The 144,179-nt window shown below is 35.9% G+C and overlaps 1 long non-coding RNA gene across 2 annotated transcripts; it reads right to left on the reverse strand.

Annotated features, from left to right (window-relative positions):
- Window positions 1-50,554: 50,554 nt before the first annotated feature.
- LOC101676285 lies at window positions 50,555-106,503 on the reverse strand. 2 transcript variants are annotated; one of them, XR_006604458.1, is made up of 4 exons: window positions 106,432-106,503; window positions 105,821-105,848; window positions 52,895-52,957; window positions 50,555-50,853 (listed from the first exon to the last, which is right to left on the reverse strand). It is a non-coding gene; the product is annotated as an uncharacterized LOC101676285 (long non-coding RNA). The 2 variants fall into 2 exon arrangements; XR_001176656.2 differs by having other exon boundaries at window positions 105,954-106,494.
- Between the last annotated feature and the right edge of the window lie 37,676 nt (window positions 106,504-144,179).

Below are 144,179 nucleotides of genomic sequence, written 5' to 3' on the forward strand. Positions count from 1 at the left end.
ATTAACCTAACCCTGAAAACCATCCTGCCTCTAGACTCAGTTCCACAAAGACTCACTATCCCTTTATCATTTAAGTCAATTTACTTAGGAGGGCTGTTGTCAACCCAAATGCAATAAATGTACTATAACTGTGTGTGTGTGTGTTTTGTGTGTACATCTACATTAGATTATGTAGATACACATACACATAAAGCAGAAAAAAAATTGAAGTGATATTCACCAGAATATAACAGAGGTGCATTCTGAGATGGAATTGTAATTGATTTTCAGTTCACATTTGTGAAAACCCTTCAGAAGTTTTTTCACAACAAACCTGTATTATTTATTTATTCAGAGGAAAACAAAAATAAAGGCAACTATATGAAAACAAAATCAAACAGTTGTATTTGACAGAAAAAGATTAAGTTCAGAATGTAGTAGAAAGGATGTGTGTGTGTGTATGTGTGTGTCTCTTATGATTTTCTGTGACCACAAGTACCAAATGAGCCAAAAATATGTGTCAGCCAAAAATTACATATGAACTTAATGTAAACTTTTTTTTTTTTTTTTTTTTTTTTAAATAGAACAGTGTCAAGATCAAGGGTGTTAATAATCCCACTGTTCTCTGCTCAGGTCAGACCACACTTGAAGTATTATTTTCAATTCTCTATTCCTACAAGAATTTAGGCACTAACTGACATATTCCAGGGATACTGGGGAAGGATTTATGCATTTGGGAAGAGATGGAATTTTAAGGATTTTGAGATTTTTTTCCACATTTAAGATTCTATAGTTCTCCAATTTTACGTGTTTTTCTTGGACTTTAAAAAACAATCATAATCTATACAAAGAAACAAAGTTTCAGAGAGTTGTAATGGCACGCCCAAGGCCATACAATTTATGAACAACAGAATTTTGTCTCAACGACACATTAAAAGTTAGATGGACATATATTAAGAGGACAGTGATATGGATTATTAATGCAGAATCAGTTAGCTTCAAGTGACTCATGATTAAAGAACCAGATGATTTTTTGAGAGTGAGAGGACATGACATCGTTTTCAAAACCAGTAGTCCTAGGGAAGAGGAAGCTCATTTGTAATTAGCTAAAGAAGTCCAATGGCAGAGATTACCAGTGCAGTTCTTTCACTGGTGGTTCTTTCAGTGTGTAAGTAAGAATTTTCTGATGTGAAAACCTATATAAGGACAGTCTAAAGTGACTCAGAAGAAAGCAGAGTTTCAAAGACTTCTTATTGTTTCCTGGCATCTCTTCCTCCTCCTCGCCTTGGTACAATACCCAGGCTTTCAGCTGGGCACCTGGTGGCCCAGATGGAGACTGCCTTGCCCAGTTCCTTGACAGCATGGTGAAGCCTGTTACTTCCCCATCTACAAAATACTTCTCCCCTTTTACAAACTTACTACAGGTTGGTAGCTGTGTGATGATTTTAATAGCTATGTATTGCAAGGATTTTCTATGATTCAGGGTGCAATGCCAAGGCTTCCCTTTTGAATTGTTTCTCACCTAGATATACAGCATTGTTTATGCTCTGTTACTAGAAGCTCGGGTGATGGCTGAAAACTGTATCACAGAGAGACTTAGGAAGGGCAGGGAAACAGGCCAGCACAAAGGTAACTGATGAAGGAATCAACCTAGAACCAGGAGTTTGTTGGAACTTGAGGCAAGTTCAATCTTCATCTGCCATTATAGTAAGTCAATAAGCAAGGGATAAAATAGACTAATATAATATAATAAGTAGATTAATCAAGAATGAGGGAAAGGAAAGTCCAGATTATTTTAGAGAAACAGAGGTCACTGCCAGAAGCTGCCAACAAAGTTAATAGCGGTTGCCTCTTTAGGAGTGGTGCTGGGTGGAGTGTGCAGGAGGCAGGGCGTCCCTGCTTTCATTTTTAAGCACTCGTTTTTATTTTATTTTTAAATATGAGCACACATTTTGCTTTAGTAAAAATGCACAGACACACACACAGAGCTCTGGCTTGGTTCTGTGATGCTAAATGATTTTCCAATGTGGGTAAAGGCTGCAAAACAATCTGCAGATGGAGCACTGATACATAATGGACATATTTCTACCCAGAGGCTAAAGCGTCTGTAATAGTCAGACAACTATGCTGCCTTTGGTCTGTTCCGTCTCTCCTTGTGCAGGGGTGGGGGTGGGGAGGGCGTTACTCCTCTTCCATTCGGTTCTTACTCTCACTGCAGCCAAGTGCGCTACTTCAGCCCACTATCCTGTTTCCTTGTAAAAAGTAATTGAAGCTTTCAGCATATTAGAACATGATTTTTTTGTTGTTGTTGTTGTTATATAAAGACTTCACTGAACAAAGATTTTTAAAAGGACATGTATTTTTTATTTGAAAATTTTCTTGTAGTACGGCATTTTACTCCCTAAGATGTAGCATGTTGGATGTTAAAAAACGAAAACAAAAGCAAAAACAAAAACAAAAAACCCTAGTCAATAATAGAGCTAGACCATAGGAGAACAAACTGCTAGCAGCTCATGTGAAAGTCTCCTACTGTGAGTATCTGCTGTTTTTCTCTAGATCTTGCTGAAATTACAAAATCACAGAAAAAGAAATAAATATTCCTTTTAATGCTACAAGATCTTACCCATGGTAGGTAAGGATGTCAGTAATCATGTCTTCAAAATCATTTCCTTATGCATTCTTCCTTTTATATTGCATGAGTCACAAATTGACTTTCTTCTTTTAAACATCAGAATCTCAGTTTTTCTTCTGTTATTGACAAACTGAAGGTACAGTGTAGCAAAATAACACGTTTTGTTTTGTTTTGTTTTGTTTAGAGCAAGCACTCTGAAGGGCAGAGGGTCATCCTGCTTCAAGCTCCAGAAGAATGTGCTTCCTCCCATGGAAGGGAACTAAAGAACACCATCCAGAAATCAGGACTCATCGGTGGGAGGTTCCAGGGCTCAAAGACATTTGGCAGCACTGCCCATGCAGACATTCAAGTCAGAAGACCAGATCTTGGCTTAGCTTCAAGGAGAGTGAGGTCTTTGTTGTGCTCCGATGGAAACTGGCAAGGTTCTTTGATAGGTGTTAAGGTTTTAAAGGAGTGAGATAGTGACATTAAATTTGCAGCAGTTATTTTACAAAATCTTCAAATCCGTAGAAATGGCCCTATTTCTGTTACAAAATGAGTTTTGGACAAGTCATGTATTAGCTTTGCATTATTTTTACATTTGTGTTCTTATATTTGTTTTTTTCCCCTTCCCCGCTGGGTTTCTAGTTTTCATTGGGGGTTCAGTTTTAGGTGGCTATACAAGGTTAAAGCCTCAGTGAATAATTTTTGGAATTTTTACTACCCTAGAACTTCTACTATGGAGATGTTTTTTTGGTAACATCCGTCAGCAATACTTTAATATTACAAAAGAGGGAAGTTATATTCCTCTAAGTTCTGGGAATCTCATTTTTCACACATGTAAATAAGGAAATCCCAAATATTGTGTTTGTGGGTTTTTTGTTTGCTTGTTTGTTTTGTTTTGTTTTGCCAGCAAGAATCCAATCTTATGAAGTTATGAAGGAAGGCATGAGCTCTATTATTATATTCTGAGACTTAATCTGTAGAAGTCAAAATGTTACTGTTAGTAATTTCCAAAGGTCTTTGACGGCTCCACCTAGACTTGATTCTGTGCCAAGATAATACAAGCCATTTTCTTTTTCCTAAGGGAATTTGGTGTTTCTTTCTGGATCCACATTTTCTATGTTACTCCAACTCTTCTTACATCTGCCTCCAGCTAGGACTACGCCTAACACATTGTTGCCACATTTCCAAAAAGAATTCACCGAGTCTGAAAACATAGATGTAGTCAGGTTCTATGTATTGTTTGTGGGTTATCTAGTTATTGGAATGAATGTTATCCACAACAGTACTTGTGCTTCCAGCCTTACCAAACCAGACACACAAGTATTTTTGTCAACTAATTTGGTCTCCCACAATTTAATATTAACTGAGCTCTAGAAGAAATTTGCACAAAAATTGCGGGGTATCGAGAGGGGACCCACAGCAATAGTACATATTTTATCATTGCCTATTTCCTGTTTCCTAGGAGTAAACAACAAAGTTTTTGGTACATTCTATGTACCTCAAATAAAAAAGTAATGGTGCAACACTATTTTCTGTTCCTCTAGAGTATTTCTGAGCATAAAATTTCTCTTATAATTTGAGATCTCAACTATGCATTCCATTTATTATGTTGTATTTGATGTGTTGATACTCTGAGTCTATTGACATAGTAGACTTTCTCTCAAACCTAAGGGAGAGTTGCTAAACCTTTTGAAAATTGTCTCAATTTCTATTTCCCCTATTTCCCTCCCATCCATTTTTCCTACAATTGTAGGTCTCCCAGTTTGTTACTGTCAACCTTGTGTAGTCGTAGAAACTATCAATACTTGCTAGAATTATTTGTAAAGAATATAATGAATATGGTCAAAGAATTTTCAAATAGTTTCATGGACTCTGTAATGTATGTTTGGCTTCCTAGGTATCTCCCTTCCCTTTTGGTTTGTGTATTTCCCTATTCTTGGCTAGATGCTAGATCAAGGGCTTGTAAATTGTGTTCCAGGATTCCATCGAGATGCTGAGGAGCCACCTCAGGTGAGAACTAGAGCCCAGTGTTCTCCTGCCCTTCAACCTGGTAGACTGTGGATCTGCATGTGCTTACGTTAAAAAAAAAAAAAAAAAAAAGTCACGTTGGTTAAACAATTGAAAACCACAGTTGTAGATGGATGAGGTTATTACACAGCTAAATACATTTAGGTAAGTAAATAAATCAAGCCATGAAGATATAGGCAGCAGATGTATTGAATTCTTTTATTGACAGATGTATTATCTATTGGTTTAATTAGAATCAACACAATACCACTCAAACCACAAAATTCTTTAGACAAGTGATAAATGAGTGAAGATGAAGGGTTACATAGTATGACTAGTTGGTCTTAAAAAATGGGTTTGGTTAGTTTTGGGGGGTTCTGTGGAATGACTTCTCCCTTAATATTAAACCCTTGTGATTTCAAGGAAAATTTAATCCATATGCTTCTGATTCAATTACTCTTAACTCATTAAATTTTTTTTAAAAAGCTATTTGAAATTTGAGAAGCCTTTTTATGAGCTTTAGTAATCCTTTGTTCTTTGAATTAGTAAGGAGAATATTGCCAAGAGTTAATGGTACTTGAACCTCAATACATTTGAGGGGATTCTAAACTCAACAAAAAGTCCAGCACCCTGTCATAACCGATGACTCAGGTACTTGCAAACCCTCTGCCGCGTTCTACCCCTTCCATATGCCCAGTGATGTTAGATGGTTTCTCTTACATGTGACAATAATCTTTGCTTGCAAGATAGCTGTTACTGCTGAAGGACAATAACATGATAAGTGGAACACACATTCAAGTTATCATTATTTTGGGGGGAAGCTAATTAAATGAAAATTGAACCCTCTGAGAGGCAGAAGTCACGACTCCCCTTTACTTTTACTTATCATTATAGGTCAAAATACATAGATAGTTTAGGTTAATCTTGAGCAGGTATTGCACATTTGAGCAAAGGGAATAAAACAATTTGTAATTTAAAGAACACTAAACATTCAAAATTGACATTTGCAGAATTCCTCAGAGAACACAGATTTGCTGAGTAATATCCATAGCTTATGCTCTTTTAACAAAAGACAGGCTTACCTGAATATCTATAGATTTTTGAGACCTGGGCTGCTATCTGTATATCAAGCCTGTCAGTGATGATTCAATCAGCAGTGAAGAAATGTTCCCTCTAGCTTAAGGGTGGGAAGAATTTGTCTGTTGACTTTTTATTTGTTTTAGTAAGTTGGATCATGAAAACCTCCTGGAAAAAAAGAACCATTAAAGCACACAGAAACCACAATTTCGAACTATGGGACACAACTATTCAATTTGAAGAATCAGTGTATTAATGGCTTTCTAGGAGCCAGAGACAAAATGGCGCATTTGGATTTAAGGTCTCAAAATGTTCATGAGAGAGGAAGAGAATAGCTAGCACTAATAGACAAGCATTCATGATAACTACTAACTTTAAACCTAAGAAGATCCTAATACACTATGTCAGTAGTATGTGGCTATCTCTAATCATCAACATTATCTTCCCATGTAAAATTCACATGGAAAACAGTTGAATTATATGGTATATTCTTCTGGGGTAAGGATAAAGAGTGCCATCTGAGTAGGTTCAGTAATGTTTTTCTACCACCGCTCTTTGAAAAGATTCTTGTATAAGTAGAGAAATATTCTGTTCATTGCAGTGACTAAGGGTTTCGAAGTGAAGCAGTACAGGATAACTTCAAAGCCCAGGACTTCTAAACTTGTAGAACTAAACTTGAACCATATGATCTCTGACCTCCATTTGCTTTCAGATAAATAGAAATTTCCTGGCTCATTGGCAATGTTTATTTTATTTTATTTTTCTAGAAATTGTAAAAGAAAGTCAAAGATTACTTTTGAATGAAGGTCATGATTGTTTATACAACACAAGCATCTACTTGGGTAGAACTAAATGTTTCCAAATACAGTTTTCTAGAAATATTAACTTTAATTAAGGATAAGGGTGTAAAAATGTTTTGTGAAAGTGTCACAAAATCACCCATCCCATGAAAGTAGCTCATAATTAGCAAAATCTATTCAATGTCTCTACAATGAATAAGTTTATATAAAAATATGATAGTCTGGTAAGTTTGACCTCTATGGAACCACTCAAGTCTTTAACTCCAAACCTTAAAATAATGGAAAAAAAAAACTAGGCCAGATGATTTTTTAAATTAATAAAAATATACTCACAAAGGAAGTATTTAGAGATGCAGGAATTGTTTTTAAAGAAAAAAAAAAAAAAGGAGCTACCCTGCACATGTTTACAACTTCTTGTCAGCACTATACTATATAGGTATTGTAAAATTATTTGTGGAAAAAAATCTACCAGCAGTTCTGCTTCTTTTAACTCTTTTCCCTTTTGTAGTCTTAGCTCATGACATACACAGTGGAGCAGAACCCACTAAACTACAAGAACAGGGACACACATCCTCACTCAGACCAGGAGAATAACGTGGGAAAGATACCCGTCTGGCCAAAGAAGCAGACATAGGGAACTTCCAAAAATAAACAAAGTTATATTTGTTTTTTTTTTTAAATAAGTATCCAATTTTTCATGTCAATATAGATAATCTGCTTAATAAAATATTGAGTTTTGTTATTTTTCTTTTCTTCTTCTCAAACGTAGGAGTTGTACTGAGGTATTTGAGGTATGTGAGGTATTGGAAAAATAAGCCTGCATGGAGCAAAGGCACAGATGGTTTCTGTGTTTAATGATTTTCCTCCTTCTTCTTCTTTTCATTGTGTTTTAAAGTTGTTTTTTTTTCTTTTATTTTATTCATGGTTGCCGCCCTTTGCTGGCCAACACAAGTTCTGGGTCCTATGGGGACCAGGGTCCTTTAGAGGTCACAGATACTCTGTGTAAGATCCAGTTCAGTGCAGCAAAACTGAAACTCAGTGACAACAAGGGGGAGACAGTAGCTTCTCATCACTTCAAAACCAAAAGGCAAATTGACTCATCTCAATTCTTTATCTCTGACAATGATTTTAATTCATTGTTTACTCAAAGAACTCAGATTACCTCAAAAAACTAAAATTAAGTTAGCTTTATGTTTGCTTACATATATTATTTGAAATAAATCCCTTGCAAAGACCTATGCAGTGAATTTTAAAAAGTAAAAAGAACAACAGCATCAAGAAAAATTTGATATCCTCTTGATTTTTTTAAAAGATTTTATTTATTTATTTGACAGAGAGAGACAACAAGAGAGGAAACACAAGCAAAGGGAAGTGGGAGAGGGAGAAGCAGGCTTCCCACTGAGCAGGGACCCCAATGCAGGGCTCCATCCAAGGAACCTGGGATCATGACCTGAGCCAAAGGCAGATGTGTTTAATGACTGAGCCACCGAGGCACCCCTGATATCCTCTTGATTTTATTGCAAGATGTCACTTTGCTCATGCATTTCTTTTTTCTTGTTTGGACATGTACTGACCAGACTCCATATACTGAACAGAACACAATGTACTAAACAAACTGTATACTGAATAGAATCCAATATGGTGACCAAATTCCATGTACTGAGCAGACTCCAATATACTGAGCAGACTCCGATGATAGTTAATAATAACAAGTCTCAGAATAATCTAATTTAGATATGTCATTTAGTTCCCCACACCTTCAGCCAATCTTTACTGCTAATGTTTATCTTGCTTGTCAGTGAGAAATGGAAGTCAGTGTAGAGGAATGGAAGGGGATAAAGAAGATTTTTTTTTTAAATCAAATTTACAATTTGATAATTTTTTTAAAGATTTTATTTATTTATTTGACAGACAGAGATCACAAGTAGGCAGAGGGACAGACAGAGAGAGAGGAGGAAGCAGGCTCCCTGCTGAGCAGAGAGCCCGATGCGATGCGAGGCTTGATCGTAGGACCCTGAGATCATGACCTGAGCTGAAGGCAGAGGCTTAACCTACTGAGCAACCCAGGCGCCCCTACAATTTGATAATTTTATTTACAGGTTCTCTTTCATCATTTCCTAGCGGAATGTGTCTGGAACTGTGCAAAGCAAAAGAGAAATGAGAGTGCAGGAGACACCAGAGCTGCTCACTGGCTTGCATTTGGGATGTGACAATGCACCCTGCTGTGCACTGTGATGAGATGGGATCAGAACACCTGTGGGATCCTAATGGCAGTGAGGAGAGCTGGGAGCCCTCTCAGTATTCTCTCAGTATTCAGTAGGGAAAATTCAGGGAAGTCATTCTGAAGAAGACATTAACTAAAGGCATAAATCTGGGTTTCTTCCTGTTGGCATAGCCCCACCCATCTTATAGTTGAACCAGCATGGCCTGAACTACGGCTCCCCTATCCTCCCACCCACTTTCCTCTCCTCTCCAGCTCCTCCTTAGTCTAGGCTTTATTCTGAGACAACCAACTGTACCCCTTCTAGTTCTTGTGAGTGAGGGAACACATTTATTATTTGTTACAAGGGTAAGAGAGTACAGGAACACACAGGAAATAATTAGAAATAGAATCTAAAAAGGAAGACCAAGTAAAAAATCAGTGCTGAAACACTGAAGTGTTGTGAGTGATCTCCTGGGCAACCAGAACCATGAGAGACACTTTCACAATAATGACCATGCCTTCTGGGGACATTGTGCTCTTTTATTTCAGGGCTTCCAGGGCCTATAGTTCTTGGTTAATGTATGGGAATTTGGAAAGAGTAGGAATAACCTGGCTTTCAGAATGCTGCTGTCACCCATAGGATGGCATATAGATGGAGAGAGCTCATGAGCTAAGCCTAAAGCCCAGTTAATACCCCAAACTTATGTGTATGTGCAAATGAAAATGGGAGGAGGAATTGGGAATTGGGGCCATGAGGATGGATAGTGATGCACAGCTTGGGCAGAGGGCTAAGAATCTTCTTTTCTCTTAGTCCTTATTTGGGCTCATCCTGCGAGTCCAGAAAAATGAGACACATCAACCCTAACATTGCTGACCAGCACCCTCCTTATGAACACCAGGTTCCACCTCTCACCTTCTCAGCCTGTGTTTCAGAGTGTTGTTGGTAATGAGTCAAGAGCAAGAAAAGAAACAAAGAATAATGGCACATCTGCATTTCCTGCTTCACCAAAATCTCCTTGATGCACACAGAGACGAAACGTCCAAGTTGTGCCTCTGAGATCCAGGCACTCTTTTCTCCATTTTAGAGATCTCTGTCTTTCAAAGTGTTCCCAAGTATGATGGGTCCCTTTAGACACAAAGGTTAGTTTTAATTTTTCAATGGTATTCCAGAAGTCACAAGACTCAATGTATAGCCTTGATCATGTGCTGGAGCTAACTTTTCTTACTGGAGAGGCCTAAGCCTCAGTGTGTTCAATGGGGGATATTATGACCTGGTGTGTTCCTGGGCTCATGTGTAGAAAGTGGGTCCTCAGCCCCTGCTGGTCTTGAGAGCAAGCCACAAGCCTACCACTCAGAGAGGAGCCTATATAGGGAGTACCTAGGAAAGGTAATGCATGCAAAGTTGAATTAGTTCAGGAATGACCAATAAAAATCTCCGTGATTTCCATTGGGGAAACATTTATATATATCAGACCTATGCTGTCCAGAATGGTAGCCTGTAGCCATATATAACCATTAAAGTTAAAACTAATCACACTAGCCTCAATTCAAGTGCTCAATACCCACATGTGATTAATGACTACCATTTGGACAATATAGATACAGAATCCTTCCAACAATGAAGAAAGTACTCTAGTTGTCTTTGTCATTTAGAGAGTTCCCATTGAATGTGACTATGGAATCTTGCTTTACTTATGGGGTTGTCTTCCAGATAGAATCTTGAGTCCTATCAAGAAATCATTCTTTTTTTTTTTTTTAATTATGTTCAAATAGCCAACATGTAGTACATCATTAGTGTTCAACCATTCATTAGTTGTGTATAATTCTTTTATATTAACAATGTCTTCTATCTCTTAATTTAATTTTGAGAAGAATTAGTTCTTTTTTCAATTTGATGGCAAGGTAAGAGGCTATTTGTTTTGTTTTGTTTGTTTTAATCTGCTTCTGAACTTGAAATTTCTTGAACCTTTAAGAATGTTGATGTCACAATGACATCAACAGTGGTTTAGGGTATCTATATCTGTACAGGACCCCTGCTGTGTGAGCAGTTGCAGCCTATGCCTCCTATATTGAATTATCAGTCTACAATTCCCTATTAAGAAAAATGAGATGGACATTTTTGCATCATGCCATCAACAATAAGCTATAATAACACTTCATGTTCAGACAAAATTATTTTCTCCATCCTAGTTTTGATAGAGTTTATATTGTGGCTTATATGTGAACATTAAATACTGTATAAATATTTCTGAGCAAATACTTGAACTCAGTTCTGAATGTCCATCTGGTCTTGGAGCTGCTGGTCTTCAAAAGGAGGAAGGTAGGAGGTAGGAAACATTCACAATCCATTCAGATAGCTCCTGCAGGGAGCAAAAAGGTGTGAGAAAAGCAAGGAAGGCTGAATATGGAAGTGCCAGCATTTGAGTAAGTTCTAAATGATTTCATTTCATTGTAAATGAAAGTTCATACACAACTCATGATAAATCTTAATGACAAAGTAGGTAAGACACCTGGCTTTGGACACAGACACACATGAGGTGGGGTCCTGAATGTCTCCAAGAGCTGGTATCCACTGGCAAGTGGCACGATTTTCTGCTCTGTGGACTCTGAATAAACACTTGAATATATCTCATTTGTTGGAGGAGTCAACGAGATAAAGATTTAGTAACCCTAAGTACATTGCCTGGCATGTTGTAAATGCTTAATAGCTGTGATGATGATGGCTTAAAATATTAAAAAAAAATTCAGTGAAACCATAGCTACACATGATAGGTACTCAATCCATATATTTAGTGAATAAAATCATGTGGAAAGAATATTTTCTAATTTACCTCTATAGGCTGGGTTTCTGTTTTTTAAAAATTGGTTATATAAATTCATCTTTAAAAATATAAGGTAGAGAGGAAAGTTGGCTTAACACCCATCCACTCCAAATCCCTTAAAACCACCTTAGAGTGACATAACAATTGTAATTTGCAGTTTCAAAAAAGCTACCTAAGAACAATTAGAGTTAACCGTGTCTTTCTGACATAGACTGTCTTCCTTTATGGATTGGGAGTGCTTCTATATTCAGTGTGAAATCTCTCTGAAACATTCACATATGTCTTATTTGTCTCAACAGTGGCCTTTTGTTTCTTCTGTGACTTGTCACTCCAACTTTCAAGTTTGAAAATGTCGATAAAATATGGCCAGTAAATGAGTAAACCAAACACATTAGTGTTAACAAGAAAACTACAAGGAAGTGTGATTGTATTTTTAGAAACAAATACAGTGGTAACTGTGTAAGTGGATGAGTTCTTTTTTTTTTTAAAGATTTTACTTATTTATTTGAAATAGAGAGAGAGAGATCACAAGTAGGCAGAGAGGCAGGCAGAGAGAGTGAGAAGCGGACTCCCCGCTGAGCAGAGAGCCTGATGTGGGCCTCGATCCCAGTACCCTGAGATCATGACCCAAGCCGAAGAGGCTTAACCCACTGAGCCACCCAGGCGCCCAAGTGGACGAGTTCTTTAAGAAAGTTTATTCTCCCCATTCAAAATGTTATCAATATAATTCTGATCAGGTGTTCAGTAATCCTTCTGAGTGAGAAGAAAACTATAAAGATCATTAAGAGTTATTGCAGTCAAGACAACAAAAAGCAAACAAAAAACCAAAAATAACCACAACTGAAAGCATTCATTTAAAAATAGTGTCTAAGTACTAAAATATGATGCTTAGAAGTCTACTATGAAGTAGTATTAATTTATAAGAACATAGATCAATTACTCTATCAGAAATCACATAGATTGACAAAATTATACTTTTTGGGTTTGTATGTGAATGGGAAATACAGAGCTAAAAAACAAAACCAACAATTCATAGAGGACTTATAAAGAAATTGGATTATTATTTTATCATAGGATTTCCTTCTAATATTACATTGTATAAATACCTGTCTATAGATACGGATTTCAGACATGGTCCCCAAATGATTTTAAACTAACTGGCAATTTCTAATAATTGCAAAATGTTAATTATGCCAAGGGTAAACTTTTTGCTAACTGAAGCCATCTTCATGTTAAAGACAGATGGATGTTAAAGGTAGAAATTGCTTGTGTGTGTGTGTGCGTGTATGTATGTGTGTGTGTGTACATGTTATAGCTAGTAAAAAGTAATGTTTACATATGGGAAAATATTTCCCGAAGTCTTGAGTTAAGGAGAGATTTTTCCTTTGGATTTGGGGTGAGTTTTAAGAAGCTATTTTCTCATAGGGGCTTGCTTACCTGTGAGGACTCAATATTATCAGAAGGACAGTGATGATTTACCATGCATGGTCTAAACAACCAAACAGGGTTAGTCACACTGTTATTTGCCTTTGGATCATATTGTAAATGATATGAAATCTATACTCTTAAACAATAAAGCAAATGATAAGACATTATATTAGTAGATTTATATTGGTGGAAAATCAGAGCAAGAATCAAAGAAAAATGCCTGTACTGGTACAAGACAACTGAATTTAGGCTTCTTAAAAATTATTAATTACTACTTACCATAACTTTAGTAAGTTTTTTGTTTTGAATGAAATTGAAAGACTATAAATCTTTTAACCTAGAAGCAAAACCTTTTCAGAATGTGTGCAGAGATTTAGAACATTGCACTTCACAAGTCATATAACTTGATTCACATGTCATATACCTTTAGTGTTTGATCTCCTCTCTAAAACCAGGAAGCAGACATACTTTCCATTTATCAAATTGCAAAAGCCATACTGATACCCACAACCACAATTCCCACCTGCTTCCCTTTCATTGAAAGAAAAGTGAAAATGCACATCTGTAATATCTTGAGTTTTGCCGGTGTAAGATACCATTTTTTTTCCAATTTAAAAAGTGTCTAATGACACTAAAACATGACCCTACAATAAAAAAATACATAATTTGCACTTCAGCAGCATTAAAAATATTTGCTCTATGACAGGCCTTGTTAAGAGGGTGAAAACCTAACAACAGAGTTGGAGAAAATGTCTGTAAGCTACATAGTCAACAAAGAACTTGCATAGAGAATATGTAAAGAGACCTCAAAACTCAACATTACAAAGGAAATAATCGAGGTAGAAAAGTAAATGATATGAGGAGACATTTTACTAAAGACAATACATAGATGACAAGCACATAAAAATCAATCCATAAGTGGCTGAAATTTTAAAAAGTGGTACCGAATGTTGAGAAGGATGTAGAGAACTTAATCTCTCACACTTTCCTGAAGGGAAAGTAAATGGTACACCTGCTTGGAAGACAGTTTAGGACTTTCTTATACTAAATACCGAGTAAAATTAAACTATACTTGCCATAAGATTCAGGAAATGGAATCTTGCACATTTATCCTAGAAAATGGAAAACTCATGTCCACACAAGAAAGCCAGTCCACAAGTGTGTACTATAGCTTTACTTTTCATAATCAAAACATAGAAAAAAAACAAAATAAAACAAATATCCTCCATTTTGAATGAATGGTTAAACACCTGTTGGTACATCCATACTATGAAATAGTGCTCAACAATAAAAATGAATGAACTATTTTGGATGCTGATAGCACCTTTCTTTATCCTGACTGGCCTAGTGTTTACACAACTCTGCACCTGTGCAAGATTGCAGAAAACTACACACACACACATACACTGACATACACAAATAAGTATATTAAATAATGATATCTGAATAAGATCTGTAGATTGTACCAATGCCAACTGCCCAGTTTTGATAATGTACTACTTTATGTAACTTTATATAAATCTGTAATAATGTCAAAATAAAAACTTAGAAGAAAACAATTTAACAAAAAAATGTCCATGCATTTCTTTCTTTTCACTTTCAGGAAAGAGCCACTATCTACCCATCAGGTAATGATAGAAATTTGTGTGCATTAAGACACTAAAAATAACTACAGCACTCCCCATGCAACATTCACAGCTTGATTTCTACTAAAGCACTTGTCAATCTTTCTTTTACTTGAAAATACTTGAGTGGGATTACAAACTGCTATTAATAATTACAATGATTCTAAAACGTGAGGAGTACGCTTGAAAAAATCCACAATACCCTTCCTGACAGCAACTTCCTGGTTGAGAAATCCAGATTACAAATAGAAGATTATTAAAAGTTTAAAAACCCAGGGGCACCTGGATAGCTAAGTTTGTTAAGTGTCTGCTTTTGGTTCAGATAGTGATCTCAGAGTCCTGAGATGGAGTGCCCACCCCCTGCTCAGTGGGGAGTCAGCTTCTCCCTCTACCCCTCCCCCAGCTTGCTCACACACACACTCTCTCTCTCCCCCCCCTTGCCAAAATCTTAACCAAAAAAATCCAAGTTTAAAAAACCCAAAGCTAATATTAAAAGGACTTCTAAAGACACAAAGCTATAAGAAGTTTCACATTTAGGGAATTAACATAGTTTCTTCCAAATAGATAAGCATAGTTAAGATGTTGAGATACAGTTGACAGCATTGTCATTCATTTATTGATCAAATATCCATTAATTATATACATTAGATGACAATAACTCTGAAAACAGGTGAATGAACTATTTATACTTGGTTACATTAAAATCCATTGGTCTATCTTTAAAAATAAAACTAGTTATCATCTTAGATTTTGGAAATTAAAAAAGAACATGGCGATATTTTTCCTGTCAAAGTGCTACCAGTTTAGTGTAAGACTGATAAGCAAGGAAATCAATAAAAATATTAACTGAATCTTGTTATGACATCCAACACTTTTGTAAATACTTGTGGAGATTTAAATACAATGTCTTTAATTGATGAAAATACATGTTTAAATGGAGATAAAATATCTTTGATTAACAAAGTGAATTAATACACTTAATAATTAAGTGAAATATTAAAAATAACGTGTGTAATCATTCCTTGAAAAGTAAGCTGGATTTATCTTTAATTTTGAGAAATAAACTGATATCCCTAAATTGTTTAGGGATATATAACTATTTTTTATTCTGGGACTTCTAATGGAGCACTCTGAAAATTATAAATAATAGAGTTTAGAGTAAGTCAATCATATATGTGCCTTAGAGAAGACCTCATCATATTTCAGTTTTTCCACACTGGGTCCAAATAACTTCTGCCTGGAATTTTTTTTTTCTTTTGCTTTACTTTAAGTAGTACATGTTAATTTAGTTCTGGTTACTCCATCCTTTTCCTTTTGTGGTCTATAATCCCTTTTTTTTGGTAAAGAGGATGGCCCAGGGTAACCAACCGAGTGACTACAGGACAAAAGAAAAATGGGATACGAATTAACAAGAAGTCAAGAAACTCTCAGGCATACCCCATTTTGTCTTTTGTGCATCATCTCCTGGCTCCTCACTTGGATAGAAGTGACATCAAGAACATGATTTCATGATTACAAATTTTATAATACTGTTCATTTGCTTTGCACTTATGAGTTTATTTATTTTCACACTTGGTTCTCTCATTTGATCATCAACAGCCTTTTGAGGTGGATGTGACTCTCAATTCGGAGAAAACTGAAGTTCAGTTACTCAAGTAGCAGGTGAAAATTCACACACATCAAGTAAAGGAGTTGCCAGTTCACATCACCGGAGCCAAGTTAGGTCCTTTCCATTGTAGCGTATTTTGCTCTAAGTCATTTTAAGTTCTGGAAATTTTTTATTGTTGATCTTAAGTATGTGATAGCTGTTTTAGATATCTTCCATTCAGGAGTGGACAGTAGGAATTTTCATTCACTTCCACTCTTTGGGGAGTCTGCCACTCTGGGAATGTAAGAGTTTTTCCTAAGTCTTTTTGGCAGTAACTATGAAATGTCGGCTTTTAATTATCACTACTCCAGTCTTTGTCTTCTATAATTTCTTTCTTCTAAAAGACAGGAACCAAAATCCATGTCTCATCTCCACCTGCTAATCTCGAAACCAGCTGTCAAACCTTTGAATCATTTCACTCAAAGGGTATTTTTAAGGAACCTGTTTTCAAGGCTAAGGTGTTTCAGAATTTTCCTGTTATCCAGCTATGTCCATAGTTACAGAGCTCTCATCCTAGCCTGGTTTCTGTGAACTTGAGGTTGAGCTGACCTAGTTGATTTAATGCTTGTTTACATTCATAATCCATGCTCCTTTCCCATTCTTTGCTACTGTCTTCTTCCTTATGAACACCCCAATTATTAAAAATAATTATTTATAGTCCTGATATTATGCTATGTGAATTGTGGGTCACACTTGGGAAGAGTTTCTTTTTTCCCTTGCACTGAATTGAAAGACAACTAAAAGTTAGCTTTGTCTCATCTCTCTGTAGATGCATTTTCCTGAACGTTGGTATTTAGCTTATAGTAGTGATCATTTTGATGTTTTAAAAATCCCAGACATTCAAACCAATAGTATTCTTGTTTCAGGACAGAATCCAAGTTAAAAAAATTAATACCTTGAAATTATATGAATGCATTTTAGAAGGAGAGAAAAGTTACATTTGTCAGTATAGTTAACTACAAAAGGATGGCCATAAGGATCATTTCCAGCCTGTCAGTCTGCACTAGGTGCACTGTATTGAAGGCCAGTGTCCAATTATCTTCAGCCAGACTTGGATCAGTATGACTGGGGAGAAACACAAATGCCTGAAATGCACCAGGAGTCTGATTATAGTCAACAGAGAATCAATGCCAAGCCTCCACGGATCCACAAAAACCTGTCCAAGTTGGCAATTCACCTTGCATTTTTCTGCACAGGATAAACCCTTGACTCTCTGGAAAGTTTGATCTGACCTATAGATGAGAAATGCAATCAACCATTCCTTATCTGTGTTAGATTTTTTATACTATCAATATTAATATGTTTCTCCTTGATGCCAAAGACAACTGCCCTCCATTGCATGTTCTGATTACAGTGACAGCTTTGAACTTATATGATTCAATTTGCAAATTTTTATTTGCTTCCCTAGCTTATGTGCCAGCTCAGGCAATTTAAGTAGACTGATACATTTTACATATGGTATTTCTTTTCTGTTTTCCCACCTAATGTGGCCTTTAAGAAGTGAGTCATTATCTCGTTTGAGATAAATTACTGCTTTTACGCAGGAAATGTACTGGCCAATCATCCTGGAGAAAATAACTGGACACATCTCAAGAAAGGGTTGTGAGTCGGCCTGAGAAATGGCCACAGAAACCCAGCAAGAGGTATATCTCACCTAGGGCACTTCTGGGGAGAGGAGTTCAGTTGTCTTTCTTTTCTAATTCCAATGTTGGGTTTTCACTTCCTGCATTTTATCAATTTCAATACAAAATTCTATATGTGTACTACTTTGGAACCAACTTATCTTGTTAGTAATGGAAAATACAGACCAGAAACTAGGACATCTCCACCGGTTTCTCTATTCATTTTCTTTCCCCCAAAATCAAATTTTCTACTATTGCCCACACTAAGACGTAATAGAAATTCAGAAGGTAATGCATTGCGGTTGTTTACTCTTTTCTGAAATTTTATTATATATTCATGGTTTGCATTTGTTTTAAAAATGGAGGAGCTAAAGTATTGAGTACAGGAACTGAAGATGACCTTATCATATATAGTCAAGAGCATATTGTCAGTAGTAAGACGGCTATTAAAAAAAAAACTCAGATTTTAGACAAAAAATGATAAATGATATATGGGTTCTGAATAAGAATTTCAGAGTTTGAAACCAAAGTAGCTTAGTTTTGAAAAATTTAATGGGGATTCTACCTCCAGGGGGAGAAGAGAATAATACTTTCAAACAGGTGGGTTTAATTTGCCTTCAAGAAAAGCACAGAGAAATGACAGAAATGTCAGTGTCTAGAAGACTTAGGGATATGATTCACAAAGAGGAAAGCTGAGTGTAGGGGAGAAAATAAGGAGAAGAAAAGGCAATGAGTATAGATCATGTTCTTATCTCAAGTTGGAATTTGTGGGCCCTCACCAATGATGCTAGGTAGGAAAATGGGACCAGAGTTGAGATGTTATATTTTGTTTCTCAAAAGAAGCCAAGGATCCAGGTTCATAAAATATATCTTTATTTTGTTGTTGTTGTTGTTGTTTACTACTCACTGTTCTTATTTAAATTTTGTGAGAATCCCCCTGTCCAGTGGGTTACCGCCTTTCACTCTTTGTCATAGAGACACGGAAAATAACATTTTTATTTTTCTTTGCTTTGTTCTATTATTCCCAAATTACTCATTTGGAACATGATGTTCTTTTTCCAGGTTTTCCTTCCCTACTCATCACCCTCCACCTGCCACGTTGGAAGATTTTTGTACATAAAGAATGGATGATCTAAATTCTGAAAATAAGAGGAAGCCTGCTTGTTAATTCTATTGGAGATGAAATCCATATCCATTTGGAAATAAATGGGAGATAGTCACAAGAATCTTGCTTCTTATTTCCAAATTGGTCTCCCCATTTTCTTCTGAGGTCAGCTCTCGCATTCAGCTAGAGTAGAGCACAGGAGCTGGGGTGAACAAAGTATACAAAGGTTTTCTCTCAAAAAAATTATTTGCTGTGGAAAGAAGAATATTTGCTCTCTGGAAGCCCTGTTGGTTGAACTCCTGAATTCCCAATTAAGTCTAGAAAAGAGAATTCATGCATGTCTAAGACTTCTTTACACAAGTTTCTCTCTGTAGCTCATCCTGCTGCTCAAAGACCCTTGACACAAGAATGGACCCAACAATTTTCTTTTTAGAGTAGGAGGCCCCAAATGAAGCTGGAACTACTATATATTCAAACATATGTCACTTTAAATTAGATTCTCCTGTAACCTGTAGCACTTGAAGGTGGAAGCTCTCCTTAAAATGAGAAATAAAAGAATCTTGTTTAAATAACCTCTATCTCTAGCTGATTTAAAATACTTTGACAGATCTATATTTTTTTGAAAAATGAATCAAAAATAATTCAATCAGAAAAGCAACATCTGTTACTAATCAATAGCCTTGCAAGAGAATTAAAATGGTCTTTTTCTCTCCCTTAAAATCTACTGATAATTTTTTTTTATCCTATGCCATTCATTGAGATCAGATGCACTTACTCTGCATCAGATCTTGGAATTACATAAATAATAAAGTCCTCGAGTCTGATGGCATGGGAACAGTGGAATGTGAAACAATATAATCAGAGGGAAAAATCTATATTTAATGTAAAGCATTCTCACACTGTAAAGTAAGATGAATTTTAAGCTTCTTTGTTCTCTGAGGCCAGGTTGTGCCATAGCTAATGTTTTGTATTAAGTCTTGTGCCATTTTATCTGAGGTGATGTCTTATTTTCTTTGTTTATGACTTTAGAAATTATTATAATAGGACACATGAAAGAGACGACAGGGCAAGTACAAATGGATAAAACAGCATTCACTACCCAAAGCAAGTGTAAATGGAGCCAATCATTTTTTAACTTGACAGTCCCTTAATCTTTTCTAGTGAGCTCAGTGATGATTTTTCTTGGTTCAAAACCTGTCACGGCATTCATTTGTGACCATTTTTATTGCTGGGATTAGTCGAGGTCTATCAATTCTAAAACTCCAGTTTGGCCCAGCGAATGTCAGCTTTAATCACTAAATGCCAAACAATGCAAGAATTCCAGAGAGTACCTTTGTAGTTATGATTACATTTTAAAACGGCCCTGTAGTTCATGGACTGACCTAAGCCTGCAAAAATTCAAAATACAGGAGGTCCCTGAATAGAGGCCATGCCTTTTGTTCTCTCTAAAACCTTTAGCTAAATTATTCACCAACCCCCCAAGTCAAAATAGAGAGCAGCCATGTTAAAGTTAACCAAGGTGGTTGTGATTCGTATATAGACCCAGGCCATTTTCATGTGCCCTTGGCTTGTCTGGATATGGAAATGTTTACACTGGCACTTCATTATTGAAATCCAGGGTTATTGCTGACATTTAATTTGCACATTTACCAGAGAATCCTATCAGATTTTTCTGCTTGTGCCTAAAGTTGGAGGTGCAGATATTCTCCTAGCATGTTAAGGAAGGTCATTTGCTAGAGATTTAGAGAATATGTTAATGCCTTTAAGATCTGCATTTGGATAACATCAAGATAGGGTTTGCCCTGTTCTACCCAGGAGGGTCAGTTAGGAATATGAAAGATTCCTTCAGGCTAAGGGACAATTTAGGGCCTCTGCCCTGTCCTTCCATTCAGCAGAGGAACAGAACTGGGAATATGATTCTAATTAGTAAATCTGAAATGTTTTATGAAAATTCCCAGAAATAATTATCTCCCGAATGAGCTGGGAAATTTTATTATTGTGTCTGGAAGGTTTAGTGGAAGCATTGCTCCAACACTGGCCACTAGACCCTTCAGGGAGCATGGCCATCAGCTTAGGAGTGCAAGAGAAAGATTTCAGAGACACTGACTCACCCACAGAAAGGAAGATGGGCATGTAGAAGTCAGAAAAAAATGTTGTACATATGCTCTACAGCCACTCACATAGGACACCCAGGGCCAAGTGGATTTGCCAATCAGTAGGTCCAGAGGGCCACTGCTACCCAGAATGCTAGCAACTAGAAAGCAGTGATTATCTCCCAGATGGTCAAACTTCTACCTTAAGATGGTGTTTCTCCATTCCAACCCTTGAGTCACCTGTTTGGCTTTTGAAACACATGTATACCCTAGCCTTAGTCCTCAGGAGTGTGACTCAGTGGGTCTATGATGGGGCCTAGGTATTATTTCTTAAGTTCCAGTGATGATTCTCATGCAAGCCAAGATTCAGAACTATTATCCTCAGGCATAAAGTCTTAGCAGCACATCACATATTAAAACAAAACACAAAAATAAACTTTAGTGAATAAATCAAAGATAATTCCAGACCAAGTAGGAAAAAGAGGGAGGATGAAATGTACATGATTTCCTTGGAAATGAAGCTATAATTCAAAATAAAATCATGGTTTTCAAACATTAGGATCCATAGAACTACCTAGGAAACTAGTTTAAAACATAGACTTTTTGGCCACACTTCCAACAGATACTGAATCTGTGGATCTTGGTCTAGTATCAGGAGTCTGATTTTTGAAATAAGTGTTCCAGCTGATTCTAATGGCTTAGTAAAACAACAGCAACAGCAACAAAACAAAACCCAATCTCAGAACTTTCCTGGTTTTCAAATTGTCAGAGGAGGAATATGTCAATATATAGAACATAATTCTACAAGAAAGGTGTCCTCTTCCTCTGGGTTAATTTTATACTGCAATTGAGTAATGCCTTGCAAACCACTGAAGTATTATTCACATATAAATTATTATTATGACATGGGCCACAAGACCCCAGAATTCTACTGATTTTTCCGTTTCCATTCTGATTGTGCCATGAATTGCTAAACAGGCAGTACAGGGGATAAATTCATATTGATCAGATAAGAAGTTAAAAAGAACTTCCAGGGTATCTATGACTAAGTTAAAATGGTAATAGTTCGTTCTCAGACTTTTTGACTCCAAAGAATTCTTTGGTGGGGTCAAAGGCCATTCAGAACATTTGACCTACCTCATCTAATTTACCCTGGAATAGTGACAAAGCAGGCCTTCAGAATGATTGCGAATCATTGGCCCTGTCATTATCAAAATGCCAATTAATAAAGTTCTAAAATGTTTTGTTATTTTCCAGAACTGTGGGCAGAAATGTTGGCAGAGGGCAAATCAAAGCCCTAAGAATATACGAGACGAGGAATCTTTCCTCATGGATTTTAGAATCTAAGCGAGATAAGAGTCACACATGCGAAATAATTGTGAATAATTTCTAATAGTAAATTAATTACGTACTAAAATACAAGTTATTAATAAGATGCCTGGAACAGGACTACATCATATATGGAGTCCACAATGCAAGAAGGATGGCTAAATAAATGTTGGGTCATTCAGGAAAACTTTGTGGAGGAGGTGGGGCTGGATATGCCACCTGCTGTATTTTAGCTATCAAGTACATTCATTGCTCACAAATATAAATCTCAAGTAATTCAACTGACTTGAATCTGTGAGTTCCTAACCAACCCTGTCCTGGGTAACAAAAATTTCACTTATCTTGTTTGTTTGTCTGTTTGTTTGTTTGCTTGTTTTTACCTTTTTTATTATCAGAGGTATTTTTTATATTATCAATGTTTGAAATAACAAGTCACTTTGTACTAATGGGTAAAACTCCTGGCTGGCTAACTTCTGCATTTCTTCTCATCATCTCTGGCCTCAGCTTCTATCTCAAGACACTTTTCTGCCCATTCCCTGTCTCTCAAATCTCGTAACCCTTAACCAGTCCGTATTCATTCTTTGAGTAATATAGGACATAAAAACTATTTCACATGTTCCTGTGAAATATTAAGTAATGAGCATGCCCACAATTTTAACTTCTTTCATAACGGCAGTACAAAACACACACATTAAACACAGCTGATGTAAATGGCCCATGGCGGCTGGGTAGAGGGAAATGATCGATAGGAAAGAAGGAGAAATCCATCCAGAGCACTTTTCTAGTAGCTTGTCATCTGTCATCTCATTCAGCATTCAATACAACTCTAAAAAGCAGAAAAACCAAGAGGTTTTATAGAGGTGAAAGTCAAGAGGAGAAAACCAGAATTTGGAGAGATGAAGCAACTGGTCAAGGTCACACAGGTTCTCAAAGCTCTCTGATCAAATCTGCCCTCTTACTGGTGCATCCAAATACTTAGTGAGAACCCAAGGAAGCACTTCTATAATTACAACACTCTGAATTTTGCACAGCATGTTTGGTAAAGACAATTTTACTGAATGATAACAACAATCCCAAAGGAAAAGGATGTCATTCTCCATTTATTTTTCATCCCCATTTTACTGATGAATTTCCATTTTCAGAGAAAATGAAGGCTTAAAAATGTTAAATAACTTGTTCAGTTGTGCCAAGGTCAATGTTTTCTTCCAGTAGAATGCATTGCTACCAATCTGGCTGGGCTTCAAAGTTACTCAATGGGGCTGTTTCACAAAAAAAAATGATTCCATCTACTGAGCTACTAGAAATTTTATCACAAAAATTTATCCTTTTTAGGTCTCTCTAATCTTTAAGAGGGCTTTTATCTAACTTCCATGTTCCCCAAAGATGTGCATGCACTATTGTTCATCACAATTTTGTTTAAAATAGCAAGTTACATATTGCCACATAACAAATAACCCTAAACATAGTGCCTCAAAAACGAGAATGCCTGATTTATTCAAGTTTCTTCAGTTTCATTTGGGCTTAACTGGGTTGGCCAGATCTGCTGTTGGTGTCTCCTGGAGTTGTCCACAAGGCTATACCTGACAACAAAGTCAGGGCTATGTGATCCATGATAGTCTCACTCCTAGACCTGGCTATTTGCTAAAGCCATGGGCACTCTATTTCCTATTCAAATGATGTTTCCACCAAGACAACAAAGATTTTATCTATGGCATGATATGTGGCAGAATGATTCCCAGGGGACAAGCCCTATTGCTTAGGCATTTATCCACAGTTAGTTTGTGCAGGATTTGCCGATGTCCCATTGGCCCAAGCAATTCATGGTAAGCAGAATAACAGCCCCCAGAGATATCTACATCCTAATCGTGTTGCATGGCAGAAGGGACTTGATAGGTGTGGTTAGGTTAAGGTTCTTGGAATGATAAAAATAATCCCGGATGATTTGAGTGGCCCTGATGTAATCACAAGGATCTGTAATCACAAGGGTACTTATAAAAAGGAGGAAGGAGGGGGTAAGTAAGAGTCAAAGTAGACATGTAGCCGAAGCAGAGGTTGGAGTGAGACAGCCATGAACCAAGGAAGGAAACTGGCCTCCAGAAGCTAGAAAATGTAGAAAATGAATCCTCCCCTAGAACCAGCAGAAGATACAGAGTTCTGCCAAATTTTGATTTTTTTTAATATAATTTTTTTATTTTTTATAAACATATATTTTTATCCCCAGGGGTATTAGCCCTGTAAGACCAATATTGGACTTCTGACCTTGGGAATGGTAAAACATATTTGGCTCTTTAAAACCATGAAATTTGACATAATCCATTTCAGCAGCAAGAGGAAACAATCTACAAGTCTCATAGCCAAGCCAGAATCAGCATTGGAAGAGATTCACAGGGAATGGGACCCACTGAAGCCCATTAATGTGACAATCTACCACATAGATGTTCTAAATGTTCAATAGTAGAAAATTGTTTTAGTGGATTATGATAATACCCTGAGATGGAATAATATTCATTAAAATATGTTAATTATAATTATAATAATAAGATTATAATTATATATAAGATTACAATTATAATAATATTAGGAGAATGATGTCATATATTGTTCACATGATATTAAATTTAAGTCTAAAATGTAAGTTGCAAAATATCGAGCACAGTGTAAACCCAGATTTTTAGAGGGAAACCCAAATGAACATCTTGCTCTTAGATGATAGATAGATAGGTAGACAGATGTCCATAAGTAGTCTGGATGTGTATATAACCTTCAAATGAGGTATAGAGGTACATATCACAAAATATAAATTATAGTTTATGGATGATTTGGGCATTTTATTTTTCTACATAATTTCAAATACTTCACAATGAGAAGGAATTAAAGTTTTCCAAAAAAGAAACAAATCTGTTAAAATGTAATAAGGGTTTTGAAGAAAACAAAAATGAACCACACTCTTAGTACTGGTGTGTACTATTCGTATTGCAAGAACAATGGAGACTAGAGAACCTGACTTTGAAGATCTCTTCTAACTCAAGGAAACAGAACACACAGTTGTGAGACCATGAAAAAATACCGTCATACAACAACATTTGAATGGCAATCAACCAGGTAGCTGAAGAAAGGAGAAAGGGCCACTTGTCAAAGCCTGCACTAGGATTGGGGACACTGAACTGACATTTACAGTAGGTGAGTATATATATATGCTGATGGACAGCAGGGTCAAGTTTGCAGGGAGAAGCATAACTAGAGCTAGCAGAGGAAACATTCTTGATGGAAGTTGAAACTAACTCAGAACGTGGGGTGAGCCAAGCTTCATCTGTATCGAACAAGTCAAGGTTTAAATCTCAAAATAAATGATAGCTTAGAGTGGAAACTTTGAGAGGAGAAAGAGATGAAAAGAGCTTTGAAAGCTAAGCTGAGAATTTCAAATTGAAATAAAAAAATATTGTTTTGTGTTTTGTTCTATTTTGTTTTGTCTTTAACTATCCTGAAAGCAGAGGAGGTTAACACCATGGTGTTGGTGGGTTTTTTGCTTCATTTTTTAAATCATTTCTTTATAAATAAAAATTTTTTTCTTAATAGTTTCAGATCTTCTATGAGTGTGATACAAGTCTGATCAGAGCTAAACTCATGCACAATGTTGGGGCTCTGCAATCATGAGAAAGATGCCTGCTTATAATAAATCTAATTCGACTAAATAGAAAACAAAAAGAAACACATGTTATGTCTTCTTTTAACTCATACCTCCTCTCACTGCTGGTGTGTTTACAAAGCTTACTCTTGCAGTGAAGAGATGCAAATGACCAAACCTACTTTCCCCTCTTGTCTTAAAATGGGAGAACAATAGGAAAAGAGCAAATGTGGGTGCAAAAGTTAAGAATGCATTGAGCTCAGGGCTCCAAAGAGGAGGAGGAGAAGCACATCTAGGAATTTCCCATTTGTAACCCCGACTTTAAATCTAAGGCACTTGGGATTTAAGGTAAAAAAAAAAAAGAATGTGGTGCTTGCTATGCCCCAAAAGTGTTAAATCTCCCACCAGGAAGGCCTGATACAATTAGGATGGAAATAAAAGCGGCATCTGTTCTAGTTCATCGGACAGACCACCTACAACTCTTACTTTCAACCTCTTAGGATTTGACATGCCCGACTTTCTCTGTTTCAAAGGAAACATTACTAAGTTCAACAGCCACAGATGGAGCTGACAATCGCGATGCTCCTGCTGTCACTGTGGTGGTCAGGGCCATCAATCAGAGGTATGTTAGCCCTGCAAGGGCCTGGAATCCAGGAAACCCATGGGCTCTGGAGCGCAGGGCAAAAGGCAGTGGGCCCTCATCCTTTTCCTCACTTGTCCTCGACATCTACAGCAGGTGGCAGAGAAGAAAGAGAACTAGGGGACTCCTCGTGTATTCTTTATCTTCTCGGGAAAAAAAAAAAAAAAGAGGGAGAGATGGACTTATAAACACCGCAGTGTGACTCACAGAGTTGTAGAAATAAACTCATCACCATTACTGGAGCCTTTTTCTAAAGCATTACCATTTGCAGCAGAGTCTACAGAGCCCTGGATCTTTAGTGTCCCATGGAACTTGGTAGAAATGTAGAATCCCAGGCCTCACTCCAGGTCTATTTAAGCAGAATCTGTATTTTATTTTTTTAATTTTTTTTTTACTACCATTTGTGTTTTTAATTAAACATTTTTACTTTTCAGTTTGAAATAATTTATACTTACAAAGAGTTTCAAAAATGGTACCCAAAAAAGCCCTGTTTACCCAGAATCATATTTTAACAGGATCTTCAAGATATGCTGATGCATGTCAGAGTTTGAGAAGCACCGGTATAAGGAGTATGAGAGAGTGAACTTCCTGATGACCAGGCAATAATAATGAAGTGAGAAAGAAGTTAAATGCAGAAAGTTAATGTTACGTTTTTCATCCTTACATAGTACATGGCTCAAAACTGACATTTTAAAAATGAAACAGAGGGGCACTTGGGTGGCTCAGTGGGTTAAAGCCTCTGCCTTCGGCTCAGGTCATGATCCCAGGGTCCTGAGATCGAGCCCTGCATTGGGCTCTCTGCTCAGCAGGGAGCCTGCTTCCCCCTCTTTTTCTCTGCCTGCTTTCTGCCTACTTGTGATCTCTGTCTATCAAATAAATAAATAAAATCTTTAGAAACATATTTAATTTTTAGTCTATATTTTTGCATGCTGGACATTTTGGTCAGATCAGTTAAAGTCAGGGTAGCTCCACTGAAATGCACATGAAATGAGAAAGAAATGGAGATAACCACGGTCCACAAAATGGACCAGTCAGACCCATATTCCTGTCAGGGGAATTTGGAAAGGGTATTATTACCTATAAAGAGATGGTCATACCCTCACCTCTATCTCTATTACCTCAGAATACATTTTCCAGATGCTTTTCTGCTTTGACCAGTACTTAACTTAACTGTACTTAAACTTGATCATTATGGTTGAGAGACATTTATTATTATAATGTATATTGAAATTTTTTTAGCAGATTCCATGGTAGCAGTTTGAATATTTTAGAAACCAGGGGAAAGGCTTATTTCTGAATAGAAGTAGCACAAGCAAACAAAGAGTCTTTTGAGAATATTCAGAGAAAACTTAATTCGCTGTTTAGCATTTATGCTTTCTCGTGCATTCAAACTCCAATTACATTAACTCCAAAGAGCCTGATTTCCACCGTGGTGTGGCTTTCATTTTTTTCAGTCAGTTTAGCTTGGATGGAGGGTTTATAGTCTCTCAGTCTCTCCAGTAGCTCCATATAACCTTCCTGAGCCATTTTGGGGTACAGGGGTAGGATCGCCTCTCCAAAGAGACCTCAGTATGCCAGGGGGCGTTGTGGCATGGGCAGCCTAACCCTTCAGCTATTACTGTCCAGCATGGCTCGTCAGTGACACGGTAGTGATGATGCATCTCTCCAGATGTGTACTTTAAAAATACACACAGGAAAACCACATCATCCATTGTCCCATTTTAGCTTTCACTCAAAGGAAAGTATCATTTTCAAATCATTTCAATGACAAGCACCCATTTCAAGGTTAGATAAAATATCTTGCTTTAAGTTTTAGAATGTTTCATCTTCTCTTCCAGCCAGCGGCCATGTCATTCTCTTACAAATGACTATAAATGCTTTGTGGGAGGTTTCTTCGAGGGTTTGTACTCAGCTGTGGAAGTGTTCTGCTAAGAGAACGACCCTGTCAGGGGTTTCTCACTGACGTGCTATGTGACACCTTGCTAAAGGCAATAGACAACATTCTGTTACTGAGCCCTCAGGGGAAATGTAATTCAAAGGGCCCAAGATCTTGCATGTAAAAATATTGCTATTAATATCCATGTCAGAGGAAATGGGTACCTGCACATTTGTGTGATCAATGCCTGCAAAGGGCATCTAGTTCTAGTTCTCCACGTCTAAGCTTATATGGTTCTGAACCAGTATTCTTACAAAAGTGAGAAATTCACAGTTTTCACAAATTGTCAGGAAAGGCTCCTAACAGGTGAATCCCAAAGTCTCAGCTTAAAGATACTTTCAGAATGTAGGTAGCTTTGAAAGGTGTTAATTTCAAGCAATTTGATTTATGAAAAATGTGTAGACAAAATGCCAGAGTGAGATAAACCCCTTTAAATGCAATCTGTAAATAGAAAACATTTCTTAGATAAATTGAAAGAAACCTATACAAAGGAATTTAAAATGACCCATAATCCCAAATCTAAGAGCTAAACACTATTGGCATTCAGGAGTATTTCTCATATTCCTCGCCAGTTTTTAAAATTACATGTGCATATTTGCACATTTCTGATTACACAGAAATACCATTGCCAAAAAAGTCCCTTTAGGACACACTCCTATCAGAATGAGATTGTTAAGTACTGAATCCAAACAAACCTGCGTATTTCTGTCAAACTCAAAGTCACATTGTCTTTTTGCCTTCCTATGTAAGGAGTCCCCAAAGTAAAAGGTAGGGTGAACAAGCTGATATAAGACACCCATTGCCATGAGAGACTCTGGACCCTTGGAAACAAGCCCAGAGTTTCAGAAGAGAAGGGATGGGGGGATAGGATAGCCAGATGATGGGTCTTAAGGAGGACACATGTTGAGATGAGCACTGGGTGTTATAGCAACTAATGAATCATTGACCACTACATCAAAAACTAATGATATACTATATGCTGGTTAACTGAACATAATAATAATAATAATAATAATAATAAAAAGACATCCATTCACTGTGATTATAATGGCATAAATACAGGGTAGCCTGCACAGATCAGGTTCCACTTAATTATTAATAGTGCTCCTGTCTCATGCTCAAAGGTATTCCAGTTGAGACGAGAAATTATATGGTTACCGTATATAAATGGCAGCCTGCTTTTAATGCGTCCACACGCTTTGCGTGGGAAATTAACTGCTCACCTGGGTATTGAATTTGCTTTTCCAGGAAAAAAAAAAAAATCCCTTTCTCCTATGCAAGCTTTTGTGGGTGGTCTTTTGGCCAGATCTTCATGTAAAATTGCCCCTCCCTAGAGCAAAAGACCCATTTAGTCAACTTTGCTTTATGCAGTTGTGGGGGCTGGGGCTGGGGACTGGGGAAAACTCACCCTTACTTAATGCGGAAGAATCTTCTTGAGGAAATGGGGGTGGTTGGGTGAATAAACTTAAAGCCTATACACAGAGAAATCCATGAACCGGGTGGCTTGCGCTGGAGAAGTAAATTTTCAGTGCTGTTGAGTGGGTCCGTCTATTTACTTATCTCTTACTTTGGTCTCCACTTTAAATTTTTTATGAATCAACCCAAGGGTAATGAACCAGAAATCCTCAGGTTATTGTGTTTTTGTTATGAATTCCTGATCCTAGGAGCTTCCAACTCAGGTGCATAAAGTTGTTCTGACTTGAAATGACTGGAAAATCGAGTTAGGAGGGGGTTCAAAGGTGGGGGCTAGTATTTCCTTAGAGACTGTGTGGTTAAGAGCAAAGATGGGAAGATGACAGAAGTGTGTGGTTTTTAGGTCTTTTGAATCCTAAGAACAAAAATTTGGAAGAAGGTAAGAAAGAAGTGCTGACCTATCAGTCGGCCATCTTCTCCTCCAGCGTTGTCTCAGTCAAGGTGGGACTATACCTTGATTTGAATCACAAATTTATTTTCGTAACTGGCTTCTTCTTTCCTTGTTCCACAACTGACTTCCTGCTCTGAAAGGAAAGATTCATGAAAGACAATAGTTTTCTAAATGGTTTTCTGTGATGAGACCGTGTTTGCAATACTGTCTGGCACAAGGGAGCACATCTGCTGAAGGCTCATACCAGCTCCAGATGACACTTTGGTCTCCATTGTCTGATATTAATTGCTTGAACTTCACCAATTTCTGTCGATTCTCTCATTTTGGGGGGAGGATCTCAAGTATTGAATTAATTATAATTGGTGGTTACTGACATCCTCACACACTGTAATTCTGAGTTCATGACTAGTCAGCTCTCTTCTACTCATTTATTTACATTCATTCATTTAGTATACTAAGTATACAAATATCCTGTATATATTTAATATACTTAATATATTTAATATATAATGTATATATTATAAAATAAATATATTTTATAATAAAATATCCTGTATATATTAAATATGTATATTTAATATATATTTAATATATTTAATTTAATAAACAGCTGTGAACCACTGCCCAATCAAAGATCTTGAACATACCTACTAACTTATGTGCTCTTTACATCCCATTATAGAGCCTAAACAATGTACTACTTATATTAATATGCGTTGAGGTATTATCCTGCCTGTTCCTTCTGGTATTTGCTCTTTCACTTAAGGTAACTGTTATGAGGTGAACATTTATGTTCCCCCAAAATTCATTCTGAAACCTTATCCCCCAAGGTGATAGTATTAGGAGGCAGGGCCTTTGGGGGGTAAGTGGGAGCGTGAGATGAGGTCATGAGGGTGGAGCTCTCATGAATTTAGTGCCCTTCTAAGATGAGGCAGAGACTCTAGAGGTTTCTGACTCACCATGACGTGCACTGAGGAAAAACATTGTGAGCACACATTAAAAAGGTAGCTATCTACAAACCAGGAGGACTGCTCTTACCAGGAATCAAATAACCAGCATCCTTGATTTTGGATTCCCAGCCTTCACAGATGGGAGAAATAAAAGCTGTTTCAGCCACCCAAAGTATGGTGTTTTGTTATAGTAGCTGGAGCTAAGACAGTAATTTGATAAAATTTAATCTATGCTGTATGGACTTTCACTCTTTCATTTTCAATGCTCTGTAATGTTCATTTGTGTACATGTATCTTAACTTATTAACACTTTAATGTGAATGAGTATTTGGGTTACTTACAGTTTTTGGTAATTAAGAAAAGGACTTCTCTTGGAGACATGACTCTTGGTAGACATGTATTTGGGTATATTCTGAATGTGGGACTGCTGACTCATAGGGTATGCAGATGTTCAATTTCACAAAATAATGCTAAAATGTTTTCCATGTGGATGTATAATTTACAGTCCCACTAGTGATGTTTAGAAGCTCCCATTGATCCACATCCTTTCCAACATTTAGTATTGTTAGACATCTTAATCCTAGTAAACTGAAGGGTTGTTTAAGAGGACATTTTAGTCACCTTGACTTACATTTCTTTAATTAGTGACTGTCTTTTCATGTTTGCTATCCTGTGGTGTTTTCTCCTCTGTTAAATGCCTCTTCTTGTGTTTTGTTCAGTTTTTGCTCATGTAATTTTTTTCTTACTTTTTTTTGCAAAGTTTCTATGTTTTTTTTTGCACATTTTTAATTTTAATATTTTATTGGTTTTACTTGTTGCAAGTATTTCTCTCCCATTTTGTAGCTTGTATTTAAGTTTTTTTTATAAACAGATTTTTTAAAATTTTTAATATAATCAAATAATATAATCAAATCTATAATTCCTTTTCATTATGTTTGGCACTTTTTGTGTCATGTTTAAAAATATTTCCCTACCCTGTGGTAATAAAGCTGCTCCTTTATATTTTATTCTAAAAGTTTTAAGATTTTACTTTTGACATTTAAGTTCTTAATCCATCTGGAATTGATTTCTATGTATGGTAAGAAGTAGGAAACCCATTTTCATTTTTTTCCATATGAATAACCAATTCTTCAAGTACTATTTGTTGAGCTGTATTTTTTCCTTTATCAATTTTGTAATAGCTTCACACATGCACACACACACACAGTCGAGAAAATGTCCCCAAAGTTTTTTCTTTTATCCCCAATGACAAAAAAAAAAAAAGTAAAAATTATCATCTTGAATCTGTATGGGTGAGATAACATGTCAGGAAATATACAGAGATTTAATCACAACAAACTTATTGATTAGGTATAATATTTATTGCCATTTTATAAAGAAGTCAAATAAGGCTAAGAAATGTTACATAGATGTTATGAATATAATAAAAGAGTGTTAAATGTTTTCCCAAGGTCCCCCAGCTGATTGGGAGCAGAGTAAGGGTTCTAGCAAAGACCTAACAGTCTTTGCTTTCACTACTTTAATAGAAAGGGAATTAAATAAGGCCAGCTGTTCTCATGTTATTTGTTCAACATTAAAAGTGAAAAAGAAGGATTGGCCCACTAGCAAATAAGTAGATTGATACTGCCCTTGGGAAAGTGCCTTTCCCTCTTTTTCACAAGGGTCATACATTGACACCAGTCATTTTTCTCTTTGCTACCATACTGCTGTGTACCCCTGGAAGCATTCCTCCTCCTTAGAGTAAGAAGGGGGTATTAAAATTAATAAAATCAAATATTGGATAGAGACAGTGAAGGGTTGCCGAGAATAGGAGCTACACCCATCCCAGGTTCTCAAGGGTCTTTGTAGGATTTTAAAGCATGGATAATCGGCATTTGTGTAAGTGAATTATTCCCTCATCATTTGTTTCATATCACAGCAATCTCTCCCAAATATGCTCTGGGATATTTAACCAATTTTGAAAAGAGGGTATAACTTTTAAGAAATTGCTTTCCATTCTTTGCAACTTTAGAGAAGACCCCAAAAGTCATGGAACCTGAGAAAATACAGAACCAGTCTGTTCCATGTTAGAATCCCCACTGCTCTGTTTACTAGCTGCATGACTTCAGACAAGTAATCCAAATCAGAGATTGCCATACTTTTCCTGGAAAGAACCAACTAGTAAATAGTGTAGTCTCTACAAACCACAGAGTCTGTGTCTATCACAGTATGAAAGTAGCTGTAGGAAGATATATAAACAAATGAGTGTGCTGTGTGCCAATAAAACTTTATGGATTTAGGGCTTTTAGTGCAAGAGTTAGGGCTGGATTTGGCCTAGGACAATAGTTTACTGAGCCCTAGTCAAATTCTTCTCAGTTGGTTTCTCTGTAAAACTCAAATCATGAGAATTGTCATAGGTATTAATTTGTGGACGGTGTGAGATCATTGAACTGTTTCACTCAGCATAAGCCACAGAGGAGGATATATATATATATATATATATATATATATATATATTTATATATATATATATATTTACATACATACTTATCAAATACATACTTATCAAATAAGTTAATAATACAATAATTTCAGATTTATAAGCCAAATATATATATATATAAATCCTACTTATTTATAAACCAAATATATATATATATATAAATCCTACTTATTTATATATATATATTTGGTTTATAAATCTGAAATTATTGTATTATTAACTTATTTGATAAGTATGTATTATATCTTTTTATCTCTTTTCATGTCATCTGTTGTTTGGGGTCCTGGGGATGTAGCAGTGAATCGGATAGAGCTCCTGCCCTTTTCACATTTACATTCTAGTGGAAGGAGAAGTACATTAAGATAAAGAGGTGACTTTACAGCATGTTAGATAGTGAGAAATACTAGGAAAAAGAAGTATAAGTGGAGAATTTAGACTGTGGTTTTACATTTTTGAATCATCAGAACATAAAATTTTAAGCTGTAAGATTTTATGACGTCTAAATCATAAAGGAAAGAGGTCTCAGGTTTAAGCAGGGAGCCACTCTATTATTTAGCAGTCAGCAAGAGAAAGAAGAACCACTCAAGGAGACTGAGAAGTACATAAAAAAACAAAAACAAACAACAAAAAACCAACCAAACAAACAAAACCCAGGAGAGCATGTTCTCCTGGGAATTTGCTGTTAAACAATGAGAGGGCCAAAAGGAAGGGAGAGGTCTCCATTGACAGAATTCCCATTTGGTCCATAAAGATGAGCGAAGAATGCTTGGATCAACCAGGAGATCAAAGAAGAACGGAAACAATTCATGGGAACCAATGAGAATGAAGACACTTCAGTCCAAAACCTATGGGATACAGCAAAGGCAGTCCTAAGGGGGAAATACATAGCCATCCAAGCCTCCCTTAAAAAAATTGAAAAATCCAGAATGCAGCAGCTGTCTCTACACCTTAAAGAACTGGAGAATCAACAACAAATCAAACCAACTCCACACATAAGAAGGGAAATCATCAAGATTAGAGCTGAGATCAATGAGGTAGAAACCAAAGATACAGTAGAATGTATCAATGAAACTAGAAGTTGGTTTTTTGAAAGAATCAATAAGATCGATAAACCACTGGCTACACTAATCCAAAAGAAAAGAGAGAAAGCCCAAATTCATAAAATTATGAATGAAAAGGGAGAGATCATAACTAACACCAAGGAAGTAGAAACAATCATCAGAAGTTATTATCAACAGTTATATGTCAATAAGCTTAGCAACCTTGATTAAATGGATGCATTCCTGGAAAATTATAAACTCCCAAAATTGAACCAGGAAGAAATCGACAACCTGAATAGACCGATATCTAGTAATGAGATTGAAGCAGTGATCAAAAACTTCCCAAAAAACAAGAACCCAGGACCTGACGGATTCCCTGGGGAATTCTACCAAACTTTCAAAGAAGAAATAACACCTATTCTCCTGAAGCTGTTTCAAAAAATTGAAGCAGAAGGAAAACTTCATGACTCTTTCTATGAAGCCAGCATTACCCGGATCCCCAAACCAGGCAAAGACCCTACCAAAGAAGAGAATTTCAGACCAATATCACTGATGAATATGGATGCTAAGATTCTCAACAAGATCCTAGCAAACAGGATCCAGCAGCACATTAAAAAGATTATCCACCATGACCAGGTGGGATTCATCCCTGGACTGCAAGGATGGTTGAACATTCACAAATCGATCAATGTGATACAACAAATTAATAGGAGAAGAGAGAAGAACCACATGGTCCTCTCAATGGATGCAGAAAAAGCATTTGACAAAATCCAGCATCCGTTCCTGATTAAAACGCTTCAAAGTATAGGGATAGAGGGAACATTCCTGAATTTCATCAAATCTATCTATGAAAGACCCACAGCAAATATCATCCTCAATGGGAAAAAGCTTGCAACCTTCCCGTTGAGATCAGGAACAAGACAAGGATGCCCACTTTCACCACTCTTGGTCCGTAAAGATGAAATCTGAGCAGTGGCTAGTGGATTCAGTAACCTCGAAGCCACTGGTGGCCTTGATGAGGAACAACTTTGGTAGGTGGTTGGAAAAGGGGGCAGTCCCTTTGGTTGAAGAAAACAATAGGAGGGGTACTTGGCTGGCTCAGTCAGTGAAGCATGTAACTCTTGATCTCAGGTGTTGTGAGTTCAAGCCCCCATGGGTGTGGAATTTACTTAAAAATAAAATCTTAAAAAAGAAAAAGAGGGGGAGACCCTACAAGCAATCAAAAAAAAAGGAGTTTTCCTGTTAAAAAAGATAGAAATATGTTAGTAGCTAAGGGTGGAAGGGTGGGTTAGGATGAGAGGGTGGGATTAAAGATCTTTGGTTGGTTTTAATTTCTCTTTTGTGGAGAAATAATAACTTGTTAATATGCTGACAGGAAGAACCAACAGAGAGGGAGAATGGAGGAAGCAGGAAGTGGAGAGATCAGCAAATTGCTGGAGCAATGTCCTTGGAGTGAACGAGGAAGTTTCTGAACCATTGTATAGATCAAAGGATTCACCTCAACTAATAGCCAAGACAACTCATCCATGGAAACCAGAAAAGAAGGCAGAAGAAACAACACATACTTGCAGGTGGGCATTTGCAGTGGCAAAAGCTGACCTCTTCAGGTTACTTCTATTTTCCCAGTGAAATAGGCTTCGGCTGACAGTAATAATGGTGCGTAAAGTTGGAGAAGAGAAGGTATGAGTAATCACATATAATTGTCGGATTATGATTGTTGGATAGTATGTAGAAACGTTTCTTAGGAAGGGCACGTGGATTTAATAGTTTGTGGGTGGCCTTTAGCATATCTCCCCCCTAAAACTGTATGAAGGATTTTCTTTAGACACGCATATTTGTTTTTTGTTTTTTTCCCCTGAGAGGCAGCCCCTTGCTCTCTTTATATTAGCTAATAGCTTCATGACTCACACAAGTTTAAAAAACAAAGCAAGATATGCAAGCCTACTGAAGAAAGAGTGTAGCCAGGGTATCAAATCAGAGTTTGTGCTCCAGGCCTGACTCTGACAGGAAAGCTGGCATTCCTCTTGCCTGTGATGAATTGTGGCTGAAGCCCAGATGCTGAGGTCCAGCTATAGAATTATATTCAAAGTGAGTCATCAGAGGGAAAGAGGCCCTGGGTGAGGATCAAGAGGAGTCAACCTGAACAAAGGTCATAGACATTGAACCAGGTGAAGAGCTAGAAGGGTGAGCCACACAGTCCTCAGTAGCACCCAGCTGCCTTCCAGATCCAAGTCAACTACCCTACCACCCGCCCTGTCCCTCCATACAGAGCGTATCTTCGAGGATGTTACGCAATGGTAAAATCATATTCGAACAAAAGGCATTCAAAACAATTTAGATTGGGGAAGGTATGTACTATGGTGAGTGCTGTGAAGTGTGTAAACCTGGCAATTCACAGACCTGTACCCCTGGGGCTAATAATACATTATAAGTTAATAAAAAAATAAAAAAAAAATTATAAAAAAACAAACACAAGTTGGTTTCCTCTAAGTTAAAATATATATTTGTTTTAAATGTGAGAATACAAAAGAGGAAGGTAATTTAGACTTAAAACTGAAACAAATGTCCTATTTCGGGAAGATAATGTAGTATTGAACAATCCCACTGGAGTACTCAAATTAAGGAATTACTTGACATTTAAGAAATTGTTGCTATCTCTTAATTGATTTAATTTTACATTCCCAAAAGATAATGTTGTAAGTATTGTTGTAATGTTGTAAGTATTGTTGTAATGTTGTAAGTATTTTATAAGAAAATACTTATACAGATCAGAATAAAAATCCCAATTGTGATGAAGGTAAATTATGTCACATATAAATTAATCATTTGGTGAACTTATTTTTTAAAATTTTTCCTGAAACTCCAAAAAAAATATTAACTGTTCAATGGGTAACTTTTTTAAATTAAAAACTTTTTAAGTCTTAAGTTATTTTTTTGAATAACTCGAGCTGATTTTTATTTGACATTGAAATATATCTTCCTAACTTACTTCAAAGCTGAAGGGGGAAAAAAAAAAAAGCAGCTGTCTCACCCGATTTTTGCCTTTGGTATTATTAAAAGGAGGAGAAAAGCCTGCCCCAGGCTGAGATGTTATTTACCAAGTTAAAGGCTAAAGCCAATTGTCATGTCCAAGTTATAAAGTCCTTATGAAAACAGCAACTTATAATGGAAATTTGGACCCACCTAAGCTCTAGAAAGGCAACATGCTTCAATAATAACAATAATAATAAATCTGGTTTTTCTATATTCAAACTTAAACCATATTCTTGCTGTGAGGAAAATCAATTTATATTTCCAGGGAGGAATTCCAAAGTAGAGCTGGGTATTTATCATGACTGAACTGAACTGACAACTTCTTCGCATTCTATTTTGCAGATTTTCTACATGTTTACATTTTTTATTTTTAATGTCTTAATGAAAAATACTGCAGGTTAAAATTGACTTTTCCTCTTATTCCTAAAGAAAGTTCTCACCCTTCTAATTTAACTAAGGTATGACCACAATTCATTTTATTAAATATTCCAATAGAAAAACTCTTTCATAGCAAAGTATGCACTTGCTTTAGTCTTGGCATTTTCCTTTCTCGCTGCCGTCATTCGGTTGAAGCATTTACTTTGAAATGTCTGCCAAATATTTTTGCCCAATACCACAATAACAATGCAGCAATGTATGAGTGATTTATTCTAGTAAGTTTACAACTGGGGAGCCTGTGTGGAATACTCTCTGGAGTTCAAACAGAAGGTTTGCTTTTGTCTCTTAAACTGCAAGTAGATTGTCCACCAGCGTGTGGTGTGCTGACAGACATTCCTTTGCAGGTGTAAACACCACCAAGTAATTAATTGGTTGCTTTAACGTTAAAAAAAGAGAGAGAGAGAGAGAGAGGCAAACCCACAAATATCTATGTACATGTCCATCCATGAATTCATAGGTAATGTGCAAGCAACGCATACATGTGTGTATGGTAATCATTCCCTTCTACTTGTTCTTATTAAGACTTTTGTTACGGACACATTTTTATTAAGTAAATGAAAGCATCATTTCTTTGCTTCAGTGCTTAAAAACCCCATTTTTATTTCTACCATTAATTAACATAAGCATGTCTTGTTTGGGTTGCCTAACTATTAGACTTCACTCTAAATAACTGAAACGAACATATTTTCAAATTTGTGTTCTGTTTCACTTCTGTGTGTGGCTTTTTGAAAAGCTCCACAACAAAGGGAAAAATGCTCATACACCGCAGTTCCAAAGGCTGAATGCTTATTTAGAAAGGTCGCTGTATCCAAAGGACAGATTGCCAGTTCTTTTGAATTTTCCTTACTTGTCCCTTCTATGGAAACAGAAAGAAACACGAATCACCGTCTGGGAGGTAATAGGTAGAGACCACCCAGGGCAGAGCTCATTTAGCGTCTAGTGACCTTCTGTTACACACGCAGCAAAGCCGTGAGGAAAAAATCCAGACACAATTCCTCCCTCCCAAGTCCTGAAGTATTTTCTACTTCATCTTGCTCTTTAAAGGCTTAAAAGATGCAGAAGGGGCTGATTATTTCAAAAACAAAGCAACGCCCAACTGGGACTGGCCCTCCAAAGTGTTTCAGCCCATGTTCTCTGACCTCCTTCCTCCCACTTCACTTGCCTTGTTTCTGGAGAATGATGATCTGTTTTCTTTTCTCAAAGAATGGTCAAGAAAGTGGGTCTCTGTGAAATAATCAATTGCAAATGGTGGACTCCTAAGACACAAAAGTGTGTGTGCACACTTGTTGCCTCCGAGCTCCAGTACTGGCATGGGGAAGCCTAGTCTTCGGCTCTGTGCAAATGAATTGATGTGACATAGCTGTGGGATGACAAAGGGACATAACCAAAGTTATCTCCCATGTTACATTTAGATCCAACTGAGACAGATGGACATGGTGTGTCAAACTTGGTAGTGACATTAATCGTGGTAAGGCAACTGGGTCATTCCAAACACATTTTACTTTTTTTTTTTTAAGACTGTTTTGTCGGGATTTTTAAAAACTTAATTTTGCTATAGACATGTTTGTGTTGCTGACAGGGGTTGATTTACATTTTCTTTCATTTACTGCATAGCTTAGTCAGTGAAATTCATTATAAAGGACTGGTTTGGAGTCAAGAGTGAAGAATAAAATTGTTCATAAATATGGGATGGGGCGAGGTGGTATGAGGAAAGCAAAGAGAGTGAAATGGAGAAAGACTGAAGAGACTTGTGGAACTTGGTGATGGTACATCTAGATAAGCAAATTTAAGGTAGACATTCATTCACTGGGTCAACAATATTTATGGACTATTTTGCATTGATCAGACACAGAGCTAAAGGCTAGGATTCCAAAGAGAAATGAGACAGAGCTCTTACCTTCAGTAAGCTGGAGACCAATGGAGGAACATGGGCCTACAAATTAGCAGATGGTTCTCTTTTACGCACTTTATGACCAAGCTTGGGAAACAGTAGGTAATCAAATGTTTGATGAATAGATGAATTGTCTAGCATTGCGGGGTCTTTACTAGGTGACTAATAAATGAGAGCTCCCTAAGTAGTTCAGTTTTGTTTTGTAATTATTTTACATATGTGTTAAAATGTTTTTATTATTACCCAACCAAATCAGTAAGTTCACTGAGACTAGGCACTATGTTTAGTGTTTGTTGTCCAGGACTTGGTGTGCAGAATGAGATCTGAAGTGAGGATTATATTCAGGAAGGAAAGAAATTTTTTTTCAGTTTCGTGGTCTATCTTTTAAATATTTCTATGTTCTATGAATATGACCATTTTAATACTAACATAACATTGAAATGCTTAATGATTCATACAGTGTCATGTTTAGTTTTTTTTTATTTTGGAAATCAGGCTGAATTAGAAAATACAAATACTACACATATCTGATTAAGCCTACAGGCAAATTCTCATCTTTAGTTTGATGTCACAGTAGTTTATGAATTTAAGCATATACCTGCAAACATCAACAGAACCATGATCATGATGGCTTCTCAAACCCTCACGAATTCACCACATAAATCCCAGGATATATGTCCCATGTGTCATGTTGCCTTAGACCCATGAAATTATAGATTCATGAATGGAAAGTGGTGCTCTTTTTAAGGTGTGCTAGTCGTGCACCTATCTGTTCTCCGATGCACGATACACCCTATCTTTTCTTTTCTTCTGCTCTGTGCTCAGGGATCTTAATTCTGCAAAAGCTTTTTTCTCTGTTCCTTTGCCAACTGGTATCCATCTGGTTTGGAAGGCACTTGTATAAAACTGAAGGTTGGGAACAAAGGAGATTCCATGGGATATGGCCCCTGTTCTGTTCCGTCCCTTCTCCAGCAGTGGTGTGTTTCCTCCTCAGTCTCATCTGTTGCCAGGGTGCACTGGCATCCTCCTCCCATTGTTCTTTTGGTCCTTGGACTACTGATTGCTTTCTACTGCCCTTGTTGCCTTTTTGGCTTTTCCAATAGCTTTATAGCTAGCTCTCCATATTAAAATCCCTCTGTTGAAATGCCAAGCATGTGCTGCTCCCTTTTCTTGACTGAAGACTGATCAATACTAAGACTTTTGTTCAGAAAAAACATGTCACCACTTGAAACTATTTGCTCTGGTATCTGGCAAAATTTCCAAAGCACGTATTTCACTCCGTACTATTCTATTTCATGAGAATATTTTTGCAACTTTATTCACAAGGCTACTCTCTCCATCTCCTTACAAAACAGCGATGACACAAGAGCAAATCTGATAAGCACTTGCATTAGTCTGTTTGAGCTGCCATAACAAAATGCCATAGACTGGAAACTTCAATTACAGACATTTATTTTCTCATAGCTTTGAAATCTGGAAGTCTAAAATCAAGGTGCCAACCAAGTTAGTGTCTGGTGAGGATGTCCTCTTGAGTTGTAGGTGGCCACTTTCTTGGTATGTATTCCCATGACCTTTCCTCAATGAATGCATGCACAGAAAAAGGGAGAGGGAATACTCTGGTATCTTTTCCTTATAAGGACATTAATCCATTCAGATCACCTCTGAATTGTGTGAAGAATTTAGTAGAATTATTTCCTTACTCCAAATATAGCTGCATATTGGGGGTTAGGGTTTCAACATATGAATTTTGTGGGGATACATACATTCTTTCCATAAGAGCACTCATTCAGAAAGGCTATTTTTCCAGAAAGCTATTTTTTAAGGATTTTATTTATTTATTTGAAAGACAGAGATCACAAGTAGGCAGAGAGGCAGGCAGAGAGAGAAGAGGAAGCAGGCTCCCTGCCGAGCAGAGAGCCCAATGCAGCACTCGATCCCAGGACCCTGGGATCATGACCTGAGCCGAAGGCAGAGGCTTTAACCCACTGAGCCAGCCAGGCGCCCCAGAAAGCTATTTTATCCAGAGAGTTTACTCGTTTTACAGAAAAACAAAACAAAACAAAAATCCCCCAAACAAAATTTGTGGTATTTAGGATATATGTGGCATAAAAGGAAAGGTATCTATGTAGAGTAGCAGTTTTCTACTCCAGCATGTGTTGTGATGAGTTATAAAATTTATGATACATAAAAACATTGTAAATAACTTACTCATTTTTATTTATTTATTTTTAAAATTTATTTATTTGACACAGAGAGAGAGACAGAGAGGGAGCACAAGCAGGAGGAGCAGCAGAGGAAGATGGGGAAGGAGGCTCTCCACTGAATAAGGAGCCAGATGAGGGGCTCAATTCAGGACCCTGGGATCATGACCTGAGCCAAAGGCAGGTGCATAACCAAATGAGTCACCCAGGTACCCCAGATTTACTCATTTTTAAATAAAAAAATTAGTATTAAATAATTAGAGAAAAAATAACAAATAAGACAAAACCTGTAGTTTAACACATTGTATGCCAAATTGATCTTATTGTTATTTATAGAACATTAGATCCAATTTAACTGCAGAGCACACATTCTTTTCAAACATCAAAGAAATATCTGCCAAGATCAACCAGATCAACCATATGTAGGGATATAATAAGGATCTCAATTGATCTAAAAAATCTCAATAGCTTTCAAAGATTGAAACATTATGACATATATTCTTTTGCTACAGGGTAGATTTTCTAAGAAATCAATAGATGTAAGATAGCTATAAAATATCTACATGCTTGAAAATTAAAGAATACACTTTTAAGTAACTCATTGTTCAAAGAAGAGAACATAGAAATTAAAAAAAATTATAAAGTAATTAATAATAAAACATACAATGTCATAACTGATGTGATGCAGCTAAAGCAATACTTATAGAAGAATTTATAGCTTTACGTGCCAATATTAGAAGAAATAAGGTGTTTTACAATCAGGTGAATTCAAATTTCTAGGTTAAGAAGTTGAAGAAATCACAAATACAATACACATAAAGAAAAAGAAAGAAGTAGTATAATTTAGAGTAGAAATCAATAAAGTACAAGACACAAAGATAATTAACAAATCTAAAACTTGTACCTTGGTAAAGGCCAATAAAATACATTTATCACTGGGCACCTGGGTGGTACTGTGGGTTAAGCCTCTGCCTTCAGCTTGGGTTCTAGTCTCAGAACCCAAGGGATGGAGCCCTGGCTCTCTGCTCAGTGGGAAGCTTCCTTCCCCTTCCCTCTCTGTCTACTTGTGATCTCTCTCTGTGTCAAATAAATAAATAAAATCTTAATAAAAAATACACATATCCTTAACAAGGCTAATTAAGGGGGAGAAAAGAGAAATGCATAATTGCCAGGTACAGGAAAGAAAGTGAGGATTCTACCAACATTTTTAAAAGAATAAAAATAGAATATTATAAACAACTTTATGTCAACAAATTTAATAACTCCTGCAAAAGGACCAATTCCCTGAAAGACAAAACTTACTACAAATGACTTGGGGAGGGGGAAGAAGAAGAAGAAGAAGACAATGATGACAAAGAAGAAGAAGACAAAGAAGAAGACGACGAAGATGAAGACGAAGAAGACGAAGGAGGAGGTGAAGAAGAAGCAGCAGCAGCAGCAGCAGTGGCGGCGGCCAATAGATCTCTATTAAAGAAATTGAATGAATACTCCAAAACTTCCCACAAAGAAAACTTCAAATCCACATGATTTCACTGATGGTGGGAGGGAGAAAAACAAAAACAAAAACACTAAGGAAGAAGTAATACCAAATCTTACACAAACTTATCTCCATTCATGACCTTGATATTAAGATAAGATAAAGAAATTTAAAAAAAAATTGAAGACCAAAACAATTCTCATGATCATGGATGCAAAACCTCAAAAATAATAGTAGTGAATTTTACTCAGGATTATATTTAAAAAAATACATCCTGGCCAAGCAGAGTTTATTCCAGAAATCCAAAGTTGGTTCAATATTGACTATTACTTATACAATCAAACTAGCCGATGCAGAAAAGGTATTATACAAACTTCAACACCCATTTATTATCAAAATTCTCAGCAAAGTGGGAATCAGAGGAAATGTTCTAAAAGTGATAAAGGGTACCCATGAAATAAACATCACACATAAAGTTAAAAGACAAAATGTTTTCCTTTTAAGTTTAGGAGAAAAAGATTTTACTATCAATCCTCACTAGTGCAATAAAACAAGAAAAGGAAATAAAAAGCATAAAGTATTGGGGGAGGAAACAGTCTTATTTTTAAAAGGCTTGATTCTCTCTTCCAAAGAAATCTATGAAAAAACTTCCAGAATTAATGGGTTTGGCATGGATACAAGAAACAAGATCAATGACAAAAATTAGTGAATTGTATATAATAGCAACAAAAATTTGACAAATATGATTTTAAATGCTATTCATAATAGCTTCAACAAGTATGGAAAACTTCATAATAGATTTAAATAAACATACACAAAATCGTGGTAATGAAAATACTCAATAGTGAAAGACAAAACACTGTTGAGATAAAAAAGATCTAATTAAATAAATATAACCTGTTCATGATTTGAAATATTTAAGATTGTCAATGTCATCTACAGACTTAACATGATCCCAACGAAAACTTTTAGCAGCATGTTTTGACTCATTGATGATAAAATTTATATAGAATGCTAAAGACCTATTATTTGGAAAAATTAGGACAATGTTAGGGAATCTACATCACTTGATTTGAAAACTTAATATAAAACTTAAGAAAATCAGAGTTTGTGTTGAATTTACTGTCATTCTGTAGTAGTGGGGCTGTTGAGGACTTGTAATGTCGCTAGTCCAAACTGAGATACACTTGGTGTAGATGCACATCAGATTTTGAAGATTGTATGAAAAAGGGAATGTAAAATATCTCAGTGATAACTTTTATGTTGATTGCATGGTGAAATAATAATTTGAATATATTAGGCTAAATAAAACACTGTATTAAAATTAATTTCATCTGTTTATTTTTACTTATAAGTAAAAAGGCTAGTAGAAAATGCAAAATTACATTTGTGGGTACCATTTGTGTCTTATTTTATAGTTCCATCAAGTGGTGGTAGAATAGAGACTCAAAACTGTAGTCAATTGATTTTCAGAAAATTGTCAGTGTAATCTTACTGAGAAAGGATGGATGGCATTTTCAACAAGTGATACTGAACAACTGAACATATGTGGTTTAAAAAAAAAAGGACTCTAAACTCACGTCATATTCAAAACTTAATTTGAAATGGATAATAAAGTGTAAAAAATTTAAGCCTACAGCTTTATTGCCTTTAGGAAAAAAAGAAACAGGAAAAAAATAATTTTTTGCCCCCCCCCTTTGTGTAAGTAAAAAGTATACAAAAACTACTAATGGCAAAAGAAAAAAAAATGTTAAATTTAACTTCCTGAAACCTAAAACCCCTGTTTTTCAAAAGATGCCGTTAAAAAGAAAAAAAAGGAAAAGGCAAATCAGGACTAGAAGAATATATTGTCAGTGCACATATCTGACTAATGACTTATATTCAGCATGTGCAAGGAACTCTTATAGCCAATAATAAAAAGAGAAGCAATCATATAAAAATGGGAAAAAAATATTTGAACTGACCCTTATAAAAGAAATTTATGAATAGCCAGTGAGCATGTAAAAAAGATGGTCAACACTACCAGTTCTTAGGAAGTATAAATTAAATCACAATGAAATCAACACCCCTGGAATGGCTGACATAAAATTGATTAATAATACACGTATTGTGGGGGTGTGGAGCTACTGGAACATTCTCACACTGTGCCTCAGGCTGTAAAATGAAATACCGCAACCATTTTGTAAACCTTGTTTAGCAGTTACTTAAGACTACAATTTCATCCCTTTATTTACCCAAGTGGAAAGAGAAGAAGTTCACAGAAAGAATTGTACGTGAAAGTTTCCAGCAGCTTCTTTCATAATATGCGGGACACCCTATAAATGTTCACTAAAAGGGGAATGGATAAGCCTTAATTTATCCATGCTCTACTCATAAAATAATATTATTCAGCATAGAACAGTAACATAGTACAGATATATGTAGCAATGTGGAAGGGCCTTAAGAACATTATACTAAGTGAAAGAGCCAAGACACAAGAGACACATTCTGTAGGGTTCCACATACATGAACATTTCTAACCTGCAAAACTAATTTACAGTTAGAGAAATCAGATCAGGGGTTGCCCAAGGGAAAGGAATTGAATACAAAGAAGTTGATACCAGGGAGTTTTGGGGCAATGTAACTCTTTCATGTCTTGCTCCAATTGTGATTATAAGGTCACATTGACTTCCAAAACTTATTTTACTGAGCCCTCAAAATGGGTGCATTTTATCAAATGTAAATTATTTTTCAATAAAGTTAATTGTGTAGGGGCATCTGGGTGGTTCAGTTGTTAAGTGTCTGCCTTTGGCTTGGGTCATGATCCCAGGGTCCTGGGTTCGAGCCCCACATTAGGGTCCCTGCTCAGCGGGAAGCCTGATTCTCCCTCTCCCACTCCCCCTGCTGGTGTTTCCTCTCTCGCTGTGTCTCTCTCTGTCAAAGAAATAAATAAAATTTAAAAAATAAATAAATAAAGTTAATTGTGTATACATGTACAGTAGATTATGGACAGAAGGTTTTTCTTCATTGTCTACCTGTGTCAAAGTGGAAAAGCAGAATTAAAATCCCCAAGAAATCATTTTTCAGACACTGTCTCGCTCTGCTCATAATTGATCAAGAGTTACATGGTTACAAATATAATGTATGTAATTGTTGAGACACTTATTTGTACACCTGAAACTAATATTATACTGAATGTTAACTAATTGGAATTTAAATTAAAACTTTAAAGAAACAAAGAAAGGAACAAAGAGATTAAAAAAAGAAAGAACGAGGCAAACTAAGAAACAGAAACAGAATCTTCACTATACAGAACACACTGTTACCAGAGGGGAGATGGGTAGGGGATGGGGGCTAAGGAGTCACTTGTGATGAGTACTGGGCGATATATGGAATTGCTGAATCACAATATTGTACACCAGAAGCTAATACTGCACAGTATGTTAATTAAATGGAATATAAATAAAAACTTAAAAAAACAAAATGTAACTAAAATATGGATTCTCTTTTTCTAGAACTTGATATTTTTCTTTTTACAATTTGAAAAAAAGAATGACCTTTCAGCACTATCTCTCTCATGAGTCTTAAACCATTTATAAGTGTTTTATTTCCTAAAAGCGTAAAGATCCAAAACTGTTTTATTTCCTAAAAGCATAAAGATCCAAAAGAAACCTCATAGATTTAAATGAAAGGTGCTCAGGTTTGTAGCTAGCTGTTCCTTATTCGGGCTCAGCGTATTGAAAATATGTGACAGAAAGATTGTTTTTTCTTCTTCCTCAGCAAGGCAGATGTCCTGGTACTTTTTCAGTTCCCTTTACAAAAATAACACTTTTCTCTAGGGAAATATTTGCACATTTAAAATAAGTCAGAAGCATTTTTTTAGTTTCTTTGGGTGTTTGATCATTTACCAGTTTGTTTTGTTTTTCTTGGTTTCCAATCCAAGACCATCTGACACGTGCTTTGGTTTTCTCAGTTGGAAATATGCATACAGAGAAAAGTACGAGACATGAGCAATGGAATCTGGCTTGCCCTTAAGTTGTGCCTTATTTTAAAAGACAAAATCAGGAAGGACACAGTGGAACCTCCACCCTGTCCAGAAAGTGAGTAGCAAGGACTGGGAGGTGGGGAAGTGCTTGCAGAATACCCAGCTCTGATTCTCCCTGAGGCATGAGCCCTGCAGATAGTGTGAGCCCTCACATCTTGCGAGTCTGTGGTAGGAAACACCTCAAAACCATATAGACCTTTCCTCTGGTCTGTTTCCTTTCATCACCTCCCTGACAGGGGCATATTCATTCTGCCCAGTTCTTAGTACGATTTTTTACTAGCATCCAGCCTCAATTCTCTACTTGGCTCTGGAGCCCTTGTATTACTGTGTTTTCTTTTTCATCCATAAAACCCTCTTCAAGTCTGGCTTTCTTTAACTTTGATGTCAGTGGGAAGAGATAGCCAACTTGAGAAGAGAGACATTTTATTAGCAAATGTGCATTGATAGCAACCACAGGCACATTTTGAAGAGTCTGGAGGAATTTGGGATTTATGTGAGAATTCCTGCATCTCTACTGCATATAGCGGATAATCAATTATTTTTCTCTTTGTCTTAACCTGAAATGTCTAGAATATTTCTTGGGCAGGTAGCAGAAATATTACTTAGCCCCAAATCATAATTTTGAATATGATGTCAGTGAACCTGTCAGGGTGGTTATTAGCTTGGATTTGATACAGATCAGCTCTGACAGAGGAATCTTCTGATTGGAAATCATGCACGAGTTGTTCTGCAATTTTATAGCCCTTGCTATGCACTTCACATATTCTCACTCACTAAATACTTTGGGAGAAAGTACTACTGTCATTCTCCCCGCTCCCCACATTCATGAAGAATGAAGTACATATAGATAAAGTAACTTGCCTATGTTGCCTGGCCAGGAATTGCTGAGGCAGAGAATTTGATTTAGCTCCAGCATCTGTGTTTGTTGACTAAACTATAGTACCTTGCACCCAATGCAGGTGAACTCCAGATTAATTTTTATTAGTTTTAGTTGAAAAATACAATAAGTCATTATGTTAAGCCAACTTAAAATACCTGCAGCCAGCTCTACAATAAGATTCAATCACAAGTGTAGAAAATTCTAAAGTGTGGGTATATTTCACCCAAAGCATATGTAAGTGTTCAATGAGGTCACTCAAGAACAGCATTTAAAATAGCCTGGTATATGGTAAACACTTGATAAATATGAGGTAAATTAAATGTAAATAAGAGAAAAAAATAAAACTGGTCATAAAATTGTTTCTTAGGGTAGTGGGAGGGGACACCAAGAAACTGACCCACCTAACAATAGTAAGCAAAAAGACAATCTGGGTGTCAAAAGAAGGGCACAGTGATTTCAAGGTTAAATCTAGAATTGGTCAATATCAGGCTGTATAATCAGGAGGTCACACAATAACAGCAGGACATCTTTCCTGGTGGCCAAAATTGTAAGAGATAAAATGTGAAACTTGTATTCTAAGCTCCGTTTTTAGCCTGTAGCCTAGAGAAGCAGAGATAGTCTGCAGAAAGAAATAAGAATGAAGCAGATGTGGACAGAGAAGCTCAGTCAGGACTACAAGCCTCAATTGGGTTGAGATCCAGGGCTCAGCTCATTTCTGAGGTGGGGCTGCATTCTTGTCCTATTTTTTGGAACACCCCTGTATGGGAGTGTACAAGTCATTTAAAAATCTATTATATATATATATATATATATATATATATAGTATAAGTTTGAGATATATATATATCAAACTGATAACTATCTATCTATCTCATTATAATATACTACTACATATTTATTGGTTTATTTTCTGAATCACACATTCAAGTTAGAAACTTGGCTCACTGATCTATCCCTAGAACCCAGTACAGAGTCAAGCATGTAGTTGGTGCTTGCAAATAAATCAATAGTATGAATAAATTTTCCTATGCTTAAGCTAATTTTTGCTGAATTTATGTTTCTTGCAAATCGGAGTTGCAGCTGACCTGAAGGAGTATAGTTTGGCTGAAATGCATAGACACAGAAGAAGACCTAGGCTGGGATGGTGAGTAAGAGGTAGTAGACTTGGGGCATGGAGGGGTGAGGAATATGCTGGAATAAGAAGTCACACAAAACTGGCTGTTTGACCGAGATGCACCACATCCTGGATCTGCCCAGCACTGTCCTATGACAGCAGCTGCACCAGAAAGTCACCTGCATTCCAGTAAATGTGGGATTTGGAGCATGATTCTAATCCCAATAGATGTATGGTTCATCTATAGATTTACTTAAGTGGTAAATGGAATATGTTTATAAGGGAGAAGAGTCATGACATTGCTAATCATTTTCATTCTGCTTCTATTAGAAATTGTCTTTTTTAATTTTAATTTTAATTTTTTTTTCTTAGAAATGGTCTTAAAATAAGGTCATGTCATCCATGAATTCCAGTTCCAAAACCTAAGATAGATAGATAAGCACAGACATGTTGACTATATTATTTCATGCTCATTGATCGTAATGTCATAACCCTGAGTAGCTGAATGTTGGCTGGCAAACTCTGGAGATTCCCAGGTGAAATCTGAACCTGGCCCCTATACATGGAGGGGAAGGAGAGACTGAAGAGTCAAACCACTGCAGAATGGTAGGTAGCAGTTTTAATAACCAAGGGAACAGATATATGAGACTTGTCTCGGTGATTGCAAGGTGAGTAGATTTCACCTGAATCTTAAAAGCTTGTGTAGAGGCCTTCAGTCACATATTTAGTTCAGATGGTCTCAGTAATACCTTACATTCTACATCCTTGACTCAGCACTGGTTATGGCAATGATAGGTGGAATATACATTCCAAGGACAGGGAGGAGATGAGGAGCCTGTAGTTGTCTGGGTCCAGCTTGTGGGTCAACCTGTGATCACTTCCTTTCCATGATCTTCTCCAATGCTGAGAAAAAGGAAATCATGTTCAGTCTCCTCTGGTTAGTTAGTCAGGGAGGTAGATAATATTTAGAGCATCTTTTCCAGCCAGACAAACTGGTAAAGAGTTTATAAGAGAGTAAATTAATTAATGTGGATATTGTTGTGTTGGCTAATACATTTATATTCTCCTGTAATAGAACCTCCAAGTTTTAGCAGGCCACATGACTATCCACCATTTCCATTCTTGTAGCAAGTGTGGTCATATTATCAAGTTATGGACAATATTATGTAAACATGAATGGTACCTCCTGGAAAGTGTCCTTACGGGAGAGAGAAGTCATGTCTTTTATCCCCTTCTTTTCATTTCATTTGCTGGAGTGAGGACATAATAGCTGAAACTCTAATAGCCACCTTGGGTCACAGAGTGATCTTGTTGAATGAAAACTCAAGAAGCCTAGGTCTCTGACACTTCAAATCCCCAGTAACATCACTAGCCTGTCCTCTCCTGGAATTGCACATGGAAGAAAATAAAATTCCCAATTCCTTAACCCACTATTGGCTTTTCTTTCATTTTTGAGCAAGGAAGTAGGGTAATTTATCCCTTAATAATGGCAAATAATGAGGTATTGATAAAATGACTAGGTCTATATGATTACCAAATTATATTAATAATAAATTTATATAAAGGAGTCTAAGCAGTAGAACTTATATGACCAAATTGAATTTATCTTCTTAACTCTTTTCCCAAGTACTTTGTATAAAAATGATACATCAGGGAAAATTTCTAAGTCAAAAATAATTTGTCTTAGTTTTGTGATTAGCTTGCTCTTTTCCTTCTATGAAAGAAATCTGAGAGTTGCATGAATCTAACTGATTGGTAGTTTGTACTTGTCAGGATCCTTTGAAAAGCAGACATTTGTGACACTAAAATTGAAGAGGTTATTTTTATACAGACCAAGGAGATGTTTAAAACTCAACAATGGCAGAGCCACACCAGCAGGACTGAAAAGACAAGCTCCTAGTTGAGTGGACCACCTGTGTTTCTCAGGCTTGCAACTCAACACTCAAGATACTCATCAGGAAAATGTGGGCAAGGACAAATAGTTTTATATTTAGATTTTCCGTAACTGACCCATTGACCACCAATCAGGGGAATTACTGTGACTAAGCAAATTCTTGTTGCTAATAATCTAACATGCAGTTTTCCATAACAGAGCCTTCTGGGATAATGTACACATTCATGTATACAAGTCAGAGTTGATTGGGCCCCCATCAGTAAAACCAGTGTTTATTTTCTCTTTTTAAAATTGTATGGCATGTTTATATTAATAGGTTTTATCTGGGCTTATCATTTATTGTCATACCTTAGTAACTAAAAATAGTTTAAGGAAGATTGCTGCTTTTCTCTTTGAGGTATCTCTAGAATTTAAAATGACATATTTTAAATTAAATCACTACAGGTGCACTATAGTGGCTCAGCTGGTTAAGCATCTGCCTTTGGCTCAGGTCATTATCCCAGGGTCCTGGGATCAAACCCTCATGCTTCTCTCTCTGCTGCTCCCTCTGCTTATGCTCTCTTGCTCTCTCTCTCAAATAAATAACTAAAATCTTAAAAATAAAATACAGTAAAATAAAATAATTGAAAACATAAATGTTACATTTAGTGAAAATTAATTCAGCCTTTTTGATTATTAGTTGCTAACAAATAAAAACACATTAAATTCATATAGGTTAATTTTATCTGCTCATGGTGTAGGGTAAAGAACACAGGTTTTAAGAGTCTATTAATTATATTCAAAGCTATTTGCCACATTTTCTGGCTATGCCAAATTAGAGTAATTATTAATCCTAAGTGAACCATAATTTTGTTCCCTATAAATTAAATAATAGCTAATATTTAGTAAGTATTTACTACTTGCCAGATATTGCTCTAAATTCCTTAAATTTGTTAAATTATTTAATGCTTAAAAAAATAAAAAGCTTATGAGATAGGATCTATTATTATCCCCAAAATGCAGAGGAGGAATTAAGATACAAAGACTCAAAGACCCAGGCTTACTACCTACCAAGTGCTAAAGCCAGGATTTAAACTCCAGCAGTCAGGCTCCAGAATCCATACTAGTTACTACCTGGAAAGGAAAGGAAGACATAGTTACTCAATCTTTAAGAATTTCTGAGGTTGGAAACAATGTATGTAAAGTGCCTTGAACACACTGGATATTAAATATCAATGTAAAAATATGCTATTAGTTGTTGTTATTAATTATAATAAAATACTACACTTACAAAGAAATTCAGAGATAATCTAAACATTGAAGGCTATCATATGATGAAATTGCATTTAGTTTCTCTAGTCTTTGGAAAAGTTTGATATTCCCCTTCAACTTAGAGTGTTTTCTGTATAAAAAAAGAGACTAAATGAATGGGAAATGCTTCATTTATGCCATCCTTACCTCCACTACCTCCATATTCCCTTCCAAAAAAGTATCCTCTTATCAGAGTCCATGATTTTAGGCTAAGACCTAGAATTGTAAACAGAAGCCAGAATATACAGAGACAATGGAAACATTCAACCCAGAGAAAAGGCAAACATGTAGGCAGATTATTGTTTAATATACTAGAAAGACAGAAAATTTGAATTGGAGGATGTAATCATGAGAACATGATGAAACTTAAAATACATGAAAGAATCCAGGAATTGCTCTAAAAACCATATTCTTAGCTATCAAAAGAGGAAAAAGTTCAAGTCAAGGGAAGTCCCACCTTGCACCTAATAATGACTCCTAATCTTTCAAATCCCAGCAAACTTTTAATGAGTAAAGAATATCAATGGCCAAGATAAGCAGGAAATTATCCAATAACCTCAATATAACATGAGAAGTCTGTCTTCTAATAAAACAAAATCAAACAATAAAAAAGGGGAAGGACTTCTACTTTTATTTTTTTTAATGATTTGTTTTTAAGTAATCTCTATACCCAACGTAGGGCTTAAATTCACAACCCTGAGATCAAGAGTTACATATTCCACTAACTGAGTCAACCAGGCTCCCCGAGGACTTCTAGTCCTGAGTAAGATGGTATAAATAACAGACAGCTCTTCACTCCTAATATAGCAACTAGGAAGAAAATGGATAAATTATATTTTTGTTATATGTTATTTAGAATATGTTATATATTATTATTTCTTATATAATTATTATATTTTAATGACCAGAAAAAAGCAAAAAGACCTAGATGAACTAAAGTTTCGGAGACAGGGTCCCTGGGTGGCTCAGTGGGTTAAGCTGCGGCCTCCAGTTCAGGTCATGATCTCAGGGTCCTGGGATTGAGTCCCGCATTGGGCTCTCTGCTCAGCAGGGAGTCTGCTTCCCTTTCTCTTTCTCTCTGCCTACTTGTGATCTCTCTCTGTCAAATAAATAAATAAAATATTTAAAAAAATAAAGTTTCAGAGACAGAAAAGCCATTCCAAATGGACAATAATTACTCATTTTATTCCCTGAGGGGAAACTGATTCTGAAAGCAGACTGATATTTGGGCTCAGTAAACAAAGAAGGGTTCTGCTGGGAAAAAGAGAAACAGACCATTTGATGGTCACATGGATTGAGTCAAGGTTTGGAATCTAGAAAAGTCCCCAATGCATCTTTCTTTTCCCTACATATTTACTGAGTGATGAGGTAGGACAAAATTTGGGGGAGAGCTAGTTAAAAGAATAGAATAAAAACTCCTACACTCTGATGTTGCTTTGAAAACAGCAACACACTCCAGAAAAGGGGTTGCTGCTAACAGGTATCAGATAACCCCAACCATTATTTGCAGAGATTTTCAACTGTGTATTTTGTGAGGCTAAAAGGTTAAGCTAAAATTTCCAGAGGCAAGATCAAGTTTTCTGTAGTATTTAAGGGATGAGGCAATAAAGATTCAACATTTTCTCAATAAAAACCCTAAGAGGACCAAACCTAATGCACAGGACAAGACAGGTGGGGTAAGCCTAAATAGAACTGCAACCTAGCCTAGCTCATTTTCTAAGGGAACTGAGGTAATCACCTTTTTTATCTGTTTAACAGAGGAAAGAGAATGCATATTTATGAGGAAAAGAGGAGTATTCTCATGCTCTACAATGATTTCACACAATGTCAGATTATACGATAAAATGTATGAGATATGCAAAGCTGCAGAAAAAATGAGGCCAAGAACCAAGATGAGAAATGGTAAATAAAAGTAGAATCACACCTGATTCAGATGTTGAAAGAGGCAAAGAAACCGTGGAAGTCAGAAGATAATGAACTAACATTTTTAAAGTGCTAAAAGGAAAAAACAATCTATGCCAACTTAGAATTTCCTATAAAACAAAAATACCCTTTAAGAATAAAGGAAGAATGAAGATGATATAAGAAACACAAAATCTGAGGGAATGTATTGCCAACAGTCACGGTACTATAAGAAATACTAAGGGACATCTTTGAAACTGAAGGAAAATGATACCAGGTGAAAATACAGAACCATTAGAAAGAAAGAAGTGTACTATAAAGGGTAAATATGTACTATAAAGGGTAAATATGGAGGTGGTCCGTGGCTTCTGCCTGGTGCCCTCAAGGGAGAGGGTGCCAGGCTTAGCATGACAAGTGAAGGTATATAGGAAGGACCTCTGAGGGAGGGCCCTGAGCTGGGTCACTGAGGTGCCAGCCTGTCCCTTGCAAGGAGTGTGGTAAAGGGCTTGGGGGAGGGGCTTCGAGCTTCTCCTGGTGCTTGGTCCATCTCCTGTAGACCTTTCAGTCCTCTCCCAGCCTGGTGGGCTCTTTGGGATCCCATCATCTGTTGAGCCTCTCCTCCGAGCCTGTGCCCCATCAGCAAGGGACCTTACGGTGGCCAGAAAAGCGACTAACTGAATTCCCATTGTCCAAGAGTCAAGTTGGAAAACCAAGAAAATAAAGTGATATGGTACCCACAAAAAAAAAAAAAAATGATACCAGGTGAAAATACAGAACCATTAGAAACAAAGAAGTGTACTATAAAGGGTAAATATGAATGTGACTATGAAAATAACTTATTGTTTAAAACAACAATAATCAAAATATCTTGAAGGGTTTATAGCATATTTATAAGTAAAAATGTATGCCAGCAAAAGTAGAAAAGGCAGGAGGGGTGTACTAGAATTAAACTGTCTGGAGATTCTTGTCCAGGAAGGTACAAATATTCTCGTTTATTGTAGACTATAAAATGAAAAGATACATATTCTAAGAAAAAATACCAATTTTTGCTGAAGAAAGAAACCAGCTGGAACTCCGGTATGTTGCTGTTGGGTCTAAAAACTGATACTACCACTTTTAAAACCGGACAGAACCATTATTCATAATAGTGAAAATATGGAAGCAACCTAAGTGTCCATTGACAGATGGATGGATAAAGAAGAAATATATAAAGTAATGTGTGTGTGTATGTATACATTTTATATATATATATATATATATATATATATATATATATATATATGCAGAATACTATTCTGCCATAAAAAAGAATGAGATATCTTGTCATTTTTGACATGGATGGACCTAGAGGGTATTATGCTAAGTGAAATAAATCAGATAGAAGAAGACAAGTGCCATACAATTCCACTTTTTGGTGGAATCTAAAAAACAAAATGAATGAACAAACAAAACCAGAAACAGACCTATAAATACAGGAACAAACTACAAGGGACAGTGGGAGGATGGGTGAAATGAGTGAAGCAGAGTGTGAGGTATAGGCTTCCAGTTATGGAATGAATAAATCACAGTGATGAAAGGTACAGAACAGCGAATATGGTCAATAGTATTGTAATAGCATCATAGGGTGACAGATGAGCGCTCCACTTGTGAGAACAGCATAATGTACAGAGATGTTGAATCTCTACTTATACACCTGAAACTAATGTAATGTGTGTCAACTATACATGAGAAGGGGTGAATAAATTATATTTGCATTATAGGATGCCACACAGCAACAAAATAGCAAACGTTTTACATAAACATTAACCTGGATGGGTGGAAAAATATAAAGATAATTGTACTTAATGTATAATTTCAGTTTAATGATGTTCAAGGACAGGCAAAGTAAGTGGAAGGTACTAAAGGTTAAACTATTAGTAACCTCTGGAAAATTGTTACTGAGTGGGGAGGAGATTTTGGGAACCTACTTGAATACCAGAAATTTTGTCCCTCTTCAGTTGAGTGGAGGTTACATTTGTTAAATACATGTAACAAGTCCTCAAGCTATACACATGAGTGCATGTTACTGTAGGCATATTATACTGTAATATTTATTTTTTAAAAGAAAAAAGTATTTTCAAAGCATGTAGAATCCAGCATGGCTAGGTACAGCCAGTCTCCAGGTAGGCAGTGTAACTATTTAAGAGATCACAAACTAGGGGCACCTGGGTGGCTCAGTGTGTTAAAGCCTCTGCCTTCAGCTCAGGTCATGGTCTCAGGGTCCTGGGATCGAGCCCCACATCGGGCTCTCTGCTCAGCGGAGAACATGCTTCCTCCTCTCTCTCTGCCTGTCTCTCTGACTACTTGTAATCTCATGTAAATAAATTAAATATTTAAAAAAAAGAGAGAGAGAGAGAGACCACAAATAACTGATCTTTGCCCAGACAGAGTGGGATACAGATTCAGAATTCAAGGACAAAGAAAATAAGTATTATTAAATTCTGAAATAATGATTCCTTGACTTTTATATGTGTAGACCAAAATTAGAATCTTCTCATGGTCTGTAAAAGCCAGCATTGCAATTGGTATCCAAAGTGATGTTTGGCTTAATAATTATGTGACTTTAAGGTAGCACTGAACTTTTCAAAAAACGTTCGATTGTTTCACACACATCACAGTACTAGTATGGGGTCCAAACTGGTGGACAAGAAAGCATCTTATAAATGCTAGTCCTACTAAAAAGTGAAGATTTGATCTGAACAGAAGTTGCAATGTGTGATGAGTATAAAGGGTCAAGTTTAAAATAAATAGGTCGAGGGAGTAAAGGACCTTTGGGAATGCTGACTCGAGATTTTCTATTTATTTTGGCTATAGTAACATCTTATGTGAAGCACCTATCAATTATCATAGAGTTCTTTTTATATCACAAAATCATACATATTTGGGGTTAGATGACAGCCCTATATATTTTGTACCATGATATATCCTAACACAAGCAATCAGTTAAGAGGTTGGTTTACCTCACATTAAAAAAAAAAAAATCTTATTAAAATCAGAAAGAATGGAAAAATTCAGTAAATGAGGTACTTACTGTCTTTATTTTTGTGTGTGTGTTTTGTTTTGTTTCCCTTTGTTGTGACATAGTTAACAGATAACATTTTGTAGGTGTAAGATGTGCACCAAGCTGACTTAATACATTTAATATATTATGAAATGATTATCACCATTGCATAAGATAACAGCTCAATCTCATCATATAATAACCATTCCCTTTTCATGGAAAGAATATTTAAGACTTACTCCCTTAGCAAGTTTCAGGTATACAGTTCAGTATTCTTAATTGTAATCATGGAACTATGCATTAGATTTCTAGAAATTATTCTCCTTATAACTGGAAGTTTATACTCTTTGATCAGTATTTCCCTATTTCTTCTATCCCTCCCCTAAACCTGGTGATCATCACTCTAGTCCCTCTTTTTATGAATTCAGCTTTTTTTAGATTTCACATATCAGTGATATCATCCAATATTTGTCTATCACTGCCTGATTTATTTCACCTAGCATAATGCCCATAAAATCTATCCATGTTGCCATACATGTTAGGATTTTTTCTTCCTTGAGGTTGAATATTATATTGTGCATGTAAATCACATCTTCTTTAACCATTCATCTATTGACAGATACTTGGGGTTTTTTTCTATACCTTGGTCTATGTTAGCAAGGCTGCCACAAACATGGGAATGAAGTTATCTCTTCAAATTCCTGTTTCATTTCCTTTGTATAAATATCTAAAAGTAGGGTCACTGGATCATATGGTAGTTCTATTTTTAATATCAGGAGGAATCTCCATATTGTTTTCCACAATGGCTGCACCAATTTACCTTCCAACAAACAGTACACAATGGCCTTTTCCTTTTATTGACATCCTCATGGGCAACCCTTTTGGGATCCCTCTCACTCTTGAGAGCTTTTTCTATATCTTTACTTAATAAACTTCCATCGCTTGGAATGCCTGGCTGGCTCAGCCATTCAGCGTCTGCCTTCTGCTCAGGTCATGTTTCTCAGATCCTGGGATGGAGTCCTGCATTGGGCTCCCTACTTGGTTGGAAGCCTGCTTTCTCCCCTTTCCCACTCCCCCTGCCCCCTGCTTATGTTCCCTCGTTAAACAAACAAACAAAACAAAACAAACACCTCACCAATAATTGTTATCACTTTTCCTTTTGATAAGTTCAATAAATTAAATACCAAGCAAGATAAAGGAAAAACCAAAACAAAACATACAAAGACATCATAAACTGTAAACTAATAATAAAGTGCATATCATGGAAGCAGCCTTTTCATACAAGGGCTCATTTCATGCAGGGAAACAAAATTAAGAATGACTGCTGACATCGGGGGAGGAGTCAAGATGGCGGAGAAGTAGCAAGCTGAGACTGCTTCAGCTAGCCGGAGATCAGCTAGATAGCTTATCTAAAGATTGCAAACACCTGAAAATCCATCGGCAGATCGAAGAGAAGAAGAACAGCAATTCTGGAAACAGAAAAACAACCACTTTCTGAAAGGTAGGACCGGCAGAGAAGTGAATCCAAAGCGACGGGAAGATAGACCCCGGGGGGGAGGGGCCGGCTCCCGGCAAGCGGCGGAGCAACCTCGCACAAAATCAGGACTTTTAAAAGTCTGTTCCGCTGAGGGACATCGCTCCAGAGGCTAAACCGGGGCGAAGCCCACGCGGGGTCAGCGTGGCCTCAGGTCCCGCAGGGTCACAGAAGGATCGGGGGTGTCTGAGTGTCGCAGAGCTTGCGGATATTGGAACGGGAAAGCCGGCTACAGAGACAGAGCTGACAGTAAGCTCGCAGCTCGGTGTTACCTTGAACCGGTCGCAGGCTCGGTGAGCTCAGAGCGCGGCCGGAGGTCAGGCAGACGGGAGTAACTGGACCCTGTTCTCTGAGGGCGCACTGAGGAGTGGGGCCCTGGGCTCTCGGCTCCTCCGGGCCGGAGACCAGGAGGCTGCCATTTGTATTCCCGTCCTCTGGAACTCTACGGAAAGCGCTCAGGGAACAAAAGCTCCTGAAAGCAAACCCGAGCGGATTACTCACCCCGACCCCGGTAAGGGCGGTGTAATTCCGCCTGGGGCAAAGACACTTGAGAATCACTACAACAGGCCCCTCCCCCAGAAGATCAACAAGAAATCCAGCCGAGACCAAGTTCACCTACCAAGGAGTGCGGTTTCAATACCAAGGAGAGCAGCAGAATTCCAGAGGAGGAGAAAGCCAAGCACGGAACTCATGGCTTTTTTCCTGTGATTTTTTTTAGTCTTGCAGTTAATTTAATTTTTTCTTTTTTTTTTTTTTTTTTTTTCTCGCCTTCGGGTAAAATTTTTTTTTTTTTAACTGTTACCTTTTTCTTTTTTAACGATTTTTTACTAGTTTATCTAATATATATATATTTTTTTTTACATTTTTCTTAGGTGTTTTCTTTTTTAAAAAATTCTTTTCTTTTCTTTTCTTTTTTTTTTTTTTTTTTTTTTTTTTTTTTTTTTTTTTTTTTTTTTCTTTCTTTTTTTTTTTTTTTTTTTTCTTTTTCTTTTCTTTTTTTTTTTTTTTTCTTTTTGAAACCTCTTTTTATCCCCTTTCTCCCCACTCACGATTTTGGATCTCTTCTAATTTGGTTAAAGCATATTTTCCGGGGGTTGTTGCCACCCTTTTAGTATTTTACTTGCCCCTTCATTTACTCTTATCTGGACAAAATGACAAGACGTAAAAATTCAACACAAAAAAAAGAACAAGAGGCAGTACCGAAGGCTAGGGACCTAATCAATACAGACATCGGTAATATGTCAGATCGAGAGTTCAGAATGACAATTCTCAAGGTTCTAGCCGGGCTCGAAAAAGGCATGGAAGATATTAGAGAAACCCTCTCGAGAGATATAAAAGCCCTTTCTGGAGAAATAAAAGAACTAAAATCTAACCAAGGTGAAATCAAAAAAAGCTATTAATGAGGTGCAATCAAAAATGGAGGCTCTAACTGCTAGGATAAATGAGGCAGAAGAAAGAATTAGTGATATAGAAGACCAAATGACAGAGAATAAAGAAGCTGAGCAAAAGAGGGACAAACAGCTACTGGGACCACGAGGGGAGAATTCGAGAGATAAGTGACACCATAAGACGAAACAACATTAGAATAATTGGGATTCCAGAAGAAGAAGAAAGTGAGAGGGGAGCAGAAGGTATACTGGAGAGAATTATTGGGGAGAATTTCCCCAATATGGCAAAGGGAACGAGCATCAAAATTCAGGAGGTTCATAGAATGCCCCTCAAAATCAATAAGAATAGGACCACACCCCGTCACCTAATAGTAAAATTTACAAGTCTCAATGACAAAGAGAAAATCCTGAAAGCAGCCCGGGAAAAGAAGTCTGTAACATACAATGGTAAAAATATTAGATTGGCAGCTGACTTATCCACAGAGACCTGGCAGGCCAGAAAGAGCTGGCATGATATTTTCAGAGCACTAAACGAGAAAAACATGCAGCCAAGAATACTATATCCAGCTAGGCTATCATTGAAAATAGAAGGAGAGATTAAAAGCTTCCAGGACAAACAACAACTGAAAGAATTTGCAAATACCAAACCAGCTCTACAGGAAATCTTGAAAGGGGTCCTCTAAGCAAAGAGAGAGCCTACAAGTGGTAGATCAGAAAGGAACAGAGACCATATACAGTAACAGTCACCTTACAGGCAATACAATGGCACTAAATTCATATCTCTCAATAGTTACCCTGAATGTGAATGGGCTAAATGCCCCTGTCAAAAGACACAGGGTATCAGAATGGATAAAAAAACAAAACCCATCTATATGTTGCCTCCAAGAAACACATTTTAAGCCCGAAGACACCTCCAGATTTAAAGTGAGGGGGTGGAAAAGAATTTACCATGCTAATGGACATCAGAAGAAAGCAGGAGTGGCAATCCTTATATCAGATCAATTAGATTTTAAGCCAAAGACTATAATAAGAGATGAGGAAGGACACTATATCATACTCAAAGGGTCTGTCCAACAAGAAGATTTAACAATTTTAAATATCTATGCCCCCAATGTGGGAGCAGCCAACTATATAAACCAATTAATAACAAAATCAAAGAAACACATCAACAATAATACAATGATAGTAGGGGACTTTAACACTCCCCTCACTGAAATGGACAGGTCATCCAAGCAAAAGATCAGCAAGGAAATAAAGGCCTTAAATGACACACTGGACCAGATGGACATCACAGATATATTCAGAACATTTCATCCCAAAGCAACAGAATACACATTCTTCTCTAGTGCACATGGAACATTCTCCAGAATAGATCACATCCTCGGTCCTAAATCAGGACTCAACCGGTATCAAAAGATTGGGATCATTCCCTGCATATTTTCAGACCACAATGCTCTAAAGCTAGAACTCAACCACAAAAGGAAGTTTGGAAAGAACCCAAATACATGGAGACTAAACAGTATCCTTCTAAAGAATGAATGGGTCAACCAGGAAATTAAAGAAGAATTGAAAAAAATCATGGAAACAAATGATAATGAAAATACAACGGTTCAAAATCTGTGGGACACAACAAAGGCAGTCCTGAGAGGAAAATATATAGCGGTACAAGCCTTTCTCAAGAAACAAGAAAGGTCTCAGGTACACAACATAACCCTACATCTAAAGGAGCTGGAGAAAGAACAAGAAAGAAACCCTAAGCCCAGCAGGAGAAGAGAAATCATAAAGATCAGAGCAGAAATCAATGAAATAGAAACCAAAAAAAACAATAGAACAAATCAACGAAACTAGGAGCTGGTTCTTTGAAAGAATTAATAAAATTGATAAACCCCTGGCCCGACTTATCAAAAAGAAAAGAGAAAGGACCCAAATAAATAAAATCATGAATGAAAGAGGAGAGATCACAACTAACACCAAAGAAATACAAACTATTATAAGAACATACTATGAGCAACTCTACGGCAATAAATTTGACAATCTGGAAGAAATGGATGCATTCCTAGAAACATATAAACTACCGCAACTGAACCAGGAAGAAATAGAAAGCCTGAACAGACCCATAACCAGTAAGGAGATTGAAACAGTCATTAAAAATCTCCAAACAAACAAAAGCCCAGGGCCAGACGGCTTCCCGGGGGAATTCTACCAAACATTTAAAGAAGAACTAATTCCTATTCTTCTGAAACTGTTCCAAAAAATAGAAATGGAAGGAAAACTTCCAAACTCATTTTATGAGGCCAGCATCACCTTGATCCCAAAACCAGACAAGGATCCCACCAAAAAAGAGAGCTATAGACCGATATCCTTGATGAACACAGATGCGAAAATACTCAACAAAATACTAACCAATAGGATTCAACAGTACATTAAAAAGATTATTCACCACGACCAAGTGGGATTTATTCCAGGGCTGCAAGGTTGGTTCAACATCCGCAAATCAGTCAATGTGATACAACACATTAATAAAAGAAAGAACAAGAACCATATGATACTCTCAATAGATGCTGAAAAAGCATTTGACAAAGTACAACATCCCTTCCTGATCAAAACTCTTCAAAGTGTAGGGATAGAGGGCACATACCTCAAATATCATCAAAGCCATCTATGAAAAAACCCACCGCAAATATCATTCTCAATGGAGAAAAACTGAAAGCTTTTCCGCTAAGGTCAGGAACACGGCAGGGATGTCCATTATCACCACTGCTATTCAACATAGTACTAGAGGTCCTAGCCTCAGCAATCAGACAACAAAAGGAAATTAAAGGCATCCAAATCGGCAAAGAAGAAGTCAAATTATCACTCTTCGCAGATGATATGATACTATATGTGGAAAACCCAAAAGACTCCACTCCAAAACTGCTAGAACTTATACAGGAATTCAGTAAAGTGTCAGGATATAAAATCAATGCACAGAAATCAGTTGCATTTCTCTACACCAACAGCAAGACAGAAGAAAGAGAAATTAAGGAGTCAATCCCATTTACAATTGCATCCAAAACCATAAGATACCTAGGAATAAACCTAACCAAAGAGACACAGAATCTATACTCAGAAAACTATAAAGTACTCATGAAAGAAATTGAGGAAGACACAAAGAAATGGAAAAATGTTCCATGCTCCTGGATTGGAAGAATAAATATTGTGAAAATGTCGATGCTACCTAAAGCAATCTACACATTTAATGCAATTCCTATCAAAGTACCATCCATCTTTTTCAAAGAAATGGAACAAATAATTCTAAAATTTATATGGAACCAGAAAAGACCTCGAATAGCCAAAGGGATATTGAAAAAGAAAGCCAACGTTGGTGGCATCACAATTCCGGACTTCAAGCTCTATTATAAAGCTGTCATCATCAAGACAGCATGGTACTGGCACAAAAACAGACACATAGATCAATGGAACAGAATAGAGAGCCCAGAAATAGACCCTCAACCCTATGGTCAACTAATCTTCGACAAAGCAGGAAGGAATGTCCAAGGAAAAAAGACAGCTTCTTCAATAGATGGTGTTGGGAAAATTGGACAGCCACATGCAGAAAAATGAAATTGGACCATTTCCTTACACCACACACAAAAATAGACTCAAAATGGATGAAGGACCTCAATGTACGAAAGGAATCCATCAAAATCCTTGAGGAGAACACAGGCAGCAACCTCTTCGACCTCTGCCGCAGCAACATCTTCCTAGGAACAACGCAAAAGGCAAGGGAAGCAAGGGAAAAAATGAACTACTGGGATTTCATCAAGATCAAAAGCTTTTGCACAGCAAAGGAAACACTTAACAAAATCAAAAGACAACTGACAGAATGGGAGAAGATATTTGCAAACGACATATCAGATAAAGGACTAGTGTCCAGAATCTATAAAGAACTTAGCAAACTCAATACCCAAAGAACAAATAATCCCATCAAGAAATGGGCAGAAGACATGAACAGACATTTCTGTAAAGAAGACATCCAGATGGCGAACAGACACATGAAAAAGTGCTCCATATCACTCGGCATCAGGGAAATACAAATCAAAACCACAATGAGATATCACCTCACACCAGTCAGAATGGCTAAAATCAACAAGTCAGGAAATGACAGATGCTGGCGAGGATGCGGAGAAAGGGGAACCCTCCTACACTGTTGGTGGGAATGCAAGCTGGTGCAGCCACTCTGGAAAACAGCATGGAGGTTCCTCAAAATGTTGAAAATAGAACTGCCCTATGACCCAGCAATTGCACTATTGGGTATTTACCCTAAAGATACAAATGTAGTGATCCAAAGGGACACATGCACCCGAATGTTTATAGCAGCAATGTCCACAATAGCCAAACTATGGAAAGAACCTAGATGTCCATCAACAGATGAATGGATTAAGAAGATGTGGTATATATACACAATGGAATACTATGCAGCCATCAAAAGAAATGAAATCTTGCCATTTGCAACAACATGGATGGAACTAGAGCGTATCATGCTTAGCGAAATAAGTCAAACAGAGAAAGACAACTATCATATGATCTCCCTGATATGAGGAAGTGGTGATGCAACATGGAGGCTTAAGTGGGTAGAAGAAGAATAAATGAAACAAGATGGGATTGGGAGGGAGACAAACCATAAGTGACTCTTAATCTCACAAAACAAACTGAGGGTTGCCGGGGGGAGGGGGTTTGGGAGAAGGGGGTGGGATTATGGACATTGGGGAGGGTATGTGATTTGGTGAGTGCTGTGAAGTGTGTAAACCTGGTGATTCACAGACCTGTACCCCTGGGGATAAAAATATATGTTTATAAAAAATAAAAAATTAAAATAAATAAATAAATAAATTAAAAAAAAAAAAAAGAATGACTGCTGACATCATGAGAGACTGTGCAGTATGGAAGAACTGAGTAACATCCTTACTCTGGAAATAAAAATAACAACAAAAGAATTTTAACCTATGAATATAAATATAACAAAATTATTTAAAACATGGAAAAGTAAAGATATTTTCCAGTAAACAATATCTCAACAAATCTGTCTTGACAGATCTACAACACAAGAAATCTTCAAGGTTTTTCTTCTAGGTTAAGGACAATAATTCCAAACTCAAAGTATACAAGGGAATGAAAACAACCAGAAATGGTATGTATGTCAGAAAATGCAAGATGTTTGTTTTTCTTGTTTTTTAATGTTTTTAAAAGGCAATTGATTAATTTACAGGAGAAATAAGAATATGAAAAATTAACATTTAAGGAAGTAAAATACAATGACAATGACAATAATAGTGCAAAGGCAAATTTCCATCTCCAGATTTTCTGATTCAGTAGACAGGAGGGGGAGTTTAAGAATTTATATTTTTATATTATATTTCAGGTGATGCTAATGTTGTTTGCCAGAGACCAGTCTTTGGGAGCCACTAAATTGTAGCTTTAATTTTATCCTTATACAAACCTCAGCAAGCCTTTAAAAAAAGAAATTGACAAACTAATTTAAATGGTTAATGAAAATTAAAAGAATATGGAATATCCAAAATGTTCTTGAAAAAAAATAACAAAATTGGAGGACTTACACATTACCTGATTTCAAGATGTGTAATATAGCTGTAAGAATCCTGACATAATGATATTTCTATGAGGATAAACATATAGAAACAGAAAAGAGGTTCTAGAAATAGACCAGTGCATATAGGATCAATATATTTTCTTATTTTTTTAATTAAAATTTTTTTAAAGATTTTATTTATTTATTTGACAGAGCATACAAGTAGGCAGAGCAGCAGGCAGAGGGAGAGGGAGAAGCAGATTCCCTGCTGAGCAGGGAGCCCCATGCGGAGCTGGATCCCAGGATCCTGAGATCATGACCTGAGCCAAAGGCAGCCGCTTAACCGACTGAGCCACCCAGGCATCCCGGATCAATATATTTTCAATAAAAGATAAAACAGCCTTTTCAACAAATTTTGGTAACATTTCAACAAGCATTGCTTTGTATATGCTTTATATATATTTAATCCTTAAATCACACCATAAATTAAGATGAGCTAAAAAATGTTAAAATTAAAATATTAAATAAAATAGGTTGAAGGGTCACAGGTCTAAATATAAAAGAAGAAACTACAGAATTTCTAAAAGATAAGATGGGAGAAAATATGGATGATATTGGAGTAGGCAAAAGAAAAACATAAAAGAAAAAAAATATGAGTAGATTTCATCAAAATCAACTTTTGGTTCTCAGAAGACACAGTTAAGAAAATGAAAAAGCAAGCTAGGAGCAGGGAGAAAATAATCTCAATTCAAATACTTGACAAAGAATATTTATCTGGAATAAATAAATAACACTTGACAATAAGATGGCAGAAAATTTGAAGAGAACTGTCTTAGAAAATGCAAATGGCAATGTACATGAAAAAAATGCTCAGAATTACTTGTCATGAGGGAATTGCAAATTAAAATCACAGTGCTGTATTACTACACCTCAAGGAGGATAGTTAAAATTTAAAAGATGGGCAATACCAAGCTTTGGTGAGGCTGCAGAATGACTAGAACTCTTCCCACCCAAGGCTAGTGGGAATGTAAATGTTAAAATGATTTTATTTATATTTTTAAAATTTTCTATGTTCTATGAATGTTCTATGAATAAGCGCAATTTGGAAATAAGCCAGCTGGTAATCAGCCAAATGCCCATCAGCTGAAGACTAGATAATCAAGTTGTGTCATATCCATGCAATGGAATACTACTTGGCAATTTAAAAGAATAAATTACCTTTATGTTTAACATCATGGATGTCAAAAATATTAGGCTAAGCAAACAAGGCCACACAGAAGGGAGTCACATATCCTATATGATTCCATTTTATATAAAACTCTAGGAAAAACATTTAACTGTTGGTGATGGAAGGTAGATTAGTCATTGTCTGAGGTCATGGATGGGGTAGAAATTGACTGTCGAAGATATGAGGGATCTTTTGGCTATGATGAAAATTTCCTATAGCTTGATTCATATGGTGCTTGCATGTGTCTACACATTTGTCAAAATTGACTACATTTTAGGTTTAAAGTGCTTGTATTATATTGTAGATAAAGTATATCCAACTATAGGGGATTTTAAAAGACATTATACAAAGGGGTGTTCAGGATCACCTCCACTATGTAAGACAGATAGCAAAAAATTCTTTTTTGACAAACTTTATCTTATTTAAAATGTTTTTAGATGATGACTTATAATGCTACACCTTGAGGAATATGTTTAATTTCTAGTGACATGTATTTTAACCTCTTAAAATCTATAATATATACCATTAGTTGTGGATATTTGAAGATGTATGTTTGTGTTAGTAATTTACATGTGAAATAATATGTATATGTGTAAAAATACAAACAATTCAAGTTTCTTACAGTTGTACATATATTAATATTATCTTATTATATAAGTATAAAATACTACCTAATCCATATTTTGATATTTGAATTCCAGAAAAATATCCAATAACAGAGGCTTCCTATGACAAAATTTTTATTATTTTGTCTAATCTTTTAGCAGAAAGAATGAGATTATCATTAATAATTATAATCCAAAGGGGGGAAAACAGTCTGAAGAAAGGACCAGGTTGTTCTTTGTCACTATGATGTTCTTGTTTTGTTTTTTTTTTGCCTTGGTTAAATGAAAATGGTTGATGGATTTTAATTTCATTTTATCTCTTTAATTCTACAGTAAATGATTAATCTTTTATGATGAAATGTAGTCATGTTTAATAATTCTGTCATTGTCTTTCACTGTAGCCCTGATTCTTAAGAACTTTTGATCCTTTGATTAGGCTTTAACAAATTTCCTTTTGACGTGCAGACAGACATCTTTCATCAGATGTAGGATTAACCAGGATTAACAATCTTTCAGAGACAGAGATGTCCAGGATTCTATTTTCTGCTGTGAGCCTTTTCTGTGGATTATAGGGAAATTTAATATATGCACTATGATAAGCTCTTCAATGTATGATTTTTTGAAAATGTAAGAGAATAGAAAAATAAGGATGGGGAAGAAAACTGTGACATTTTTTAAGACCTATAATGTAAAACTAGACTCCTTGAGTTGGAGGAGTAGAAATATTGCATGAAGCAGGAAGAAATCTAAGAGAAACAGTATCTTTTATGAAGAAATCACTGGCACATTTTGATCCTTTCATGGGGCCTCTCATAGTTCATACAATTCTCCAGAATGAATGTTGAAAGAGAGCACATTTAAAGCCAAATAAATTCTCTAGGATTTTCTGTGAATTCCTAGAAAAGTGGTGTGGGGCTTCCCTGTGCAGTCCAGTCATTCCTTTATATCATTACCTAATTAATTTCATAAAGAGATTCCTTTAAACCTGGTTTTTATTCCAAATTAAAACTCCATTTTTCTCTTCCCCTATATAACAAAGTGCATTCATTGGTACTTACATGCATATAAAAATGGAAAGAAAACTGTTCAAATCTTCAGTCCAAACTGTCTACTTTTCAACCTCTGATTTCTTATCCCTCTTTATCTCTCCTTTATTTGTTTTTAAATGTTAGAAGTTTTATTTTAACTGGCTTCAAAGCTAAATATTTATCCCACAAAACTTTACAGATGTAATGTTTATAGACAATAGCAACTATTGAGAGCAACTAGGCCAGCCCATGCAAAGCTACCACACTAATAAGCCAAGTACATGTACATATACATCCAGTTCCACCATTGCTATAGGATGGTAGATAGCTGGTTCTCAGGATCAACTTCAAAGCCATAAAAAAAGGACATCTTGGCCATATCCTGATCAATTGCACTAAAATGATACTTGCTTATGGAGTTCACTTTAGGTAATATTCTGCTTGATGTTGTAATGGTGTGGCAACTGTGCTAAAGAGAATTTAAGTATTCTTATCAGGACATTTATGAGTGAATAAAATGATGCTTTAAATGTTTGAGAAAAAATTGTTTAGGGACATAAATGAGATAAGATTAGAAAAATATTGAGAGTTGATGAATGTTGGTAATAGAAATATGAGAATTCTCTATACTAAACCATACTTTGTTGTGTGTCTGAATAATTCTAATAAAAATTAATGCAAGAAAAATACTGCACTATTTTTTCTCCGTATCTTCAAAGCAGTAACATTTCAGATATTCACTTAGTAATGAATGGATGAATTTCTACTCACCAGTCACTAGCTGATCCTGAAAAGAACAGAAAAAACCTATATTTTGACAAGGATTTTAAGTTGGCCATACATTATTCAATATGGTGCATATGGACTAAAAATACAGAGTAGGCAAGTAAATGCCTAAGACGATATGATTGTCCTTGAAGTGAGTTTTGGTATTTGATTTAGCTACAAAAGGATTTTAATGTTAAATAAAATACAGTTTAAATTAAATTTAAATTATGCAGAGCATAACATTTTATGTTATGTAGGTGGTACTACAATTATGTCTGCACATTTTTAAAAAGACTATGTAGAAATAGAAATCTTGACATTTACGACGACGTGGATGGAGCTAGAGGGTATTACGCTTAGCGAAATAAACCAATCGGAGAAAGACAACTATCATATGATCTCCCTGATATGAGGAAGTGGAGATGCAACGTGGGGGGTTTGGTGAGTAGAAAAAGAATAAATGAAACAAGATGGGATGGGGAAGGAGACAAACCATTAGAGACTCTTAATCTCACAAAACTAACCGAGGGTTGCTAGGGGGAGGGGAGTCGGGAGAGGGTGGTGGGGTTATGGACATTGGGGAAGGTATGTGTTATGGTGAGTGCTGTGAAGTGTGTAAACCTGGCAATTCACAGACCTGTACCCCTGGGGCTAATAATACATTATATGTTTATAAAAAATTTAAAAAAAATTAAAATTAAAATTAAATAAATAAAGACACTATATATAAAATGGAATTCTCGTTTAGCAATAGAAACTAAGTAATACTTATTAATCTTCAAAAGAGCCAAGAAAACTATTCATTAAACTTATCTAAAACTAAATTATATATTAGGTGGTCAAAAATAAGGTCTTTATTGATTAAATGAAAAAGCAAAGCAAATTTACTACCAGATTATTTTATGAGACTCATGGTCATTAGGTAAAAGCTATATATCCTAAAAAAAAAAAAAAAAATCGAGCGACTCAATTAAATTTTCAGGACAAATTATGGTGTGAAATATGCCTATCAGATTATATTTCACTCAAAGGATTAATATTAAAAGATAAGCTTTGTGGGGTAACTGGGGGGCTCAGTTCGCTAAGCTTCTTCCTTCGGCTTGGGTCATGATCCTGGGTTTCTGGTATCAAGCCCTGAGTCCAGCCCTCTGCTCCGGGGGGAGCCTGCTTCTTCTAATTCCCTGCCTCTCCACCCCTCTTGCACTGTCTCTATCACGTTCTTTCCCTGGAATAAATAAATAAAATCTTTTTAAAAATTAGATAAGCTTTGCTTTAGATTTATAATTTCTTACCCCTTACAAGAAATTTATAATTTCTTATCTTTATCTTTATTTCCAAGAATTTGTACCTTCTTGGAAATAAGGATAATGTCTAATAAAAACATAATGTAAGATATATATATATGTTTTAATTTTCTAGTGTCTATACTAAAAAGCAAGTAAAAAGAAACTGGTGAAATTAATTTTAAGAGCATATTTTATACAATTCAATATGTCCAAAATGTAATTTCAGGAGAAAATCAATATAAAACATTTTAATGAACTTAACTTACTTTCTGTTATTCATACTGAGGTTTTTGAAATCTATTTTTATTTTTTTAAGTTTTTATTTAAATTCCAGTGAGTTAATAGACAGTGTAATATTATACATGTTTCACGTGTATAATACAATGCTTCCCTACAGCTCCCAGTGGCCATCACAAGTGCACTCCTTAAGCCCCATCACCTATTTCCCCCATCCCACACCCACCTTCCTTCTGGTAACCATCACCTTGTTTCTTCTGGCTGAGTCTATTTTTTGGTTTGCCTCTTTCTCTTTTTTCTCCCCTTTCCTCAACCTAGTGTATACTCTATACTTATAGAACATTGCAATTTGAATGTTAGATTTTCATTAGAAATACATGATCATCATCACTAGCCATCAGGGAGATTCAAATTAAAACCACATTGAGATATCACCTTACACCAGTTAGAAGGGCCAAAATTAGCAAGACAGGAAACAACATGTGTTGGAGGGGATGTGGAGAAAGGGGAGCCCTCTTCCACTGTTGGTGGGAATGCAAGTTGGTGCAGCCTCTTGGGAGAACAGTGTGGAGATTCCTCAAGAAATTAAAAATAGAACTTCCCTATGACCCTGCCATTGCACTACTGGGTATTTACCCCCCAAATACAGATGTAGTGAAAAGAAGGGCCATCTTTACCCCAATGTTTATAGCAGCAATGGCCACGGTCGCCAAACTGTGGAAAGAACCAAGATGCCCTTCAACGGACGAATGGATAAGGAAGATGTGGTCCATATACACTATGGAGTATTATGCCTCCATCAGAAAGGGTGAAGACCCAACTTTTGTAGCAACATGGACGGGACTGGAAGAGATTATGCTGAGTGAGATAAGTCAAGCAGAGAGAGTCAATTATCCAATGGTTTCACTTATTTGTGGAGCATAACAAATAGCATGGAGGACATGGGGAGATGGGGAGGAGAAGGGAGTTGGGAGAAATTGGAAGGGGAGGTGAACCATGAGAGACTATGGACTCTGAAAAACAATCTGAGGGGTTTGAAGTGGCGGGGGGGGCAGTGGGAGGTTGGGGTACCAGGTGGTGGGTATTATAGAGAGCACGGATTGCATGGAGCACTGGGTGTGGTGCAAAAATAATGAATACTGTTATGCTGAAAATAAAAAAGAAATTAAAAAAAGAAAGAAAGAAATACATGATCCATCGGGGTGCCTGGGTGGCTCAGTGGGTTGAGTCTCTGCCTTCAGCTTAGGTCATGATCTCAGGGTCCTGGGATCGAGCCCCACATCGGACTCTCTGCTCAGCAGGGAGCCTGCTTCCCCTTTTCTCTCTGCCTGCATCTCTGCTTACTTGTGATGTCTCTCTCTGTGTCGTGTAAATAAATAAAATCTTTAAAAAAAATACATAATCCATATTTATAGTCCATAAAATTTATAGCTGAAAAAGCAGATTCATATATTCACATTGATCCAAATGTACCTAATGTTTTCAACAACATAATAGACTATCAGTTTTAGAATTTCAATAAAATCTAATAAATTAAAATTATAGTTCCCCAACCTCACTAGTTGCATTTATTTATTTTTTTACTATGTTATGTCACCATAAAATAGTTGCATTTAGAGTATTTTGTAGCCACATATAGCTAGCAGCTACCACCTCAGGTCTACCATCTTTGAACACAAGGCAATGAAAGTGAAGATTGGCTAGGAACCATTTAGACTGTGTATTTTAGAAGGGAAAAAATGAGGAAAATAAAAGTATTTCAGTCTTTTTCCCCTCTCAGAAAATAGCAAGACACAATTTAATTATTTTCACTTTTATATATTAGCCACAGATAAAAATAAAAACTTCAAAGTCTGTCTAGTGTTCACTATGAGACTTTTTAAAAAGTTTATTATCCCTTTGAGTATGAAATATTCGCTTTTGAATAAACAAACTCTGTAGTTATTTTTTAAAGATACAAAAATGCCCTAATAATAAATAGCTTGGATCTTTCCAGTATTACTTCCAAGCCCTGGGCTATGGACTTATTTCAGGCTATAAAAACTGATATAGGGCAACTCTAAGCCACAGATGTCCTACTAAATCCAATTCCAGTGACATTTAGATACACACATTGCCAATGGAAATTTATTAGTTTTCCTCCACAAGCATCATAACATGGACTCACACTGTACCTGGATTAGTTTTTTTGACATTCCTCATATCTTTTCATTCACTTTTTCTAATTTCAACTTCATGAAGCTTTACACTGTGGCTTTGGATACTTCAAAAAATACTGAATTACAGGGATATAATATGTCCTTTAACCCAAATAATTTCTTTCAGTATGATAGCACGTACAATATTACCTTGCACTGATCTACGAATGTTACATGTTCAATTCTCTTTCACCCTCTTAGTACCCCTTGATGTTGTATTACTGTCTTTCTTATTTTACTGATGTGATAACCACAACACAGAGGCTAGGCATGTCACCCAATGTTACACAGCAGGAGATGGTGAAATATATTTGAATACAGGAGTCTGATCTCAATGTCCATGTTCAATCACTACTCTCTAATGTTTCACCACAGAGGTCTTTGGCCCAACTTCTTGAAAGTCATGTCCTGAAGTAAGCTTGTTTCTTTGGAATTACATTGCTTTTGCAGTTGCTGGTCCTAGGATCCCAGGAAACATAAGCACAGCTAATTCATATGGAACCTGTCTTAAGGCAATATAGGGTCCTGATACTGAGATTCCTCTTAGTCCAGACCACATCACAGAGACTATAATGAGCAGCAGAACATCTTTGTAATCAGGAAAACATAGCAGTGCTCATGACACTTTGAAATTCTTTTATTAAGTCTGAAGTCATACTTCAATAGGAATCATACTTCAATATGAAGACAGGTGAAACTCTCCTGCCTCCTGACCACATGCTTCTGTCTCTGCCAGTACTTTGAAATTGACTCATATTGAAAGTAACCTCTTGTCCAGTGGCCTGTTTCTGTCACCAGTAAACTTCTGTTTGCCCTTCCTGTAACAAATTTCTGTTTCAACTACTTTTTAGAAATTGGCCATTAATAGATATGTACAACCTCTTTTGTAATTATTTGTTAACCCTATACCAATGGTTCATATTTTTCTAAAATGAGAGTGATGGTGATGAGCTTTTACCTTAAATTTTGGACTGCAGTAAATTATTGACCTTTTCATTTGTTTGTTTTTAACTTCAAGTTCCTATCAATCACTGATAGTTGGGTAAATATCTCTAAAAACGTACATTTGCATTTTTTTAAAGATTTAATAATTTATTTGAGAGAAAGAGTGAGAGAGAAAGCATCAAGAGTGCGGGTTTGGGGGTGCAGAGGAAGAGGGAGCAGACTCCCTGCTGAGAACAGAGCCACATGCTGAGATGCTGGGCTTGATCCCAGGACCCTGAGACTATAACCTGAGCCAAAATCAAGAGTAAGCCACTTAATCTACTAAGTCACCCAGATGTCCCTAGATTTGCATTTTTTTTTTTAGAAACTTGGTTTTATGACCTCCACTTTTAGTGTGCTTTTCTTTTATTTTTTAACTTTACATCTCTTTAAAATATCAATATAATATTTCAAAAATTGCTATTTAGGTTAAGTGACATTTTCACTGTCATAGTTTTGTGTTTGACCTGAATAATCTATGTTTTCTTTGTTTTCCCTTTGCCAATAATTCTTTCCCATGGTTCAGCTCTCCAGTCATGATAGTGAATTGGTATGTTGGTATCCCTGACTGGTGTAAGTGATGGATGGAAAGGAAAGCCATGCGGGGGGTAGGGGGTGTCTTTAAGTCTTTGAACACTATCTATTCAGTTATTCAAATGTTTAACATGGGGGAGAGAAGATGGCTGCCTTATCATGATATAATAACACCCTATGGATCTTCAGTATTCCAATTAAGTTTTCATACTCTCCCACCATACTGTGAAATCACCAAAGTCTCCCCAAAGTCTTCCTGTGGCATAATCAATATGAATCCTCATTACTTACCTTCTCAGAAACAACTGATAAAGTTGGTCATACTTTCCTTTACAAATGTGATGACTCAATTTATAGGACACTATTATCTTGTTTATTCCTTAATTTCCTGCTGACTTTTTGCAGGCCCCTTTGCTACTCAAGTTTCAGACCCATTATTTTATCCCATCATATTTATTTTGTAGGCAGTCTAATGCAATCCCAGGCTTTAAATATCACCCATTCACTCTTAAATATACAACATTCTACTTAATATCTTTACTTAAATGTTTTGAATTTAATACATCCAGTGCTAATTCTTGATTTTCCTCCTCAATCTGCATCTCCATTTTTTTCTTATCTTAGTAAATAGCAGTTTATTCAGTTGTTCATTTAATAATCACTTTTTTTTCATAATTACTTTTAATTCACTTTTTATTTTTCTTTTCTTTTTCTTTCTTTCTTTCTTTTTTTTTTTTTAAGTTTTTGTGTATTTATTTGACAGACTGAGATCACCAGTAGGCAGAAAGGCAGACAGAGAGAGAGGGGAAAGCAGACACCCTGCCGAGCAGAGAGTCCAATGCAGGGCTCGATCCCAGGACCCTGGGATTGTGATCTGAGCCAAAGGCAGAGGCTTTAACCCACTGAGTCACCCAGGCACCTTTATTCACTATTTCATCAGTCTTTTGTCTCCAGTGCAAATCTAACTGATGAGAAAATCCTGTCAATTTCAAATTTGTAATTATCTTAGCTCAGGCTGCCAAAGCAAAGTGTCATGGACTTGGTGTCCTTAACAAAATAAACTAATTCTCTCATAGTTCTGGAGGCTAGAATTAAGGAGATGGCAAAGTAAGTTCATTTTATAGTCTCTTTCCTTGGGTTGTAGATAGCTGCCATCTTTGTAAATACCCACATAATCTTTGCTTCATGTACATTTATAAGAGAGTGAGCAAGTTTTCTGATATCTCTTTGCATAAGTATATTAACCTAATCATGAGGGCCCTACTCTCATGACATTATCGAAACTTAATTCTTAAAAGTCTGGGTCATCCCCTTCCAGCTCCTTGTGAGGTGCTTAAGTTGTATAATAAAACGTTAATCTCTCCTGATGGAAAAAAACAATAGATAATATAGCTGGCCAAGTCTTACCACAATGAAGTGTCATTAAACTTGCAGCTTAGTGAAATTAGTGGGAAATTTGGGTTTTAAAAAGAACCAATAAGGGGTGCCTGGGTGGCTCAGTGGGTTAAGCCTCTGCCTTCGGCTTGTGTCATGATCTCAGGGTTCTGGGATGGAGCCCTGCATGGGGCTCTCTGCTCGGCGGGGAGCCTGCTTCCTCCTCTCTCTCTCTCTGCCTGCCTCTCCGACTACTTGTGATCTCTCTTTCTCTCTCTGTCAAATAAACAAATAAAATATTTTAAAAATTAAAAAAAAGAACCAATCATAGGAGATAAAAAACAATAAAAAATAATTTAGGTAAACATGTCACAAAATATGATCAAGATGTGTTCCCGTGAAAACGAAAATCATCAGTGAAAGAATGTATAAAATATGTAAACAAATCCAGATGCACACAGTCTTTATTCAGAAGTCCTTCCTTATTTGCCCCAACAGCCACAGACCCAGGCAACATTTCACATAAATGAAATCATGCAGTATGTGGTCTTTTGTGACTGATTTCTTTCATTTAGTATAATGTTTTCAGTTTGTCTATATAGCATACACCAATACTTCATTCCTCTTTATTGCCAAATAATATTCCGTTATGTGAATATATCTTATTTATTTATCTGTTCATCACTTGATGAATATTTGGGTTGGTTCTACTTCTTGGCCATTATAAGTACTGGTATAAAACATTCACATACAAATTTTTGTGTGGATATATGTTTATATGTCTCTTGGGTTTCATATCTCTTATGGCATATGTTTTTAGTTCTAATTAGGAGTAGAATGCTAGGCCATATAACACTCTGTTTAACATGTTGAAGAACTGCCAGACTGTTTTCCATACCATTTTTCATTCCCATCAGCATTATTTGAGGCTTTCAATTGTTCCATATCTTGATTATGGCCTGGGTGGGTGTGAAGTAGTATGTCATTGTGGTTTTGAGATGCATTTCCCTAGTGAATGATAATGTTGAGCCTCCTTTCATGTGCTTATTGACCATTTTCATATCTTTGGAGAAATATTTCTTTAGATCTTGAGATCTTTGGCCTATTTTCCTTTTTCTTTTCTTTTCTTTCTTTCTTTCTTTTTTTTTGACAGAAAGAGAGAACTTGTGTATGGAGGGTGGGGCAGAGCAGAGGGACAGAGAGAATCTTAAGCAGTCTCCATGCCCATCACGGAGCCCCACTCGGGGCTCAGTCTCACAACCCTGAGATCATGACCTGAGCCAAAACCAAGAATTGGACGCTTAACCAACTGAGCAACCAGGCACCCCAGTTTCATGTTTTTTTAATTATTATAGTTCTTTATATACTCTAAATAAAATTATTTTATCATACACGATTTGCAGATAGTTTTCATTCTGTTTTCTTTTCACTTTCACTCTTTTCACTCACTTTTGAAACACCAAAATTTTAAATTTTGATAAAATACAATTTATCCATTTCTTTTTGTTGCTTATATTTCAGGTGTGAAATCAAAGAAATCTTTGTATAACTCAAAGTCACAAAGATTTATCCTATATTTTCTTGTAAGAGTTTCATAGTTTTAGCTCTTGCATTTAGATATATAACCCATTTTGAGTTAATTTTTGTGTTATACTTTGTGTATGGTGTGAAGTAGGGGGTTCAACCTCATTTTCTGCATGTGAAGATCCAGTTGTCCCAGGGACTTGTTCAAAAAACTGTTCTTTCCCTCATTGATTCATCTCGGAACCACTGTCACAAGTCAACCAAGCATGATTGTGAGGATTTATTTGTTAATTCTCAATTCTATTCCTTTGATCCATATTTCTAGCATTATGGAAATTATAGTAACATTTCTACCAGTAACTTTACTTTCTTGAAAATTATGTCTTTATAACAAGTTTTGAAATCATAAAATGTGAGACCTTCATCTTTGTTCTTTTCTTGTTTGTTTTGGCTATTCTGGGTTCCTTCCTTTTCTGTATGAGTTCTGGGTTCAACTTGTCAGATTCTGCAAAAGTACTGGCTAGTATTTTCTTGAGAATTGTGTTGAATCTATAGATAATTTAAATAATATTGCCATCTGAACAGTATTGTCTTTTGATCTATGAACATGGGATGTCTTTCCATTTTTTTAGGTTTGCTTTAAGTTTTCAACAATATTTTGCAGTTTTCAGAGGACAGATTTTTCACTTCTTTTGGTATATCTGTTTTAAAATAAATTTAATAAATAAAATATTTAGCATTAATGCTATAAATGGAATTATTTTCTTAATTTAATTTTCACATCTCTCAATGCTCATTTAGAGGAATACAACTGTATTTTGTATTTTGATATTATATCCTGTAGTTTATTGATTTGTTTATTAGTTCTAGGATTTTTGTGGATTCAGAAATAGACCCTCAGGATTTCTATACCCAAGATCAAGTCATCTGTGATTAGAGATAGTTTTATTTCTTCCTTTCTAATTGGAGTGACCCTTTTTTTTCCTTGCCCTCTTTGTCTGGCTAGAACCTCTATGACAAGGTTGGATAGAAGTGGTGAGAGCATAATACCCTGTAGTTCCATCCACATCGTTTCAAATGGCAAGAGTTCAATTTTTTGATGGCTGCATAGCATTCCATTGTGTGTGTGTATGTGTATGTGTGTGTGTGTGTGTGTGTGTGTGTGTGTACCACATCTTTATCCATTCATCTGTTGATGGACATCTAGGCTCTTTCCCTAGTTTGGCTATTATGGATATTATGCTAAGCAAAATAGGAGAGAGACAGAAAGACAATTATCATATGATCTCACTGATAGGAGGCATTTGAGAAACAAGACAGAGGATCATAGGTGAAGGGAGGGAAAAATGAAACAAAATGAAGCCAGAGAGGGAGACAGACCATTAGAGACTCTTAATCTCAGGAAAAAAACTGAGGGTTGCTGGAGGGGAGGGGGTTAGGAGGGATGGTGTGGTTTGGTGATGGACATTGGGGAAGAAATGTGTTCTGGTGAGTGGTGTGAATTGTGTAAGACTGATGAATCATAGACCTGTACCCCTAAAATGAATGATACATTATATGTTAATAAATATAAATAAGTAAAATAAAATTTAGGAGTTGTCGTTCTTCCAGGAAAAAAAAAAAGTGGTGAGAGCAGACATCATTGTATTATTTCTTATTCTAAGGGGAAAGCATTGAGCCTTTCACCAAAAGGTAACATGTTAGCTGTAGGTTTTTCATAGAAGTCTTTTATCAGGTTAAATTTATGTTTATTCCAACTTTTTGAATCTTTTTATCATGAAAGAATTATTTGGATTTGTTAAATGTTTTATATTTATTGGTATGATTGTGTTTTTGTTATTATCTTATTAACAAGATAAATCACATTAATTTATTTGCAGATATAAACATGTCTTGCATTCCTGGGATTAATATCACTTTGTCATTGTGTGTAATACTTTCTATATGTTAGTGGATTGCATTTGCTTGTATTTTGCTGAGGATTTTGCATCTATTACTAATAAGAAATATTTGTCTATAATTCTTCTGTGTGATATCTTTGTCCGAGTTAGGTATCAGGATAATATTGAACTCATAGAATGAGTTTGGAAGAGTTTCCACTCAGAGTTTTTTGAGAGTTTGTAAAGAATTGGTATTGATTCTTCTTTAAATGTTTCATAGAATTGACCAGTGAAACCATTTGATACTGGGTTTTTGTGTTTTGGAGGAAAGTCTTTTGTTTGTTAATTCAATCTCTTGTTATGCTTGCCTAGTAGTTATACTTCACTTGTTATTCAGTTTTTATTTCTTCTTGAGTCAGTTTTTATAATGTGTTTCTTATAGCAATCTGTCCACTTCATCTAATTTATCTAAGTTGTTGACCTATAGTTGTTCATTGTATTTTTTTTATATCTTGTTTTTTCAAGATATAAATGTCTTAAATGTCTTAAATGTCTCCTATTTCATTCCTGATTTTATTGGTTTGAGTCTTCTCTCTCTCTCTCTCTGGTCAATCTAGTTGAAGTTTTGTCAATTTTGTCAACCTTTTTGAAGAACCAACATCTGGTTTCACTGATTTCATCTCTTTATTTTCTACCTTGTATTCCATTTATTTCTGCTTTAAGTTTAATTATTACCTTCCTTCTGCTTTCTTAGGATTTACTTTGCTATTTTTCCAGGTAGAAATTTAGGTTATTGATTTGAGATGTTTTACATATATACATAAGGACAATTACAGCTATAAATTTTCTTCAAAACTGCTATAACTACATCCCATAATGTTTGGTATGTTGAGCCTTTCATTTATCTCAAACATATTTTCCAACTTCTCTTATTATTTCTTCTCAGACCCATTTATTATTTAGGAATATGTTACTTAATTTTTATGTACTTGTGAATTTCCCAAACATCTTTCCGTTATAAATTTCTAATATTATTCTATTGTGGTCATAGAGCATACCTTGTGTGATTTCAATCCTTGTAAACTTAGTGAGTTATTTTATGGCCTACTATATAGCTAATTCTGTAGTTCAACATGTACTTGAGAACAATATGTATTGTGTTATTAGTTACAATAGTCTACAAATTTCTGTTAAGGTCATTTTATAGATAGTGTTGTGAACATGTTCTATTTCCTTATTGATCTTCTGTCTAGCTTTTCTATCCGTTACTCCAGTCTCCAACTATTATATGAATTATCACTTTGTCCCTTCAATTAACTCAGATTTTTTCAGATATTTTGAGGATTTGATATTAGGTGAATATAATGCTACAATTGTTAACACTTCCTTATAGATTTTAGCTTTTATCATTATAAAATGTACCTCTTCATCTCTGTCCGTTTACTTTCAATCTATTTGTCTTTGAATCTAAAGTGTGGACAGCACATGTTGAGTCCAACAATCCTTGCTTTTGATTCAATTTTTCAATTAATTTGCATTTATTGTTATTATTGATGAAGTTAAATTTACTTTTTACATCTTTTGTTTGCTATATGTGTCCTGTCTTTTTTTTTAATTTTTTATTTTTTATAAACATATATTTTTATCCCCAGGGGTACAGGTCTGTGAATCGCCAGGTTTACACACTTCACAGCACTCACCAAAGCACATACCCTCCCCAATGTCCATAACCCCACCCCCCCGTTCTCCCAACGCCCCTCCCCCCAGCAACCCTCAGTTTGTTTTGTGAGATTAAGAGTCACTTAGGGTTTGTCTCCCTCCCAATCCCATCTTCTTTCATTTATTCTTCTCGTACCCACTTAAGCCCCCATGTTGCATCACCACTTCCTCATATGAGGGAGATCATATGATAGTTGTCTTTCTCTGCTTGACTTTTTTCGCTAAGCATGATACGCTCTAGTTCCATCCATGTTGTCGCATATGGCAAGATTTCATTTCTTTTGATGGCTGCATAGTATTCCATTGTGTATATATACCACATCTTCGTGATCCATTCATCTGTTGATGGACATCTAGGTTCTTTCCATAGTTTGGCTATTGTGGACATTGCTGCTATAAACATTCGGGTGCACGTGCCCCTTTGGATCACTATGTTTATTTCTTTAGGGTAAATACCCAGTAGTGCAATTGCTGGGTCATAGGGCAGTTCTATTTTCAACATTTTGAGGGACCTCCATGCTGTTTTCCAGAGTGGCTGCACCAGCTTGCATTCCCACCAACAGTGTAGGAGGGTTCCCCTTTCTCCGCAACCTCGCCAGCCCCTGTCATTTCCTGACTTGTTGATTTTAGCCATTCTGACTGGTGTGAGGTGATATCTCATTGTGGTTTTGATTTGTATTTCCCTGATGCTGAGTGATATGGAGCACTTTTTCATGTGTCTGTTGGCCATCTGGATATCTTCTTTGCAGAAATGTCTGTTCATGTCCTCTGCCCATTTCTTGACTGGATTATTTGTTCTTTGGGTGTTGAGTTTGCTAAGTTCTTTATAGATTTTGGACACTAGTCCTTTATCTGATATGTCATTTGCAAATGTCTTCTCCCATTCTGTCAGTTGTCTTTTGATTTTGTTAACTGCTTCCTTTGCTGTGCAAAAGCTTTTATCTTGATGAAATCCCAATAGTTCATTTTGCCCTTGCTTCCCTTGCCTTTGGCGATGTCCCTAGGAAGATGTTGCTGCGGCTGAGGTCGAAGAGGTTGCTGCCTGTGTTCTCCTCAAGGATTTTGATGGATTCCTTTTGCACATTGAGGTCCCTCATCCATTTTGAGTCTATTTTCATGTGTGGTGTAAGGAAATGGTCCAATTTCATTTTTCTGCATGTGGCTGTCCAATTTTCCCAACACCATTTATTGAAGAGGTTGTCTTTTTTCCATTGGACATTCTTTCCTGCTTTGTAAAAGATTAGTTGACCATAGAGTAGAGGGTCTATTTCTGGGCTCTCTGTTCTGTTCCATTGATCTATGTGTCTGTTTTTGTGCCAGTACCATGCTGTCTTGATGATGACAGCTTTGCAATAGAACTTGAAGTCCGGAATTGTGATGCCACCAACTTTGGCTTTCTTTTTCAATATCCCTTTGGCTATTTGAGGTCTTTTATGGTTCCATATAAATTTTAGAATTATTTGTTCCATTTCTTTGAAAAAGATGGATGGTACTTTGATAGGAATTGCATTAAATGTGTAGATTGCTTTAGTTAGCATAGATATTTTCACAATATTTATTCCAATCCAGGAGCATGGAACATTTTTCCATTTCTTTGTGTCTCCCTCAATTTCTTTCATGAGTACTTTATAGTTTTCTGAGTATAGAATCTGTGCCTCTTTGGTTAGGTTTATTCCTACGTATCTTATGGTTTTGGGTGCAATTGTAAATGGGATTGACTCCTTAATTTCTCTTTCTTCTGTCTTGTTGTTGGTGTAGAGAAATGCAACTGATTTCTATGCATTGATTTTATATCCTGACACTTTACTGAATTCCTGTATAAGTTCTAGCAGTTTTGGAGTGGAGCCTTTTGGGTTTTCCACATATAGTATCATATCATCTGCGAAGAGTGATAATTTGACTTCTTCTTTGCCGATTTGGATGGCTTTAATTTCCTTTTGTTGTCTGATTGCTGAGGCTAGGACTTCTAGTACTATGTTGAATAGCAGTGGTGATAATGGACATCCCTGCCATGTTCCTGACCTTAGCAGAAAAGCTTTCAGTTTTTCTCCATTGAGAATGATATTTGCAGTTGATTTTTCATAGATGGCTTTGATGATATTGAGGCATGTGCCCTCTATCCCTGCACTTTGAGGAGTTTTGATCAGGAAAGGATGCTGTACTTTGTCAAATGCTTTTTCAGCATCTATTGAGAGTATCATATGGTTCCTGTTCTTTCTTTTATTAATGTGTTGTATCACATTGACTGATTTGCGGATGTTGAACCAACCTTGCAGCCCTGGAATAAATCCCACTTGGTCGTGGTGAATAATCCTTTTAATGTACTGTTGAATCCTATTGGCTAGTATTTTGTTGAGTATTTTCGCATCTGTGTTCATCAAGGATATTGGTCTATAGCTCTCTTTTTTGGTGGGATCCTTGTCTGGTTTTGGGATCAAGGTGATGCTGGCCTCATAAAATGAGTTTGGAAGTTTTCCTTCCATTTCTATTTTTTGGAACAGTTTCAGGAGAATAGGAATTAGTTCTTCTTTAAATGTTTGGTAGAATTCCCCCGGGAAGCCGTCTGGCCCTGGGCTTTTGTTTGTTTGGAGATTTTTAATGACTCTTTCAATCTCCTTACTGGTTATGGGTCTGTTCAGGCTTTCTATTTCTTCCTGGTTCAGTTGTGGTAGTTTATATGTTTCTAGGAATGCATCCATTTCTTCCAGATTGTCAAATTTATTGCCGTAGAGTTGCTCATAGTATGTTCTTATAATAGTTTGTATTTCTTTGGTTTTGTGTCCTGTCTTTTTTATTCCTATTTCTCCTTTCCTGCTTTCTTTGCATTAACAGATCTATTCTAGTGTAATATACTAATTATTTTCATTATTTTTCAATCTATATTTTGAGTTATTTAAGAATAGTTTTTCTAAAGCTTACAATATTTCCTAATTAATTTTTATTAACCTTAGACTTTTACTAATTCAATTCCAGTACATTATAGAAACATTACTTCTTGGACTTCTATTTATTCTTCCCCCTTTCTGTGATGTCATGTATACATAACATCTGTATATGTTAAAAGCTCAAATATGCATTGCTATAATTATTAAATAGTTTTATTCCTTTTAGGGAAAGAGAGTAAGTATATATTTATAGGCTTTGCTGTATTAACCTTATTATTTTCTATTTCTGGTTCTTTTCCTTTGTTCTTGAAATCACATACACTATGTTGTGTCCTTTCCTTACTCTAACATATCTTTCTTACCACCCATCTCTTTTGTACTGGTATTGTCAAAGTTATTACATATTTGTATTTTAGTGGTCCAATTCCATACATATTGCTTCACATAATTGCTTTTAAAATAAGTCTATTATGAGAAGAGAGAAGAAATATGCGATTAATTCTTTTTTTATAATTACCTTAATAATTACCATTGGCAGTTCTTTTTGTTTTTCATGTATATTTGAATTATCTGTCGGGTCACTTGCTTTCAGCCTTAAGAGTTCCCTTAAGTATTTCTTGTAAAGTAATATGGTTCCAATAAATTCTTTCAAGTTTTGTTTCTGTAGAGAGAGCACTGTCAGGTTTCCATTGCCAAATAGGCCTATATAAATAACCCAGATCCACTGAGGTTATCAAAGGATACCCCCACAGACAAAGGGCAGAAAAACAAACAAGAGTAAAGAAAGATAAAACAGAGAGTAATCTATAAACTAAAATTTGAGAAATTTACTTCAGTAAATAGCTGAATGTCCATGAAAATATAATACTTGCACATTGATGACAGTGGAGATCAATGGGAAGAGGTGCTCGCTGAGGTCACTTATATCCTGTACCAGGAACAATCAGTGGAACATAGGCTGCCAGATAGTATTTGTAAGAGTGAGTAGGAGTCAGCATCCTAATAGCCACCCTAGTAGGAGCAGCAAAATCAGCAATATGATGTTATTATTATATAATTTCAAATAATTTTTTTGGACAATAAAAGATTACCACTTTTTTGTCATTTCTTTGTTGTTTTATGTGAAAGTATTCAGATATTTAAGTTTAACCATCTAGAATCTAATAGGCCCATAAACACATGATGTATTGCATTAGGCTTTTTATCTTCATCTACCAGGTATTTTTATGAGAATCTAAGTAGTCTTCTGAGTGAATAAATCTAACATATCAGACATGTGTATGTTGGAGGGCAGGGAGGGAAAGGGACATGAAAGAGATGGCAGTCATGCGTAACTCCAAAGTTGCTGGCATAGCCAGTTGAGTGGATGGATATGACATTTCCTGGAATTAGAATACTAGAGAGGACAAGAGAAATCATATTGGGAGAAGAAAGATTTGTCCAGAGTCCACTCAGACAATTTTAAGAATCTAATGAAATAGTTATGCAAGTGGGCCTAATAAAAGGTAGTACACAACATGAATATTGATGGTGATTATGATGATGGATTGATCACAGCCTTGCAGTCAGATTCCCACTGTACAAATATTTTGGAACCACATCTACTATATTCAACTTCATATTAAACACTATCAAAATGTTTCTAGTTGTCTAGGCTGTTTTGGCCCTAAATATAAATGTTAATGTTAATTCTCTTATACTCCTTGGCATCTCAGTCTTCAGCTCTTTCTAATTTCACTGTGATAAATATAGCCAAGTATTTTCTTCCAAAATATATCTACAGTACATCCAAGGGTTTTCCTACAAACATATTCCCAGAACACTGAGCAAAAAACTAAAAGATGTAGTATAAACAAAAGCAACTCTATTTACAACTTAAGGTTGAATAGAGGAAGAATGAGTCAACACCACTCACCATCAACAGATGTTAGAGGTCATTGTGGGTTTTTGTTTTTGTTTTAATTTCTGTCAGTTTTTGTTGCTTTTAACCTTAATATGTGTAAGATTTACCTGGTGGGCTTACTAAAATGAAGAGTCCTGGGACACAAAGAAAATCTGATTCAATAACTGAATAAGGAAATTGCATTGTTAACATAGTCATAAAATAATGATGAGATGGTGTTGCCCTTGGATCACAGTGAGAGAAACTAGAACATTTGGTCATTAGTATTTGGCATGCTTGCTGTCCCTCTGCTTAGTTTTGAAGATTACAACTGTTGATAAGAGTAAGCATACCATTATACCTAATGCCACAGCTGTGCAAAGGTGTTCTGCCTTCCTTGAATATCTGTAGATTTCAGACTCCTGATGTTATTGCTCCCACTGCATACATCAAGTTTCCTTGATGCTAGCACAGCTGCCTTACAGAGAAAATGAGAAATGTTTCTAATTAGACAAATCCAATGATCAGTTATTTTGAAAACATTTCAGAAGCTGTTTACCAAAAGACATGTACAGATTTAACTTTGACTTTATGATCTGTGTTCAGGGAGTGTATGTCAGAGCCAAGTATTACATAATTGCTTAAGATTTCTTGCTGTGTCATTCAGCTATGTACTCTTTGTAGAAGGCTTTTCGGGGAAAAAGAAAATATTGTCATGACCTCAATTTCCCCTTGTCTTATGCCTTATTGGTGGAGAGATGTAAAGGTTATAGTTGTCAAAATTACAAAATTGGGATTTTGTGAGGAGGAACAAATTAGCTTTGGGAGATTGCAAGATTTATATATGTCCCAACAGAAGATGTATTTGGGCTGTGATGTGGGAACTCTCCAACCCAGCAGAAGTAAAAATTGATAAAAACTTTTGAAAAATGGAAAACACTTTTAAAAAACTATCAATTTATAATCAAATGGACTTCACAAGGTGTTTCCTAGTTTAACCTGTTTTTTATCTAGTTTAAATGTTTCCTAAAAATTGATTTGTGCTGCAGCTTCCTTAAAGGCATTGTACAAATCTAATTAGAGTTCCGAGAGGAAGTGTTCATGACTACAACCCTTAAAAACATGATATTCACCTTTTTGTTAGTGGGAAAGGTAGGAGGAATTCCTAGAACAATGAGGGAACATTCACAAATCATTTTAAGAACACTGGGAAAGTAGCTAGTAATTCTTATCACTTCTCCAGTTTTATTAAGGTGTAAGTGGCAAATGAGATTGTAAGGTATTTAATGTATAATGTCTTCTTCATTCATCTGTCAACAGCCACACACACACACACACACACACACACACACACACACACTATACACACAGTATAGAATAGAATATCAGTCAGCCATGAAAAAGAATGATATCTTGACATTTGTGACATGGATGGACCCAGAGGGTATTATGCTAAGTGAAATAAGTCAGACAGAGAAATACCATATGGTTTCACTTATATGTGGAATCTAAAAAACAAAGCAAATGAACAGACAAACACAGAATCAGAAACATAAATGCAGACAAATACTAGAGGGGAGAGAATTGGAAGGATGGGTAAAATAGATGAAGGAGATTAAAAGTTCCAGTTATAAAATAAAAAAGTCATAAAGATAAAAAGTACAGCATGGGAAATGCAGTAAATAGTGTTATAATAATGTTGTATAGTGGCAGATCATAACTATCAATAATTATCCTGGTGACCATAGCTTAGTGTATAAAATTGTGAAATCACTCTTTTGCACACCTGAAACTAATATAATATTGTTTGTAAACTGTACTTCAGTAAAATAAAAGGATAAATAATAAAAATTTAAAATAAATTATATAAAGTGATAACTTCAAATACATACATGTAGTGTACACATACTTATACATTTCCCTTTTTTAAAAAGATTTTATTTATTGGGGCACCTGGGTGGCTCAGTGGGTTAAGCCGCTGCCTTCAGCTCAGGTCATGGTCTCAGGGTCCTGGGATTGAGCCCCACATCAGGCTCTTTGCTCAGCAGGGAGCTTGCTTCTCCCTCTCTCTCTGCCTGCTTCTCTGCCTACCTGTGATCTTTCTTTGTCAAATAAATAAATAAAATCTTTAAAAAAGAAAGAAAAGATTTTATTTATTTATTTGACAGAGAGAGAGAGACTACAAGCAGGGGGAGCAGTGGAGAAAGAGAGAGAAGCAGGCTCTCTGCTCATCAGGGAGCCTGATGTGGGACTCAATCCTAGGACCCTGGGATCATGACCTAAGCTGAAGGCAGACTCTTAAGTGACTTAGCCACCCAAGCACCCTCATATATATTTCTTTCAGAGAATGGTTTTTAAGTTTCAAGGGCCTGTCTTGTTTATTATTATTATTATTGTTACCATTATTATTAGTAGTAGTAGTAGTAGTATTTTGTACCAAGGTAGGTGCATAGTTGATACTCAATAATGAATGAAATAAATTTCCTAATGATTAGACTATTTTGATTGCCCTTCTTTACTAAAGTATTTGTACATGTTCACCGTTTATCTTATATCTGAGTACTTCTACTATTATTCTAAATGCTAGTATATATCAATTTTTTTAAAAGCACAGAATCTAGTCCTCCTAGAGTTACCTCCCTAACCAGGAATAGAATAGGATTTAGATGGAGGATAAGAAAAAATAAGATGAACAGCAGTTTTCATGTTATGTTAGAAGGTGGTCAATATTATAGATGAAGAAAAAGAAGAGAAGGAGATTAGTTAAGGGAATTCTAAAGTACCAGGCTTAGGAAGCATGAGGAAGCAAACACCTGAAGGAGATGAAGAAATTAGGACTATGTGCGGAGAATGACATTCAAGGAAGAGACATTTGCTCTTGCAAAGACTCTAATGTGGAAGGGTGTGTGGGGTTTCAGGAATAGTCAGGAAACCAGGGTGGATGGGGAACAGGAAGACTCGGGGATGAGGGTTTTATTTAGGGCCTCATAGACTTTTATTTTTTTAATCAAATCCTCCAGAACACCTCAATTTTAGCTATCACTCTGGTTGTTCTGCTGAGAATAGACTGTAAAAGTATAGTGGACCAATTGAGAGGCTATTCCAGGTGATATATATGAAGGGAATTCACATGCAATGGAACTGGCATGAAGTGGTCAGCATTTTTGCCTTTGGCTATGATGGTGTAGATTTTTAATCAGACAAACCATCCTGGAACAGTATAAAAAGCTGATAAAATTGAAATAGAAACAACAATCTTCTGAAGGTTCTAGAGAACAGCCAAGGCACCTACAACTTGAGTGATGGAGAAGCTCAGAGCAGGGAAATGAAATAGAGGTAAGTCTAACATGGCTTACCAATTTTCTCTTCTAGGGACCTGCCAATTTCTAAGGGTGTGAGATTAAGAGGATAAGATTAAAGCAGTGACAGAGAACTAAAGAAATTTCACAGCCATGGGGAAAAAGCTGTTGAAATCTAGAGGTAACAAGGCAGCTTGGATTTGAGAAGAGAAAAGCCAAGGAGAAGGTAATCATGGAGAGCAAAGTGTATTATTTTTCAAGGAGGAATTTACTGATTCTTCAGCTGTGTGTGGGTTGGGGGAGATGGGGGGTCTAGAGGCCAAGAAGTCAAGCAGTACTATAGTGACAATTCCATGCAAGTCAAATCATATAATAAAGCATTTGGCTGAGAATGCAGACACTGAAGTTCAGAACAAGACAAAGAGGAGGGATCATGCAACACTATGAGCTTTTGGATGAGATCCTTAAAAGACTATTTTCTAAGGTAAAGGGAAAATTAGAAATAGATTACCCATTACTAAGATAGAAACCCAGTTTGAAACATCCATCCTAGAATGGATCAAGTTAATCTGTCCCTATTCCAGCTATCTTTCAAATAAAAGAACATAAACCCTAAATGAAGGTAATATCTTTCATGTCTCTATTTTGCACACAATATTCTCCATTCAGTATTTTATTATCAACCTCTTAGGAGATAAAACTAGGTAATCAAAAAACATGAGAAAAAATAGAAACTAGCAACAGCTCCACAGGTGATAAAGTTATTAGGTTAATTTGTTCAAGTAAATAAATGATAAGCTGGAATTTTTTTTGGTCAGATAAAGGGTATCTATTAAACAAAATCAAATTGGAATTATAGAGCTATAAAATAAAAAAAATGAAATCAACAAGTCAACAAACACTTTCAGCAGCAGATCAGACATGGAGGGTGAGTAAGCTGGCGGATAGGTCTGGAGAAAAGACAGAAAGAAGCGCTTTTTTTTTCCCCCCAAGATTATATTTATTTATTTGAGAAAGAGAGAGAGAGAGAGAAAGAATGAGTTGGGGGGAGGGGCAGAGTGAGAAGAGAGGCAGACTTCCACTGAGCAGGAAGCCCAATGCAGAGCTCAATCCCAGGACACTGAGATCATGACCTGAACTGAAGGCAGCCACTTAACTGACAGAGCTACCCAGATACCCCAGAAAGAAGCTTTAAAAATGAAAGAAAAACAGTATAGAAAATGCATAAAAGATATCATAAAGGATCTAAAATGTATATATTGGCCATTCCAGATGTGGAGAGGCCATGGAATAGAAGTAGTATCCAGGTACAAAAGAGCTGAGAATTTTCAAAACTGTTCAAAGATGCAAGTCAAAGATTAAAGAAAAACTATGGATCCTAAAACGTTAAATTAAAAGAAACAAAAAAGCACATACATCTGCATACTAACAGCACAGTAAATATGCTAAAAGACAAAGAGGAAAGTTTGCAAAGCAACCAAGGGAAAAATAGACACATTACCTTAAAAGAAGCAACTGAGAGCTGAATTCTCAACAGAAATTATCTAAGCATGAAGAAAGTTAAATAACAATTTTAATATGCTGAAAGAAAATAATTATCAATACAGAATCTTTATTTATCAGAAACAATTATTTGAAAATGAAGTCCTTTCAGGTACACAGATGCTGGGAGGATTTATTTATTGGTAGCAAACCTACAATGAAAGACATAATTAGGGAGCTCTGCAAATAATTGGATGATAGTAGAAACACAGAAGCACAGAAAGAAATGAAGGACAATTTTAAAAAGTGAATATTTGGGTAAATCTAAATGGTGATATTTCTCTATAAAAATAATAATAAGATATGCTTGAAAACATGTAAATTTAAAGTACGTGACATTAGTAATGATAAAAGTAGAAGGGGGTTAATGAAATTCAACTTGTATTGATAAAGAAGTGATAAAAAATACTTATTATTTAGAGCAGCCTTATTCCATCTACGATTTATGTTGAAATCCATAAAGTATTAAACAGTCAGGAAATGACAGGTATTGGTGAGGATGTGGAGAAAGGAGCACCTTCTTACACTGTTGGTGGGAATGCAGCTGGTGCAACCACTCTGGAAAACAGTATGGAGGTTCCTCAAAAAGTTGAAAAGTTAAAAAAGTAGAAAAAGTTCCCATCCAGCAATTGCACTACAGGGTATTTACCCTAAAGATACAAATGTAGTGATCCAAAGGGGCACGTGTACTCAAGTGTTTCTAGCAGCAATGTCCACAATAGCTAAACTATGGAAAGAGCCTAGATGTCCACTGACAGATGAATGGATAAAGAAGATGTGGTATATATACACAATGGAATACTATGCAGTCATCAAAAACCCTGAAATCTTGACATTTGCAATGGCATGGATGGAACTAGAGGGTATTATGCTAAGTGAAATAACTTAATCAGAGAAAGACAATTTTAATATGGTCTCACTGATATGAGGAATTTGAGAAACAAAACAGAAGATCATAGGGGAAGGGAGAGAAAAATGAAATAAATGAAACCAGGGAGGAAGACCAACTATAAGAGACTCAGGAAACAAACTGAGGGTTGCTGGAGGGGAGGGAGATGAGAGGTATGGAGTGTCTGGGTGATGGGCATTGGGGAGGGTATGTGCTATGGTGAATGCTGTGAACTGTGTAAGACTGATGAATTGCAGACCTGTATCCCTGGGGAAAATATCACATTATATGTTAATTAAAAAAAAAGAAATCCATAGAGTAATACTAATAAGACTATAGAGAAGAAAGATGAAATGAAGAATAGAATAATAAATATTTGAATAAGTAAATCAATACAGTAATAAAATAGTAAATATTAAAGGATAAATAGTAAATAGTTCATGGATATAGTATCAAGTAAACGCTTCAATGAAAAGGCAAGGATTTAAAATTTTTTTAAATCTCAAATGTATGCTGTTTATAAGAGATATGCTTTAAATATAAGGACACAGAAAGGTTAAAAGTGAAAGGATGTAAATGTTATAATGTAAAGACTAACCAAAACAAGCTGTCATAGCTGTGCTAATAGTTGACAAAGCTGACTTTAAGGTGAGAAACAGTATCAGAGATATTTCAAAAGGAAAAAATGGTTGGTCTACTAAGTGGATATAATTTTGAATTTGTTTGAAACTAAGAAAATAATCATAAAATACATAAAATAAAAACTGAAAGTACTGAAAGTAAAAATGGACAAGTCCATAATTGTAGGAAGTCTTTGTTATCCTACTGTTATTAATGAAACAGACCAAAAAAAAAAAAAAAGAAAATCAAAGATAGAGTAGTTAAGAGCATGCCTAACAAAGTTGACCTAATTCACACATCTGGAACACTGCACTTAACTTTTCAAGTGCACTTGAGATATTTACTGAAATTGGCCATTTTCTGGGTCATAAGGCAAGTGTCACTAAATTTCAAACCATGGAAATCATGGAAAATTGCCTATGCTACAGTAGAATTAAGCTACATAGAAACAACACAAATTTCTAGAAAATTCTAAATTAAACATAATCTAATGTACTATAAGAATGATAGTAAATCATGGCAAGGTTGAACAATTTTAAGAAAGAAATAGGAAAAAAAATCTCAGAAGTGAAGACAGAACTGGAAGTAGCACAAAGAACAGTATCCGTATTGTGTGTGTGACCTTTCTCATTGTTCTCCTTGCCAAGTACTGTGCACACAGGACTGCGTCTGCTGGGATAGAGCCCCATTTCCTAATTGGTACAAAGGCACTAAAGAGATGTCTCTGGAAAACCAAGGGGAAACAAAGTGACACAGGTTACTCTTAAAGTATTCTTAAAGCATAAAAGCAACAAGCAAACTAGGTTAACTACAAAAGAATTCAGATAATTGTGTTCCTATGAGCCCTTGTTAGTGAAACTGAGGATGAGTTCTCTGCAAATGCTAGACATTTCAGGAAAATTAGAAAATAATTAGGGAAAATGCCCTGCAACCACAGGACTGAAAATGAGCAAAAATTTTATGTATCTATAGAGCCAACAGAAATATGGTAGTTAAGGAAAATAATGTAAATGTTATATTGGGAATGCAGAAAATGTACAACAAACAAAAATTAGGAGGGGAAAATATCCTAAGAGGTAAAATGTGCTGATTGCTTCATTTATAACAGTTGAGAGACAAAGATCATAGATCATATAATACTCAAAATTCACATAAGTTAAATAAAGCATGGATACTAAGAGAAATGATATTGTCTCAAATTGGGTGATACAACAAAAAAAGAGAGAACTAAGAAATGAGATGATTTAACAATTGATTATTAGAGTTCAGAGAAAATAAAAGAAATTAAGGCATGAACTAAGTATATTATTCTAATATATGATTCTAATAATAATGGTTACTTCCAGAACAAAAATAAAGTTTCTTAATTATCAGGACTTTCATAAAGAAAAACAAACAGAGAAAGGTGATCACATAGTATATAAAAGTTATAAATATAAGTCTGAAACCAAAACACATCACTCATGGCATTAATATAAATGGGCTAAATGAGCAGCAATCACGTTAAAGGAACATAAAATTTCTGATTAGAATATTTCATTCTCACCCAAGAAGCACACCTAAATCGATGTGACAGAATGATTGCCAGTAAAAGTATAGGCAGAGGTGCACTACATAAATGCCAGTAAAAAGGAAATAGAGGCTTCCAGTTTTTGGTCTAACATGTAAGAAGCTTAGATGTTGTCACTTATCCCATGTAAAAAGCTGAAGGAAGTAAAACATTGATAACTCTTCTAAGATTTGTCAGAGAAGTGAGATCACAGCACAAATGCCTGGCCCCCAAATAGGAGAGAAAGAAAGACAGATGCAGAGAACTGAAACTTGGAATAGAAAGGTTTCTAGGAATAGAAACCTCAAAGGGAACCAGGGTGGGAGTAGGAACCCCTGAACTGTAATTGATGAATACTGGAAGCCGAGTGTGGACAAGTCTGAGGTAAAATTCTGGGGGCAGCTAGCATTAGGGGCAGTCTCACACTTTTGTGGATTTTAACTCCAGGTTTTTATAGTAAATATCTGAGAAAAATCCCCTCATGCTTCTGGCAAGGGAAGGGGAAAGAAAACATTTTGAAATAAGCCAGAGCCCTTATTTTTCATATCAAGGTCTGCCCTCAGGAGAAACTAGTTAGCCAGAGCCTAATCTCCTGAGATTTTATCAGAAGCTAAGTGAGCTGGGGAAGGGAAATTGCCAACTCCAGCTCCTTGTGGCTTTCCATTTGGGAGAAAGAAATACCCAACTCCAGGTCCCTCTAACCATCCTTTCCCACATGAGGTGGAGGGAGCTGAGGAGCAATGGTGAGGTTCACATTGTAGGGGCACAGGTTCACCAAAGATTGAGACCTGGTCGCAAGGCTAGAGAATGCTCCTCTTTCCTGCACACCTTACCTCTACATTACTAAAGACCAATTTACTCAGTTTCTTTTATCTAGTACCTCGTGTCCGACTTTTAGCAAAAATTCAAAAGCATTCTAAAACTAAAAAATACAATTTGAAGGGCTGAATAAGCATCAAAATCAGAGTCATTATGTGGTAGACATTTTTAAAATTATGATTCATATGCTAAGGGTTTTGATGGAAAAAGTATACAGCATACAAAAACAGATAAATAATAAAAACCAAGGATGAAAATTCTCAGAAAAATTAAAAAAACAAATAGTAGAAGTCAAAAACACTAAGAGAAATGAAGAATGCTTTGGATAAGCTCATTAGTAGACCAGACAAAGCTGAAAAGCTGGAAAAAAAAAATCTCTGAGTTTGAGTATATGATAGTAGAAATTTCCAAAACTGAAAATCAAGGAGAAAACTTTTTCTGAAGAAAAAAACCCCAGAATATCTAACAGTGGGATATCTATAAAAGGTACAACATATGTTTAATGGGAGTGCCAGAAGAAGAGAGAACAAATCAGAAGAAATATTTGAAGGAACAATGACTGAGAATTACTTCGATTAATATCAGACAACAAAACAAATCTGGGAAGCTCAGAGAACATGAAACAGAATAAATTCTAAAAATTCTATATAAATATTCAAACTTCAGAAAACCAAAAGTAGGAAAAAAAATTTTGAAAGTAATCAGAGGAGAATACATCTTACCTTTGGAGGAGCAAGAAGAAAAATCACATCTGGCTTCTTAGAAACATTGCAAGGTAGAAAAAATTAGAGTGAAGTATTTTGACTTTTGAAAACAAAACAAAACAAACAAAAAAACAACTGCTAACCTAGAATTCTATAAAATTATCCTTCGAAAAATGAAACAAGCACTTTCTTGTTTAAGGATTTTATTTACTGGCTGGCTCAGATGGTTAAGTGTCTGCTTTTGGCTCAGAATGTGACCCTAGAGTCCAGGGACCGAGCCCTGCATTGGGCGCAGGGAATCTGCTCTTCCCTCTCCTTATACTGCTCCCCCTGCTTGTGTGCTCTCTCACTCTCTCTGTCAAATAAATAAATAAAATATTTAAAAATATTTTTATTTATTATGAGAGAGAGAGAGAGAATGAGCATGGGGGGAGGGTGAGAGGGAGAAAGAGAATCCCAGGCTGGCTCCACATTCAATGAGGAGCCTGACACTGGGCTTGATCCAAAGATCCTGAGCTCAGTACCTCATCCAAAACCAAGATTCAGACATTTTAACCAACTGCATCACTCAGGTACCCCAAGAATTTCTCTAGAGAGAAGGAAAATTATAGAGGTCAGAAACTTGGATTTACACAGAGAAAGGAAGGTATTGACAAATGAAGAAGTGAAAGTAAAATAAAAACTTTTATTTTTCTTATTCTAGATCTAACAGATAACAATTTGCTGAAAATAATAACAGCAAAATGTATATAATTATGTGGCTTATGTATATATACACTCTTGGGTACGCTGATGGATAAGTGAAATGGCAGTGATGGTACAAAGAATGAGAAACCAAAATGAGGCATACTCTGTTATTCTAAGATACTTGCACTATTCACAAAGTGGTATAGTGTTATTTGAAAGTGGACTTGAATTAGTTGTAAATATATTTTGCTAACTCTAGAGCAACCACTAATAAAGGTAAAAAGAGAAGTAAATTGATATGCTAAAGAAGGAGAGAAGATAGAACATATAATAAAGTCCTCAATTAAAGCCACAAATGTCAGAAAAAGAAAGACAAAAATAAGAATAAATACCAAGAGTGGTGAATAGAAAGCAGTGACAAATATGGTAGATACTGATCTAACTATGTCAGTAGTCAGTTTAGATATCATTGGTCTAAATATACCAATTTACCAATCATTTTCAGTCTGACTTATTTCACTTAGCATATACCTTCTAGATCCATTCATGTTGGTATAAGTGGCATCACCTCACTTTTTTAATGACTGCATAATAGGTAAATAGTAGTGGAATCATTGGATCATATGGTGTTTCTATTTTTAATTCTTTGAGGAAACTCCAAATTGTTTCCATGGTAGTAGCTATACCAATTTATCATGCCACCAACAGTGTCTGAAGGTTCCTTTTCCTCCACATTCTCACCAACACTTGTTATTTCTTGTCTTTTTGATTTTAGCCATTCTGACAGGTGTAAGATGATATCTCATTGTGGTTTTGATTTGCATTTCCCTGATGATTAGTGATGTTGAACATCTTTTCATGAGTCTGTTGGCCATCTGTAGGTCTTCTTTGGAAAAGTGTCAACTATCCAAATTAAAAAAAAAAAAAAAAAGACAGATTGCCAGAGTGAACCAAAAAACAAGACCTAATTATGTTGTCTATAATAAACACACTTTAAATATAAAGACACGTGTAGATTAAAGTAAACAGATGGAGAAAGATAAACCATACTTTCACTTACCTAAAGAAAGCTGGCATAGTTATATTAATTTCAGAAGGAGCAGACTTCAGAGCAAGAAAAATTGTAAGGGATAAAGAAAGACACTACATAATGACAAAATAGTCAATTCTGTAAGAAGACATAGCAATCCTCAGTGGATACACTTAACTTACAAAAAAGCATCAACATATAAGAGGCAAGGAGAAATAGATTAGTCCATTGTTAGAGCTGGGGACTTCAAGACCTATCCTCAGGAATGGACAGATCCAACAGGCAAAGAAATAGTAAGAATATAGCTGAACTCAACAGCACCATCAATCAACTGGGTTTACTGACATCTGTGGACTACTTCATCCAGCAAGAGAGAATACTCATTCTTCTCAAACTTACATAGCAGACAAGCCAAGATAAATCACATTCTGGACCATAAAAGATATCTTAACCAATTTAGAAGATCAGAAATCGTGCAATGTCTGTTCTCAGAATACTATGGAATTCAATTAGAAATCATTTACAGGTAGATAGCCAGAAAATCCCCCAAATATTTGGACACTAAGCCACATACTTCTAAATGGGTCAGAGAAGAAATCTCAAGACAAATTTTAGGAGAAAGACAACTATCATATGATCTCCCTGATATGAGGAAGTGGTGTTGCAACATGGGGGCTTAAGTGGGTACGAGAAGAATCAATGAAACAAGATGGGATTGGGAGGGAGACAAACCATAAGTGACTCTTAATCTCACAAAACAAACTGAGGGTTGCTGGGGGGAGGGGGTTTGGGAGAAGGGGGTGGTATTATGGACATTGGGGAGGGTATGTGCTTTGGTGAGTGCTGTGAAGTGTGTAAACCTGGTGATTCACAGACCTGTACCACTGGGGATAAAAATACATGTTTATAAAAAATAAAAAATTATATTAAAAAAAAATAAATAAAATGTTAAAATTAAAATTAAAGAAATCTCGAGGATAATTAAATTTTTAGTTCAAAACATTTGAACAGAATGAAATGAAAGCACAACTTAACAAAACTAGTGAATGCAGTGAAAACATTGCTCAGAAGTAAACTGATAGCATTGAACACAGATACTATTAAAAAGAAAATTGCTAGAGTATCCACAACTTTCATTACTGAGAATCTCATCGTGGACTCCATTGGATGATTCAGTTGAGGGCTCCAACAGGTTTCACCATTGAGGAAACCAATAACCAGAGCAACAGTTATAGACCTGCTTTGGTATAGTACTGACGGCCTCACAGGTTTTTGTGCTCATGGATTCTAGGTCTCTGAGTTTCTTCTCACCTTATCATAGAAGCCTCAGGCCCAAATAACATGTTTATAAAAAAAAAAAAAAAAAAAAGCCTCAGTCCCCAGGATCCAGTCACCAGTATAGTCACCACACCCTCAGGCTGCCAGATCAGGGATGCAGCTGTTTGAGTGCAATGCAGATAACCCCATCACTGTGTCCATGTCCAACCCTTGAAGTACAGGCTATGGCCCCAGCAGCTATATGTCTGCCAACAGTTGGCCCTGCGCCCAGCAACCTGTCCTGGCACTTACCACTGCCTGGGTGCCTGTAACCAGTCTCTACCACCACACAAGTATTTACAGTTGACCTTCACATTAAAGTGGATATACAATACTGGCTTTAGCCACCACTGTCACCTGACCTAGTTCTTCACCACTGCACTTGGAGGCATTGCTTCAGCCTCAACAATCTTGTAACCATTGAGAATCCTCCCCAGCTCTTAGTACTAAGAACCTTGCAATAGTTAAAGTCACAGACCCCAGATTCCTGAGCCAGAGACACCAAAACGCCTGGCCCTATAGGTGCCACATGTCCCAAAACTTGATGCTCCACACCACCAGTCTCAATGTGCTCACCTATATGTGAAGGTATTTCCTTACTGAAATCTTTCCTGAAAGTCTGGAAGAGTCACTCTTCTTCAATTGCACAGACACCTGTGTAAGGTACAGGGATCATGAAAAATGAGAGAGATATGACTTGACCAAAGGAATACAATAAAATTCCAGTAACTGACCACAAAAAGGGAGATATAAGAACTGTGTAAAAAGAACTAAAAATAATTGTTCTACAGAAGCTCAGCAGGCTATGAGAGAACACAATTTAATAAAATCAAGAAAAATACAAGAGCAAACTGAGAAGTTTAAAGAAGTGATGACAAAGAACTATACAGAAATTTTGGAGCTGAAGAATACAAGGATTAAACTAAAAAACAATTTAGAAAGCTACAATAGCAGATTCAATCAAGCAGAAGACAATCAGCACACTCAAAGAAGCCATTTGAAAGGTATTTAGTTAGAGAAGGAAAAAGTAAAGGGGGAAAATAAAAAAGTGAAGAAAGCCTATGGGACTCAATGGAAACCATCAAAAGAAAAATATTCAAGTTATGGGAGTGCCAGAATAAAAAGAGAGATAGAATGGGACAGAAAGCTTATTTAAATTGAAAAATAACAAATTTAGAAAAAGATATGAACACCAATGGTCATGAAGCTTAAGGATGCCCAGTCAGTTTGAATTCAAGGAAGACTTAACCTAGACACATTATAATAAAACTGTCAAAAATCAAAGTCAAAGAGAAAATCTTGAAGTACCAAGAGAAAAGAAACTCATTACATATGAAGGAACACACATAAGGCTACAAGCAGACTTCTCAGCCGAAGTCTTGCGGGTCCAGAAGGAGTGGGATAATATATTCAAAGCTCTAAAGGAAAAAAAGCTGATAATCAAGAATATTTTACCCTGAAGCTATCCTTCAGAACTCAAGAACACATAGACATTCCCATACAAACAAAAGCTGGAGTCTGTTACTACTATACTTGCCTTACAAGAAATGCTAAAGGGTGTTCTTCAAGCTGAAAAGGAAGGATGCCAACTAGTAAAATAAAATCATGTGAAAGTATAAAACTACTAAAAGAAAATATATAGTCAAATTCAGAACACTCTAATATTGCTATGGCAATGTATAAATCACAAGTAATTCTAGTATAAGTTAAAAGACAAAAAATTAAAAGTAATCATAGCTACAATAATTTGTTAGTGGATACACAATATAAAAAATATATATAAATTGTGACATCAAAAACATAAAATGGGAGGGATAAAAGCATTAAATTTACTTTTTTAAAGATATTATTTATTTATTTTACAGACAGAGATCATAAGTAGGCAGAGAGGCAGGCAGAGAGGGGTGGAAACAGGCTCCCCGCCCAGCAGAGAGCCTGATGCAGGGCTCGATCCCAGGACCATGGGATCATGACCCGAGCTGAAGGCAGAGGCTTTAACTCACTGAGCCACCCAGGCACCTCAAAAGCATTAAATTTTTATATTCAAACTTATGCTGTTCTCACCTTAAACTAGACTGTTAGAAGATGAAATTTTATGTAAACCTTGTGGTGTCGTATACTGAAGACTAAAGTACCCTAATGTCATAGTGTTTCAAAGAAATCTCTATCAAAATTCCAGTGGTATATTTACAAAAATAGAGAAAACAACTGTAAAATTTGTTTGGAAACTCCAAATAGCTAAAGTGACTACTTAAAGAAATCTTTACCAAGGAGAATAAAATTAGAGGCATCACACTTCCTAATTTTAAACTATATTTAAAGATATAGTATTCAAAACAGGATAAGTCTGGCATAAAACAGGACTCTTAGACCAAGGGAACAGAAAAAATAGTCCAGACATGAACTAATGAAAGCACAGTTAACTGATTTTTTAAAACAGTGCCAAGAATATACAATGAGGAAAGAATAGTCTCCTCAGTAAGTGGTACTCAGGAAACTGACTATCCACATGTAAAATAGGAAATTGAACTCTTGCACTATCTAAAAAAATAATCTAAAAATGGATTAATTAAGACCTGAAGCCATATAACTTTTAGAAGAACGCATAGGCAGAAACGCTTCTTGGACATTAGTCTTGACAATGTTTGTTGGGGGCTTTGTCACCAAAAACATACGTAGTAAAAGCAAAAACAAGAGTCAGACTACATGAAACAAACAAAAATATATGCAGCAAAAGAAACAGTCAACATAATAGAAAAGACGCCTACAGAATGGGAGAAAATATTTGCAACGCATGTATCTGATAAGGGGTTAATATCCAAAATACATAAAGAAATCATAGAACTCAATAGCAAAAATCCCCAAAAACCTGATTAAAAATGGGCAAAAGACCTGACTAGTCATTTTTTGGGTGTATTTTTTCCTTCAGTCACTTATCATCAAGGAAATACAAATCAAAACTATGATCAGATATCACCTTGTACCTGTTAAAGATAGCTATTATCAAAAAGTCCAGTGATGGAGTACCTGGGTGGTTCAGTTGTTAAGCGTCTGCCTTCAGCTCAGGTCATGATCCCAGGGTCCTGTGATCGACCCCCACATCAGTCTCCCTGCTCAGCAGGAACTCTGCTTCTCCTTCTCCCACTCCCCTGCTTGTGTTACCTCTCTTGCTGTCTCTCTCTCTGTCAAATAAATAAATAAAATCTTAAGAAAAAAATGTATTGATAAAGGAGTTGAGAAAAGGGAACACTTGTGCACATTAAATGGAGATAATGGATAAAGAAAATATGATATATATATATGAATATAATAAAATATATTATAGATTACATATTATATATGTATAACATGTATAACATGTTATAATAATATAGAATTCTGTTATATTAACATACATGTTACATTATTAAATAATATGTAATATATAATATATAACATATATGTAATGAAATATTATTCAGCTAGGAGAAAAGGAAATCCTACCATTGGTGACAACATGGAGAGAACTTGAGGGCATTATGCTAAGTGAAATAAGTCGGTCAGAGAAAAACAAATACTGTATGATCTCACTTGTATGTGGAATCTTTCCTTTTTAAGATTTTATTTATTTATTTGAGAGATAGTGAAAGCAAGAGAAATCACAGAGGGAGAGGGAGAAGCAGACTCACCTCATAAGTGGAAAGTCTAATGCAGGGATCAATCCCAGGACCCTGAAATTATGACCTGAGCCAAAGGTAGACACTTAACTGACTGAGTTCCACTTGTATATGGAATCTTAAAAAACACCAAACTCCTACAAAAGAGGAACTGATTAGTGGTGGCCAGAGGCTAGGGATAAAGGGTAGAGGAAGTGGGATAAGGTAGTTAAAAGGCAGAAATTTCAAGTTATAAAATAAATAAATCTTGGGTATGAAATATACAGCATGGTGACTATAGTTATTGCACACTTGAAAGTTGCTAATAGAGTAAATCTTAAAACTCTTCAGCACAAGAATAAAATTTGTCACTATGTAAATGACAGATGTTAACTAACTTACTGTGGTAGTCTTTTTGAGATATATATAGGCATATAGATATAGATATCTCTACATAGGTATATATATATAATCATTATGTTGCTAATACAATGTTATATATCAATTATATATCAATAAAACTGGAGAAATGTTGAAGAAAAAATTTTAAAGAAATGATTATTCATTGTAAAATTGTTTAAAAGAGAAAAGTATGGGAACTCACTGCAAGGATACCAAGAGTCTGGTTAAATAAATTATAGTAAACAAAAGAAATCTCTTTTTATTGAATCATAGAGACATATGACAATAAGTCTTTTCTGATAATTGTGTAGAATAATCTTCAAAGATATTATTGGGTTAAAAAAATCAGGTGCAGAACAGTACATAAGGTATGCTACCATTTATGTGAAAGAAGAGGAACAGAGGACAATGACAGAGATGCAACCATATTCCTTCCATTTGTATAAAAATTTCAGGAAGGATCATAGTCGCCAGATAAAATATCAACCACTCGGTTAAATTTTAATGTGAGATAAATAATGATTTTACTTTAGTATATGCATATCCTGTACAATAATTAGGACATGCTGATACTAAAAAAGTGTTCATTGTTTATCTGAAATTTAAACTAAATCAGGAGCCCTCTGTTTTTTCCACTGAATCTGACAATGCTAACAAGGACGCACAAGTAATTTACAACAATGTTTGGGTATGGATGTAGAAAGGCTGGGGTACTCATGGACAAACATGAAAAGGAGGACTTTTTCCTTAATATACATTATACTTCTTGATTTTTAAGCCATGTAACTGTGTTACCTCTTGAAATAACATAAGGAAATAAAACAAATATAATTACAGCTAAATATTCATATAAGTGAACTATTACAAACCATGTGTCATTAGATGATACTTATTTTACATTCTATTTAAAGAATGACCTGTTTAAAGGATTATCATACATCCATACCTTATACTTTGAAAATATAAATATCCACATTTGGTTGAAAGTTGAAACATTCTGTGATTTTTACAAGTATCCTAACTCCCCCTAGGCTTCTTATTGTCCCCATTTCAGCAGTGGAAAGGAAAAAAAAAATCAAGCATCTGAGGTTTGGGATGGAGGATAAAAGTGTCATAAAGTATTATTCTTGAGAAGGCATGCTCAGCCAGGTTTTTGAAATCTTCCCAAATCTTCCCAGCCTTTTGACAGCTTCTCAGATAACTCAAATGGCCAGTCAGACATGTTGTTGTAGCAAGCACCAGGTGTGAAAAAAATCAAAGGAAGTGTATGACACAGACTTGTTAGTGTAGCAGGCTGCACATCGACACCTGGTGGACTCATATACATGTGCATACACAAAAATGCATGTGCACGGGAACCAATCTGTAAAAGTAACGCAAGATTCTCTTGATCATTAGAGACTTGTGGTCTTATCCTAATACAGTAAATGTCAAACTTAATTGGTGGGGAAAGTGAAAAAAATTAATAATTCTTATTAGTTTTAGTCTCTCTTCTTAAAAGTAATGTTATAAAGTTAACACAATGAATTAACTTTTTGACATGAATATCTTTAAATTTAATTTTTCTTTTTTTCTTAGATAGGATGTGTGACAAAATTACAATCAGAGGCTTCTTACAACTGATAAAAATATAACTTTAATATCTATTTTTTCTCTTAAGCAGGATTTAAGAAATATTTATAAGTAAACGACTTGTTCTAGGGCTGCAGATAATATGAGTTAGAAGAGATATTTTGAGCTGAAAATTTCTGAAGCTATCATTGTGTGGCAAAATTGCATGGCAGCCAAGGTTGGGTTTTTCATCATTTGGCATTTTGAAAGTAGAGTTTATGAAAATGTCATAGCCATAGTCCTAATCAGCTGAGATTCCCACCCTCTAACCTTGTGCCAGCTGGCTCATGCAGCCTCAGACTTTTTTGGCAAATGGTCAAATACAACACATATTTTAAGCAGCTGGATTAATCAGAGATAGAAATCTGTTATTGCTAATTGGAAAACACACACGCTTTTATTCCTAATCCATAGAATTACTTCTGGAAGAAAAGTGTAACTTTGAAATTTTAATTCGAAGATGTTATTAAAAGTAAAAGCTCATAAATTTACAATTGCTTTCTATATATATTTTTTTTTCTTTTTCATTTTTAGTTATAATTTAATTTCAAAAGCAGGAAAAAAAGTGGCAACAGTACTTTCTGTATTAATTGTTTGTTCTTTAAAATAAAAATCAAAAGAACAACACAATACAGAATACAAAATAGAAATTTCTGATAAATAAGATACTAGAATAATTTATTAGATATTAGAAATATTTATTTCTGATAAATAAGATACTAGAATTCTTAGTTGAGCATTCAGGGTTGTTGTTTTTGTTTTTTTGTTGTTGTTGTTTTGTTTTGTTTTGTTTTTTGTTGTTTTTTTTTCCTTTCTGTCTGAGATTATAATCAAAACAGTATTGGTCTTTCTTAAAACTTCACAGTCTCCATCATGATGATGTTTGCAATGTTTTAAATGAGAACCATATGTTCTTCCCTAACCTATTTAACAGTGGTAGCCAGATGTTTGAACAAATTATGAAGGACAGCTCTACTAGCTTATCCTAACAGTTAAGCATAATGCTGACCACTTACCAGTTCTCACGATCTGTCCTCGCCTCAGCTAGCAGAAAGAAAAAAGTATGCTTTTAGTAGCATACATGACTGGGACTTATTATTTTGATCAATGTTAAAAGGTGACAAATCTTTGAGAAGTAAACAAAAATACCTTTTAAAAATATAGATTAAATGGAATATGAAAACTAGTATCTTGATTGCAAAAATGCTGAAGTCAGTGAAATTCACAATAGTTTTGTTATCAATTACAACTGTAATTTCTCAGTAGAAATTCTTTAGATTCTACAAGTTCAATAATATATTCCTTAATGTTAAAGGCTTTTGCTGCTGAAGCCATGCAAAGCAGGTAAAACAGATTAGACATTGTCTCTTGAAGAAAATGTCTAAGGTAACCAACTCAGCAGGTAATGCATCACTACCATTTCTTTCTATATATTAAGGTGGAGTTTACTTCCAATTGTAACTAATTATAATAATTTACTTAAACTATTACTGCTTGGGAAAAATGCACATATTTAAGGTATATTTTTAAAATAAACGAAGATAAATACTTTTATACATGTGCTTATAAACAGCTCAGGACAAGAAAACTAAATCTCTGGCTATTATTAAAAAGGATGATACATCACTACAATGCTGGTTATATATCGAGGGCGGATGCTCCAGGGGCCCGGAGATCCATCAACCGCAGAGCTTTGCAAAATGGCGCCTGGCGATTTGCCAGAAGGTGTGTCTAGAGTGACTGATCATAAACAGGAAGTACTACCTATTGGCTGTTGAACTATTGCTATGCTGTGGGCACTTGGTAACAAGCTTAAGATTGGTGGATGCATATCGCTGTCTATGCTGATTGGCTTAGCTCCCCTATATAAGTGATGGCTATATGAAATAAAGGGCTTTTTTTGAAACCTAACCGGACGGAGGGTCATTATTATCGCTGCTGGACTGCGATAGTTATATATATATGTATGGTTGTATTTTTTTAACGTTTCATAGTCAATTCTCATAATTACATTAGTAGTTGATTACAAAAAGTCTCACTAATTTAAGAATAAGAGATCTATCTCAGCTTGAAAAAGGCCAATTACAATAAAGCTAGAGCTAAATTATATTTAATGGTCACACATTGAGCACTCTCTTTTTTAGTATTTGGAATGATTCAAGGGTGTCTTCCTCTTTTATCTCTTCTACTAACATTTCATTAGAGGTCATCTTCAGTGTAATGAGGAAAGAAAGAGGATCAAAAAAGACACAGAGGGAAAGGGATGAAGTAAGACTCTCTTCATAGTTAGAAACTATGATGGCTTCAACAGAATATCCTTAGAAATTTACAAAGAAATTACTCGAATTAAATAAGTGGATTTAGAAAGGAGAAGGGAGGCAGATACAAGGTACATCTCTAAGAACAACTGTATGTCAACATACCACCAGCACAAAAAGTTAAATGGTAATATAATTACCATTAAAATAACAATAAAATCATGAAGTATTTAAGGATAAATTTAACAAAATATATGAACCCTGACACTGAAAACACAAAATGTTTCAGAGAAAATGAAGGAACTAATGATATACAACCTAACATTAATAAATATTAAAAACATTATGCCAAATGCCTGAAACATTGCATGTAAATTTTACTCCAATTAAAAAAAAATTGGGGCGCCTGGGTGGCTCAGTGGGTTAAGCCGCTGCCTTCGGCTCAGGTCATGATCTCAGGGTCCTGGGATCGAGTCCTGCATCGGGCTTTCTGCTCAGCAGGGAGCCTGCTTCCCTCTCTCTCTCTCTCTGCCTACCTCTCCATCTACTTGTGATTTCTCTCTGTCAAATAAATACATAAAATCTTAAAAAAAAAATTATGCTAGGTGTAAGAAAACAGAAAAAAATGACTACATGCTATGTGAACTTATTTATAGGGACTTCCTGCAGAAATTCTCCATATTGACATAGAGAATTTTATTTTCCAACATTTCACATGATAGACACTACCAAAATGGCCCCCAAGATTCCTCCCAAACCCTGGTCTACATACATTGTATAATCTCCTCCTTGAGTGTGGGACTTTTGAATATATAATGAGTTATCACATGCTCATGAAAAAACACAATCACTAGAGTGTTTTGAAAATCTTCATCCTTTCTACTATTGACATCACTTCTCAGTTTATAAACAAAACATAAATCGCTTATTTCCATTATGCCAACTTATATTACTTGGAATTATGGTCTGCAAATGGATACAGAAAATAAAGATAATAATAGATGGAAATGTCAGTAGAGCGGAGAGGGGAGAAAGGAGTGAAAAATATCTTGATTGTTCAAGAAGGAAGTTCTATGTTGACTGTCAGGAAAAGGGCCTGCAAGAGTATAGGAATTAGGTGAAGACAGGAGCAATTTATTGAACAAAGACACATATCTCTGAAGTAAGTCTATGTAGTGGAAGATAGGAATTACCCAGCACATGCCTGCTTACTTCAGCAGTTATACTTCGATAACTTATGATTACCTTAGCTGGGGATAATTTTACCTTGTTCTGATAAATTCCTGATAACTCTACTTGTGTCCATTGTTTTAATAAGTCCCTCTTACCTCACCCCTTGATAACCCATGGATTTTTAATAAGATCACAGACTATGACAAAATAGAATAGTTAAAAAAGCTATTTATCCTCACTTGATAGTTTCCTTTCTTTGTCATTTCTGGGCATATTTCTAATGACTAAGTTTTCTCCTCATTATCAGTCACATTTTCACACTTTTTTTGCATGCTTGGTAGTTTTTGTTTGGATGGCAGATACTGTGAATATTATTGTCCACTGGAGTTTGTTGTATTCCTATAAATAGTGTTATTTCTTTTTCCTGGCTTGTAATGAAATTACTTGAAATCAGATTGTTTTCAGACTTAACTTTTAAGCTTTGGTCGTCAGGACTAGAGAAGCCTTTAATGTACAACTAATGTAACAACACTGCTAAGGCAAGTCTAGTCATAGTAGCGTTAGTACTCAGGTGGAAACACAAACAATTCTCGGTTTTGTGTGAATCCTGGCAGTTTTTCTATCTTCTCTTTTCTAGTTGCTTTTTTTTCCCCCTAGCCTTGGGTCATTTTGACTCATGCATACACAGATTGGTACTCACCCTAAACTCCAAGGCTACCTCTCTCTGGCTCTCTCTGTGCAGCTTCCTCCATTATGTGTCTTGCCCTATAAATTTTATGTGGCTTAGTCTCCCTGAATTTCCATTTCTGTTTCCTCAATTCACAGAGAATGGCAGGCTCTATTTGGGTTCTTCTTGAAACTACCTCTAGGCATTTAACTAATACAACCATAGGTTTTCTTTGTTTTCCTTTTACCCACATTTATATTTGTGTAAGTTTGAGTATTTGTGTGGGGAGCAAGGGGAGTAGGGTTCTTAAATCCAACTCTCTTACTTCATCTTTACTGGAATTTACTCGATTTCTTTTAAAGTAATAAAACCGTAATTCTAGGACCACAGAATTCTATAATCAGCCACTTTAATAATTCAGAACAATTTTCAACCCATCTACAAATTCATAAATTTTCATCTGTGTTTTTGAAAAGTAGCATTATATTGTGTTAATAATACTTCCCCCCAACACAGTTAATTATATTGGTTTGACACAATATTCATTTGGAACCAAGAAATAGGTTAAAGTTAAAAGTATGTATTATGAATTTCCCATAGGCCTTTATAACCATATACACATTATACATACAAATGTAATAGAGAACTATGATTACAAACAAAAACACAGAAAAGTAAAGGAAGGAGGGGAAAAGGACATTAGAAAAATGAATTGGGTCAATAAGTAACTGAATCACAAGATGAAGTATAGCACATATGCTTTATGATCAAATAAAGTTTGATCCTTTTTTTCCACATCCTATATGTTTTCACTTCTAATTCGTTGGTGACCAGACCACCCTCTAGTGGGATAAAGAAGCATGTTGACTGGCCAAATCATAAAAGAAAGCAACAAAGTGTTCTGCAGTATTTTCCTCTCAACTTCCTTTATTTAAGAGACTTTACTTCAAATGTATTAGTATAATTTGGAATGTTTAAAGTTTCACATATTTTAGAAGGCTCATGAATAGAGAGGACAAGGATTCATAACCTTTTTTAAAAAATGTTGAGGCCAAGGATTGAAATAGATTTGACCTACTTGGTCAGCTGTATTAATAACTAAGTGATGTGATAAGCATCCACAAATCTGATGTTAGGAGTAACATTCATTATATCAGGAATAGAATTGTACACAGTTCCTCAGAGAAGGCTACTGAGACTATTTCAAGATTTTTAATGACAATTGTTGCAGTATATCCATATTTCCCATTTGGGAATAAATTTTCCAGGCCTTTTTAGTATGTAATCTTGATAGTAAGACTACTTAAGATTAAGGTTACTAAAATTATTATAAATATATAAAAAACATCTTCCTAATTTATTATATATATTTTAAAATTTGAAAGAACAAAACCAAACAGCATAGATATCTTTAACTCTGATGATAAAATTGCCAAGAATTTTTAGAAAAAAAATGTTTCCTTTGTATGAAAAAACATCTATATTCTTTACTGTATCATTTTCCAGTAAGTACTAGAAAACCTCTGACTTTGGGGGTCTCTGAGAAATTCCTAAATACCTCTTTGGTTTTGTGGTGTAAATTTATTTAAAGGTTCTGTTAACTTTATTGTGCTAAGAAACACTTTGTCCCCATTTATTCATTGTGGATTTTTGTCTTAGTGGCTAAGATAGATGTGAAGTTCAACCCAATAACCTAACTTCTAATTTTATCTCATCACCTCAAAAACATATTTTTACACCTATTACCTAAAGGAGTAATTAGAGGGAGTAGTAGTAGTGTGGTTTAGTGGTTGAAGACTTAGTCTGAAAACTAAAGAAACTTTACTCCCACTCCTTGAGCTGAAGCTATGTCACTGGTTAACCCTATAAGTTCTATAAAAGTAGGGTTTTCAAAAGGAAAACCAACACTTCTCCAGAGGTGATGAGGCAAGTATTTTCCAGAATAGAGTCATATTGTAATTGTCCTGAATGAGAGTAATTTATTTTGAGGTTTTACAATCAACGGTGGATTTTGAGGGCAGCTATTAAAAGATCATGACCTGGAATGAGCAAAAGACACATTCTTCTCTTGGTCCAGGTTTATGATTGTATGCCAGAGAGGCACAAGAGAGTCCAGAGGACTTGCTTCATTATAGAAAACAAGCCAGGTAGTAAAGAAGGTTGAAAGTATATTTCTTTACTTTACTTTTGATCAAATCCATAATGCTTTCCAGAAAGTAGTACCCTATAATAGCTGCCACTGAATCTAAAATTTCCAAAGGTTTCAGAGAGAAAAGACAGAATAATATATCTTTCCAACTTTGTCCACTATACACTCTTAAACCTACTAAAAAGAATTACAAAAAATTAAAGATAATTCATCCACACCAAAGTTAAGATAAAATCCAGGTTTATATCTGAAACTCCAGAAGTCAATTAATTATTATATTTATAAGAACAATGTAAATCAAATGGAGAGAAAACATTATGAACCTTTCAAATATCACAGCAAATTAAATTAAATGTAAAATCTGTTGACAGATTGTACTTTATCCCTGAAGAATTTTTAGATTACACAATTTCCACTCATGGAAATTTTCAAAATATCAACTCTGACATAGAGTATTACAGAATGATATAAATGAGGCACAGTATATGTAAAGGACAATAACAGGGAAAAATAAAATTTAAAAGCATATGACAATACATGAACAGAATTGATCCTGGAGAAAGTAAAATTAATAAAATTGAGATATGAGATAACCAGAGTATAAGAAGTCTTACAATTTGAAAACAAACAAATATAACTACAATTTCAAAATGGGTTAAGGATTTGAATAGACATTTCTCCAAAGAACATATATAAATGATCACAAGCACATAAAAAGATGTTCAACATCATTAGTCATCAAGGAAATGCAATCAAATACACATTCTGGCAGTTTAATCATGAGTCACCATATAACTCAGCAATTTCATTCTTTGATGCACATCCAAGACCGGTGAAAAGCACATGTCCACACAAAACCTTTACACAAATGTTCATAGCAGCATAAGTCATAATAGTCAAAAGAAGAAAACAACCCAAATGTCCAACAATGGATGAAGGGATAAACAAAGTGTGGCATGTGAATATTAGGAATGTTATCAGCCTTAAAAGCTAAGGAAATTCAGGCACCTGCTACAACATGGCTGAACATGTATGACATTATGCTAAGTGAAACAAACAAGATACAAAAGAACAATTACTATGTAATTCCTAATAAGGTCACATCCTGAAGTCCTGGGTGAACATCAGCTTTTGAGGGATACTATTGAAAACCCCATCATTTTTGTACTAAGCAATAATTCTAAGAATATTTACTTCTAATACCTAATTTATTTTTCACAAAACCTGTGAGGTCATCCAACCTTTCAGATAGGAAAACAGGCATGGAAAATACGTACAGCTAATTGACTGAGTCAGTATTTGGCCCATGGTTATATTTAAAAGTATTTGGCCTTGCATTAGACACAGCCAAACTGGTTTGGTTTGCCATGTTTTTGTATCTTTACTCACTTTCATCTAACTCAGGAATTTTTCTGCTTTTCCATTTATTGATTTCTCTCTGAATTTTTAGTAACTGATGCTCATTATGTATTATTATTAATGTCGAATAGTAGTAATAGTGAATGTCTAACAATTTGAGTTAGTAATAAAGAATGTCTAATAACAGGATTTATATTTAGGATTTCTAAATTATGTTTTTAATTTCAAAAACAATACATGTTAATTTCCACAAACTAGAGAAATAAAACAATGGAAAACTAGGGAAAATTATATTCTTTATTTTATTTACCCAGTGATAATCAACCTTAAGAACTTAGGATATGCCTTCCTATTCTATACATAATTTGTTTTGCTATGGAAACATGTTTTACATACTTTTAAAGTAGTTAGTCGTAAAATAGAGACTTAATCTGCTTATTCATTTCTTCATTTGTTCACATATTCAATAATTGTTTCCTAGGTACCTATAATGTGTTGGGTGTCATGCTAGACATGGGGGACAATGATAATGAAATGTGAAGAGTCCCTGCCCTCACACAATGTATAGTCTGGGGAGAGAGACATATCTTTATAAAATAATCATACACATGAATGAAAAAATGAACTATAATAGGAAAATACAGGCAAAAAAGTGAGGGGGAAATTCAAATGAAGAATACATCATGTACAAAGGGCGTATAGGTACTGAGAGTGCTCAGGGGATTCCAGGATGTTAAAGGATCAGCTACCCTGAGAGTGAGTGTGGAAAGGAGGCAGTTTGGGATTTATGAGAGTAGTCTGGGGATAAATCATGCAATATGTTATATGCAATTATAAATATTTTGGATTTTATCAGACATACAATTGGAATCCATTCAAGGGTTCTGAGCAGGGATGTGACATCACCCATTTTTTTCCAACTACAGTTCTATTGCTAGATATTTAGCTTACCTTTGTATAATAACTTACCTTTGTATATTTAAGTGGTTCTAATAAGTTGTTCTAATAAATATCATATTATTAAAATTAAGTTTGCTCCTACTGATTTTCTATCACTGAAACTTTAGTTTGTCCCAACTAATTATTCATTTATGACATTTAAAGTATTTTCCACTAACTCACTATTGCTGGTCAATTATTTTGTTCCAACATTTGTTTTATAAACTTACAATATTTTATAAACCCAAATAATATATTTTATATAACTGAAATAATATATTTGAAATGTTTAATTATATTAAAACATAAAAGTAAGATATTTAGAGTGATTAATAAAAATGTGTCATCTCATGAGCCATCGTTTATGCTTTAACTCTCAAAAAATTGTCACATACTTATACAATAATGAGAAAACTCCATGATGTACCGATCAATAAGAATTAATACCTGACAGCTGATGATACTCCTTTTTGGGTAAATGGTTATTTAAAAGAAAACTTCCTGTTAACCAGTTTCTTTTCATAAATTGTTTTATCATTTTGCAATCAAATCAGTTGGAACGATCATTTGGGATAATTGTTCATCCCTGCCTTTGAACCATTCCCTCTTCAAGTCTTCAGATGTGGATTTGCCTGTCAAACTGGGCTCAGTTTTGTCTGATTCTGGAACTGATCACAAAAAAGGGATGACGAAGAAGGAGAGCGAGTAGCTGTGGCTGATTATCTGTAGGAACTTCTCAAGAAATTTTGAATCTACCAGTCCTATGAAACAAGGTTCAGTATGGTTCTATAAAGCAACATTTGATTCACTCTACGGTGGAGAAACATGGCTACTTGATGACTTTTATCGCTCTGTCAGTAATTCTGAAATCTAAATGCAACTTTAGTTTCAAACCTTTCTGTCTCTAAATACTTTTTACTAGTTATATTGAGGGTGAATAGATTTGGTTTCTCTTTGGCCCTTGATTCCAACACAGGTTGTGAGAGGAATAAATTAACAAACAAAAAAAAAATGGACAAAGATGAGAATGGTGATGATAAAGCAGGGAAAGAACATCAAGAGGGTTGGACAGGATTGTAATTTTAATTAGACAACCCACACTGAGAAGGTGTCATGCAAATCAAGAATTGAAGAAAGAGCATCTTAGTCAGGGAAAAATAAATGTGGAAGTTTTGAAGCAGGTGCGTGCTTGAAAAATTGAAAAGAGGCAAAAACCATCCTGGCTGAAGCCAAGTGAGCAAGGAAGACATTAAAAAAAGCAAAGTTCCAAAGGGAAGAGATAGTGTGTGAAGACAAGGAAGGATCTCTTCTACATGATAAAGATAATTTAGGAAGATAAAGTGAAGGAAACAAAGAAAGTTGGGTATGTAAGACCCTTGTAAGATTGGTAAGGATGTCTTGAAAGTTACAGAGAATAAAGGAAAAGTGTTTTGGTATTATGATTGTGGTTTATTTTATAGTTAGTAACTGTTTTAGAAAGAAAGACCGAACTTGTTTTTCAAAATTGCTGAGTAAGCATGCACCAAAACCTTCTCCTGCTGCAAAATCCCTAGATAACACAGAATACAATTTTAAAATTGGCAATCACTGTAACACAACGGAAAAGCCAGAGGCTGTGAAGAATCTCTGTTGTAAAATAAACAGAATCAGCCTGAAAAATATAATGACATCTGAAACCGTGCATAAGACAGTTGTAGCAAGATCAAGTACCGAAGTAAGACCGAGAGTGTTTCCCTACCCAGAGGGGAGAGGTACCAGAGGAGGAAGGGAATCCAGCAGAAATTTGCAGAGGATTTCCTGGAAGTACTACATCAGAGGTCATCACTGTTCAAACTCTACACATCTCTTCTCCTCACAGCTTTGTCTAGACTACCATAATTGAGGTGCCCCTTTACCTGGGACATAGCAGGTCAGAAAGAAACATGACAGTGATAATCTCTGGGAGGAGCTTGGAGAACATACACAGAAGGTTAGTCATTGCAGTATCCTGTTGGGTGGCTCATCAAAAACTTCTGCCTCTCTCACCTATGAAAACACTGAATATAAGCTATAGAGTTATATCACCATACTCCACCTCCCATGCTTGCAGGCTGTCATATACACATACTGCAGGTAAATGCAACAGGTGCATCTCAGCTTCAAAACTCACCATGAAAATGAGACAAACTCAACTAACTGAACAGCTTACACCTGAAGAAACAAAATTTATAGAATGGTGAAACAGAGCTTTAAAATAATGCATTTCTTTTTCTTTTTTTTAAGATTTATTTTTTTGAAAGACAGAGAGAAAGAGAGAGAAAGGTAGAGTACTCACATGCATGCATGGGGCAGGGGCAGAGGGAGAAAAATCTTCAAGCAGACTCCCTGCTGAGCACAGAACCGGGCTTGATCCTACCATCCGTGAGATCATGGCCTGAAGCGAAATCAAGTCCCACTCTTAGCCAATTAAGCCACCCAGGTGCCCCTAAAATAATGCATTTCTAAAAGTCAGAAGGTGATGTTGATAAAAATGGACATCAAAGAAAAGATATACACTGTTGGTGCAGCTACTCTGGAAAACAGTTAAAAATAGAACTATCTAACCACTCAGCAACTGTACTAGTAGGTATTTATGCAAAGTATACAAAAATACTGATTTGTAGGGACACATGCACAATGTTTATAGCAGCATTATCAACAATAGCTAAATTATGGAAAGAGCCTAAATGTCCATCAACTGATGAGTGTGTAAAGAAACTGTGGTATCCATACACAATGAAAGATTACTCAGCCATCCAAAGGTGAAATCTTGCCATTTGCAACAATGTGGATGGAGCTAGAGAATATAATGCTATATGAAATAAGTCAGTCAGACAAAGACAAATACATAAAATTTCACTCATATGTATAATTTCAGAAACAAATCACATGAACATAGGGGAAGGGGAAAAAAAAAGAGAGAGAGAGGAAGGCAAGCCATAACAGAGTCTTAACTATAGAGAACAAAATGAGTCTTGCTGGAAGGGAGATGGGTGGGGGATTGTCTAAATGGGTGAAGGGTATTAAGGAAGGTGCTTAAGGAGGGTGAAAGGTATTAAGGAGTTGAGCACTGGGTTTTATATGTAAGAGATTAATCTAGATTTTACTCCTGAAATCAATCTTATGCTATATGTTAACTAACTAGAGTTTAAATAAAAATTTGAAAAAAAAAAACAGAAAAGATATTTAGAAAGATGAAGAATTAAGTGAGAGAACTTTCCTAGAATGTTATACAAATGCATAGAGAGAGATTATAAAAGAGAAATATAGAATAAAACTAGAATATCCAACATCCAATTAAAAGCAATGTCAATAGGGGAAAATGTGATAAATAAATATTTAAAGAATCAATAAAAGAATATAATAATAAAGATGAATTTTCATATTGAAAAGGCAATTAGGTTCTAAGTTGAGCTTATAAGCAAATGAACAATCCTCTCCTACAAACACAGGAAAATCCTAAAATTACCCAACGAGAAGGAATAGATTATTTAAAAAGTAAGGAGGGACAGGTGGACATTAAGCTTCTTGGCAACACTAGCTACCAGAAGACAATGGGGTCATAGCTTCCAATTTCTGAGGGAAAGTAACTTTAAGCATAAAATTTTAAGCTAAGTCATTTAGCCAAACTTTGTTTAAAGGGTGAGAGTGGAAGGATAACATTATATATGCATATGACAAAAACTCCATCAATTACTGACCTTTTCTAAAATATCTATTAGGGAATATATTTCGGAAAAAAGAAAGTAAGTCCTTGAGTAAGACACATACAAAAAGGAGAGATGAACAAACATTTATTATTTAGTCAAAATGTATTAGATATATTTGCCTGCCAGGAGTGAAACTGAAAACAATACAATGCATACAATTTTATACTTGTAAATCTAAATATATTTTCTATTGGCATGAAATTAACAAAACAAAATTATAATCATTTTAAAGTGAACAATTCGGTGACATTTAGGCTTTATCCCATGCATTTCGGTAGTCATGTTTTCATTTTTATTTATCTCTAAGGTTTCCTTCTAATTTCTCTTGTTCTTTCCTCTTTAACACATTGATTGTTTAAGACTATGTTGTTTTAAATATCTAAATATTTTAATTTTGTGCCCAGGATTGTTGTGAGCTGTACAGTTAACCTTAAAATGTTTTTGAAAACTACTCAATGTTTTTCCACCCTGAATGACCTCCAGGATCCCCCAGTCAGGTTGAAACAGAGAGGCACAATTATTTGTGACCATGTGGTACTCCCTCCAGAGTCTGGAATTGGGGTCCCACCCTGGAAATGTGGACTGCCATCTTCAAAAGTGCTGTGAGCCAGGAGGGAGTGGGACAAAAGGAATTAAAAATACCACAAAGCTTCCCTACTATTTTCAAGTTGCCTTTTCCTTGATTCGGGATTCAGTTGGATACTGTAAACTTTGACCATTTTTCAGAGTTCTAACAAAGTTAGTTCTGTTTCTGCTTGATTTCTTGATATTTCTGCGGAGGCAGAGGCACTCAGAGCTGCCTCCTGGGCCATTTTTGCTGACCTCACCCTTCTACACCCACATATTTTTACCCTGTGGGGAAATGGCACACTTTCCTAGGAAAATATGAACGATAATCATCTTAAGAAGAGGGAGAAAACTGAACTAGAACAAGAAATAAGGAAGACATTGAAGTACTAATCAAGATCTGAACCACAGAGTGGAACAAGGCCCTGGAAGCTTTATAGTGGATTTCAATGAAGCTTCTAAGAAATAAATAACCTGAGCACCTATGAAATCAGGTTATTCATTTCACATGGCTGATCTTTGCTAAAGTCCTTAAACAACTATGAACTATAGCAAGAAAGTTTATCAGAAATATGAGGATGGTTCAATATTAGGTAGTTTGTCAATGCTAATGCTATCATTTATATTAACAGAGGATGAAAAGAAAATAAGTCATTCATACAGATGCCTAAATAACAGTTGATAAAATCCACCACCTATTTCCTTCCAAAACAAATGGAAATTCTTATTTAGTATATCATAAAAACAGGAAAAAATGTATATTTGATCCAGAAGAAATAAAGTGTAATCTCCAGGTATCAGAAACGAAGAGGGGACTTGTAACTGAAGAATAAACCAAGTTAGAGATTCAGTGGTCCCAAGGGAGGTTTTGAACAGGAATATAATTTTTTTATCTGTGCTTATATAATTGGACTGATTTCCCCAAGAAAATTTCAGCCTAGGGAAAGAGAGAGACATGCACCTAAGACTAATAATCTAAGACGTTAGCCTGTAGGTGTGCCTGGGTGGCTTAGTCATTAAGCATCTGTCTTTGGCTGAGGTCATGATCCGGGATCCTCGGCTTGAGCCCACATGGGGTTCCCTGCTCTGTGGGAAGCCTGTTTCTCCCTTTCCCACTCCCCCTGCTTGTGTTCCCTCTCTCACTGTGTCTCTCTCTGTCAATAAATAAACAAATAAATAAATAAATAAATAAAATCTTAAAATAAAAATACCTTAGCTTCTGAAGTATAGATAGCCGCAATTGGAGGTTGAAATGGCAAATCCTCAGCTTTCGGAGTTCAGGCAATATTCTTTTTACCTGAGTTTAAAGCACAAGCCATGGGTGGAACAAGAGTGAGCTGAGGAGGGTGACCCATATAAAATATTTAAAGTCAAATTTTAAAAAGTAAACACCGCTGGCAAACAAAGAAATCAATTTGATTCACAGTTGAATAAATGCCTGGCTGGCTTTGGTTTCTGGAAGACCTATCTGCAATGATGTGGGGTAACTCACATAATTCCTTGATAGGTTTTTGTCAGTGCTGCTCAGCATTTTTGTCCACAGCCAAATGAGAACTCCTTTCACTCTGCTCCATGTCAGCAAATTGTTCATGTCAATCATCAAATTAAAATAAATGTTCTCAGCCTTCCCTCACAAACACAGATTTGTAATCAAACCACATTACAATGGAATTTAAAGAATATCCATCTTCCCTGTTTAAAATATTGCTGGAGACCCTTCCCACATTTTTTAATACATACCCTGATTTCCCTGATGTCACAAGTAGGTTGTTAAAAATTTTTTAGTATTTATTTAATCCCAATATATGCCAGGTCTGTGCTAAAGGATAAAATGGAAAAAGGGAGAAGTAAAAATAGCCATTGACTAATTTATTTTGAACTTATGATAAGAAATAAAAAGGTAAATAGAGTTCATTAAAATAGCAAAAAAGCAGTATACATGGATTATGAGTATATTTGAAGTCAGGGACAACTTTAGATGAGTGGGTTGTCATGGGAGACCCCACTGAGACACAGAGCCAATGTTCAAGGTTGATTAACGCCTTGCTTTCACTTTAGGTCAAAATGGTGTTTAAATTTGCCTGATTGAACATGTAATGTTGTTTTAAATGTACCTAATTATAATGTGCAAACTTAACACAATTCCATTTATTATTATAAGAATGTTTTTGAACCAATTATCATTATTAAAATAAATATTCTAAACTTGATAATAATTTTTAAAAGACTGCCCAGAAAAGCTTTCTCTACCCTATATTATGATGACTTATAAAACTATAGTCATTAAAGCTGTGTGATACTGAAAGAAATAAGTCAATGGAGCAGAAATTTATGTATGCTATCCAAATAATTGAAAGCTTATGTAGATGCAAAAGGTATAAATGGTTATCCCTCTGTGCTGTAATCATAGCTATAATCATCTCCCACTTTTTTCTCTGTTTGCCGATACATAATTTATAGATCACAGCAAGGGGCTTCCTTGAATAAGGCTTTCAGTTGGGTTTAGCCAGTGAGAAGTATATAGCCAGAGATTAAGGGCATGAGGACAGTGAGTGTGGAGTATTCCTTTAGCTCCCTTGCTGCTGTCTCTCTTTCTCTCTCACTTCTGCTCTCTCTATCTCTCTCTAATAAATAAATAAATCTAATTTAAAAAAAAAAGACACGGAGGCCAGCAGCGATGACTTATTTTGGCAATAAGGATAATTTGGGGCAATAATGGTAATTATGATCGTAGGGCCAAGAGTTGATTCTGTTGACTATAGAGATTATACTCAGGGAGAAGTAACATTGAATGCCTTGAATAAGGCATATAGCTTATGTGTGGGGGTGGGGGGAATAGGAATCAGACTCTGTGATCTTTTTGAAGGACTCCTTGCCAGTGGAGTGGTAGGATTGCAGAGTTGTGTTCCTCAGTCCCACCAGTTTACTTATGTGAAAGTCTGGGAACACATAGAACAAGAGAGGGATCCTGAAATGTGGGAGGAAGGACTTTGGCAGATACAGATAACCTGAAAATTTTGAAAGCCCTGATCCCCTGAAATTCTCCTATTGATTAAGGAGGCAGTTCCTTCATCTTATCTGACAGAAGAAGCTGCTCCCAGACAAACATCCTGAAGTGACTGCTTTGGAGGTGATTGTCTCTCAAGGGATGATTCTTGCCTTCAGAAATCACTCCCACCCATTCCTCCCTGACTGCAGTTCCATAAAGAGATGTGTCCCAGAAGAACCCAGACCGAGTGAAGTCTAATCTTGAGAAGACTTGTAGGACTTAATAAACTGTACCAGTGGGACTCCAGAGAGCAAATATAGGAATAGTCTTAAGTGATAAAACAAAGAGGGTAAAATTTTGAGTTCTGATCTGGCTAATTTTACTGATAGAAATAGGCTTACCTGAAATTTGTAATTTAATGTGTTGATTTAAGCACCTAGGAGTGGTTAAGTTTGTTTGTGGTTTCTAAGAGTCAACTCATTATCTTATGACCAATGAGGTGCCATGCTGGAACTTAGCTCACACATTAGGGAGGAAGATGTCTGAAGGCTCAGAGGGTTGAGAATGTTAGATTGAATGAATCATGTGCATACTTTTCCAATTCCTCTATCATATATTTTTAAAAGGTCTGGAGAACATTCATTTCTCCCCATTATTAAGAAATGGATTAGGGAGAGGTTCACTGAGATCCTTGAAAAGTCCTGTGGAGGTGCCCTCTCTGGGCTGAAGATGATGGTGGAAGTTGAATCCAGGCTGGCATCATTACTTCTATGGGAATAATGGGTCTGAGAGTGGGAGATGTCACAGAGGAGGTGGTGTGATTATTACAGTAAGTCATAGCAGACATCTTGTCATGCATGGTCTCTGGTGATAAAGTACACAGGTGAACTACCAAGTTTTTGCTTTATATATGTATTTTTGAGATGTGAAGTGCAGATACATAATTCGAAGTACTGTGGAGGATGTTCACATCAACTTACCCAGTCTGCAGTGAACACAGTTTAAAAACAGCACCTCAATTGGGGAGGGTATGTGCTTTGGTGAGTGCTGTGAAGTGTGTAAACCTGGTGATTCACACACCTGTACCCCTGGGGATAAAAATATATGTTTATAAAAAATAAAAAATTAAAAAAAAAAAACACAGCACCTCAAATGAGGAGGATGCCAAGTCCCTTAATGGAAGGGCCCTTTAGCATAGTTACCAGTATACACAGTTGACACTTGAATAGTGTGGGGTTGGGAGTGCCAGTGCCCTGCACAGTTGAAAATCTGCATATAAATTTTGACTCCTTCAAAACTTAACTGCTAATAGCCTATTGTTGAACAAAAGCCTCCTTGAAAACATAACCAGCTGATTAACCCATAATTTGCTTATAAGCACTATATACTGCATTTTTATATTAAAGTGAGCTACAGAAAAGAAAATATCAAGAAAATCATAAGGAAGAGAAAATACACTTACAGTACTGTAAAAAATCCACACGTAAGTGAACTTGGGTAGTTTAAACCATGTGGTTCATGGGTCAACTGTACTTTGAATTGTCCTTGCACTTATTCCAGGAGGATCTGCAGTCATCTGCCCGTTTACACAAGGGAAAAGGAATACCTGGTCTTGCCGTGGGTCATCGGAATGGAACTTCAAGGGACAACAAACTCCCAGAGACTCACAAAGCCACAGTGGCCCCAGATCAGAGAGGAATTTTGGCCTAAATCCATCTCTCTGTGAGACCAGTGGATCCATTGTTCTAATTCCAGGTCTCTGTTGTAATATAATGCCCTAATATGATCTCATAGGCCTTTGGTCTTCCTGATGCTTCAATGAGCATTCCTTTAATACCATTAGCTACCTGGACATAGGTGCAGGCATTTCCCCATGCATCACTCCAGGTGCCTGGGCCTCTGCACACTCTGTTTTCTATGATGATACTCTTTCCCCAGATAGTGTTATGACAAACTGTTCCCCTTGTTAAGTCCTTACCCAGACGTTTCTCCTTCATAGATAATTCCCTGGTTACTCTATTTAAAACCCTATTCAATGTACGGGCTTTACAAAAACCTCTTTAATGCTACATGCATTTAAGTAGGAGCTCATGTAGGTATGGGGGACAGTGAGAAGGAATAGTAAAATGAAATAAGAGGAGGACTGATGACAATATTATACCATAAATTGAGGGATAATTCTTTGCATCTAAAAACCAAAAAAGAAAAAAAATGTAAAGGACACAATGCGTTATATTATAAAACTGGGTATATTCTATCTTATTTATGCATAGATACATATATGGTAGATATATAAAAAATGAGCCTGTAATCTTCAAGAACAGTGGTGTCTTTGGGAAAGGTGAGAAGGAAGAAAGGGGGAGGGAGAGCTTTGCTGTGTACTTATAGTATATGGGGAAACTTTAATATCTGTCCTGTCTCTATGGTCAATTTATAAGTGTCGTTACCAAATTTTCTTTAAAAAGGCAGATAGCAGTGTTGGATGAAAATGCAGAGGTAGACAAGGAGCAGCTCAGGGACGACCCTGTGTTCTATTCTAGGAGGTTTAAATTTCTTCCTATGGGAAAGGGCAAGCCACTGAATTATTCCCAAAAGCAAGCAAATAGACAGTCAAATTTTTCCTTTTGTGGGAATCACTCTATCATATAAAGGAACACCCACCCCCCCACCAAAAAAAAAAAAGAAAAGAGGGAGTCCAGTGCAAGGCAGCAAAGAAAGCGGGCCTGGAATATGCAAAGTAGTGGGAATGAATACAAAGAGGAAGCCAAAATCAGGATCCTTACTTGGTAGTGTGTGGCTTGTCACAGCATAATTCAGCATAGGAAAGAGAATTGAAGTGATCAGAACCAGTTCTGCATCCAGCCTGAATCCCTGGTGTTAGCACAATGTGGATTCATCCCGCTGAATTAGGTGCCAATCATCACAGAACAAAATGTGGTACAGGATGATAATGAAAGTCCAAGAAATATTGTCTAGCCTTCTATCTAGGTGATATGAAGTATTCCTTATTTGCAAGGTCTGGAGAAAAAAAAAATAAGAACTGTTCTAAATGATTCCTCTTAATCGCTACCTAAAGTCCTAAAATTTAATGTTTGGCACCTCAAAGTCCTGGTTAATACATGCATTGCATTTTCTTAAAACTGTATAAATTGAACTTCTATGAAAATAAACCAGTAATTACTCAAACAATCCTTTTTGAATCATCAACCAATCATTATATAGGACCTCACTTATAAAAATCCTCTATAAAGTAGATAAAAAAATACAATTATACAATTTTAAGAATACTGAATGAACACCCTAATGAGTAACAGAAAAATAAAAGTAGTGTTCATATAGTTTCAAACAATAGTTTAGGTAACATTAAGTAAAAAATGTCAAAGAAAATATCTCACCTATGCCATAATAATTAGTCAAATGGAAGGGTCAGATAAATTTACCAAAGTGAGCTGTGAAGCTACTGATTTTCATAGTATGTTTGAAAATCTTAATTTCATCTTTCTTGTTTTTTACCTATAGAGTTCACAAAAATCGAAAAAGGAAAACATAGAAAGTATGTATACATGTATATTTTTAAATGAGTACCAGTAGTAATACATGCAAGTGTTTAGTTTACAATCCATACATATGTAAAGGTCAAAGATGTTGATACAGCATTTTAATTAACCCATGGGTCACCGAGGTTAAACAGAAGCCCAAGAAAGTGACAGAGACAAATTGAATCCTTTATAGCTCATTATATTCTGCTAGTGAAAATCAAATGATCATGGCTAGCATCCTCTCTAGGAACCTGTTTCTATACTTCTTTCTCTAGATGCAATGAGAATCAGTATTTCATCATGCTTTAGAAAAAAATGTAATACATATCTTTGAAATATTAACTAATTCCTATGATTCATGATTTCTTGAGTAGAAAGAAGGGGGAAAATCCTAAGAAAATGGTCTCCCCCCACACCCCTCTGAGGATCTCAAAGCATGATTCATGTTTTCAGCATTTTGTAACAAATTAGAGACGAACTGAATTTCCTAGTCTTTACTCACACTTGAAGGCAGAGAAAGAACTTGGGAAAGTACAAATCATGAATATTCACAAGGTGGTCTTCTGAGTGCTGCTTCTGAGGCTGCTTCCCAAGCTGTCACCATCAGGTAAAGAAGTTCAGGTGTTTGAGCAGGTGCGATGGTGATTCTCAGAGATGGTGACTTCTTGTCGGTGGTTTCTTGTCTGCATTCACCTAACAAGAGCATGTGGCTACATCTGAAGATGCACAGGCAATGCCTCAGCCTGCATTCCTCACAATGGGCATCTCTGGGGCCGGCAGAGTAGGAAGTGAGGACATAGAAGCAGTGAGTTACTTTTTCTGGAGTATTGGTGAAGCAGCCACGTCCTGAAAGGGGGTATAGCACAGCCACAGGCACAGACATCCCCAGCCAAGACAGATTTGAGGGACTGGCAGTTGTCCTGGGGTTCTGTTCTTACCCTTCTCCCATCTGCAATACACAAAGAACACCGGGTGCTCTTCTTCTGTTGACCTGTGTGCTCAAAAATCTGTGCTCCTCCCAACTGTGCTGTGTGGACCAGCCCCCTGAAACATGCCACCAGCCTTACTATTTTCTCATCTCCTTAATGAGCACAACTTAAACCTTGCACGTGGGGATCAAGATGTGAACTTGAGACAGAGTCACCCTGCATTCATCATCCCCTGGTTACCGATGACTGAATTTTGATAGGAAGGTTTGATAGAAAAAGCCTAGGCGACCTCATGCCTTACGTTAACCACGTGGAGCTGGCTTCCTAACCACAGCCTCAGCAACTCCCGTGTGACCCAGACAAGCAGTCTCCATAAATCCTTCTTTAACACAGCAGGGCCAAATTGGAAGTCTCAGGAAATAAGTCAAGATGGTTTATCTGAGCGTCTTCTTTTGTTATTCCAGGTCCATTTGCATGGCAGTATGTTTGTCCCATGCAACTGTCTTCATTTATAGGGGAACAAAACAAATAAGCAAAATAACAGAAAACTTTGAAAATACATAAAAGCCCAACTGAGCATAAAATTGATGTTGGGAAACACCTCAATAATTATGATAAATATCGCAAGTGATCCAGAATTGACATGAATTAATTGACAGAATTAACCTACAACAATTAACCTACAACAATTAGTTTTCATGGTGAAATAGCATCATTCTATTTTAAGACTTCATTCAAATGATTGTTAAGCAGGAAAACCTGCAGCTTGAGCTTGCCTGAAATCTACACCACAGGGTTGCAGGCGGGGGGAGGCTTCCTGGTGGGCTGGCCCTCTCTGCACTTGGGTTTTAGAGCAGGAATACATACACCCCACATCCCGGCAGGAAGCAGGGGGATCTGCAGGAACAGGAATCAAAAGACAACTACCTGGCACCAGGCTGGTGCAATCTGTTCGAGGGACTTGTCTGCCGGCATGGGGTCAGCGTGAGAGAGAAGGACCTGGTAACAGACCTTTCCTCCAGCCATGGAGTTTCCCAGAGATGCTGAATGATTCCTGCCAGGTCTTATGGCCATAAGGAAAGCAGAGGGCTGTGTCTTTCAATCTTTATTACCTATGCAGTCGATGTTTTTATGTCCCAGAAATTGAGGCCCTTCACTTTTATAAAGCAGCACATTTGGGGAATGTTTACAATCAGGACTTTCCCTCTTTGCCTTCTCTCTGATACGTTAAGTCAGACAAGTAATTATTGTATTGGCCAGAGCCAAGGCAAGAGAGAAGGAAGAGTAGAAGGTACAAAAACAAGGCATCAGTTAAAGAGAAAATAAGATCTTTTTATTTTTTTAATGTTTTTTTTATTTTTTATAAACATATATTTTTATCCCCAGGGGTACAGATCTGTGAATCACCAGGTTTACACACTTCACAGCACTCACCAAAGCACATACCCTCCCCAATGTCCACAAAAAATAAATAAATAAATGAAAATAATGAAAAATTTTCAAAAGTTAAAAAAAAAAAAAGAGTAAATAAGAGCATAGGTAGGAAGCCATGTATTTAGATTTCATTTCAAAACATCCAACTATTTTTACTTCTATTTTGGAAATCCAAATAACGTTCTAGAAAAGGACATATGTGATTCTTGGTATAGTTGGTATTTTGGCTAAAAACTCAGAAAATACCTTAAAACCATGACTCTAGAAATGTAACAAGGGATGTACTGGGCAATCACAGAACCTTCCAGCCCTGCTGTCTTTGATTTTTGAAATGATACTGAGACCAGGGTTTTACTCTTCTCATGTCTCATGCAGAAATAAAGCCTCTTGACCTCTCTTTGGGAAAAAGAGAGTTGGTGTGTGGTTTTGCAACAAATATACAACTTCTCCATACATTTATTTACACATAGCAGGACAAATGGAAGACAGACATGCAATGACTCAGAGACTGTTTTCTATAGATCCTTTTCATGGAAAACAATCTGTACCTACTTTGTGCAAAATGTATGATGATCACATAAACAAGTAATACCGTATATTGAAACAAGTAATGGCTATTACATCTGGATTATACTATTTTCCTCCCATAATAATAACGAATGTACTTATGAGTTTGAGAGTTTACTATGCACTAGCTATAATCTACTCAACAATTATGTATCTTAAAAGAAAATTTTGAGAGCTTTACCTGATATGAATGCTTTATGAAGTGAGAAACAAGACTGTTTGTGAACAGGAAGACTTCAAACGGGAAAGTCGTATGAAAGTCAGTCATGACATTACGGGAAGGCTTAGCAAGCAAAAATGAAGAAGTGGTTTCACTTCATACTGATTGGTTAATCCAGTAGGAGTTTCCAGGCAGTAGGAGATTGGTTAAAAGTGATTACCTTATATCATTTTAGGAGAATGACTCAAGTTTTATTTATGATTTTCAGAGGCATTTCCAAGAAATAAGTTGTTTCACTCATGTTTATGAAAAAAGTCAGGTGGCCTAATATGTATTGTTGGCTTGGGGGATTTGCAAGTCTGGGCTTCAGTTTATTTCATTTCATCCAACAATAGATAAAATTCCCATTTTCTAGATGAACAAGTTGAAGCTTTATATTCCTTTAACCTAAATAATCCTTCCTGGAAAGATGTCAAAGATAACAACTTGGTTTAAAAAAAAAAAAGTAGATATAGTATGGTCTTGTTCTATAAAATAGATGGCATGTTAGCACATGTATTAAAAATATGAACTTTTACTTGGTGGTTTATTTGCACACTGGAGGACAAGGTGAAAGAGACCTCTTTACTCTTTTGAATTATATATTTTCTCTCTCTTTTACTTATTATAGCCTTATCAAAAATAGAAGTAGATTAAAAACAAATGTAACAAGCCTAAAGGACAGTTTTCACCTAGAGGTTACTATTATAAACAGCAAACAGACGCTGAATGAAAGAAGTAGTTGACCACTAGATTTTAAAGAAAAATGAGATTTTTTGTATTGCTGAAGTCAAACTAAATAGTACTGTAGGGGAATGCTTCTATACTTTCCTTGCTGTTATGTTCATCTTTTGTTTTATTTTTAAAAACTTTATCAAAGTTGAGCCTTTAATCTCTGACAGTCCTGGGACAAGAAAGAGAATTGAGGACTCCTTGGTGGCTCAGTCAGTTAAGCATCTGCCTTTAGCTCAGTGAGTGATCTCAGGGTCCTGGGATTGAGTCCCACATCAGATACCCTGCTGAGCAGAGAGTCTGCTTCTCCCTCTGTCTTTTGCTCCCCTTGTTTGGTCAATCTCTCCCTCTCAAATAAATAAATAAAATATTTTAAAAAGAGAGTGAGAAAATTGAAACTTTTGACATCTAAGTGAAAGTGATAGCATTTAGACACTGTCTGGTGAACTTGAGTTCATGAGGAGTGGCCAGTCCAAACCAGGTCACGAGCAGGTACAAATAACATGTCTGCACATCTGTCCGCCAAATAGGTTTTAGAGTTTTAAAGGTTGTGATCCTTCTGAAGTATCTCCAGGATGACAGCTTTTATCGGGTACTAAATTCGTCATGATCACTTTCATAGTGAAAGAACTGCTCTCCAACACAAAGTTTGGACAGTAAATAATCTCCTATTTTCTCCCTTGATGTTTTGCGAGATTGTGACTGGTGTAAGTACATTCCAAGTTACCAAAGCAAAGGGCAAAAATAGATGAGATGTTTTCAAGGATTCCAAAATTTGGGATGGAAATTCTTAGTGAAAATGCCTTTGAAGATAACAGGAGATAGAAGCCAAAATTCTTGACAACTCAGAGTCAAAATACTTTTGGAGATACCACTGAAAGTTTGGACAACTCCAACCACAGTCACAGCCACAGCTGCAGAGAATCCAAGGCTATCTGCAGAGCAAATGTCAACCTTTCAAGAGAGAATTCACCTTTCCTTGATCTCTTTATACTGACACCACACTGTTGAACTTTCGGTCTTGTCCTTTTATTTATTTATTTATTTTAGTATAGTTGACACACAATGTTACATTACTTTCAGGTGCTCAACATAGTGATTCAATAAGTTTATGTCCCTTGATTTTAATCCAATACACAGATCAAGCCCACTAACAAGAGTTTAAAAAATAAGAGAAACTTCCCATTAAGCATCAAGAAAAGATCACTCCCCATGTCAAGGAACTCATTCTCTGTTTCTCCAAGCAAAATGCTGAGTGTATAGAAATTTGAATTAATGGTGTCTAGAGCCAACCTTGTCCACAATGTGTACCTGATGTAAGAGGCACTGGGGAATATATTCTCCCTTCAACCTGGATTAAGGATGTTGGTGAGCAAGAGTAGATCAGAGTTTACTTTTAGCTCAGGAGCTAACTGGGTAGCCCTCAATTCTCCAACACTGTTTTCTGACTGTGAAATCAAGGGGATAGACCAGATCAGCAATAGACAAACTTCTCCCCCCCCCCCCAGTTTAGGATGTGCCTTACAGAAGAAAATTATATTTTTTTAGAAAAGCAAAAGGGATTTGGGGGAAAGCAACCTGAAAGGGTTTGGTAGAAAGGCTAGAATGAAAACCAGAAAGCTCTTCCAATGCTCATGATGTATGCTCCTCAACCCCACTGTGTTCCACTCAAATTTGGCTCATATTTATTTTATTTTATTTTATTTTAGATTTTATTTATTTATTTGACAGACAGAGATTACAGGTAGGCAGAGGCAGGCAGAGAGAGAGGAAGGGAAGCAGGCTTCCTGCTGAGCAGAGAGCCTGATGCAGGGCTCAAACCCAGGACCTTGGGATCACAACCTGAGCCGAAGGCAGAGGCTTTAACCCACTGAGCCACCCAGGTGCCCCTAACTTGGTTCATATTTAAAATAGTTTTGAGGTTTTCTTACTTAATAACTGAAAACTTTCTTTTTCAATTTTATGATTTGCTCTACATATTACAATGTATTTTTCCAGCATTTTATCCATTATATACCCAACTTGTACAAATATCTGGTAGAATGCCCAAATACATTAATTCCAATGAATAATACACATGGAAAAAAATATATGGCCTGAGAATTTTGGTTTCAGACATAAGGGAGAAAGAAAGTCATATTCTTCAGTAAGTCATCTGGGCAGCAACTCTCTATTCTAAACCCCACCTGAATTGTGGAACTGATTAGTGATAAGAAGCTTTGCAGTCCATGATGTCAAGAGTTCACCAGCATAACTGGCAGAAATTCAAGTTGTTTGAGACTTATATAAGACCTCATATTTATTTGACACCTTAAAGACTGTATTGCAAGGTTTAACATTTCTTTCATTTGTTGGATCAGATAGTGCAATACCCACTTTGTGGATAAAAAGATACAGGAACAAAAGATTAATTGATCTGCCTCCATTCTTTCAATTTGTTATTGGTATTAATGATGAAAATTATGTGTCTTTTGAAAATTGGTTTTTGTTGTGCTTTTCTCTGGACCAGTGTTTTTCTAAAGAATATGACAGGGGTCTATAGTAAAAAGTACCTCCCATATATGAGCCAATAAAGGTATACACCAACTAAAACTAAAAAAGAAAAGAACTTCATGAAAGAAAAATAATCCTTTCTTTTTTCTTCTCTCTCTCTCTCTCTCTCACATGCTTGCCATTCTAGTCACTTAGTCTATTTCTTTTCTTTAAAACCAAACATGATGCTTTCCCAACATTTTAATGGGTCCAGAGATGCAGATTGAAATATAATGCTTTAAATTTTATATCCTCACGTGCTTTTTCTGTTGTAATTTTTTCTATTATTAAGTTTTAGAAAAAAGTCACAGTCAAGATGAGTTTTCCAGAAGACCTTTCCAGGGATGAGCCACCCTTTTACTGACTACTAATTCTTACTACTATTTGGTAATAGTAATCGTAATAGTAAGCTGACATGTGCTCCATAGACATCACCCTTTGCTTTTGAAAACAATGAGGATATTATCTCAACAATTATCTTTGCTTTTAACATCTTGAAAATAATTAAATAGTTGTCAATTTTATATAAGTCCTCTAAATTATATTTGTTGTTGTTAAAAGTTTTGGTTTATTTTGAAATGTTTATGTCTCTTGATATTTTTAGAAATTTGATATCAAATGTCTGAGAGCTATGAAAAGTGACCCTTTTATTTGCCTACTGCTGGCCGTGGGCCCTTATATATTTCTACATTTGTAAGCTCTCTCTATAAAGCTGACTTTCCCAAAAGAATATAGCTGCCCTTTTAATATGAAACAATTATTTCACAAATTGGAAAATCAAACTTGTTTGGGAAATATTCAATATGATGTGGCTTATGTTGCACAGTATTTTTTTGGAGGGAAGATGTTACCTATCTCTTTAAATCTGCTGAAAGTTACAAAAGTGTGCTTTACAAAAAGGTAGGTAATAACCACAAGTGCCCACAGAGCACTGAAATGTCAATAGCATGGCTGAGGAACTGAATTTTTAATTTGTTTAATAATAATTAATTTATATTTAAAGTAAAAATTAATACTTAACTAGTTAATGGAAAAAACTCTGAAATAACTTAAATATGTGAATCTGTTTTTCATATGACCTAATTACAGGCCAAGTATTTCCAATGAAGATATAGCACAATTGAGATATGTTGTAAATATGTAACATACCCCAGATTTCAAAGACTTAAACAATAACAACAACAACAACAAAAAAGAATGTAAAATCTGTTGGGGTGCCTGAGTGGCTCAGTTAGTTAAACATCTGTCTCCAGCTCAGTTTATGATCCCAGGGTCCCGGGATGGAGTCCTGCACTGGGCTCCCTGCTCAGCGGGGAGTCTGCTTCTCCCTCTTCCCCTCTCTCAGATTTTCTCTCCCTATCTCTGTCTCTCTTTCTCAAATAAATAAATAAAGCCTTTAAAAAATAAATAAAATTTAAAAGAATATAAAATCTGTAGTTAATAATTGTGTCAATTTCATGTTGAAAAAATAATACTTTTGTCATATTGAGTTAAATAAAGTATATAATTAAAGTAAATGTCACAGTTTATTTTTAGTTTTCCAGGTCTCCAAGTAAATTTAAAATTACATATGTGGCTGTATCTATTGATACATCTGTTGGGTAACACTTCTATAGAACTTTCCCCTTCCCCATTTTACACACATGCCTAAATATCAAAATACTACATATAATTCAGGATTAATGGGCTCTTTGAAGCCCAGTCATAACCTAATGTCCAGGTATCCCAAAGAAAAAGTCATGTCTCATCACTATCTTCATTGTGCAGAAATGGAAACTGCATCTCTAGGAAGTTCAGTGACTTGATGTGGGTCAGCTAGTAAATGCCAAAGCTGGAGTAAAACCAGGCTTGGTTGCTTTTGTTATTTTCTCTTAATTCATACTTGAATATATAAATTGTAGTCTCACCTACATAGACTCATTATTAATCTTTCAAGTGATTTTTGTATGAGAAAGATAAACATATATCAGACCCGATAAAATTCTTAAATGATGTGAGGACTTTGAAAACAAGGATCCATATTTGGAACATACCATCACAAAGGCCACAATTAGTAAATTTAAAATATATAGAAGTAAATCAAGCATATACTTTATTTATCAAAGGATAGTGTGTTTCTTACCGATAGCATTTATTTTATTTATAAAAATGTTAGTACTAATAGTACTAAGTACCATGTAATTGGTCCTGAATCTGTATTAGGAATTTTCCTTGATGCTTTAAATATATTATCTCATTTAATATTCAAAATAATCACTCAGTAATCATTCTATCTAATGACTCAATAAATAATAACTATTTGTCAGGCCACTCAAAATTTTACAAATGACCATAAGATAGAAAACATCATGGCATTTCTGTGATCTGGCCTTCCAGATCACAGAATCAGAGAGAGAAGAGACAAGTTTTAACACAGGCCTGTCCAGCTCCAAGTCCAGAGTACTATATTATCTTGATAAAAATCTCTTGACAATCTGACTCTGTTTCTGTGTACATATTATTTCTCTAGTCCTAAAACCAATGGGAGAGAGGGGATATAGAAAAGAAACCAGATGGGATGTTTTTAGCCTATCATGCATGATAGAAAGCTTATAATAAAAGACATAAGCAAACTTAATCAAAAGGAAATCAGTATGTCTACTGTAGAGAAAGAAAGGGCTGGCCATCGTCACTTCAGAACATTTATCTATTTCATGAAGTTGTGTTTTACCTTTAAGAAGGTGAGGGAAAATGATTATTATGTAAGTTTCTGGTTTCTGGTCTGCATGATGGAAAAAACAAGGTAATTAGCAATACACTCAAGAAGATGGCAGGTTAGAGAGAAAAATAATGCAATTAAAAATAAAAATTATGGTAAGATTTAAAAAAGAATAAAATATTAGCTATGAGATTCTGGATAGTTTTCCCTTCTGTGTAATGGGTATTTATTATATCAGGCCCATGCCCACTCTACTCAATATCAGTTTTTAGCTGACACTGTACCACTCATAGGGCCATGTGTCCATGTGACCTAGTGGGGGGGTGGGCTCTAACCCAACAGGGACATAGGTGAGACACTATGCATTCTGCCTGACTTCATCCAGAATTTTGTTCAGAGGTACAGTGGGGATTTGCCAGTCAGAAAAGAGAAAGGACGCTGGAGAAGAAATACAGAAAGGAAGTGACTGTGAACCCTGGAAAGATGGCTAGTGTTGAGAGCAGCCTTTGCTTCTGGCAGACATCCGTTTCACCTGAAAATACAAGTATGTCCAAGAAGAAACTGTCTCATGTCACTCTGTAAACAGACTTCTTGGATATGAAAGGTAGCTTTCCATTTATTAGCTGTGTGGACCTTGAGCAAGTTACAAACCCCTCCAGGCCTTGGTGTTCTTATCTGTGAATGGGACTAATGATGAGGCACTGATATTGAACTGACACGTAAGGATGGTGGGTGCTAGACAGATGGGTGGGCAGTACATGGCATGGTCTATGGAGAAGAAAAACATGTGTGAAATCATGATATGGACAAAGTTGGAAGCATCAAAGACACTGAAAGTCCAGTGTGGCTGGAGTATAGGGTACAGTGGAGGAATAACACCTCCTAATGCCGGAGAGGTAAGCAAAGCCAAACTACATGTGGGTTGTCATAGGAATTTTGTTCCAGGCCAGGAAACAGCCCTCTGGGTTAACACTCTGTTGGTTCTCACAAGAAAAATGCAGTGGCTACTGGACTAGTTCCATAGTTTTTAAACTTGCCCTTTACTCATTTTATAGATTACTGCAAAATTAATCTTCTCAGAGCAGTGGCCTAATTAAACATTTCTCTGCTTAATGGCGTCTATGGAATGTAATTCCAATCTTAAGCAGGCATTCAGTGCCCAGTTGACTCCACCAGACTTTTCCTTATTGATTTCTTAAACTCTTTTTTATCAACCTCACTGCATTATCGTACTATTATGTAGGCATGTGCCATGCTTTTCTGCCCTTCTGTCTTTACTTACACTCTTCTGTCCACTTGGAATGACTGCCCTTCTATGTCTTTATAACCTAAATGATATTTTCTAAGGTCTTATGCCACTTTTCATGGAGACTACTCTGACCTCACAGATGGCAATAATTTTGTCATTTTCTGATTTCATAGAAAATTTTGCCTATACTTCTCTTATAATGCTTATCATATTCTTACTTGGATCAATGTTTTCAAGTTATGAATAATAACCCATTCATACCTCACATAAGCCTTGTGTAGTGGGACATTAAAAAAATGAAGCAGAATAGAAAAGAATGCAATGAATTTAAAATATCGGAGTGCATTTTTTGTAATAGCTTATGTATATTAGATTATGAAAGTTGAATATTTTGTACAGTGCTCCATGTTGAAGAAACTTAAGAAACACTGTTAAGTAGAATATATTTTTTTGTTTGTTTTTGTTTAATTTTTATTTGTTTTTTTTTTTTTTTTTTTTTTTTTTTTAAAGATTTTTTTTTTTAATTTTTATTTGTTTTTAAAATTTCTTTTCAGTGTTTCAGAATTTATTGTTTGTGCACCACACCCAGTGCTCCATGCAATACATGCCCTCCATAATACCCATCACCAGGCTCTCCCAACCTCCCACCCACCACCCCTCCAAAACTCTCAGATTGATTTTCAGAGTCCACAGTCTCACATGGTTCATCTCCCCCTCCAATTTCCCCCAACACCCTTCTCCTCTCCAACTCCCTATGTCCTCCAAGTTATTTCTTATGCTCCACAAATAAGTGAAACCATATGATAATTGACTCTCTCTGCTTGACTTATTTCACTCAGCAAAATCTCTTCCAGTCCCATCCATGTTGATACAAAAGTTGGGTATTCATCCTTTCTGATGGAGACATAATACTCCATAGTGTATATAGACCACATCTTCCTTATCCATTCGTCCGTTGAAGGGCATCTTGGTTCTTTCCACAGTTTGGTGACTGTGGCCATTGCTGCTATGAACATTGCGATACAGATGGCCCTTCTTTTCATTACATCTGTATCTTTGGGGTAAATACCCAGTAGTGCAATTGCAGGGTCATAGGGAAGCTATATTTTTAATTTCTTAAGGAATCTCCACACTGTTTTCCAAAGTGGCTGCACCAACTTTCATTCCCACCAACAGTGTAAGAGGGTTCCCCTTTCTCCACGTCCTCTCCAATACATGTTGTTTACTCTCCTGTTAATTTTGGCCATCCTAACTAGTGTAAGGTGGTATCTCCATGCGGTTTTGATTTGAATCTCCCTGGTGGCTAGTGATGATGAACATTTTTTCATGTGTCTGTTAGCCATTCCACCCCCAAACTATGAGAACCCCTTCAGTAATTCAGTACTGTGGTAGGATACAAAATCAATGTACAGAAATCAGTTCCTTTCTTATACACTAACAATGAAAATACAGAAAGGGAAGTTAGAGAATTGATTCCATTTACTATAGCACCAAGAAACATAAGATAGTTGGGAATAAACCTAACCAAAGAAGTAAAGGATCTGTACCTGAGGAACTACAGAATACTCATGAAAGAAATTGAAAAAGACACAAAAAGATGGAAGACCTCTCTATGCTCATGGATCAGAAAGAAAAAAAAATGTTAAAATGTCTATACTGCCTAGAGCAATCTAAACTTTCAGTGCCATTCTGATCAAAATTCCACCGGCATTTTTCAAAGAGCTGGAGCAAACAATCCTAAAATTTGTATGGAATCAGAAGAGACACCAAATTGCTAAGTAAATGTTGAAAAAGAAAAACAAAACTGGGGGCATCACGTTGCTTGATTTCAAGCTTTACTACAAAGCTGTGATCACCAAGACAGCATGGTACTGGCATAAAAATAGACACATAGACCAGTGGAACAGAGTAGAGAGCCCAGATATGGACCCTCAACTCTATGGTCAAATAATCTTCGACAGAGCAGGAAAAAATATACAGTGGAAAAAAGACAGTCTCTTCAGTAAATGGTGTTGGGAAAATTGGACAGCTATGTGTACAAGAATGAAACTCGACCATTCTCTCACACCATACACAAAGATAAACTCGAAATGGATAAAAGACCTCAACATGAAGCAGGAATCCATCAGAATCCTAGAGGAGGTCATGGGCAGTAACTTCTTCGACATCAGCCACAGCAACTTCTTTCAAGATATGTCTCCAAAGACAAAGGAAACAAAAGTGAAAATGAATTTTTGTGACTTCATCAAGATCAAAAGCTTCTGCACATCAGAGGAAACAGTCAACAAAACAAAGAGACAACCCACAGAATGGGAGAAGATATTCGCAAATGACAATACAGACAAAGGGCTGATATCCAGGATCTATAAAGAACTCAACTCAATACATACAAAACAGAAAATCACATCAAAATATGGGCAGAAGACATGAACAGACACTTCTCCAATGAAGACATACAAATGGCTAACAGAATGTATTTTTCTTGATGACATGTGCTAGATCCTATTCATCTATTTATACAAAGAGTTGAGCACAGTACTAAGCATTGAAAGTACTAAGCATTGTTCAACATAAGCATTATAGTTTTCCATGTTCCTATTATCTGGTTACACTGAATTATGTCTAAATATATTAATCATCATTAAAAAATGTGAATGTGGTAAATCACTTATAAAAAAGTAGAAACAGGGATGCCTGGGTGGCTCATTCAGTTAAGCATCTGACTATTGATTTTGGCTCAGGTCATAATTTCAGGGTTGAGACCTACCCGTTCATCTGGCTTGTGCTCGGTGCACAGTCTGTTTGTCCCTCTTCTCCTGCTCTTTCTCTCTCACTCTCTCTCAAGTAAATAAATAAATAAGATCTTAAAAAAATAGAAAATAAATGAATAACAAACATTTCTGTGCATTTCTGAAAAGGAACCACTATTTATCAACTCCTATTGACTAGACATTATTCTACCTTCAAGTATCTGTTATCTATTTTGTATCTGCCTAATTCTGATTGTCCCCACTTTACAAATGAAGAAATAGATTCTGCCAAATATCTTAGTTTTGTCTCCCCAGGAAATAGATTCTTGTCTTACCACAGGCTCCAATAGCAAAATATCATAGACTGGGTGTCTTGTAAACAACAACAATATATTCCTCACAGTTCTGGGAAATTAGAACTCTAAGATCCACTGATTCTACCAATCCATATCTGGCAGGGGCCTACTGATTCTGTGTCAGTCAAGGGCCTGCTTCTTGAATGGTAGACAGCTGTCTTCTCCCTGAATCCTCATGTACTGAAGGGAGGGAGCCCTCTGGGATCTCCTTTATAAAGACACTAATTCTATTTCTTGGTGTTCCACCCTCATTCTCTAATCACTTCCCAATGGTCCACCTCCAAATACCATCATATTGGTATTTAGGCTTCAATATTTGAATTTGGTGAGGGAGATGTACAAACATTCAGTCTGTAGAACCTGAAGCACAGCCTGGCATCTAGGTTTATTGGCCAAGATCCTGTGGGCAGAAAATGAAAATCTACACCTATGGTATGTGCTGATTTTGGGCAGGGTGAATCACTGTTTCCATTGTAGTGGGAAGTATTTACTGTAACCAAATTGTGCAACTGGTGGTTAGTTTTCTTAAAGGATGGTACTATATACTGGAGGTTTGGCTTCTGTCCCTGTTGCTAGCAGTTTGGTCATTTGGTAGTAGCAATAACAGATCAGCCTTGGGGAGTGGGAACGAATGCTTGGTTCTAGGCATTACCTCCATGCCTAGAAAACATGACTAATTATCTCCTAAATTCATTGTGTCAACTCTGGAGTAGCCAAAGGTAGGTGCTAACAACACTGACTGAGTCATTTTTTTCTACTTCCTTGTTTAGTGCTTTTTCCATGGTGGGTGCTCACTGATTGGTGCTGACACATGATACAAAAGTCTTTACACCCCCAACCTACTTCCATAGGTCTGTATACACACTGCTTCTCCAGAACACCTTGTCTTCTAGCTTCTAGGTCCCTGGCCAAAAGGCCAAGACATGGAGCATTTCCCATGAGTCAATGTACATTCCTACCTCAGGCCATTTTTCTTTCCACACAAAGTGGTGTAACAAAGTGTAGTGTCCAAAACTTTGTCCATTTAAGGATTTCCCCTCAGCACTGTCCTTCAGCTTACACTTATATACTTATATGAATAAATCTTGATCTTTTCACTCTTTATCAAGCAAGTCAAAAGGGATAGCTCATAAAGCTAAAGGTGTTAGTTGTAGCAGTGGTGGGTACATGGGGAACTATTTTCTCTGCTCATGCAGTTTTTTTGTTATCTCTGGCCCTGCTTATATACAATCTTGCATGTACTATGTCATCGTGTTGCTGTTAGGCCTCATGACCCAGCTCATTTTGGACATCCATCACTGACCACTGCATGGTCACTTGATATTCTAGGTTAAGTTGTTCCATTTCTACCCACCTAGTAGGATGAGAGGAGCTGTTTTCCAAAGGATATTTAATTCTCTGTGTTATTTGGCATTATCTGGTCTTGTTCAAAAACCCCAAAGATCTACATTATAAATCTCTTTTTGCTGTTTTCCATAAACTCTACATGACAATTTCTCCTACCACAATACCTCTAGCACCTTAGAGTCTGTTAGGTCATAGGGCCCAAGGAGGGGCTGTTTAACTGCAGCCAAAACCTACTGCAGACCTATTTATTCTTCTAGGTTTCCTTCAAAAATGACAATCTTTCATTATTCTTGGTATGTGTTGGGACAGTAGTCCCACTGTACCTAGATAATATAACCATTAATTACAAGAATCCAGATTTGGAGTGAGCTAGTGTGATTGAACAGCCCACAGTTTTAACTTATGTGCTACACCACCTCTGTAGGTAAAGAACTAAATAAGATGACTCACAAAATGGATATAAGAAAACAAAAAATGAAAATGTAGACATAGCACTCTTAATATTAAGGTAAAATTTAATACAGAGCATATTAAAAGGGACAAAGAGGGATTAATAATATTGTTAACATGAAATATATACTAAGATGTAACAGACAGACATGAGTCTTTAGATGTTAAACAATATAACTTATAAAGCAAATTGGGAGATTCTTTGCATCCAGTCTTGCATGTAAGGTGGTTAGAAGTTTCCACTTCATCCTGATAATGAGTAAAAAGTTGAACACACTGAAAACTCAACTCATTTTAGATCCATAGGAGAAATGAGGTCACAGTGCAAACTGTCCTCATTGTTAGAGGATAGGCAAAATACAGAGACAGACACAACTTGACTGGAGCAAAAATCCCTAAGCAGAAATCTCTGTAGGAACCAGTATCAAGGCAGGAAAACCTGAATTATAACTGATAAATTAGCAGAGACTCAGCCTGGAAAAATCTGTGCATTAAAAAACTTTAGGCATGGGATGGCACACTTGTGAGTCTTCTGGAGCTCTACCAGCTTTGAAGAGTGAAGATAGGAGAAGGATCCCCTCTTGCTTCCAGCAGGAAAAAGGGAAAAAGAATAGTTTATAAACGTGCCTGAGGATTCTGTTTTTCTTAAAGAGGTCTACCCTTGAGGGAAATTATTTAACCAAAACCTAATGCCCTAAGGTTTTATCAGGGCCTAACTGACCTGGGAAGGTCAGTTAGGGTAATACTAGTAGGTAAAAACTCAACTTCACTGGCATCTAGGCATCCTGCCCCACCTGAGAAGCCTTTGTGAATTTCACATCCAAGAGGCACAGATTACTAACAGACTTGAACCTAATCGTAGGAATATAGAACCTTTCACCTCCCTGACCCTTACCACCTTACTAGTAAGCATCTATTTTTTTGTAGTTTCTTTTACCTAGGGATTGGAAGTACCCATCTCTGGCTTTCATAAAAAGTTACAAAGCATACTACATAGGAAAACAGTTTGAAGACAGAATAAGCATCAGAACCAGACTTAGATATGACATGAATGAAGGATTCAGAACATGGATTTAACTATGACTAATATGTTAAGGACTTTAATGGAAACAATAGCATATGAGAATATATAAATGGAAAGATATTTCATGTTTATGAATAAGAAAACCCAATATTGTAAAGATGTCAATTCTTCTTAACTTGAGCTATAAATTCAAACAGAATTCCATGAAGTTTTTATATTCTGGATATTGATAAACTGATTCCAAAGTTTGTATGGAGAGGCACAATAACTAGAATTTCCAACTTGTATTGAATAAGAGCAACAATGTTGGAGGACTGACACTACCTAGCTTATAGACTTTCTATGACTATAATAATTAAGAGAGTGTGATTTTAGTGAAAAAGAGAAAAGTGATGAGGAACAGAATAGAGAGTCCAGAAATAGATCCACATTCATAGAGTCAACTGATTATTAACAAAGGGTCAAAGGTAAAACAATGGAGCAAAGATAGTCTTCAGATATGGTGCTGAAACAACTGGACATCCATATGTCAAAAACAAAACAAAACAAAACAAAACAAAAACTAGACATAGATCTTACATCCTTCACAAGTCTTAACTCACAATAGATAATATATATTATTATATATAGGTAGAACTATATATTAAAACAAAGAAACCCGAAAAATGTCAATACATCCAAGAAGTAGAAAGATGTTATTAATAAAACATGAAAAAGAGAACACAATAATATTGATTTTTAGAAAATAGGTTTTTTTGATAACTTCAAAGACATCAAAATTAAAATTTTAAAAGACAAAAAAAATCTGAATTAAAAAATTAAAAAACAGTTTGTGAAAGGGAATTTGTAACATAGAAAGAAGAAAATAATGTTTTATCGCCCACATTATATAGATAGCACCTATAACTCAATAAGGAAACCTCAAACTACTAAGCCCAAGGAACAGCAGCCTGGGAATGCATATTTGACAGCAGAGAAATACAAATAGTTGGCAAGCATTTTAAAGGCTTCATGACCTCACTATTAATAAAGATCACTCATTTTTTTGCAAGAGTATATCTATTTATTCGACAGACAGAGATCACAAGTAGGCAGAGAGGCAGGCAGAGAAAGAGGGAAGCAGTCTCCCCACTGAGCAGAGAGCCCGATGTGGAGCTCTATCCCAGGACCCTGAGATCATGACCTGAGCCTAAGGCAGAGCCTTTAAACCACTGAGCTACCCAGGTGCCCCAAGATCATTTAAAATTTAATTAAGAATGCTATCTTTTTTTTTTACTCACCAGACTACTAAATTCATGTTTAATGAAGTCAAATATTAAAGAAGATTAACGGAAACTGGTATGCTACTACACTGCCTGAGGGGATGTAGTTTGATAAGGTTATTCCTAAAGGGTTATTTGGAACTATTTATTTAAAAGTGTTTGAAAAGCATGTTATCTAAATCAATAATTCTCTTAATTCTCTTTCTTTTTTCTATACTAGATAATCACTGGTAATCACACACCTATGTATTTCAGCTTTGTTTATAGAGGAACAAAATAAAAAACAATCTAGCATTAATAGAGAAATTGGTAATTAAGTTATTTTATTGGAAATAATACAATGGAATAATATAAAATAGAAGAGAATAAGTTAGATCTTTATGGATTGACTTAAACAAATATCAATCCTACTTGCATTAGAAACAACATGGGGGCTTAAGTGGGTACGAGAAGAATAAATGAAACAAGATGGGTTTGGGAGGGTGACAAACCATAAGTGACTCTTAATCTCACAAAACAAACTGAGGGTTGCTGGGGGAAGGTGGTTTGGGAGAAGGGGGTGGGATTATGGACATTGGGGAGGGTATGTGCTTTGGTGAGTGCTGTGAAGTGTGTAAACCTGGTGATTCACAGACCTGTACCCCTGGGGATAAAAATATATGTTTATAAAAAATAAAAAATTATATAAAAAAAAATAAAAACACACATAATAAAGGTGTTTATAAAAGTTGAAAAAAAAAAAAGAAAAAACGGATATTGCAGAGCCAATCTGACATATAATATGCTATCCTTGTCAAAAATGTAAGAAAGTTATACAAGTACTAGAGTGTGATAGTGGTCACCATTGACAGAACAGGGTGGTGGCCAACAGAGTGTATTTCATTTGTAATGTGTGAAAAAAAAAATTTTTTTTTGAAAGAGAGGAAGAGAGGAGGTGGGTGGAAGGGACTGAGAGAGAGTCCTAAGCAGCCTCCACACCCAGAACAGAGCTTGACCGGGGCTCCATTTCACAACCTTGAGATCATGACCTGACCCAATATCAATTGTCAGATGCTAAACTGACTGAACCACCCAAGCACCCTTGTAATGTATGAATATTTTACATTGAATATCTATCTACTCACAACTTTCTAATATACTTAAAAAGAAAATGTAATAATAATTCAAACTAAGGAGAAATGAAAAATAAAACAAATTAAAATTTAACTTTGTTTACAATAAAAAGTAAAATATATGGAGTTTATATATTAACAGATTTTTAAAGTATTTTTGCTAGTATTACCTTGTTTAACAATCCTTAGAGCAATTCTGTAGATCAGGTACTATTTTTATCCTCACTTTATAGATTAGGAGAATCACAGGGACTTTAAGTATATTTTGAAGGACCAAAAGAGATAGTAGCTTATTCTTTTAATATATTTAAGAGTGAAAGAAGTTAAGATGGAACAGAGTTAAAAGAGGACAAGCTCTTATAAAGTGATATTTATTCAGTGCCATCCTTAAGAAATTTCTATAAATATTATAGGAGAATATGTGGTCCAAATGGAAAACTCTAAAACAGAACTGATGATATAAAACTTAAAGTTTGGCCCAGCTCTGGTGGTAAAGGAAAGAATCTTGTGTACCTGCCATAAACTTCTGGGTCCCCATTTCATTACATAGTCTGCCTTTGTAGTTAGCTGCTTTAAAACAATTGAAGAAGCCTCATGATTATTCTCAGTCTTAAAATTGCAGTCTTTTCTCAAATTGTTTACTTCCATCTGCCTGTCAAATTAGGAAATTAACTTGCTCCCACAAATCTGGTAATAATGTGGGTAATTAGTCTAGAGAGGTTTCTAGTATTCGATAAGGAATACCCACAAATATACCACATGATAGGACCAATGGAAATAAGAGCAGGGCACACACCCCTAAACCACAGGTACTATTGTCAACACTCTAGGCTCCTGCTTTTGCTTTGTATTCCTTTCCATTGTCTCTGGGCTTTTTGCCATTTATTTCCTTTCAATTAATTCCCCTTTCCAGATCTGGCTCATCAGCATCCACTCATCGTAAACCTTCTATATAGACCATCTTCTCCACTCATCTTCCTTTACTTCCTGACTGGTGTCCCGTGTGGACTCTGTATGATATATTTTTTATGAAATGCAGGTGGAGTGGAAAAGCACCTAGAAATTCCACAAATTTTCTCCCTGGTCCAGTCTTAGCAACAGTGGCTCTTTTTTAAGTCGTCACTCACTGAAGTTATATTTGTTTGCACTGTCCCTTAGCTTACATGTTATGCAACACCTACTGATATTCTGTGTGCAAGGCACACTGTAGGTGTGTATGAGAAAAAGAAAAATTTTTAGAAGCTCCTTTCTATATCCATTGAATGAATGATGGACAAAATCATCACTATACAAAGCATAGACAGTTAAGTGCATGAATAACATGAAGTATAATCTTCTTAGAATCTGCAAAATGTTCAAATTATGC

This window comes from Mustela putorius, unplaced genomic scaffold, assembly GCF_011764305.1.
Source record: "Mustela putorius furo isolate JIRA1106 unplaced genomic scaffold, ASM1176430v1.1 tig00004035_pilon_pilon_pilon, whole genome shotgun sequence".
Taxonomy (NCBI): Eukaryota; Metazoa; Chordata; class Mammalia; order Carnivora; family Mustelidae; genus Mustela; species Mustela putorius.